Here is a 144179-nt window from a genome sequence, read left to right as displayed (position 1 = left end):
GAACAGCCTGCAAGGCTGCAGGCTTCTATGCCCTCCCCTATAATCCTGCATATGAAAATCATGGTATCCACTAAATCTGAAAAGGCTTACCAAGAATTATACTTCATTCTTAGTGTTGGATTAGAAAACTCAATTATATCTTAATTTACCTGACTGAAATACTTCACTGATGAGGAAGGATCTTGAGTCCTTATAATATTTACCTCCCACACAATCTGAAGTTATGTATCTCTATCCCTTGTACAGTACCCTCAGCAAATTATCACATAAAATGTTTGTGGTTTCTGATGGTACTGATTGGCCAGGTTCTTCTGTTTATTTGCATGTGATCTTTTTAAAAAAATTTAGTTATAGATGAACACAATACTTTTATTTTATTTTTATATGGTGCTAAGGATCAACCTCAGTGCCTCACATATGCTAGGCAAGTGCTCTACCACAGAGCTATAACCACAGCCCTGCATGCAATTTTTATTCTTACTTTATAGATACAGAATATCCTCAGTCAAGGTATGCTTAGTCTGTTTGAAACAAAAATAGATTGATATAAATCCTGAAGAAAAATAGTGTTTTGTAAGGCTCTTTTCTCTCCTGGGACTTCAAGAAGGGAGTCAGTATCATTGAATACAGAGAAATACATCACAATTGGAGTACAGAGTTTCAGAGCTAAGGTTCTCAATCAGAAATTGTTTTTAGGCTTCTTAGTGAGTGCACATTTTGGTACATCTAGAGACATTTTTAATTATCATAGCTGAGGAGTGAGATACTGTTTGCATCTACTGAATATGGATCAGAAATTTTGCTCAACATCCTACAATGCACAGGGCATCCCTCTACAGCTAAGCATTATCGGGTCCAACATGTCAAAAATGTAGAGGGAGAGCCACCTTGGTACAGAGGAGTATGAGAGCTCAATTCATTTTCTGTATCCAACCAGATATTTCAAGTCTCAGGGGCTTACTCTTTCCTTAATAGAGACCTGACATTGGTTAGACCTGGTTAAGGTGTTTGTTCTTTAAAATTTTACTACTTTTGTGATTAGGTTGAAACCTATTTTTCTAATTTTGTGCACCTTGTGAGAAGCCATATATAGAACATTCATTATAGTTTTCTAAGGTGATAATCCTAAAACATTAAGTTGGTCAGAGGAAAAAGAGGAAGAAGTTGGTCAGAGGGAGAGGAAGAAGCTTACATGCAATTTGGTTGCAACTGAGACTCCAGTCAGGATGGGGATCCCTAGTACTGAAAAGCTCCTAAAAGACAGAAATGGCCCAAACTAAGTCAAAAATTGAAGACATTTATATTCCCATGTGAAACTGTCAATTGTTAGGGGCAACACTTCTGAATCAAAGTGTCACTTTGGAGAAAGCCTATTGCTTGTGAGAAATGTACCTGTGAGCCATCAGCAGCAGTTATTCTAAGAAGTTGTATAATAAAGTGTCAGTTTTGAAGAGAGAAACTTTCCAGAATACTAAAATATTTGTCAGACACATGGAAGTGATTGGAACACTGCACCAGGGAAGAAGAATTCTGAAACCTAAATAAATAGAGAAGAAAGAATGGAAGTGAAAATAAGTAAATAACATTTACTATTTAGAATCTAAAGCATCAAATGAAGACAAAAATAAACAAATGACAGGAGTATTCAGAACTATTACTTAAGTAGAAGAAAAGGAAAAAGATGCAGATTAATAAATGTTTGCTGAGAAATGTCTATGTGTCTGGCAGTGAGAAAGGCAAATGAGCCAGGAAAGGTGGTGCTTGCCTGTGATCCCAGCAGCTTGGAGGCTGAGGCAGGAGGATCTCTAGTTAAAAGCCAGCCTCAGCAACGTAGCAAGGCTCTAAGCAACTTAGTGAGACCCTGTCTCAAAATAAAATATCTATTTTTTAAAAAGGGTTGAAGATGTGACTCAGTTATTACGCACCCCTGGGTTCAATCCCTGAACTAAACAAAGAAACAAGTGAAGGGCATAGACTTGATAATTGCTACATGATATTAAAATTATGTTATTATATATTGTATTAATTATTTTTTAATCATATTATATTGATATTATATTTTATTATATTAAAATTATATTACCAAGATTATTATAATTGGGCTGAAATTATAGCTCAATGGTAGAGCTCTTGCCTAGTACTTAGGAAGCAGTGGGCTCGATCCACAATACCACATGAAAAGATGTGTCCATCTACAACTAAAAATAATAAAAAGAAATTATAAATAACAACATAATTATAAATTATATTGATGATCCTTCCCTTTAATTTCAGACAGAGATACATTTAAAAAAAAATTTACAGTGTACCAGGTGGTGTCAGGAATTATATATCTCTGTTGTTATGGAAAACTATGTTCTGCACCCACTCTGTTGACCTCTTTTTTAAAGATTCTGCCATATGTCTTTTCCAAGCAGATTGGTGACTGAGCAGCGAACAAACTACAAGGAAAAAAGGAATTTCTAATTTGATGTGATGAGTTATAATTTTGGTTGCTTAGCCATCTTATAAAAGGAAGTACGTCATGTTGTCATCTGGTGTGATCTCTTTAGAAGAAAATTTATTTCTAGTTTGGAAAATGATGCTTCAGTATTGATAACTCTTGATTGTAATCTACACATTTCTTTAATCATGTCAATATTAATATATTTCCTAGTTAAGATATTTTAATCTTTGCTAATACCCTCCAAAAAATTATGAAAAGCATCTATCACAAATTTGATTAAAGATGTCATCCATAATTTTGTTCTTCTATGGTGTTTGGCAGGTTATTGCCACTTTTTCATGCTCAGCTAATTTTATTGTTCATTCTACCTCACTTTTCTGAAACTTGATCTCTATATTCCTTAAATTCACCACAATGTACTTATAAAACATAGCAAATTCCATTCAGTTACAAATTTAGATTTCTTTATGAATATTATGTATATCTTTTATAGTTGTTGAAAGTTTGGAAATAAAACCTATAAAAATTCTATGACCAACTGCTGTGTAGTTTTAGTGTTTTATAATTTAATTCATTTAGTTCAGTGATTCCCAAACCAGGGCAGTGCCTCTTTCTCCACAACACACACCCATGACAAGGGACTTTTGACAATATCTGCACACAGTTTTTATTGCTACAGCCATTGTAGGTGCTAGGTCTAGTGGTTAGATGACAGAAATGCTACTAAGCATCTTACGAAGCACAGAGCAACTCTCCCCCAAAGTCTAGTAAGTGCAGAAGTTGAGATCTGTTATAGAAACTCTTATGTTATTAAAATAATGAAAAAAAATTGAAAAAAAAAACAATGGTAATATAATTAGTAATTGAATCTTGATAATCATCTCCCTATTGAAAAGTTTTAAAGATTTTTTGTTTTTTTTAATGTTTTCAACCTATTGCTTTTAAAGTATATTGACTTTATTCTGTTAATAATATTAAGAAACATGATTTATACACCAAATTCCAATTTAAGTTTTGGATATGTTTGAAAACATGATTTTTTGAAGTTCAAGTCTCTTATCCATTTTAAAATGCACTAAAAATATTGCTTAACTTATCACTTAACTTTAATTTTTGTTTTCATTACCAACATATTAGAATTCAAGTTTCATTCTCCAAAGTATCATTTTCATTCTTGAACTAGCATTAAAATATATTATTAATGCTCAGTTTATGTGATAAATACTGCATTCATACTAATTTATATATAGTCAAGTAGACCAAGAATGAAAATTAAAAACAAAATGAAATAATATATCATCCCATTAAGGGGAGGCATATGGTGGTATACAGAAATTTCTTATTACCTAAGACTCATAAATAAAACAACATATTTGAGGTTGTATAACATAAAAATAGAGATTTTCCCTTAATTTGAATATGCCAAGGAAAACTGCCACCTAGTTGCGAAAATTACTTTCTTTAAAGCTCAACTATGTTTATGTTTAGTTTGATTAATTCCTCTTCATATTTTCAGTTTCATTCCAGGATTTCCCTGAACAAATTTCTTTTTTTCCCTTCCTTTAAAACAAAGTTTATATTTATGGAACATATTAGTGTATCCACATTTCATCTGGCATATTATCAGATTAAATTTTGCTTAAACATTTTTGTGAGGAACATTTTCTCAGACAATATTTTTTTCTATTTTAAAGAAGGAAACTATACATAAATGAATCTATTCCTTTTATTTTTATGAAGTAAAATACTTAAAATAATCAAATCCTCTAGAAAAGAATATACTTTTCCTGGATATAGCCAAATTTTCATTACAAATTCAAGACTATATTCTGATTAATATCCTTCTTTTCATTTGAGGACCTTATTTCATTATGAGGACAAAAGAAAGAAATAAAGAAAGGTTGCAAAAATGCCCTTTATTTTGATTCTATAAAGGTGGACATACTGCCTAAGTTGTTATTTTAGATGATGTTATTTTGCAAATCAATGGGAAAAAATTTAAATAAACATTGATTAATAACCTTTTATATCTAATATTTTTGGACAAAGAATAGTAGCATAAATGAACTATAATTAGAATTCTTAAGTTTTGTCTAAGAAAATCCTTTAAAAAATGAGTGACTGCATTGAACTGTCATTTTTTATGTGACTATAAATTGAATAATCTGTTTATTCTTGGCACTCAAAAGACCTTAACTATTAAACCAAATACAAGATGCTAAAAAATATGACAAAAATCATAGTCAATTGCACATGGAATAAATGAAGAAGAAAAGAAGGTAGTGAATTTGCCATTAAAGCTTAAGTCAATGTTTACTGAAACAATTTTGGCCTGCAAGGGAGAATTCATGGCTTTTATGTTTCTGCCTTTTAAACAGTTTTTCTCTTATTTGAATGGACCAGAATCAACCCAAAGAATAATACATTGTAACTCATACCAAGTAATATAGGAAGGGAGGAATACTTACTTTGTGAAAAGAAATGAAGTTAGAACCTGTATGGTTATCTGAACAGGTTTTTCTCTCAGGTTACAATGGTTAGAAATGCCAAGCTTCTTACATTTCCTCATTCCAAGAAATTCTGGGATTGATAAGAAAAACATGGTATTTTTAGTTTTTGGTAGAAAAAAAAATGTGCTTACTAGGAAGCTAGTTTTACTAAGTGGAAAATTCTATAGAAAGTCAGGATTGAGTTTGGAACTGGGTAAACAAGGAGAGTGATGTATTAAGAGGTAGTTTTCTGTTCTTCACCTAGACTGACCAGTGGAATTTCTCAACTAAGGTGAACTGTCCATGAGTCTAGGCAAATCCTAAATTCTTTGTCTGAATGCAAGTCAAAATTAGTTGTACACTCTATTATGTGTTATGTTTCTCTCAGGAAATTCTGAGGTTATAGGAAATTGGTTAAAAATTCAATTCAATTCAATTAAAAAAAAAACCAACATTTTCCAACATCAGTTATCTTAAGAATCTTCCCTTTTTCATTATTACTGAACAGATGAAGAATGATTGTGAAGCACCTTTGTGAAGTACTTTATGAGTTCATATGTATGCATATGTATACATATATACACACATATATTTGGTATTGTTCTTAAAAAATTATGTAGAAGGCAAAAAAACCTCTAGAATTAATGATAGTAAATACATAGTTACATAGATCCAAACATAGGTGAAGGACAAAATTTAGAAATGCTGAAAAAGACATTGATGTCAGTATGTAAGCAGGTGTTTAAACACATGCCTACTGAGACTATTCTGTTCCACATTTATTCCTACAGAGAGGTGGCATTATGCATGTGTTTTGAAGGAGAACCTAATTGGGGATATATAAATAATATATAGTATAGTCAGGATGTGAAAGAGTATTGATGAATCAGACGAAAGCAAATTAAATGAAAAGTAATGGGAATAAATGTAAAGAATCACACTTGGTTTCAAAGAAACAACTTCAGAAATATGGAGTGAAGCAAATAAGTCTTCACAGTGGTATATGCAAAAAAGATATATGAGTTCTAGGTGCATGAAGCATTTATAGGATTCTGTTGCATGCTGCACAAAATGCAAATTTGATCTTAGACTCTATTAACATAAGTACAGAATACAGAGTAGGGAATTAGATGATCCTACTGTAACCTGAAACTTAGAGTGCATTTAGGGTAAAAAAATCCAATTTTCATGCTAGATTTTTTGTTGGTTTTGTTTTTAAAGAAATGTCATCTAAAATAGAATAAGTTCAGAAAAAAGGGCCAGTTTCAGAAAATGCTTTAATAGGTTAGTAAATAATTTGAATATATCAATAAAATACAGTAAGAACAGATTTTAAGCATATTTAAAATATTTTGCTTTAGGAAAATATATTGTAAATATGTGATACAATTCCAGAAGCAATGGGTGAAAGAAAAGGAAAAAAAAATTAAGATAGAGGTTTCAGATTAACATGGAAATTTTTAAATATTCATTGCAATAATGGGAAAAACTCTGTGTTAGTTTGGTTTTTAAGGTAGCATGTGAAAATTGGTATTGAACTTTTAAGAAAGTTACTATAGGAAATGCCTGTGAAAGATAACAAGGAATGAAAAGTAGGATTAAGTACGAAGAGACATGAAACCATGGCAGACGTCTGGTACCTGTGAACGAGAAGGGAAAGAATTGGGTTAGGGAAAGTCTTTAATTGTGGAGCAGGTATTAGATCCCCCAGCCAAGGAGGAGTCTCTTGAAAGAGCCATTATGAAAAAAGCTAATTTTGAGAAAAAGGCAGGGCCTTAGGAGGCCTGCCCTGTGTATTCTTTGGCTATGTTCAGACCTTGCAGAGAGTGTCTTCAAAATGAACACGGGTAGATTCTAGCGGTGTGGTAGTTAAAGATTGTCTGATAATTCACTCCTTATTGTGCTTGATAATTTGCGTTGTTTGAGAGTTGAAGTTTTTATACTGTGGAAGAAAATCCCCACTCATTCATGATTCTCTCCTTATAAGCAAATATTGTAGAATATATGTTCATCTATATGAATCAGGTCTTTAAGAAAGTAGATGCTAAGACTTAAGTTAGAGGCAAAGTTTTATTGAACAGTGGCAACAAAAAAGAAAAAAAAAGATAGTAGAAATGTTTAGAGGTATACAAGAGACCAAGATGAAGATGCAACAAAGTCAATACCAGCTCTGTAGCAAAGAATGCCCACCAGAGGAGTCCATGTGAGGTGGAAGTATCAATATACCTCTAGTATAGCCTACTTACTCATTTTGTGCCTCCATCTTGAGAATTATGAGTTCATCTGCAATTTTGCTACATCAAAAATGAAGTTTTAAAATGGCAGCTCTCCACACTTGCTGCTTGTCTCTTCTCAAAGTATCTGGGTGCTAAGTAGTCTCCATGTTAAGAAAGTTGTCCCTCCAGATTTTAGGAGTTAACCATTTCAACATGTAAACTTATAAGGGATGTATTAGAGAATATAATAGCTCTCAGCCCTGTAGTTAATTGTGCCGAAATTTATTATATCCCTCCTCTACAATTCATTCTGTGGTCCACATATAAACTCTGATGCTTTTCTGCCTGATACATAGCTGTATAGTTCAAAATTTGATTTTAGGGGTGGGATCGCTGATAGAACAAATCTTTCTCAGGCAGAAGTTGTTGTACATGTCTATTCACAGGTACAGAGAATAATAATATACATGCATGAATAAGCTGAGTTTTACTCGTGTTTCTGCTGCTTTTATGATGTAAAAATATTCAGATCTTTTCCAAGTAATCAGGTAAGTCTGCCAGAAATATGATGGTGTTTCTTCTTGCCAGTTGTTCATCTACTAAAATGTTATGCTCAAGATCTCTATCCTACAAGATCTCTATCCTAACAGATCTTTCAGTTCTGGAAAGGAGAAACACATATTAACCAAAGGACATTTGGAAGTCATGTCTCTACTCCATGATTCATAGGCACAAGTAACTTTTCTACTGGGGATGAATGAATAGCCAAGACCTTCTTATTTAGAACTTCATCCTCACAGTATTATCTGTAAAACTAACAGTTTTGATGCACCTGTAGCATGGTTTCCAACTCTTTATAAGTACAGCTATTTGAGGATGATGCATTATGCAGTTTGGAACTACTATTACATTTCCTTTCTTGTGAAGGGTCTCCTCATCTGATGATCAATTGGGCAGAAATTCATACCATGAATAGGTGCTCCATACATTAAAGTTTTCTGTGACTGAACTAGAAAGGTAAAGCACATGACATGCCTGAAATACATCTATTCCTGGGAGAACAAATCAATGGCCATTACAGGATATTCAGGGCCAGTTGATTTCCTTGAGCCATAGGGTTGTACCAGGGCTCTGTGTTCTTTTCTGTTTTACATTAAAAGAGGGGAGTATTTAGATCAACTTTGATAATAAGTATATGTAGAAATCCTTTATCCATTTTACAATACACTAATAGTTTCTATGTTGGAAATATTCATCAGTAAGAGGCTATTGACAAAATTAGGCTAACAACAATGAACTGGGTTATACATACTGTTTTTGCAATAGTCCTTCTGTGGTAGGCATTTTTTGTTTCACATTAATATATTATAAGAATATCTTTGTACTTTGTCTTGGCTCCTTTATATCCCCCTGAATGTCTCTATGCCAGGCATTCTTGTCTCTGATCTTCACATTTCTTTCCCATGGTTTCCTGAACATCTGACCATGTAAGCATTATTCTTAACTGTAACTACTTCTTCAAACAATGTGAATAACAATTTATGATCCTATGCTACCTATGAATAAGACTGCAAAGCAGCCACTCTCCAATTTCTGCTTGAACCAACATATTTAGCTAACCATGATCAAGAAAACCTTCTATGTCTTCAATTCAGCTGGTCTTCAATTGTCATTAATGTGCCCTGAGGGAGGAGTGCCCCTGCAAATATTCTAGTGATATGGGAGTCTATGTAATTTGCTCTTGATTCTTTGCTTATGTCCTCTTTTCATGATTATTCTCAGTTAAAAACGCATCAATTTTGTCTGTCAAGAAATTTGTTGTTGGAACTGTCTGACTTAGGAAACCAGGAAGGACTCAGCTTCAAGGGTGTAGATCCAGATAAGGTTCACTTGTGATGCTCTTCCTAAGCCTTGTACTCTATCATGGGATAAGTGCATGTCAACCTCTTTTTTTAAGAGGTATAATTTTTTGCTTCAAAGAGCATGGTCTTGCTTATGAGCTTATTTTTAGATCCTACTAACTAAGGCTTGCATGAACTCCACAGTGCATATTTTGCTTTCCAAAGCTTTATATACTACTGAGGTGCTGAATATGCCAAACCTGGATCTACTTTAGAATTGCTTCTTAGTCTAGGCTTAATTCAAAGCAAACAGGCTTCTGTATCTCCTGCTCTGTAAAGTCAAGGGAAATGCTTTTGGGAGTGAAATATATTGTGTGCAGAACTTCAAGATACTTACTAGGTGTCGCATATATGTCTTTGTGGTAGTAAATGCAAGATGAAGTAATCAGGCTTTTGTTTGGAAAGGAATAGTCCAGCACACTTTTAATGATTTGGATCCTTGAATATTTTAAAGAACTGTAGATCCTTGATTCATAAGGTTTATTTCCATGCTCTGGAATTCACATATTTTGAGAAAATCTTCATCACACTACCCATGTTAAGCATGGTTTCATGTTTGAATCATCAGATCCTGATGGGACCACCTACTTGTAATTTTGTGGTACTCTATTAAAATTGATCTGGGTTTTGCATGGTTCAGTATGGAAACTCGAATGTTGGTATGATAGGAACCCTCACTTCTTCACTTTGTAGATCTATAACTGTTGCACTAATTTCTATCATCCTTCTTCAAGGATTATTGTTTTGATTTACAATATTGGTTAGAATATTTTTAGAATCTCTTGCTTGCCCTTTTCTACTATGATAGCAATTAAACCACCTGCAACTTTCCCAATATGAAAATTACTCCAAATACAAAGTGTTTTAGTTGCATTTAAATATTCAGATACTGTTCAAATGACTGTCACATAAGTCCTCTAATGCAGGGAACTTACAATATTATGAGTTTTCACAAAGATTCCATTTTTTACCTGGACCAGAAGATCCCCAATTTAATTGGAGTAGGGACATGATAGCACTTCATGTTTCTGAGAATCATTTGTTAACTCAGATGCTGTGTTCAATAATTTTTTTAGTTGTTTATATTTTTTTTTGCGCATTTCTCTATCATACAAGCAAATGACCACTTGGAATGGAACTTATGCAATTGGTATAGCCTATTATTTCTATGATGTTGCTGGGTTCTTCCTATAGACCTAGAAAGCTCTCCAGTCAATGAAGTCCACAGAGGAAATCGATGGAAACTGGGAAACAAATTATGACTTTTATACTGCTCTTTCCTTTCTGCTCACTCATTTTTTTCTTTATTTAATCATGTATTACATTATTATCACATCCTTCAGTACCCTTGTTGGCTCCATGACTTTACTCCTGAAGATCCTATGATCTATTACCAAATTTCCATTACACTCTGAAGATTAAACCATCTTAACTTCCATGTTGATCTCTCCATTCATCACAAAAATTGAATCTCCTTGAAGGATCTGGTCATTCTTAAATGACCCATATTTTTTATTGCTATTAGTAAACCAAGGGCTGTGACCATTCTAATCTCTCTCTTTTTTTTTTTACCACTTATTTTTTTTATTTTATTTTATTTTATTTTATTTTATTTTATTTTTTATTCAAAACATTACAAAGATTTCAGAATCACATCGGTTACACATCCACATTTTTACATAATACCATAATAGTAACTGTTGTATTCTGCTACCTTTCCTATCCTCTACTATCCCCCCTCCCCTCCCCTCCCATCTTCTCTCTCTACCCCATCTACTGTAATTCATTTCTCTTCTTATTTTTTTTCCCATTCCCCTCACAAACTCTTATATGTAATTTTGTATAACAATGAGGGTCTCCTTCCATTTCCAAGCAATTTCCCTTTTCTCTTCCTTTCCCTCCCACTTCATGACTCTGCTTAATGTTAATCTTTTCCTCCTGCTCTTCCTCCCTGCTCTGTTCTTGGTTGCTCTCATTATATCAAAGAAGACATTTGGCATTTGTTTTTTAGGGATTGGCTAGCTTCACTTAGCATAATCTGCTCTAGTGCCATCCATTTCCCTGCAAATTCCATGATTTTGTCATTTCTTAGTGCTGCGTAGTACTCCATTGTGTATAAATGCCACATTTTTTTTATCCATTCATCTATTGAGTGGCATCGGGGTTGGTTCCACAGTCTAGCTATTGTGAATTGTGCTGCTATGAACATCGATGTGGCAGTATCCCTGTAGTACGCTCTTTTGAGGTCTTCAGGGAATAGTCCGAGAAGGGCAATAGCTGGGTCAAATGGTGGTTCCATTCCCAGCTTTCCCAGGAATCTCCATACTGCTTTCCATATTGGCCTCACCATTTTGCAGTCCCACCAGCAATGTATAAGAGTACCCTTTTCCCCACATCCTCGCCAGCACTTGTTATTGTTCGACTTCATAATGGCTGCCAATCTTACTGGAGTGAGATGGTATCTTAGGGTGGTTTTGATTTGCATTTCTCTGACTGCTAGAGATGGTGAGCATTTTTTCATGTACTTGTTGATTGATTGTATGTCCTCCTCTGAGAAGTGTCTGTTCAGGTCTTTGGCCCATTTGTTGATTGGGTTATTTGTTTTCTTATTGTTTAATTTTTTGAGTTCTTTGTATACTCTGGATATTAGGGCTCTATCTGAAGTGTGAGGAGTAAAAATTAGTTCCCATGATGTAGGCTCCCTATTTACCTCTCTTATTGTTTCTCTTGCTGAGAAAAAACTTTTTAGTTTAAGTAAGTCCCATTTGTTGATTCTTGTTTTTAACTCTTGTGCTATGGGTGTCCTATTAAGGAATTTGGAGCCTGACCCCACAATATGTAGATCAGAGCCAACCTTTTCATCTATCAGACGCATAGTCTCTGATTTGATATCAAGGTCCTTGATCCATTTTGAGTTAACTTTTGTGCATGGCGAGAGGAGGGGATTCAGTTTCATTTTATTGCATATGGATTTCCAGTTTTCCCAGCACCATTTGTTGAAGATGCTATCCTTCCTCCATTGCATGCTTTTAGCCCCTTTATCGAATATAAGATAGTTGTAATTTTGTGGATTGGTTTCTGTGTCCTCTATTCTATACCATTGGTCCACCCGCCTGTTTTGGTACCAGTACCATGCTGTTTTTGTTACTATTGCTTTGTAGTACAGTTTGAAATCTGGTATCGCTACACCTCCTGATTCACACTTCCTGCTTAGAATTGCTTTTGCTATTCTGGGTCTTTTATTTTTCCATATGAATTTCATGATTGCTTTATCTATTTCTACAAGAAATGCCGTTGGGATTTTGATTGGCATTGCATTGAACCTATAGAGAACTTTTGGTAATATTGCCATTTTGATGATGTTAGTTCTGCCTATCCATGAACAGGGTATATTTTCCCATCTTCTGAGATCTTCTTCTATTTCTCTCTTTAGGGTTCTGTAGTTTTCATTGTATAAATCTTTCACCTCTTTTGTTAGGTTGATTCCCAAGTATTTTATTTTTTTTGAGGATATTGTGAATGGGGTAGATGTCCTCATTTCCAGTTCAGAAGATTTGTCGCTGATATACAGGAATGCCTTTGATTTATGCGTGTTGATTTTATATCCAGCCACTTTGCTGAATTCATTTATTAGCTCTAGTAGTTTCTTTGTAGACCCTTTTGTGTCTTCTAGGTATAGGATCATATCATCTGCAAACAGTGATAATTTAAGTTCTTCTTTTCCTATTTTTATGCCTTTAATTTCTTTCGTCTGTCTAATTGCTCTGGCCAGTGTTTCGAGAACTATATTAAATAGAAGTGGTGAGAGAGGGCATCCCTGTCTTGTTCCAGATTTTAGAGGGAATGCCTTCAGTTTTTTTCCATTTAGAATGATGCTAGCTTGAGGCTTAGCATATATAGCTTTTATAATTTTGAGGTAAGTTCCTGTTATCCCTAGTTTTTCTAATGTTTTGAACATAAAGGGATGCTGTACTTTGTCGAATGCTTTTTCTGCGTCCACCGAGATGATCATATGGTTCTTATCTTTAAGTCTATTGATGTGGTGAATAACGTTTATTGATTTCCGTATATTGAACCAGCCTTGCATCCCAGGGATGAATCCTACTTGATCATGGTGCACAATCTTTTTGATATGTTTTTGTATATGATTTGCCAGAATTTTATTGAGGATTTTTGCATCTAAATTCATTAGGGATATTGGTCTGTAGTTTTCTTTCTTTGAGGTGTCCTTCTCTGGTTTGGGAATCAGGGTGATATTGGCCTCATAGAATGAATTTGGGAGTTCTCCCTCTTTTTCTATCTCCTGAAATAGATTATGGAGTATTGGTATTAGTTCCTCTTTAAATGTTTTGTAAAACTCTGCTGTATATCCATCCGGTCCTGGGCTTTTCTTGGTTGGTAGTCTTTTGATGGCTTCTTCTATTTCCTCCCTTGATATTGATCTGTTTAGGTTGTTTATATCTTCCTGATTCAATCTGGGTAGTTCATATGTCTCAAGGAATTTATCTATGCCTTCACTATCTTCTATTTTATTAGAGTATAGGGTTTCAAAATAATTTCTAATTATCGTCTGTATTTCTGAATTGTCTGTTGTGATGTTGCCTTTTTCATCCCGTAAGCTAGTAATTTGGGTTCTCTCTCTTCTTCTCTTTGTTAGTGTGGCTAGTGGTCTATCAATCTTATTTAATTTTTCAAAGAACCAACTTTTAGTTTTGTCAATTTTTTTGATTGTTTCTTTTGTTTCGATTTCATTGATTTCTGATCTAATTTTAATTATTTCTTGCCTTCTACTGTATTTGCTGCTGATTTGTTCTTCTTTTTCTAAGGCTTTGAGGTGTAGTATGAGGTCATTTATTTGTTGGCTTTTACTTCTTTTAAGGAATGAACTCCATGAAATGAATTTTCCTCTTAGTACTGCTTTCATAGTGTCCCAAAGATTTCGATATGTTGTTTCTGAGTTTTCGTTTACCTCTAAGAATTTTTTAATTTCCTCTTTGATGTCTTCTGTAACCCTTTGTTCATTCAGTAGCATATTGTTTAATCTCCATGTGATGTAGGGTTTTTCCTTTCTCATTTTATTATTGATTTCCAATTTCATTCCATTATGATCAGATAAAATGCATGGTAGTATCTCAACTCCTTTGTAATTCCTAAGCTTTGCCCTGTGACATAATATATGGTCTATTTTTGAGAAGGATCCATGTGCTGCTGAGAAGAAAGTGTATCCGCTTGATGTTGGGTGGTATATTCTGTATATATCAATTAAGTCAAAGTTATTTATTGTATTATTGAGCTCTATGGTTTCTTTATTCAATTTTTGTTTGGAAGATCTGTCCATTGGTGAGAGAGGTGTATTAAAATCTCCCATGATTATTGTGTTGTGGTCTATTAGACTCTTGAACTTGAGAAGAGTTTGTTTGATGAACGTAGCTGCACCATTGTTTGGGGCATATATATTAATGATCGTCAAGTCTTGTTGGTGTATGGTTCCCTTGAGCAGTATGTATTGTCCTTGTTTATCCCTTTTGATTAACTTTGGCTTGAAGTCTATTTTATTTGATACAAGTATGGACACCCCTGCTTGCTTCCAGGGTCCGTATGAGTGATATGATTTTTCCCAACCTTTCACCTTCAGTCTGTGTATGTCTTTTCCTATCAGATGAGTCTCCTGTAGGCAGCATATTGTTGGATCTTTTTTTTTAATCCATTCTACTAGCCTATGTCTTTTGATTGGTGCATTTAAGCCATTAACATTTAGGGTTACTATTGAGATATGGTTTGTATTTCCAGCCATATTTGGTTATGTATGATACTTAACATGATTAGTTTTTCCTCTATGCTTAGTTTTTCCTTTATTGTACTACCTCCCGTTGTTGGTTTTCATTGTTATTTTTCATTTCCTCTTCCTGTAATGTTTTGCCAAGGATGTTTTGAAGAGCTGGTTTTCTAGCTGCAAATTCTTTTAACTTTTGCTTATCGTGGAAGATTTTTATTTCATCTTCAATCCTGAAGCTTAATTTCGCTGGATACATGATTCTTGGTTGGAACCCTTTTTCTTTCAGCGTTTGAAATATGTTGTTCCAGGATCTTCTAGCTTTCAGAGTCTGTGTTGAAAGATCAGAAGTTATCCTGATTGGTTTACCCTTAAATGTAATCTGCTTCCTCTCTCTTGTGGCTTTTAAGATTCTCTCCTTATTCTGTATGTTGGGCATCTTCATTATTATATGTCTTGGTGTGGATCTCTTATGATTTTGTATATTCGGTGTCCTGTAGGCTTCTAGTATTTGGATTTCTTTTTCATTCTTTAAGTCTGGGAAGTTTTCTAGTATTATTTCATTGAATAAATTACTCATTCCCTTGGTTTGGACCTCTGTACCCTCTTGTATCCCAATAACTCTTAGGTTTGGTTTCTTGATGTTATCCCATAATTCTTGGATGTTCTGCTCATGATTTCTTAACATTCTCGCTGAGCTGTCTATGTTCTTTTCAAGTTGAAAAACTTTGTCTTCATTGTCTGAAGTTCTATCTTCCAAGTGTTCTACTCTGCTGGTAATACTCTCATTTGAGTTTTTAATTTGGTTTATTGTTTCCTGCATTTCCAGGATTTCTGTTTGTTTGTTTTTTATATCCTCTATCTCCCTATAGAGTTGATCTTTTGCTTCTTGGATTTGTTTATGTAATTCATTGTCCAAGTGATTTTTCATTGTCTGAATTTGATGAATAATGTCTTCCTTGAGACTCCAGATCATCTGAAGCATGTATATCCTGAACTCTTTGTCTGACATTCCATCAGCTGCAGATATTACCTCATCTAATGTTGAATTGACCTGTATTGTTTGTGGTCCTTTCTTTCCTTGTCTTTTCATACTGCTCATGATTCTTTCTAGCTTTGTGAAACTGTTGAGTTAATGTTTTTCCCCTTATATATTTGTATTGTTCTTGAATAGCTCCAATATCCCTCTTTTTCGGAGAAAGACAATGTTAACAGATCCCAATATCAACAGTACATTATCTAAGGACAAGTTTTCATTATTAATACATTTATAGTTAGATTCTAAGACTATAGATGTTGGATTTAATTATTACTTAAGAATATATTCCTTAGTTTCATAAAAGGCGTACCATATCTGGTGGCATATAGAAAACTTAATTTCAGACGAAGGATGTTATACTTAAAGAGAAAGGAGTGAGGGAATGAGGTTAAACTAACTTAGCACCTTTGGAGAACTCTAACCACTCGACTGGTAATTTATGGAAGAATGTATAGACTCAACCTCCTATTTAGATAGTTACCCTATGGATAGATAGCAAAAGTTAGGAGATTGAAAGTGGTATATAGAGAATATGAATTAAAAAAAAGAAAAGAAAATAAATAACAAGGAAGAAAAGAGAAATAAGAGAAGGGAAAGGGAAGTAAGATAGAAATACAGAAAAAAAAAATGGGGGGAGGTGGGGTATATGCAATTCCTCTATATTATATTACTTTGGTAATTCAGTTGTTCATGCTCAGTTCTTGGTTTCACATATGCTGAAGTTGTGGAAGAGAGAGAAGAAAAGAGAAAGAGAGGAAAAAAAAAAAGTCTCTCAGAACACTGTTTTCCTTGCTTCCGGTAGGTGGCGTTGTCTATTCCTAGTTTGAGCCTCTGTATTCAGGGTGGTGTGTATAGCCAGTGTGAAGGGAAATGAGCTTCCACCTGTATCTTCCCTACTCTAGTCTCTGAGGTAGAAACCAGGTGCCTCTAGAGTTGTTGTTTTGTGTTGATAGCTACAATCCCCAAAAGCTTGTGGGAAATATTTTGAGTTATCGCAGCTAAGGGTGGGGGAGTTGGAAACCGGGTACCTGGATCAGCCGCAACTGTGCTGGTAGCCACACCCACTTTGATTGGTTTTAAGGGTTGATGGGCTTCCTGGAGACTAGCGCTCTGGGCGGGACCGGACTTCCTCCTCCGGTCTGGCTGGCGGCTGGCGCCTTCCTGCTCCGGTCTGGCTGGCGGCTGGCGCCTTCCTGCTCCGGTCTGGCTGGGCGGCTGTCGCGGCTTCCTGCTCCGGTCTGGCTGGGCGGCTGTCGCGGCTTCCTGCTCCGGTCTGGCTGGGCGGCTGTCGCGGCTTCCTGCTCCGGTCTGGCTGGGCGGCTGTCGCGGCTTCCTGCTCCGGTCTGGCTGGGCGGCTGTCGCGGCTTCCTGCTCCGGTCTGGCTGGGCGGCTGTCGCGGCTTCCTGCTCCGGTCTGGCTGGGCGGCTGTCGCGGCTTCCTGCTCCGGTCTGGCTGGGCGGCTGTCGCGGCTTCCTGCTCACCATTCTAATCTCAACTTTAGCCTACCTTGAGTTTCTAGTAAACTTCTTAATAATTATGGTGAGCCTCATACAAGTGTGTTCTTGATAGTCTTGATAAATTGTATGCTTCTCCAGCTTTCACATGAAATTGAATTATTAGATAGGTCTTGTGGCATCACATAATGTATCCACTCTAGCATGCCTATCTTCCTCATTTGTTTTTCTCTTCCTCTTCCATCTGCTCTGACAGTTAAAGCTTTTCAGATTCACTCAGACTGGGCTTTTATTTTCTCCATGCTTCTCAGAGCCAACCTGGCAGTGAGTCTATACCCACCCCTGGAATCCTTACATACAATATTAAATTTTAAATACTGAGAGTATCCCCTTGAAAATGTGTGAGGCAAACCGTAAAGAATGAGAGACTACTGCCCATGAGATTGCTCTCACTTCAGACACCAACCATAAGTTGGGAGTGTGGGTTCCCTAGAGCCACTCTCACTTCAGATTAGTTGGCTACAAATTTACTGATCTCCATAGACTGTTTTGCGTTTAATAATTCACTCTAGTCATTCACAGTACTCCATGAGAGCTGTTACAGTCACAGTCATATTTACTACAGGAAAAAGATACACATTAGAACTAGCCAAGTGAAGACATCAGTAAGGCAGAATCTGAGAGGATTTCCAGGTTACAACTTTGGTCATGCTCAGAGACATGTAACACTCTCAGAGAGTATCACCAGCTAGAGAATCTTATCCAAAATTTTTGTATCTGGGATTCTTATTGAGATTCAATAAAATACTGAATGAGCTTTGATCTCAAACTTTAGCCCTACCGCAGAAGTGAGAATAATGTGTTTAAACTCCACTGCTTCTGGAGATCAAACTTATTGTCATGGTTCAAAGCCTAATTATCTATCACATTGTTACAATACCCAGTAGCCAAAGTCCAAAGTAAAACCAAGACATTCCTCTCAAGCAGGAAATTTAAGTAATGCAAAGGGCAGTGTGTTCTTTGTGTAAAGTCTATTCTTCATTACATGCATTCAAGTCAATAAATACTCCTTTTTCAGTTTATTTACCTTCTGACCTCATGGACCTTCACACTCTGGTTCTATGGGTGATCTCATAGCTTCTGCATGCTGACTCCTTCCAGTATGATTTCAAATTCCTTTTGAGTAGAGTCTTTTCCCTTTCTTTTCAGGCCCAGTGTGTCTCAGACTGAGTTATACTGATACTTAAATCTAGTTGGTCACCATGACTACTGGAAACATAGGTATAGATGTTGAGGGAGAACTTACATTTTTCTGTAAGATTTCCTTTCATGGTGATTTTAATTCTTACTAAGAAGGAATGGGCTGCTTTTACACTCTCTAAACATTAAAAAAAATGTTTGAGAACAAAATGACTCTAAAAAAATATGTCATAGGATTGTCTTAACTTTTAAAGAACAAAGCTTCCTCAGTTGAGTATTCAATCACCTTAAAATCCCCTTCACACTTTGGAAAGGAGGGCTACTTTTTGAGTCACCAAGCAAGCCCTTTGGTCTTCACATTAAGTTTCTTAGGCCCTTGGGTTTTCATTATCCCTCAGAAGTGTGGCAATGGAATTGAATAATAGCCAGCCTATTTCATTCCCTTGCATACAAGGTTTGACTGTGGTTTTCGAACATCTGCCGCATCACCCTGGTTAGGGAGTTTCCTTCTGCCAGATGGTTTTGTCAAGTCAATACTATTAAAACTGTTCAGCAATTAGGCCTCTGCCATGCACTGGGGGACAATTTGTGCCCTTGCCTGGGATCTTGGTGTTTGTTGTTCAGTGAGGCAAGCAGTTCAAAACCTCTACCATGAATTTTTAGCCAACTAATTTGTTGCCTAACTAATCTGAATTAGAGGTTTTTATATTTGCTCTCACTACCAATACATCAGTCAGTAAGATCATCTTAGGGAGATGAGTTAGAAAAGAAAAATATGTTTTCATATTAACACCCGAGAAAAGAATATAAAGAAAGTAGACTTAAGTATGGAAAACATGATGTAAGAATGATGAAGATTTTATAACCCAACATGTAGTTCCATGGGGAGAAAATAGCATATTGACAGAATCCTACAAAGTAACAACAAGTGGTTAGGACCCTGTGTTACTTTCTTATTGATTGTGTAAGGTCATCATGAAGAGTATGATCTGTATTCAATAGATGAAGTAGATATGAAGGAGTTGACAGCCCCCAGCTTTTATTATGCCTTTCATCTAGGCTTTTCCTAAAGATTTCTTTCTGAGCCATGAATCTCCATGTCTGTTAAGGTTCAGCCACACCTCATAAAAAGCAGCATATAATGCATTATATTGGGACACTTTTTCATTGTTGTGTGTGTGTACTTAAAATTATAAGTAGTAAAACTACACAGCATGGCCTATACCATTTATGAATTGGAACATCAAAGACAAAACAAGGCAGCCTTTAAGCTCTCAAGAGGAATCAATGCTTCCCTTCAACTAGTGAGTTAGAACTCAGGGAGGGAATTTCATTCCTGCTCTTGCAGGATTGGATAAGTTACCATGAGAGAAGGTTGTTATAAAGTGAGTTTGGCTACCTTGCCGGATTCTTTTGCTTCATGTCCTTTCCAGAGACTGGAGAAGTAGCTGAGAATCCTCAGTTCTTTTGTTCTTTTCAAGAGAAATATTTATGTACAATGCAGAAATCCAGCAAAGAAAATTTTATGTAAGCACCGAGACGATACATTCTCATATAAACCAAGTGAAAGAGCAGACCTGCTTCAGAAGAGACTGGCAACTGTCTGCTGAGGTTTTAATAGGAATTTAATGATTTGCTTTTTTTCCCCTCAGTCCTTTCATTCATGTGCCTGATTTGAAGTTTGATCACATTAGAGTCTTAGAAACTGCTACTCATGCGAATTCCAAAGCAAAACCCACAAAAGTACCTGGGGTGTCAAAAAAGCACAATTAGGGTGAGATTTAAATAATAGAGTAAGGACGCTAAGGTTATAGTATGTGAGAATGTGGCACTGAGATGGGAGCCAGATCTTATTTATGCCTTTTTGGTTTTGTCAGACTCCACGGGTTAATTTCATGACCTGACAACTGTCAAGACATTCTGTTTTATTCATTCCATTGATTTAATAGTTATTTTCAGCAAGAATCGGGTCCCTGAGGCTCTGTGCACCAACATTGTCCTATGTTTGATTTCTCTGTAAACTCCAATTTCTTTATTAACTCCAATTTTCCTTTGTCCACCTCTACTCATGACTATCTGCTACCTAACGATATAACTGCTGTCCCCCACAAGGGTTCTTACCATGTGTTGCCATCTCCCCAGTCATGATTCAGTTTGAGGCCATTTTCAGAAGCCAATAGCTGGCACCATTCCCTTGAACTTCCAGGACTAAGGTAAATAAAACTTTGCTTTTTGTAAGTACACAGTGTCAGGTATTTTGTTATAACAACACAAAACACTCTAAGATTATTTGTTCACTATGTTTGACTTTAAAATGACACCACTGAAATACATGTTTTAATTGATTTATTTTACACAGTGATTGCAAATATCTAAATAGTTTCTCTCTGTATATAGATCATATCATATAATTATATTGTATTATATTATATTATACTATATAATGAAAACCTCAGATATTACCTGATGAGAAAACACACTCTCTGAATCCAGTCTCAGGATATGTTTGAGCCTTTTGATTTGAGTTGTACCATCTTTGACAACTTAATTAACAACTACTAACTACCCTGTGACTCAGTTTTCTCATTAAAAAATTGGAGTAATAAACAATGATAACTAACTCAAAGTTAGTTGAAATAGATTTAAAATGACACAGGCTGGTTTGTACTGATCATAGAATACTACCTTTACTGTGGCAACTTTTTCAGGAGGAAACAATGATAAGTAGAAGAATTTTGGAGTCTGTGAGACACATTTCAATTTGTTCCTTGGATTTGTAACTTGTAAGAAATAAGCAACATTTTATGGACTCTTGTTCAAAATCTGCAAGCTGGTAATGGGTAATGACTATTTAAATTTGTAGGTTTTCCAGATGCTGAATAAGTGAATATATATATATATATATATATATATATATATATATATATATATATATATATATATATATATATTTACAAATACAATGCTATAGTAAGCCTGGATGATTACCAATTTTTATTTGAGAAATTTATCATGTAAAATAGTTCTTCTAGCAAAGACACCTCATGGAACTATTTCTTCTCAGAGAATTTGACTTTACATCTTCATCTTCAGCATCGTCTTTTCATTATTATCATATTGTCACAAGACAAGGGCCCATAGCAGTTCTGGGTACCCATGGTGGTCCTATGAAACTGGTTCTTGAGATTCCTCCAGCAATAATTGAAACAAAACACAGAGCAGCAAAACAAAGTTTCTTAGAGAAAGTGAGAAATGGGGGTAATGTACTGCAGGGAACATCTCAGAGAGAGGACTATGTGGTGCTCACAGAGTTGGAGTTTTTAAGGAATTTGTATCTTCCTATTCTTGCCTCAATTTTTCAGTCCTCCCTTTGGGTAACCCCCATGCAAGTTTTCTTTGTGAGGATCTGACATTCTGTTGTAGGGATAATGGGGTAGTTATGATATAGTTTTGGTAGTAAGGAATGGTCCCAATATTATGGAAATGGTAGTTTTCCTGGAGGGATCATGATTAACTGTAGTTGGGGAGGTCTTGACACACCAGACTCTGCTTTTCTGAAGCTTGTCTGCTTTGATTAGGATTTCCCACTATTTTAAGTAAAAGTTGCTTCAAGTGATTGGAATTAGCTACAGCTTTGGTTAAAAAAAAAGGCATTCCAGCTTTCATTCCCCTAATGCTACACTTTTTGAATAAGGTTCCCTGTGGTTTCCATTATATGACTGCTGAACTTTTCTTCATGCCAAATTCTAATGTCTTCTTCACTGTCCTGTGCCCCTATACACTTACCTGTTTATGTTTTAATATTATCAACATTGATATCTTCAAGCTCAATTTTATATTTTTAGCTACACTAAACCAATAAATTATGCAAGCTTCCCGAAACACATAAATCAATTTTTTTTCCAGTGCAAAAAATACCACTTTGGATTCAAGTTGATCCTATTAGTCACTTCTTTTTTATTTTAAAATAAACACATATATTTGGAGTAATATATTCCAGTCTTAGATTTGAGTTCCCTTTGTATATACTTAATTTTCTGACTTTAATTTTTTCTTTGGAGTCAAGGGATATAAGAGACAAAAATCAATTAAGTAGAAGCTATGAAGACATTTATTTATATGATTTAAAAATCATTCTAGAGTGGCTTTTTATCATTTTAGTACTTTAAATTTTCTAAAACTTGTGTTTATTGAATGAACAACGTTTCTATATCAAGATCAAGCGAGTGACTATTGTATGAGTTGGCTTACTCCCTAGTCTATTAGTCATTCTAGATTTTTCTTGGATATCTCATGAGATAAACAAAAGAAGCTTTGGTCATTACAAAAAAAAAAAAAAAAAAAAAAACCTTCAGCTTCAGGCATCAAACAAATAACTTTTCCCGAATTCATAAGAGAAAAGACAAAAGTAAAAAACTATGTTAAGATCTGAAGAGGTTAGGTATGTTTAATATAACAGAGCAGTAAACACTGCTCACCTTGTGTTGAAGTTTCCAGAGAAGGCTGTGAGAAGGTTAAAAATGTTGGTGAGGTTTAGAAGTGTAAATATGAGTTTGTATGAAAATGTGTATCTCTTAAGACCTGTGGTAATGGTCTCTGAACCCATTTGAAAGTTTTTTTTTTCCTTTAGGAAAACCACCAGATTTTCACAAGGAGAACCTCTGAGATACCAGAGAACATTCTTTTGTTCTGTTGTTGGAAAGGAAAAAAGCTATTACTGTGAAAATCCTTCCAGAGACCTCTGCTACAGGAAACCAAAGGCTTAATCAGCAGGGGAAGAGCCACAAGGACATAGATGGAGAGTACTAGTGGATAATTGCTGCAGCTGGGGAAGAAAAAAATGGAGCAGATCAGATCTTGTGATAAATAGCTTAATTTTATTTCATACCTTCAATACGAATTTATTTTGACTTTCATATTCACTTACGAATTAATTTATTTATATGCATGTTTAGGAAAATGTGCACCTGATAAAAATTTTACTACATATGAATGTGTCATGCTCTTTTCATTTTTGGTTTATTTTTAATTTAACAGTATTTTGTGTATACTGTCCCATAACATTAAATATTATTGAAACTTGTATTTTGGTAGAAGCATAAAGTTGGATATATTGTACTATCTTTCAATTCTTTTCAATTTTAGCCATTTTAAAAATGCATTTTTAAGTTTTACCTCCTATATCATAACTTTACTGAAAATAACAAGTTAAGTTAAGGCATCTGTAAAAAAAAAACATTTTTTAATCAATCCTTATCTTTAGAGTAAATTTAGAACTAGAAAAAAAATAGATTTATACTTTTTCCATACTTTTGCAGTCTATTTCTCCAATGCTTTACAGAAAGTTTATATCAACTGCTCCACTATGAAAAGCCTGTGATTTCATAGTCTCATGACTGCAAAGTGGAAATGAGCTCTCTCCAGGGGAAACCAGACATCATCATATGAGAGCAAACTTACACATTAAAATATTTTTCTATTTCAGATAAATTTCTAATTTCACTTAAAATTGTATCTAGAATCAGGCACACCAATGTGACCTATAAGAATTTGCTATCTGCTCTTCAAGTCAGCTTGAGTAAACACAGGTTCCTATACTACCCCCAATATATTACTTTAAATAAAGTAAATTATTTTACTTTTATTCCATGAACATAACCTGCTGATTGAATTGAGTTTGCTGTTAAAGCTCTGGGAAAATTTCTTCAGAATTAAACTGTAACCTTTTAAATTTTAAAACACCTTCTAGGTGTCAGGGCCTTGAATGTGTGTTCTTTCCTGATCACAAATGATCTCTTCAGACTGATCTTTCCTATGGCATGCAAACATGCATAAGAAAGAATGTCTATGAAGAATTAAAGATGTAAAGTTTCTTCTAACTTTTTTATCCTGTATTTGGCAGAAGATTTGTAGGTTTTCTTTTACAAGTATATTTTACCTAATGCATATATATATATATATATATATATATATATATATATATATATGTATATTCAGAAACATTGAACTGTTGGAAGGATTATGGTAATGAGATGGTGAAAAGACTTTAGAAAGGGTTAGAACATGTAGTCTCACCATGCAATAGTAAATGAGAAAATGTCTGTGGATAACATGTTATGTGTTCTATGTATTCTTACTTTGGAAAATCATCATTCCCTTTTGAAATTTCTGCTTCATTTTTTTTGCTTTGCTTTAATTTAAATATGTGAAAGCTTCTATTCTTTTAAATATTTTTGATATGGAATGTTCTTTGAACTGACATATATTTTCACCTAGCAATACATTTGCTATACTTTCTCTAAAACTGAGAGGTAATACACAAGAATTTTAAATGCTGTGTCTCTCATAATTTCTGAAAAACCAAAATTAAAGGTTAACATTTGTTTACTCCATTTTTAAATCAATTACCTGAATTACACAGATGGATGAAAACACCATGAAAAATGGAAATTTTGAAAAATGCTTCTATTATGTATGGGAAAAATCTATTTAGGCAATTATACTCAAACCCTCTTCACAGGGGAGTGAACTTAAATGGAAATAATCTCCCTAACCTCAGGCAATCAAGAAGAATTCATAGGCATTTTGATTTATTTGAATAAGAAGCTCAACATTCTATCAGAGAAGAATACAAATATTCGGTCAGTTATTCAGTCAAATTTGGAAAATTTATTGAATATATACATAATTGTAATTCTATTTATATATATGCACATGTATGCATTGAGGATAGATTTGTTTGTTCATGTGTGATATACATAATAGGTAAGGGTAGTAATATAAATTAGTGTTGGCATGTGGTAAAGAGATGGAAAATAATATATTTACATAAAATGAGTACATGTGTTTGTCCAATAAAATACATTGCATATTCTTCCCCTTGCAATTTCCCAGCTCTCTAGCTATTTGAAAGATTCATAAAATTGTTTTGACTATTATGTCTGAAAGAGAGCTTGTTTTCTTTCAATTCTTTCCAAAGTAATGAATTCTTCAAGAGTGTTTAAAATATAATATAATAATCAAAAATTATCATAATATATTGCAAGTGAGATATAACTTGAGGGGTTTTGTAAACTTTAGGAAGTATAAACCAAATTAATATAAAATGTTCAAGCAAATGATACTCTGATCTCAATTATGAGGAAAGTCACAATAAAAATGCAAAACTCACAAATATATGAGAATTTATCCTGGTAAATGAAATATTTAAAATATTTTGGACAGTTTTGCAAATACTACATGTTTTGAGGATAGAATATGATCCATTATCCTCCAATGGTTTGATAAATACATTTTCCCCATTTTTCACTATAGAAAATGTGTCACGGCTTTCAAACTTTGTGAAGTACAAAAATGGGAAAACTTTTACCTAATTTTCACCTTAGGATTTTCAGATTATCTGTTTCTTCTTCATTTCAAAATATGCCAGTACTGAGAAACTAATTGAGTGGAGGTATTTCTCATCAACCCAGTCAGTGTAAAATGATCTCATTGTTCAACATTGGCAAAGTGTCTATTAAAGTTAATGGAAGAAAGAATTACACCACTGAAGTAGAAGCAATGGCGATGGCTCAAACAGAAGCTTAAAGGGAGAACGGTGACACTTCCCTGGGATTGCTTTTCATGTGGCTTTTTATTGGGGTTAGGAAGGAAGGGTTCTTATCTACCTTGAAGTACTTTCTAGATAGCTTGTGTGTATTTATAAGCCATTTTAGTTTCTGAGTCATCTTGCCTATTCAGTATAGCTATTGAATAAATTGCTTGGGTACATTTTTACCCTTCCTTTTATATTATGAGGTCCTATTTGCTGCTATTTCTGACTTTAACCCCTTCTATAAGGTGGTTAAGTGATGACAATGATATGAAAATAGGTTTCTCTTTGCCACTTTGTTCAGAGTGGAAGTAACTTAGTACATACAGTAATTTCCCCCATCCTCCACTCTACATTTAATCCCCACATCATTTCTCCTTGATGTTCTCAGGTCTGAAAAGTCATCTCCAACTTGCACTTATAAGACATATTCATTTATATTTTTCTAATTCTTTAGCAGATTATATAGATGCTTTATTTTACTATCAAATCTAATAATTTCATTCAACTATTACTTTATTAGTGCTTTCTCAGTTGATTTTCATAAGTGACTCTTCATGCTAAAAAATGTGCACCCAAGCTAATCACAGGATTTGATACATAAGTACTGAAGAAATAGTTTTTTTCACAAATAAATCAATGATAAATAACTAAATGGCATAATTCATCATTTAAGTATGATATATTAACATACCTTACATTAAGGAACCTTAAGTTTACTTTAACTAACCTTACATTGTACACATGTTTCCAGATTTCCACCATTATTAAGAACACTATGAGAATATCCTTGTAATTAAACATTTGCAAGTCTCCTTGATTGAATATTCAAATTGTTTCTTAAAATGAATATTAGTGATTTAATATTTTTTAAAAAATTTTAATTTTTTTCTAAGAAGCATCAATAATATTGAGTATTTGCTATGTTTTGTTTGATTGACAGTTTAAAAAGTAAAAATATATTAGCACACAATCTATTAATTTTTTTTATTAAGCAGTTGGTAAGGTAAATTTCCTATTGTTATTGTTTTTTTTCTGTATATAACAATATGCCAACTCTTCTTTGGTGAACTTAGTTTTCATAGTCTTATTTTACTTTTTCAATTAGAATAGTTGTATTCTTAAAGATTATATAATTGTTTATATGTTGATAATGTTATATAAACAATAAAATGTTATCTCCAACTTGCACTTATAGGACATATTCATTTATATTTTTCTAATTATTTGGCATGTTACATAGGTGCTTTATTTCACTATTAAAACTTTGTATGTGATGAGCAATTATTCCCCAAACTTATAAAACTAATTTTTATTATGACTATGATTTTAAAACTTAAAATTTTTAGACTTTCAGTTCTTAATATGTTAGCTTTTAAATTCCTATAAAGGACTTTCTTGAAAAATGTTTAGACATCATTTATAATTATTATGTACAAAGTTTGTTTAATCTTTAAATATTTAATTTAATTAGTATTTGCTTATACATTGTATGTTTGGATTTTCAGGTAAATTTATAGCTTGAAACAAAAGACATTGTTATATTTTGGATATGAGATGTCTGTCCCTCAAAAGATCCTGTTACTGTAGGAATATTCAGTGCTATATGATTAGATCATGTGAGATGTAATCTAAGTCATCCAACCAGGTTTCAATGGACTGACTGGGTGGTTTGTAGGCATGGGGAGTATGGTTGGAGAAGTTGGGTCATTGGAGATGTATCCTGGAAGGGTGCTTCTGTCCTGAGCTGCCATCCCCTGTTCCTGACTCTATCATTATCAGAGCAGCTTTTCTTTTCAACTGGGCCCTTCCTCCATGATGTTCTACCTCACCTTGGGCCCCAAGCAGTGGACTTGGCTATCTATTGAATAAAACCTCTGAAACCCTGAGTCCCAAATAATTTTTTTCTCCTCTAAGTTTTTCTTTTCAGGTATTTTGGTCACAGCTGACCAAAATAGAAATATACAAAAATGAAATCTACAGTTTTACTCACCTTTATTGGGGTGACTTGTTATTCATACTTCCGTTCAGCTTTTAAGAACATAATTTGGCCTGTAGTCAGTCATTCCTTCTGTGCAGAAAAACTCACATATTTCTGCATGTATTTCTTGGGGGTAATTTATATGACATACTCCAAACTTCATTTATAACACAGTTTTTGCATGCCTGGTAATTAGACTTCCCACTACTCTATTAAATTTATATTATATCTTAAATTAATATTATAAGATCAAGTCTTTATTGTTGACTCTCCCTGTTTTTTTTTTCTCATCAGTCAGGTTTATCTATTCTTTCCTTTTACCTCTTTATAGTAAAGAGAATCACATGGAGCATCACATGTTGACTCATCTATTCTTCAGTAGATGAGTTAGTGGTTAGTGTAGGTTTCACTACTTCTCTATTTATGATGGAGATATTAAATTGCACTAGACTCCTCCCCAGTAAATTTGTAATTTTAGAACTTTTTGTGCCATATTCATTTTTCCAAAATATCAGTGTCATGGTGCTAATTTGGGGGTATATACATTTTTTTGGACTTGAAAGGAAATTCACTCTTTTGAAATAAATGAGAACATATTAATGTGCCAGGACATCTACTTTTCAAAAAAGACAACATGTAATATTCTGACAGGTTTACCTTCTAAAATTGACTAATGCAGAATTTAAAATGGAAGATCTGTGTGTACTACTACATGGGTCCTAGTTCTTAGCTACACTTCCTTTGCTTAGAGATGCTGGAGCAGGAGATTTTGACCACAGGCTCCATCTTGTATGTATATCATCTTCCTAAGATTTACCCAATTAAAGATATCTCTCATTACATTCCCTATATTGTCTTTTTTCCCTGGCCTTGTAAACTCTTCCTTATCTTTCTAAAGAGCTTTCATGTATTACTTTATCAAATTTCACAATTCTTCCTATAAATACTTTCTTAGTATATAATGTTTTTTACTTCTCTCGAGGCTGATCATGTTGCAACATGTTAGTTAAGAATCAATTCCTATGTTTTTCTTTCTTTTTTTTCCTGGAATATATTTACACTTCTACTTGAGGTAAAACATGCATAATGTCTTCATGACTGCATGGGAAAAAAAGCGCATAGTCATAGGATATTTTAAGAATAAAAATACACTGGTGTGGATACAAAATATCAATCAACCACAACAATTTTTAATGCCAGACAGTGTTGTGCTATGCCTGGAAATAGGTGCCACCTCACATAAAACCTACCTTGTGCAGTTCATATCTGCTACAGTTTGGTCCACCACAGAATTTGGCATGCTTAAACAAACCCAACCAAATAAATGCTTATTGATTAAATTTTTAAAATGTCAGAGAATTAAAAGTAATTTTCTTAGGAAACATAAATATTTGCATGGAGAAGATAACTATTACAAGAAAAACAGGTAGGAGTATAAAAGCAGTACATTAAGTAATGCTTCAGTCTTTTTCAATTTTTCTTGTCACATTTAGCCATTTTATATTAGTGATTTAAAATCTGTTGGCATTAAAATTCACTAGCAAGTTAAACTTTTAATATATTAAATCAGCTTGCCTCTTAAAATTACAACTAGAGTCACTGTAGCTTCAAAAAAGGGGGAGAAGTGAATTCATATTGTAACAAAATGTTTTTGTGGTGAATAGAAAACTGAAGGAGACCATGTATTGAACAGGAGAGAAGCAAGTTCTGCCCCTATAGAGTAGTGGCCAAGAGCATGCCAGGGGGACTGTCCAGCTCAGCGCACAGAAGCAGCTCAAGACACATGTGCTGGAGAAATGAGTGAGTAGGAATGAGCTGAACTAAAATGGTGATATGAAAGAGATCCTTCCTCCGGGGGATGAAATGGTAATCAGCGTTGTTCTTTGCAACCCTTGTTTTTAGGGAGAAATGTTAAATAAAACATGAACTCCTCACTAAACGGTGCTGGCGTTCCGGGGCCATGCGATGTGTAGACTCTTCTCACTCTCGCCTTGAACACGGCGGCTCTGATGAGGCTTCCCACAACACACACCTGTCACCTCAGGGTTTCTGTGGTTCGGGAGTCCAGGTGCAGCCTAGCTCAAAGTGAAGGAGATTCCAGCCAGAGCGAGGGTCTCCCTGGAGCCTGGGACCCTCTCCAGGTGCCCTGGGGGTTGGCAGGATCCAGTGCCTGGAGCCTGTCTCTGAGGTCCCTGGGTCCCTAGTGGTCTCCTACACTTCCCAGTCCCCTCCACAATGTGGGGTTTGTCCCTTCACTCGGGGACAGAAAACTGTACAGGGCAAGCTCACCAGCAGGCAGGAATCTTGGGGGTCTCTGAGAGTTCACTCGGGGGAATAACATAAGCTCAAGCCCCTCAAAGAGAGAAATTAAATGTCAAAGAACAAGATGTGTTGGATAGTGGTGAGCTCCGGAGTCCATAAACCATGGTGACATCTAGGGTTCTTTGTTCTTCAGCAACTGATTTTCCCCCCTTCAAAGCCAACATCGCCCTCCTTGACAAACACATCAAAGTGGGCGTTAGGATAATGCACCCCCAAGATATATCCTGGTCCTAACCCCCAGGACCTATGAAAGTGACCTTATCTGGAAACAGGGTGTTTGTAGGTTATGGCCTCAGGAGGACATCATCCTGGATGTAGAGTGGGCCAAGGTCAAAGACTGGTGTCCTTTTAAGAAAAGAAAAAGACTCTGAGATGGAGGGAAGAGCCCACGTGAAGACAGAGGCGGTGACTGGGGTCATGGTCTACCAGCCCCAGGACGCCAAGGACCGGAGGCCAGGGGAGCAGTCTGGAGCCCACCTGCCAACCTTGATGTCAGATTCCTGCCCGCTTGGGCAGTGAGAGGCGGGTCTCTGTGGGCTTGGTTGCCCACCCTGTGATAATTTCTTATGCAACCCAAGGAAACAAACACGGTGAACCACAAGCCTGAGGTGAGGGCCCAGGGGATTTGGCAAAACTATGCTGCAGATCACCAAGCAGCAGTGAGGCCATCGCCAGCAGCTCATTGGCTCCCGGCAAACTTCCTCAAAGCCTTCTGAACACCATCCAGGCCAACTCTTCTGCTGGGAGCCATTAGCCAAGTAGGTATGACAATTTCCTTGCCAGCGTACCCCCATGTTTCTTTAGTGGAAGGACTCATGGAAATAGGACATTTTGCAGGACATTGCATGTAAGGTGACCTTGCTCAAGGACCAGGGCGGATCCCTATTTAGGGTGTTCCCCCTTTAGAATAGGGCGGTTTAGCATAATAGGAAATTAGGGTGTTTCCCCTTTAGAATAGGGCGTATCCTGCTGCTGAGTTCCTCTTTAGTTCTTAGGGTCAGACAGTATATTTTGGTAGACAGAAGCCCAGGAGTAGTGGATTTGGGCAGAGTGTGAATTTGGGCAGAGAACGTGGATTCCCCCAGAACATGTTTGTAGATGGCCGGTGTGAGTTTGGGAATAAAGAATTGCTGTTTGAATCTACAAGCTGTGAGGTGACTCATGATTTATGCCCAGCCAGAGACTGTGGCACTCTTCCTTTCCTCCTCCTCCTGATTCTTGTCCCTCCCCACCTGATTCTACGTCCCCACTGCTATGCACTGATTCACAGCATCTAGACTCTCGGCAAAGGACCCTTTCCTCAGCAGGCTTAAAAACCAACAGACCAACAAACAAGACTATGAAAAGCTCCCTGCCAGGGAAAGACTGTGAAAACCCATTCTCCTCTGTTAGCAGCCTCTTTGCGCGCGCGCGCGCGCACACACACACACACACACACACACACACACACCAATACATAAGTAATTCAGAATAATATTTTTCTTATACTGATGACGAGAAAAATTCACACTCTAGCTTATTTCATCTGGGAACCTGGGACGATCTGATGTCAGTATCTCAGGAATTACCTGGGATGGACTTCGCACTGTGATTTAAAAGTCCTCCTGGATCTTGCAATGCAGTGATGGGCGTCCAACTGGATACAACCTCTTGAAGAATGAATGATGGTCTTTTTCTGCTATTTTGTGGCCAGCTACAGATTCAGCTCAAAGTGCCCTAGGAAAATAACAGAACAAGTGTCTGGTTATGTCTATAGTGACATGCACATGGGACTCTATATTTGTATGAGTGCACACATATGCTTACACACACCATTTGTTACTCATTTATTGAGATCCCAATATTTACTCTTGCATTTTACTTAATTTGGCTTATATTTTATTCATCCTCCAATTATTTTTTTCTCCAACCTTTCTTGCTTTCAAAGAATTTCTGATTAATTTCATCATATTTATTCAAAGGCCAACTACAAATAAATCCATCTCATGTCTACCTAATTTATATGTGCAGTATTTTATCATTTATCTTCAACCAGTGGTTCTTGAAATGGGATGGTGAATAATATTTTGTAATGTTCTTATTGGTAATATGAAATAACCTACAGTTGTGAAAAGTAAATAGCAAATGAGCTACAGGGGTTTGTGTCTGCAGTAGTGTCCAAACTCTGGAACCACCAGAGAAAAGGGAATCAAATTACTTCCCTTCCTGTTATTTTCCTAAAATCAGATTCGCAGAGATCAAGTTTACTTTGAACAAATGAACACCTGTGTTCTCATTTTATGTATTGATTTATGGACTAAAATGTTACAAAAGAATAGGAAGTCTTCTAAACAGGAACTCAGTGACAGTACTTTTGCAATGACAGGTGCATGCTGGCATGGTGCATCCTGGATGAAGCCGCAGCATCACAGAGCCCTGCAAGACCTGCAGACCCTCCCCTCAGCAGAAGCACTTCCAATTTGGACCAAAAGGGACACAGAGAGGACAAAATGCAGGAGGGTTCTCGACCTCTGGACTTTCTGTTGCTGGGAAGTGGATAAAACTGATGGCTGAAAACAGTGCTACCTTTCATGAAATAGCGAAGGTGGCTGGCAACAGCACAGAGCTGCAGAGAGCAACTATCACCCCTCAGAGTCTCCTGGCTGCACCCCAAAGTTGTTTTGGGTTGGTGGCTCCTTCTTACGTCCCCCTCCTGCCATTTTGCCTGGGAGTGGTGGCTGTTGCTCTGTGGCTGTCCCATGCTGTATGCAGAGGGCCCGTGGATGGGTAAGAATGGTGCCCAAGAGCTGTACTTAATTCCACATCTGCTTCCGATCTGGGTGATGCGGTGTAAACTTTGAGGTGATTCTGTCAGGGAAGAGGCTCCTGAGGACAGCAGGAGGCAGAGGGTGTGAGTCCTGAGGACTGGAGGGCAGAATTTGGGCAGCCAACACTTTGACCCTGGTGTGGTGCCGATAAACATTACATAATATGGCAAAGAGGTTTTACAGATGTCATTAAGGCTACCGAGGAGGTGACCTCAGGATAAAGATTACAGTGTATTGTCTTATGAGATCAAAGCATTCACAGCCACCCTTAAAAATAGCAGAAGGGGAGTTAGAGAGATGGGAAGCACTGACATAGGTCATTGCTGACTTTGAAGACAGAAAGCCATGGGCCACAGAAGGAAGAGACTAGAAAGGGAACATTCAGTTCTTATAACCACCTGGAACCAGATTCTTCAGACACCTGCGTGAACCTGGCAGAGAATTCCTCCCTGTGAGTCTCCAGATAACAGCCCATGCAGGCTAATGGATTTTGGCCTTGTGATGTCCTGAGCAGACACATGCCATGCTGGGCTTCTGATCTACAGAACTGTGTGGTAATATATTTGTGTTGTAAGCTGTTATATTTGTGGTCATTTGTTATTGCAGCAATCAAGAACTAATACATGTCAGCCTTTCTCACCGGCCAAGACAAATCATGGTGCTCTGGCCATTGCTGATCTGATGATAGCAAATGGAGCAAGCAGTGTTTAAATAAAGACCCTGCTGTATGAGCCACACTTTGTATGACCTAGCCATGCAGTGCAACAAGATTGTGCCTTCTTTGTTCAAAATATATGCACCTTTAGTGACATTTGAGCTCACCCCAGACACTTCCCCTCTAGCACTCGCTGTTGGGTTAAAAACTTGAAATAAGAATCAGGCCCTAGATTTTTAATCAGATTCTATCCCCGAGTAAATGATAAGCCTGGGGCTGTCACCTAGGCCAGTTCTCCGTGGCTCAGTGGGGACCTGGATGGGAAGAGGGAAAGGTGCCTCAGTGTAGGGTTGGGAGACTACAGTCAAGGTCACACAAGATGAACGGCTGGGCTCAGGTGGCACCAGGAGGCAGAGGCCCATCCCAGTGGAATGCAGCCACTCTCCGTAGCTTTTGCGATCTTGGCTATAGCCCTGTAGCCTGCGTTCCCAGGTATCATGCCTGCTCTGTTCTTCTTTATAGAATTTACTGGTTTCTAATAAGGACAGGGATTTACTCTGTGTCAACCACCTGCTGTGTCACCAGAGCAGCATCCATAGTTGGCTCTCAGTCAGACCTCCCAGGAGAAAAGGACTGAGGGTCACTTTTCCATTTCAAGAAGACCGGAAGGGACAAGAGTGAGCATGGGGAGGCACTTGGAGGTCCAGCATTTAAGAAAAGAACAGACTACAGTAGTTGCCTTGCTCTGGGAGGATATGGGCATCTCTGAGGTCTGAGGGGCATTGCTCAGAAGACTCCTGTCATGAGCATGCCTGGGTGGTGACCACATGCCATGGTGAATGTTTAGCTACCAGCTCTCAGGGGAATAGAGAAGTGTGTGTGTGCATACGTGTCTTTGAACATGCGTGTGTGTGTGTGCGCGCGCGCGCACGTGCACATGTGGTTGATATGCACAGATAGAGTTCACCTTGAGTTTTATTCAGGATGGACTGTGGCCCCCAATTTACAATTAGCAATACCATCTGTGATACTTTTTTTACCTATTTTGGAATTTTTGTCAGGACTTCTGCTAAAGAAGTAGACTTCAGACACTTGTGACACAAATCAAGAGTAACTATAAGAAGATAAATACATTAATTGACTTGAATTACAGTCCCCAACTTAAGACGATTCCACTTTTGATTTTTCAACTTTCTGATGTTTCCAAAGTGCCACACACAGGTAGAAAGTGTACCTGGAGTTTTGATCTGTTCACAGGATTGTGATGGGCAGAGTGATACTCTCCTGTGATGCCCACTTGTGAGCAGGCTTAGGGCAGGCTGGGCAGGCTCTGATGTCCTCTTCCTTAGGTGGTGCCAGTCAGCTTCTCGGCACCATGACCACAGGACCCGACTAGAGCGACTTAGCGGAGAAAAGGACTGTTTGGGCTCACGGCTGCAGAGTTCAGCCCTTGGTCAGCCCCAAGGCAGAAACATCGTGGCAGAGGGCGTGGCAGAAAACAGCGGAAAGCTGCGGGACCAAAACTGCCAGGAAGCAGAGAGCGAAGCAGCAGGGGCCAGGGAGAGGATACGAACTTCCGGTCACGCCCCCTGGTGACCTACTTCCTCCAAGTCGGCCCCACCTCCCAGCAGTCCATGCAGCTACCTGTGGATTGAACCATGAGGTCAGACCTCTCAGGATCTGAGCATTGCCTCAAAGTTCGCCTCTGAACGTCGCCGCTCTGGGCACCATGCTCTCAAACGAGTTTCTGGGGACATTCCAGGTCCAAGCCACGACTGGGATGTTATTGACTTAGGACATTTTCCAATAATAATGGATTTATCCAATCAAGGAGTCAAGGAGCATCTGTATATGTGGATAAAAACATGATTCTTACAGCTGCAATGTAAAATGTAAAATATCATTTTAACAAAGGAATGAACTTAACAAGAAATGTGCAAGCTATAGGAAGAAAATATTAAAATTTTAAATATTTTAAAATTAAAATTTTAATTTTTTGGGGGGGAGAACGTGGACAATGAGTGGTCTATAGTGTCCTTGGATACAAAGACTAACCTTACACAGTCACCAAAAAAAAAAAAAAAGTTCAGGGGAACTTTCTGTTAAATGTTTCAAAAATTCTTATGGAAAAGGAAATAAGGAAGAATAATCAGTTACATATTTAAAAAGTAACATTGAAATTTCACTAGGAGAATAAATCCATATTATAAACTTTATAATATTAAATTATAAATCCATATTAAAACTTTATGGCACAGACACATAGACAAACTTACAAAAATCTAAAAATGCATCTAAATGCAAAACGGACCTTAATGTACATTTATGGAGACCTTTTATATTGTAGAAGAACCTTGCTGGCCATCCAGAGAGTATGACTCCACCTGTAGAACCATAAATCAAAACCATTTCTAATAAAGTGTCTTCAAGCTTTTAAAATATAGAAACCAAGTGTGATCAATAAGCATGGGTGATTTTTTTTTTATTATCTTGAAGTTAAAAAGGCTTTTTACCATGACACACACCTAGAAGCTATAAGTGAGAATATGAATAAATTTGACTATATAAGGAGAAAAAACTTAATCCTCTTAGCACAACTCCATAATCAAAGAAAAAAAAATGGAGAACTCAAAAAGAATTTGTAACTCAAATCATAGTCAAAGGATTAACTTTCTGGAAAAAAATAAAAGTATGAATCTATGTAAAAAGCAACCAGTCCATAGAGGGTAGGCAAAGAAAGTAACCATTCTCAGGAAAGAAAAGTCCAACAGCTGCTCAGGAGTCATCAGCATCAGCATCTACGAAAAAAAAAAAGCAAAATGAAACTACACGGAGGTACTGTTTTAGCAAGTTTGTGGAACACTGAATCTGACAAGATGCAGGGAGAGGGACATTTCTTGCCTTGGCTGGTCCAGGTGTAAATTGACAGAGCCTCTGTGGACACCGCAGGGTGGCAGAAAATTAGAGGTAAACCCACATTTTAAACTTGCGGCCATGCTCCTGGGAACTGTCACTCCTCCTCACAGAACAACATGCTCTATCTTATCAGTTCTCAAGACCTGTCTTAAAAAGTGTGACGAGTTGTACAATTGATGCTCTAGCATGCTTTAATTGGTGGCATAAAATAAGAGTGTGCCTTTTACTAAGAAATTTAAAATGACATGACATCACTTGGTAAAGTTTTTCATTACAGCAGGATTCAGGAAAGACTGAAATCAAAGCATGGGGAATGTTATAATTGCTGTTATTAATGCAAAAATATAGAACCTAAATTCATGATTCATATTTTCACATTGTATCTATGTTAACAGACGCATATATTACATGCCTGTGCACATAATACCCACACATGCGTGTAACTGTTGGCTTGCATATGAGAAGGACAGCTGCGTGGGACTCTGTAATCTTGGATGCCTCCAAAGAAGGAGCTGGACGCTGGAAAAGAGACCTGGAGGGAATCTCATGCTCCATTTTGAACTCTGCATACATCATGTCTTGTGGATATATTGCCCAAACATGGGTACAATTAGAAATTTCTCCAAATCAACTACTAATGCTGTGAGACCTGCCAGGGTTCCTTAGGCCTCACATAGGCCTTTTGATGGAACACACACATGCATAAATTTTAGCCACTGGGCTGGGAAATGAGGAGGAAAAGAAGTCTGTGCCACAAAATCATCCTTTATTCTGAGTCTGGTGGGACTCGTGCAATGATGAGACGTTCTTCCCATACCCTCTGAATATATTTGAAGTCACAAAGAGCTTTAAAAGTATGGTTTAGACAGAGTGGACTGCCTTTTCTTAGAAGTGAATCCAATTTTATCAAGCTTTTTAGAATTTTTTGCTTTTCTGATTATAAAAGCAAAACTTTTGGGGGGGGGAAGAAACATTATAAAAATGGTTACAATAGAAAATGGAAATCCCTTTTGCAAAGGTGAGAGAGGCGTGGTCAGGGCCAGGAATGCCTGTTGGAAGAAGCTCTTGGTATTTCAGAGAACAGTGATGTTACTTGTTGACAGGGTCACCCTGACCCAGCTAATGCCAAACAGTGGCATCAGATGTCTGTGTCAAAATGTCCTGCAAATAAAAATAGCTGTGTGGAACTGTGCTGTGTGCTGTGCAGATGTAGTGCTGCAGCTGGACCCACAAGAGGGCTCGGGTCTCTACGAGCTCTTGAGCTGCCTCCAGTCCTCCTCTCCAAGCTCAGACTAGACACGGGAGCCAGGCACACATCAGTTTCAAATAAAAGCCTTTCAAAGTGGCCATTGTAACACTCTTCTGCTGTGAAAATGTAATTTTAAAAAATCTTTTCAAGGGGAGGGGGGCACAGCTGCAGCAAGAAAGCAAGGGCACACACTGAATTGTAGTTACAATGACACCGGAGTTCAGACTGACGGGGCAGAGACCTGGTGCACAGGTCCCTGGGGAGCTGGGGGTGGTGGCACTAGGTATGGTGGTCTTCAGGTGGGCTCCACTCAGCCACCAGTCCACCACAGTGGGAGACCGTACATGCAGCAAGTCGAACAACAAGCTGTGTTCTTTGAGTTTGACTTTGTACAGAACATAAGTTTGTATACGTGTGAATATATTGTAGATGAAGGACTAGGAGAGAAAATTCTAAATCAGAGAGCTACACTTTAATTTTATAATTAAATAATGGAATCATATATCAACAATAGATATTAATAAAATCAGTATATGGTATTACACATTATATATAAATGTAATTGAATTAAATACAGTTAAACTCCATAAAAAATAATTGTGTTAACTTTCCATTACTATAACGAATACCTGAGATAATCAACTTACAAGGAGGAAAGGTTTATCTTGCCTCACACTGTTGGAGATTTCAGTCCAAGTCGGTTGCCCTGTTGCCTTGGCCCTGGGGCAGTGCAGTGAATCATGGAGGCAGAAAGCTGCTCATCCCACAGCTGGGACCAATGGCAAGGGAGATGGGTCCAGACAGCACCTTCAAGGGCATGTTCCCAATGACTGGAAGACCTCACACTAGGCCCTATCTCTTAAAATCTCTACCACCTCCAGTGGCACCACACTGGGGACCATGCCTTTAGCACATGGGTCTCTGAGGGACATTTCAGATCCAAATGGTGGCAAGTACTAAGTGCCATGTCCTGAGTAACAATTCCCCTGCCTACTTCCACTGTTACTATTTCTTTCTCATTTGGTCTTGAGACCTTCTGTGGAAAGTGATCATGAACCAAGATAGACAGCTGTAGCAAGCCCTGGCCAGCTGGTGCAGGATAAGGTCAGGTGTGTCAGTCAGGTGAGATGCAATGAGGAGGTCAAAACCCAAGTTCATGAAGCAGAACAGACTTATTACACATTTCCCAGAGAGATTAGACACACTGGTGGGGGATCACAGGAAGACTGCCGCCAGTGGGGAATTCTGGGGAGAGACAGAGGGAAAGGAAGGAAAGGGCAGGAGGACTGCAGCCTGTGGGTTGTGCTCTACTGAGGTCCATGGGTGCTGTCTGTGCACCCCTCAAGCTTTCTTAGGGGCTTCCTTACATAACTCAGGATTGACCACGAGGTTCCATTGTGGTCAGCCACTGTGGGATGTGCTGGGCTTGGGTCAGTGAGCAGGCTACACTGCTAACACCACCCAGGGAGTGGAAAATCTCACCGCATCAGAAGTGACTGGTGCAGCAATCTCGGGTTTCAAACAAGGATGCCAGCCCAAAGTGGGATGCCCAGGCAGCAGCCACTCCAAATGTGTGGGTGCCCACCAGCGTCAGGGCACGTCTCTTCCCAGGGTCTTCCCCAGCCAGGTGTGTCTTGATCCACGTTGATCCAACGCGTGACCAGCAGCACAGTGATACCGTTCACATTTCCAGGTATTGTTTTTACTTGAGTGGCGAGGAGCATCTTTTGTGTGTCTGATAGAAGCTATGAGTATTTGTCTTTGAGTTCAAAGGAAAGACAGAAGCTATACATATGTAAATACACACACCATTTGCTTACTTTTGTATTATTGTATTTTATTTTTTGTTTTTCAGAAAAAAAATAATCTACTGATCACAACAAATATTGTAATTTTTTGCTGGATTGTCATTTAACTTTTGAATTTGATTGTGATAAAGTTTTTCCCCCAATTCAGATATTTATGTAGTCAGATTTACCAATCCAATTCTTGTGCAATGCGTAAAGAGGAATTTTTCATCCCATGTTTTCCTTTAATTTTTTATTATTTTTTAAATGTATTTATAAATTGAGCTATTGAAAATTGTTTTTTACAATTTATTTTTTCCAAATGCTACCTAGTTATCTTCGTGTATCTTATTTAATAATGTTTCTCTCTACTTTAAAATCATATCTTCCAATCCTTATCTGATTTGGTCTACTTATTAATGTCTTCCATTCATGTTTGTTTCTAACACCAACATTGTGTTGACATAATTCTTGAAATTTTATGTAGAAATTATTTCCCAGAAACCTTGTTTGGCTCTCTCTTCGAAGAAATTCTATGAGCCTCTATTGAGATGATATTGGATACGTGGATTAAATAGGGGGTATGGACACTTCCATGAGACTGCTTTCTTGCCCAAGTAGAGTCCCCTCCAAGGGTGACACCTGCACTTTAGTGCTGCACCGTGTTTTGCTGTCTTCCCTGTGGTGACTGTCAGCACCTCACATCCCCAGCAGTGGTATGCCAGTGGGTGACATGATCTCTCTCACAGCTACCTCCTGCTGCCGTGTGCACAACACCAAGGGCAGCAGCATGGTCAGTGGTCAGCTATGACTATCTTGTTCAGCTTTTGGTCACTGTGATCAAAATACTGGACCCAAACATCTCAGAGAGGAAAAGGTTTGTTTTGGGCTCATGGTTTGAGAGGGTCAGTCCATGGCCTGCTGACTCCCTTGCTCTGGGCCTGAGAGGAGACAGAGCATCAGGGCAGAAGGGCCCAGTGGAGGGAAGCTGCCCATCCGTTAATGGGTTAATTAGGTAGCAGTCTCATAGTCAGGCCATTTCACCTCTGAGCATTCCTGCACTAACAGGGGCTTTGGGGACCCCATGTCCAGACCATAAGGGTGACATCTGTGGGTCCTCTTACTGCGGTCGCTGTCACTGTCCCTCTTTGGTTTTCCACTTTCTCCATAACAAACATGTAAATTTGCCCACTTATTTCGGTCTCTCTTCTGATTGAATTGATGATTTGTTCCAGGTTAAGGTAAATAAGAGTGGTAATAGTTGATATTTTTTGACATGCTTCATGGAGATGTTTCTAGTCTTAAAAAATATTAACACAACTTCCAACTTGAGTTGGGCATTTCGAGGTAGTTTACTGTGAGCATTTCAACACATACTGAATGTGTGTGTGTGAACTCACTAAGTGATTAAAAGCACAAAAATCATGGATCTCAATAAATACACAATATCATCATCACACATAACAAAATTAATAATTACCCACTTTAAAATGTCCAACTGACCTAAGAAATGGCTTTTGGGGTTGATTCCAAACCAAGGAGTAATCAGAGTTGGATGTATTTCAAATTGTCAAGAAAGCTTACATTGATTCTTTTTTTAATACTTTAGTGTTAAAGTTATCAATGTTTCAGCAATGAGTAGGAGGCCATACATTTTTTCCCTTTTTTTCTACTAATGTGATAATGTATTACTTAAAAATTTTTTCTAAAATTAAAGGGACTTTGCATTCTGATAATAAGTTATTATTATTTTTTTCAAAGTATTATTGGATATTGTTTACAAAGTAGGATGTGATTGGGGTTTTTTCCCCACATCTTTTTTTAACCTTGGCTAACAAAGTCATTCTTATTTTTTTTATAAAACGTAGAATCTTCTTTTTCTGTGGGCTGAGGTGGCTTCAATGGTCCTGGGGACAATTCCTCCCGCAGCACAGTGGCACACTGCCCCTGAGGAACAACGCCACGCTGGCGACCACTGTGAATGCTGGGGGGTACGCTCCCCTTTCCCCGTATTACATTCCCATTTCACCTTCCCCCTTACTATCCCTGAGCTCTAGCAAGTCTGATTTTTCTCTTTTGCTTCATGATATTTAATATTTCATGTATTTTCTGAAGATATGTTTAGCCTCAATTTCCAAGGGTTCCATGAAAACTTCCTTTGGACCTGCCATTTTTCTCACTTGTTCTTGAAGTACCCGAGGGTAGGTTCTACCATGTTTATTTCTTATTAATCTTTCTGCGTGAGTCCTTCCTGGACCACCTGGGAGGAGTTGACTACACCATGTTCCAGGCCAGGGGGAGGCCCCTTCTCACCCAGGATCAGGAATGTGGATTAACTTGTCTGCTTCTCTGATGGAGGCTAGAAGGCTTCTCAAGGGAAGGAGATGGGAGAGGGCAGGAGAGAGTGCTAGGCTCGTGGTGCACGGCCCACGGCTCAGGCTTCAGTCCCTGAGGTTAGCTGTCCTCTCACAAAACCAGGCAAAACATTTGTCCAGCCCCACTGTGAGGTTGCCGTGAGCCTCATAAAAGATGAGAAGACATCCTTCAAGCTGAAGCACACTCAGGAATGCGCTTTCCCACTAGTGGTATTGTTGCAATGGATATTCATAGTGTACCCGGGGAGCGAGGAGACCCTCATCATTTACATCAAACAGAGGCTTGCTTGACCTTCAGCAGCAGGGCATCCTGAGGGTGGTTCTACAGTCAAGGTGTCAGAATCCTGGGACACCTCTGCCTACCTGTGTGGCTTCAGTCTCTCCAACAGTAACATTTGTCCTGGTCTATGTACCTATCAGGGAAGGATCCAGCCAAATAAGCCTTCCATGGCACTCAGCATGATCCTTGGCCAATGAGCTATAGCTGGTATTGTGACTGCTGTCACGTTTAATGGATCAGAGTCGAGTAATAGAACTAGAATGGTCCTTAGACCCTTCCTCCACTGCAAACTGAGGTCCTAAGCCATGCGGGTCCAGAAGCTTCACCTAATGGCCCATTCTCACTAGTTAAATTGACAGAAAATCAACTCAAAACCAGAATGTGGGATTTGAAATCAGCAGTGGGTCCAGGACTGGTGTGTAGATGGCAATGCTTAGTGAGCCTTTGAAGGTCACCTCCAGGCACACAGCTGTTAAGGGGAAGAGAGAGTGGCCAGGTCCTGGGAAATGCCTGTGTATGCAAACACCCAGGAAAACAGAAGGACTGCATTCCCGGACATGGGCCCTTGGCTGGCATTTCCCATAAGACATGGACCAACTCTCACCTAACGGCTCTAAATCACCATCGCTGCCAATTTCACACCAAGGGTTGTTCATCTCACGGAGACTCTTGGACCTTCACAAGAGCTTGCTTCGCAACTGAGTGCAGAGGTCTGCAGGAACAAAATGATTTCCACTTACCTTGATGTCCACTGCCCTAGCAGGTTCCTTATGTCCACCTTTGTTAAAACACAAGAAAAAAAAAAAACCTTGACTTGGCCTCCTTTTGTTCTTTCTCTGAGTTTTACACTTAAATCTAATTTACCTCTATTTTTCCCTAAGAACATTTCCAGTATAAATCGTGGCCTGCAAAGTGGCATGTTTCCTCTGGTTGCAGATAAGGAAAGCTGTAAATAATTTAAATTTCCTGCTGTGCAAAATTACCCAAACAGAAAGTGCATTTTTTTATTCCTGGCACTGAGGACAGCAAAATAAGAAATTGTGCCAATTTCCCTACAGGTGAAATTTTAGCTTCTTTATAAGGTAAGCACTTTGAAGTAAGAAATGCAAAGCGATTTCTTGCAAGGTATGTGAGCATAAGTGCAGGGCCACAGAAATAACAGCCCACACTCACCTTTCTCACAGACACACAAAGAACACAAAATCACCGATTGCAGTCTGTGCATGGGACCATTAAGCCAAACCCCAGGCTCAAGGACTGTGCTCACCAGTAGCAGGGTCACCACAACTGGCAGCATAAGCACATGAGATATTCATGAAAGGACCTTGTTCTGTAACCCAGGATTCTGACGTGCATGTTATTTGAACCTCTGTAAGCCACTCTATCCTGAAGCACCCATGTGACCTATTCCTCCCCTTTTAATGAACAAGTCATTGCAAAAGGAGGCCACGTCTAGGTCCAGCAGCCATGGGCACTGTGGGGACTGCAGAGGAGCTTGCAGTCATGCAGGATTGCAGGGCCTCCTTTATGACCAGTTCAGCACTGAAGCTGGCAAAGCTTCGTTCGCAACAACCACAAGGTCAGAGAGCAGGCGGAGGCAGAGGGAGAAAAGGAGAGGCAAGTTTTAAAAACTCCTCCTGCCAAACGGCCTCTGCAGGTCCAGCTGGAGGGTGCCACGGGACCCCCCTGGAAACAAAGAATAGACCCTCAGCTATTCTAGCTGTAAACATCCACCTTTGCTCAAGGTCGCCCCTCTTTGAGCTTGCCCCAGGACTGCCATTGTCAGGGGCCATGCAGGTGGCATGCTTTGCCATGCTTCAATCCAGATGGTTCTTGTCCTGGGAGACTTCTCGAGACCCTCCAAGCAGGATGCGTCTTCCTCTAGGTTTTCGACCCACTTTGGGCTGCACCTTCTTCTCGGTGACTTATGTAAGCTCTGTGGAGAAAGGGATTTCACCTGTCTTGCTCTCGGTTGCAGCCCTCGGAAAGTTCCTTCCCTCAGGGAAGCTCCGTGAGTACTTCTAAACTCATTTACTCGCAGGTAACTCAGGCCCTGTGTCCTGCTGAGTCCCATGGGGATAGTGTAGCCCTTTCTTGGACTCTTTGTGGAATGGCCTTAGATCTAGCTGTCACAAATGTGACTGGCTTTGGGTGCTCAGGATCTTAAAAAGAGGCTGGTGGCCAGTCCACAGGGGGTCCTCAGTTCCCTGCTCCAATGACTTCCTCAACCCTGAGGCCCCGGGAGATACAAGGTCAATGGAGAGTCTGAAAACTCTCACCAACAGCTCAGGAAGGGCCATGTCCACCAACCTGGGAGCTCTAGTCTTTGAACTTTTCCAGAGAATACATTTCACCTTCCGACCTGGAAGTGGTCTGGTGTGACCAGAGGGGGCTTGGCTGGCCTTACTTTGGGTTGTGGCTGGAATATCACAAGCTCACAAGTGCCATTCAACAATAACTGGCTCATGACTCCACTGAGCTGCCCATTAAATTCAGTCTACTTTGAAAATACCTACTTATGACCCCCCCAAAACAGGAACAACAACAACAACAAAATCTCCAGATGGGTCTCTTGTCACATGACGGAACCACAGAACAGAGCACAGAGCAGCCGTCTATAAAATTCACCATCCTTTTGTCACTCTGGACCAAAGGGGCGAGGCATGGTGCTGTCACCAGCCTCCTGAGAAACCGACTTGGAGTTGGTGGCCCTCCGCAGTGGCGTGCTCAGCACAGATGGCAGGAGCCAAGCTTAGCTGCTGGTCCTCATCATCAGCTCCTCCCCAGTGGGTGAGAGAGCTCCACGGCAGAGGGTGAGCGCGCAGTTACGTCCGCCTCAAGCTATTCCATATATCACCACCACCTGCTTCAGCTGCTGCTATTTGGTTTCATTGATTTAGTTCCAACTAGTGCCCTGAAGGAGTTGGAGAATGGCTTCCCCTTAATCTTCAGCATTACCTTCACCAGGCAGCTTCATTAAGAGGCCCATGTCTCAGCGAGCCCTGTCATCTCCGGCGGAAGGTTAAAAACAGAGGGAGATGAACTCCTCCCAGCCAGGGCACAAAGGGGACCTCCATGCAGCACTTTCCTGTGCAGTGACCCGTGCTCAAGGAGGAAGCGGCCACAGGATTCAGTGAGCTCCTTCTCCTCCTGGGGTCCTCTCTGCGCAAGGTTAACTGGTCTTATTGTGCAGGTGGGAATCATTCCACCTTCATTCCCGTCCTGCGCACCCTACACTGTACAGTTCTTCTCTCACTTCGACTCTTTTATTTAAAAAAATCATCGATTGTTTCTTCCATGTTGGCATCATGAATGCTAAGCCTTGTGAAGGTCTTCAGAGATCTCAGGCCCCTTGTCTTAAGAGTAAGGGCAGTGGGAACAAAGCAGCTGCGCGTTTGTCAGGGGTCACCGTGACCTTGAGGGGACAGGGTCTAATGATACGTGAGTCCTCTAGGGTACCGTGAGGTTCAGAAGCCCCTCCTGCTCCCGCTCCTCCATTGGTCAAATGTGGCCCCAGACCTGAATCCATGTCCCATCTCAGAGTCCATGTCCCCTCTGCTGCCCCAACACAGCATCCTAGCAAGTCTTCCACCACCTAGGACACTGCTGGTCTCAGATACTCTGTGCCTTGGGACCCCGACATACACATCTGTGTACATCGATTTAGTCGATATTTGGAAAAGAGAACGGGTACCTGTGTGTGAAGCTTAGGACGCGACCTTCAGCCTTGCTTCAGTGGGCACACACACACACACACACACACACACACACACCTGCGCATGTGCACAATACACCTCCACCTTTGGCAATCCTAGGAAATCCCCAAATGAGCAAAGACCAGTTGCATCAAAGGCTCACACCGTTCCTGGCTGCTGACGGCCTGGCGCCCCCAACAGTCTCAGCCTGGTTCTGTGTCCTCAGGCACTGGACGGCCCCCATCTGGGTGGTTTCTGTTCTCTGCAGCCTGCTGACCCACGTGGCCTTATACAGTGTTGAAACCTTTGAGCTGATTCTGAGGTTAACCTCTCTTCTCCTCTCATTTCTGAGTCTCTCTCCCCGTTCGCCATTTTCGGCGTGATTTTTTTGGTACACCTCTAAGTGATGTTTTGTGGATCCACACTGGATATTCCCTGTTCACTGTCTTGTTCATAAAGAAATTGCAATTTTCTGGGCTCTCATTAAAGTGCCCCAGAGGATACTCTGGCTTTCTTCGGCTTCCTGTAATATTGTGCCATTTTTATTGTGCAGTGTGCTCCTCTCAGTGGATGCTGAAGTCTCCTTTACTCTGTTCCCTTCAGTTCCCACAGGAGCCACAGGAGTAGGGAGGTTCATCAGATCTTTTAAAGTCTGAAACTCAGACATTGGATTCCCCGACAGGCACTTAGGAGCAATTGCGGACCCCCAGCTGAGGCCATGAGCCAGTGAAGGTCAGAGAGTGAGGGTCTGCCAATGTCTACTACTAGAGATGGTGCCAAAAGGAGGGGATTCTAACTTTCCCATTGAGAAATTCTAGTCAACCCCTTCTTCTCCCCGGTAGATGTAACAGGGCATAGGAGACTAACATTACTGCCACAACAATGTTCTAAAAGCGGATTAACTACACCACTCATAGTTGAAGGGACTGAAAAACTATGTGCTGAAGTTTGAATATGTCCCCAGGAAACATGTGTCAGAAATTCTCCAATGTGGCCTGTGGGGAGGCGGAGCTCGATGGGCAGTGCCAGGATCATGGTGTTGCACTCTCAAGAATAAATCAACACCACCATAAAAACAGCTCATGGAGTGGGTCCTTCCCTTCTACTGTCCACTGTGGGATGAGACAGCAAGAGGAGGCATCTTGATCTTGGACTTCTCAACCTCCAGAAAGGAGAGGAAAAAATATTTCTGTATTTTTAAATGATCTGTGCTCAGGCATTTTGTTGTAGCAGCACAAATAAAGTAAGACCTAGGAGATGGGGACGACTAGAAGAGCCAAGGCCCAGACAAGCCTTCCTTCCTGCGAAGACGGTAGCTGCCAATGCTTTCTCCTCCCAACATTGCCAATGTGAGCCTGGTGGGCTGCAGATCAGGCTTGGCTGACGTTAAAGGGCTTTGAGACGTCACTTAGGGGTACAGTGACATCTTGGAAACCAGCATAGCCCTCAAACACGTGCTGTGTCCCCATGAGAATTTTCTGAACTCCATGGCTGTGCTGGAAACTGGAAGACCTGGACACCAGCACAAGTTGAGCTTTCCTGAAGTCCTTCAGTTCTGAGAGACCATCTCAGCAAAGTGAGAAGCCGTGAAGAAACTAAAACAAAGCTGCCCCCCCCCAGTCCTAGGCCTGTGTGAGCCGGATCAAGGGGGGACCGTGCTCACAGACCCAATGGGCAGGACCCTTAGAGCTGAACACTCAGAGACTCCTCAATAAAATCTAGGAAACCCACGGCCAATCAAGGGGCATGGCATAAACAGAGCCAGATCTTCCCCAGAGCCCCAGGAACACCGGGCAGGAGGGGCAGGGTCGGCAAGAGCACTGAGTCAGCACTCCCCAAGAAGCTTGCCGGATATTGGAACTTGTAGAAGATAAAAGGCTGAAAAACTAAGCCCAAAATCTCTGAAAGGAAGAATGCAGGGCTGAGGCGGAAAACAAAAACTAGAAACTCTCTCAAAAAACTCTTCTTAAAAACGGGGTTAATAGATGTTAAACAGATCTCACTAAAATTTCAATTCAGCTTTGACACAAAATAATGTTAACTGGATTAGGGAGATCAGTTGCTCCTCCCACACGGGGAAAGGCGACTGTCACAGATAGAAGATACTGTCTCGAGCACCTGTGATTTATTTATATGCAATGCCTGGGATATAATAAAAATCATTATAGCTTTGGGACCAACAAATAAGAAAATGTAAATACACACACACACACACACACACACACACACACACACACACTATGGTTTTCATCCCTAACATGCAAAATGGTTGGAAGTTAAAGATCCATACTATAAAATCTGGACAATGGAGCAACTTTCTTTGAACTCACCAGAAAACTGAGGTCACCAAGCAAAACACCAACTCCACATCTAAAGAGGCGAGAACATGCAGAGAATGTCAGCCCAGATGTGGTCATCCGGAGTCACAGACTGGTAGGATGCTTACATGGCCGTTCTCATGAGCTGCTGGAGGCTCTCATGGTAGGGAGAACTCCTGGGGCACAGTCATGGGGGTTTCCTAACATTTATGGGGTTTATTTCCAAAAACATCATGTTCTCATGTTGAAGATTTGAGAAAGATGCTCCCCAGGCTCTGGCAGCAGCAAGGAGATCATTTTGAAATTCAGGGGAATTCTCCACAGCCAAGGATGACTCTCCTTTGGAATCTGTCAAGACACTGTCCCAGCTGGGGAAAGGGGAAATGGAGCTAGCCTTCTTGTCTGACAGGAGGGGAAGTACGTAACATCACAGGTCAAGGACTTAAGGAAATAGACTAGAGATATTGCAGCCAAGGACAAGAATAAGAGCAAAGAGATAAAGAAAAGCACTTATGAAGTCACAGCCCAGAGACACAGGCCCACTAAAACACTGAAAGTTAATTACAAAATTACAGAGCACTTTCCCTCTCCCACACATTACCACCACATTAACAAGACCCAGACAAAAAAATAATAATAGTTCACAGCCAGAAAAGAGCTGCAGCATAAAGGCTTTACATAAGGAGGAACATCTAGGGAAGCCCACAATCAATAGAGGAGAAAAACAATGATGTTGAAGGAATATCAAGCCTTAGCACTTACAGCTACAGAAATCTTCAAACTCCCAATCAGATCAGCATAAAAACCTAGCTCCACTGCCCACTCATTCCTATTCCTGTTTCCTAATACCTCGTGTACCGCCTTCAGGGAAAACCCACAAGCCCTACGAAAGGTACATAAAAGCACAGTCCAGCTGAGCATGGTGGTGCATACCTGAAATCCCAGTACTCAGGAGGCTGAGGCAGAGGAATCGCAAGATCAGGACCCACTTTGACAACTTACAGAGACCCTTCTCAAAATAAAGAATACAAAGAGCAGGGGATATAACTCAATGGTACAATGCTCCTGGATTCAATCCCCAGTATCCAAAAACAAACAAAAAACCAGAGAGACAGACAGAAACAAAGAAAAGAAAAAAACAACCTGGGTTCAATCCTTGGCACCACATAAAAACACACTAATGTATCCACCTAAAAATCAAAGTTACATAAACAACCTGAAATGAGAAGGCCAGCATCAGAACCAGGCACATACATGACACAGACATTGGAATTATCAGACCAACAACTGAGAATAATCATGTACAGTATTTTAATATATCTAATAGAACAAGTACACAGAAACATACTGGTAATGTAAACATAAAGTTGAAAACTCTAAGAAAGAAAAAAAATAAAAATGTAAAAAATAAAAAAAAAATCCTGTAAGAGAAATCAACGTTATTTTGATTATCTCATTAGTAGATGTGATATGGTAATTTATTACTCAAATTTAAGTCAATTTAAAACTTCCCAAAGTGAAATACAGAGAAAGAAAAAAGAATGAAAGAAACCACCTTGAAAGAGAACACCCAAACACCATGGGGTGGTTTTTCAAAGGAGTAATGTGCATATCTAATTGGTACATCAAAGGAAAAGACAGAGCACTGCACAAAATAATGATCTGAAATACTGATCTTCCACAATTAGTGATAGATGCTAAATAACAGATTCCAGAATGTTATAGAAAGTGAATCTCTTCTCTTCTAAAAATGTCATAGTTATTCATATAAATTCAAGCTTCAGAAAAAAAAGTTCTTGAAAAAAGCCAGAGGAACAAAAGAATATTACCTATTGAGGAACAAGGATAAGAATACAGCAGATTATTCATAAAAAAATATGCACATGAAAACAATGTGAAGTGAAATATTAAAATATTTCACTTAAAAGATCAAAAAAGCTAACAAATTATTTTTGAGGCACAGAAAAATATTTATTTTAAAAAAAATTGGGCTGGAGTGGTGGCTCAGTGGTAGAATGCTTGCTTAGCACGCATGAGGCACTGGGTTTGATCCTCAGCACCACATAAAAACAAACTAATGTATCCACCTAAAAATTAAAGATACATAAATATACAAATATTTTAAATACACACACACACACACACACACACACACACACACACATTCAAATGGAAAGATTGGGTTTAGATTCCTTCAAGAGCAAGAAGCCCTACTTTAAATTATTTATCGAGCATTTCATCCATATCATTTTCTTTGGGATCTGATGCTGCAGAGCTATGACAGTCTTCTGGAGCTGTCAGGGTGCCTTGTCTTCATATTTCCTGTGTTCCTGCATTGAGTTTCGTGTATCTGGTGGGTCCGTTCTCTCCACTGCTTTCCTGGGGCAGACTGTTGTAGGCACCTCTCTCCTGATCATGGTCTGTGGCTGTTGGGTTAATGTGGGACGTTGCCTTTGTATCCTGCTGTGGGGTCTCTCTGTAGCCACTTTGGGTGTAACTGTAACTTTGGACACAATGCATATTGCAGCAGAGTCAAAGGGACCCACTGTCTCTGCAGGCCATGCAGGTCCAGGGGCATCCCAGCAGTTCAAGCAGGTGTGGTTCAGACATCAGTGGACGTGGGAGACTCGCTGTGTGACCACTCCTACAATGGGAGAAGTGGCCTCGGTTGGGCATGGAGGTTTTCTCAGGCATGTTGAGGGTGCCTCGGCTGCTAGCCAGGGCTTCTGGTGCTGGGAGCCCAGCAGGAGGTGCAGAGGGAACTGCAGTACCTGCCCCTCCATGATTCTTACCATGCAGTGCCCAGATACAGTACCAGGGCAGGGAAGTGGCAGGAACCATGTGGGCAGAGTAGCAACAGGAATCAAAAATGTTCAATGAAATCTAAGAGAACACCCATCAACAGCTAAACAAAATTGGGGAAAGAATGCATGATGTGAATAGGAACTTCAGCAAAGAGAGAAAAATCTTGAAGATCAATACTTCAGAGGAAGGGAATGGGGGAGGGGCAGGGAGAGAAAGGGGAAGTACCAGGTATTGAAATGGGGTAAATTGTATTTAATGTATTTATTAATATGTCAAAATGAGCCCCACTACTATGAATGACCATAATTCATTAATAAAAATACAAAAATAAAATGGCTTACTTATTATGTTTTTAAAGACAATAAAAAAAGAATGAAACAGATCTTGGAAATGAAGCACTCAACAAGTTAGTTAAAAAACTATAGTTGAAAACTCTAACAGCACACTAGATCAACCAGAAGAAAGAATATCTAAATTTAAAGATGTGACTTCAGAAACATCCCTTTCAAATGAAAGAAAGAAGAAAAAAATAAGAAAAAAAGATAGCCTTTAAGACCTCTGGACACCATAAAAAGGAACAAATATCTGCATTTTTTAAGTACTCAAAGGAGAAAAACTTAAGGCAGTGAAAAACCCATTCAGTAATGCAATAGCTGAAAGTTTCCCTAATCTTGGGAAAGATGGACATTCACATACAGGAATCCCACAGAATTCCAAGTAGACACAACCAGAAAAGATGTTCACCATGACATGTTGCAGTCAAGCTGCCAACAGTACAAGACAAATAGAACTTTAAAAACCACAGGAGAAAAGAGCCAAGTCACCTTGAAGGGTACCTCTGTTTAACTAATAGCATATTTCTCAGCAGAAACCACACAGGACTGGAGAGAATACAAGGGGTCAAGTCCTGAAAGAAAATAACCACCAATCAAGAGTACCATACCCAGCAAAGCTATCCTTCAGAATTGACCAAGAAATAAAACACCTTTAAAATCAATTTAAAAACAGGGAATTTATCACCAACCAGATTAGCCTTTCAAAAGATGTCTAGAAGCCAAAGAAAAATAAATAACATTTCAAAAAAGGGAAATTACAAGACAAAATCTCATCACTATAAATGTGAAAAAAAATCATTTTTAAAATTAAAAAATTGAATCCAGCCCAGTATATAAAGGACACTGTACCATGACTTAGAAAGTTTATTCTGCAGATAAAAGGAGGATTTATCATCTGTAAAGCAATCAGATTAATGGACCATATCAATAGAATAAACGAGAAAAAGAATAGCTTAGTAGATGCAGAGAAAACATTGATAAAAATCCAACATTCATTTATTTTTTAAAAAAAGCTTTCAGTGAACTAGGAATGGGAAGAAACTTCCTTCTCTGATGAAGTTGTTAACAAAAAATATATAAAAACCTTACAGCCAATATATTACTCAACAATGAGATCCTAAAGCTGTTCCCTCAGAGTTTATAATAAAGACAATTATCCCACTGACATTACTTCTATTCAACATTGCACTAGAGTTCTAGATAGTGTAATAAGACACACAAAGAAAGAGTTAAATATTAGAGGAAATGACACAAATCTTTTACTCATGAATAGTATAATTGTATAAAAATCCAAATGAATCTAGAAAGGGTGTAAAAGCATCAAAAGGTGAATTTGGCAAATTTGCTGGAGAAATGGTAAATACACAAATTTTAAATGCTTCTTTCTGTATATTATCACATTACATTTCATCTGTCCCTTCAAATCTATCAATAGTTGTTCGGATGTTGGGTGCATATGTATTTACAATTGTCATATCCTCTCAATGAATTGAACTTTTTATCACTGTGTAATGACTGTCTTCACCTCTTATTTTTACAATTGTTTGACTGGAAGTGCCTTTTATCTGATACAGGGGTACCCACTCTGCTCTCTATTGTTCCCATTTGCATTGACTCACTTTCAGTTTATTCGTGTACTTAAAAGTGAAGGGGGTCTCTCACAGGCAGCAGGTAGTTGGTTCTTTAAAAAAAAATCATCCAGTCACACTATGTCCTTTAACTGTAGAATTTATCCATTTACATTTAAGTAATTATTAATAGGTAAAAATTTACTATTTCCATTTTGTTAATTGTTTTCTGGTTGTTTTGTAGACATTTCATTCTCATTTTTTTTCTTACTATCTTCTTTAGTGATCTGGTGTCTATTTTGAGTCATACATTTTGATTTCTTACTTTTTAACTGCATCTATTGCAGGTTTTTATTTGTAATTAGCCTAATGGCTTATATAAACATCTTAACAGTTATTATAAGCTACTTTATTTTGATCACTTTTAAAACTCAATATTTCACTCCATCCCTCACACGTTTTAAGTTTTGAAGCCAGAGTTTACATTTTTTATGTCACACAGTCCTTAACAAACAGTCGTTACAATAACAGTGATCCTTACTATTTTAGTGTGGTAGGGGGATTTTTAGCCTTCATGTTAAACATCATAAGAGAGGTAAATACCAGCATTATAGTATCAGCAGATTCTGAGCTTGGGTACTTTCAGGTACGTTTGTCATCAAGTTTTATCCACTTTCATATGTTTTTGTATTACTAATTAGATCCTTTTCTTTCAGCTTGACCTCCTGTTAGCATTTTTATAAGACGGGTCTAGTGTGGATGAACTTCACAGCTTCTGTTCATTTGGGAAAGCTCTGGCTCTCCTTCATTTCTGAAAAATGACTCTTCTGGGTACAGAATTCTTAGTGGACAGTTGTTTTCCTCCGTGCTTTGACCATATCATCCCCTGCTCTCCTCGCCTGTCAAGTTCCGATAGCCTCCGCTAGCCTTGTTGAAACTTGCTTACGTATGTGTGATTTGCATTTTTTTCTCGTTGCTTTCAAGATTTTCTCTTTATCTTTGATTTTAGACAGTTTAACTACAATGTTTTAATTTCTTATTTAGATTGAATCTGAAGATGTTTGCCCTTTCTCTGCCTGGATATTTATATCTTTCTCCAAATTTGAGAAGTTTTCTGCCATTAGTTCTTTAAATAAACTTTCTACTCATTTGTTTCTCTCTTCTCTTTTTTGAACTCCTGTAACTCATTTTCTCTTTTGACTCTTTCCCATGAAATCCATAAACCTTACTTATTCCTTTTCATTCACACTCTTATCTCTGCTTAAGTAATTACTCTCTTGATTTCTCTTGGTTGCATTTCTTAATTTCATTCATTGTAGTTTTAAATTATAGAATCTGTTTGATTTTTAAAATAATATTCATCCCTTTGCTAAACCTCTAATTTTAGTTGTTTATTGTTTTCCTGATTTCACTGAATTGTTTCTCTATATTTTCTTTAAGTTTGCTGAGCTATTTTAGGACAATCACTTTGAATTCTTCATCAGGCTATCCATTCATCTCTGTTTCTCTGGGGTCACTTCCTGGAGATTATCATGCTGTCTTGCTGATGTTGTGTTTACTTGGTTTACTTGGATTCTTTCCTTGTTGCCTCACATCAGTGTTGGTGCTTGTGAAGAAGCAAGGATTTTTCCGCATCTTTGAGGACTGGCTTTGTCTGGGAAAGCCTTCACAGGTCAGCCCATGCAGAGTTTCTGATCAGCCCTTCTATCATGGCCAGGGGGTGGACTTGCTGCTCGAGACTTTAGGAAGGCTGGCCTGGTGCCTGAGTTATCGGGGCCTGCCCAGTCACTGTGACTGTGTGGACAGGCCTGGCTGTGGACTGATCTGACACCTGCAATACACCCGGAGTCCAGGACTGTGGGAGTTTATCTGACATGAAATGGGCCTAGAGCTTGTATCTGCGGGGGCTGTTGTGGAGTCTAGACCCACCAACACTAGTCTGCTGATTAGAAATGCAGGGGCTCACCTGGCCCTTGGGTTGGCCTGAAGATGAACTGAGGAATCCTGCCTGGCACCAGAGCAGCCTTGGAGGCTCAGTCTGTGGGTGCCACCTTGAAATCCAGGGCCATCAGGATGTGACTCGATGTGACCCAGGATATTCTCTTTTTTGAACTCCTGTAACTCACTTTCTCTAGGGCCATGGGGATGTGACCCCCACTGGGTTTTATTGGGGTGGGCTCAATGTTAGGATCCAAAGCAAATCTAGTACTCACGTCCTCTCTTTTCCCCACTAAATGGTGTCTCTCCCCGCTCTCAAGTCTATAGGTATGGTAGGCATGAAGGAGGTAAAGTTAAACTATCCTTCCTACCTTCCTCAATAATCTTTTCTTATTGTTATGCTATAACCAGTTGCCATAAGTTACCCTGATGTCTCACTAGTTTCTTCAGCTCTTAGGAAGATAATTTTGCACAAGAGTAATTGTTTGAATTGATGTTTCTGCAGGAGACAGACCTGGAAAGTTATAGTTCCACTGATGACCTTCCTATCTGTATGCTATCAAAATAATTAGACATGAAAATTTTAAACTTTATTTCATAAAGTATTAGAAAACACCAAATACTAAGAATAAATTAACAAAAAAGTACCATTATTTTCCAATGAATACTACACACTAAAAAAAAAAAAAAGATTTAAATAAGTGAAAAGTTTCTCTATTGGCATATTTAATATTGTTGAGTCTCCCAAATTTGCTATAGCATTGATAAAATTCAAATAAAATTCTCAGAAACATATTTGAGGAAATGAACACCATCAATAAAGTGAAATTACAAATCCAGACTGGGATAAAATATTTTTCAGAAAAAAAATTATTCACATGTCGAATATTTAAAGTGATCCTAATAATCAATACTAAAAAGATAACACCTAATTTTCTTCAAGATGAAAAGGATTGAACAGGAAGGGAAATCAGTAAAGAAAAGAGATCAGGAGAGGGAGGAGGATGGGGAGGAAAAAAATACTGGGGAACAATATTGGGTATTGTAATATCATGTGTATGCACAAATATGTAGCAATGAATAATATATCAATTTAAAATATGGAAAAAAAGAATTGAATGAGCATTTATCAAGAAGAGGAAATACAAATCATGCTGAAAAGTGTCTAACATCAATGTTCAGCAGGGACATATAAGTTAAGACCACAATAAACCACCACGCCACACCACTAGAACAAAGTGGTAAACAGATTTTAAAAGGAATCTCAGGCTTAGCTCGACTTTTTGTGATGTCCCAAGGAAACCCTAAGGAAGGAGAATGGGCTCCATTAATCCACACAGTTGTAAGAAGAACCTGGGAGTTGGGGATTTTAATTAAATAAACAGAAAAATACAAATACTAGAAATATCCTTAAACTCAAGATTGCATTTCTCCAAAGTGAGCTAGGAGTGGCATTCCTGACTGTAAGGCACAGCTTTGGGCTTTCTTTTAGTGCTAACATGGGATAAGAGTGGGTTTCCAGAACGCGGATCACACCCTACAACCCACGCTAGTCTCCAGGAGAGGCCCCTCCGCCTGCCTGTTATACTTTCTCCCCAAATCGAGTCCGTGCCTGATGAATTGGTTACACGCTCGTGTCTTGGGACTGAGGCCGACTTTGAAATCGCTGTCTAGCCTCCTTTCCCCCCTTAGGTTTTCCTTTTAGAATCTCTTATTCTTCCAAACATCTTAAATCTCGGCTTTTATTACATAGAATCTAGATTTTCTATTTGAAACTCTTAAAGAGTTTTAGAAGAGTTAACATCGTTTTTCTAATAAGCAAAGTTGCTTTTCTTGTGTGTGGTCTTGATTAATTGTGTGGGACACTTAATTTCCTTGGTGGGACACTTCCCCATCTCTGATGAACTAACGGAATGATCAGAGTTCTGCAGCCAGATGAAAAGTGGGTGGAATGTTTTCCCAGGACTCTCGCACTCTGCTCAGTGCCTGGTACCTACAAATCATCCTCTCGAACATGCCTTTGCTTGCCCTGGCGGGATGGGGGGGCAGGTACTGCCACACACACACCAAAACAGGAAGGCATGCCGCTGCGTGAACAGCTTCCCCTCCACTGTCTTCATTGCCCTCTCCTTTAAATTCCTAAAGTGACCAGAGGGTAGCTGAGAAAGGTGGTGCCCACGGCTGGCAGCTCTCCCCAGAAAATATCCATCCTTCCACCAGCATCTCTAGGTGGGTTTCTTGCCCAATTTACCAATCTTGACCAAGAGTCGGGCTTTAAATGTTTCCCCCCTTGCTACCCTGGTCCTGCTGCAAAGCAGAAGGCAGAGTTCGGGACAATATGCAAGAGCAGATTCCTGAAAGGAATCTGAAAAAATCCTTCGTTGCTTTTTTTAGAAGGAACTTAAATTATTCCATGCCAACTCTGTCAGGGTCTCAAGAGTCCCCTTTTCTAGGTAAAAGCATCTTTCCCTGCTCATTATAGACCATGCATTCAGGCAACAGCCCCTAAATATTTATGCAGTACATCCCCTAGGAGAAAGCTTATGGGGAAAATATGCGTTTGTAAAAAAGAAAAATCCTAAGGGAAAGATTCCAAATCATGGAACATTGTACAAAATGCACGTATGGACCAGAAGATGGGGCTTTTCCAGAGAAACTCATTCCCTTCAGAAAAGAGCAAGATTGGGAAATCATTCAACTTCTGCTTTCCCAGGGGAAATGACCAGGGGTGTGATGGTACTTTGTCTTTTCCTGCCTCCAGGCCATGACCAGGATAAAGAGGAACAAACAAAGAATCTCTTCCCTTCCACTTCCTGTTGTGCTATTTCACACAGACGCATCATGGCACAGACTGGAACGGCTGAAGGAAAAATTTTTTTTTTTAAAAATGTTTTGTTAATGTGGTAGAAGAGCAGATGATATTTTTATCTGTTTTTGCACATTCTGTAACATATTGTGTTCACAGTTCAAAAAAATATTATGATCACATTTGTTTAACTTAGAGGATCTGGACCTGCAATGCATTCAGGTCAAGTGCGATCTTCTAGCCACCACACTTTCTCTGCAATATTTCAGGAACCCTGGTCCTGGCAGCCTCATCTAGCTGATGATGTTGCAGTCTAGAGAACAGGAAAATGTACCAGCACAAAGAAGAAAACAGGACTTGGTCTGCAAAGCGCCCCATGGATATGGCTGCTGCAGTTTGAATGTGCTTCCTAAATGTTCATGTGGCAGAAACATAATCCCCAAATTCACATGCTAATGATGTTTTTCTTTTAATTGTTTTAATTAGTTATACATGACAGCAGAATGCACTTCAATTCATTGTGCACAAATGGAACACAACTTCTCATTTCTCTGGCTGTGCACAAGGCAGAATCACACCTTTGTGCAATCATACACATACATAGGGTAATAATGTCGTCTCATTCCAAGTCTTTCCCACCCCCACACCCATCCCCTCTCCTCCCTCCCCTTTGCCCAATTCAAAGTTCCTTAGTTCTTCCCTACTCACCCCCATTATGGATCAGCATCCTCATATCAGAGAATAGATTTGGCCTTTGATTTGGGGGGATTGGCTTATTTCGCTTAGCCTGATATTCTCCAACTCCATCACTTACCTGCAAATGCCATAATTTCATTCTTCTCTAAGGCTGAATAATATTCCATTGTGTATATGTACCACATTTTCTTTATCCAGTCACCTGTTGAAGGGCATCTAGGTTGATTCCATAGTTCAGCTATTGTGAATTGAGCTGCTATAAACATTGATGTGGTTGTGTCACTGTAGTATGCTGATTTTAAGTCCTTTGGATATAAATCAAGGAGTGGGATAGCTGGGTCAAAGGGTGATTCCATTCCAAGTTTTCTAAGAAATCTCCATACTACTTTCCAGAGTGGCTACAACAATTTGCAGTCCTACCAGCAATGTTTGAGTGTATCTTTTCTCCCACATCCTCAATAACACTTATTGTTGCTTGTATTCTTGATAATTGCCATTCTGACTGGAGTGAGATGAAATCTCAGAGTAGTTTTAATTTACACTTCTCTAATTACTAGAGATGTTAAATATTTTTTCATATCTTTGTTGATTGATTGTATATCTTCTTCTGTGAAATGTCTGTTCAGTTTCTTTGCTGATTTGCTGATTGGGTTACTTGTGGGTTTTGTTTATTTGTTTGCTTTTTTTTGTTTTGGTGTTAAGTTTTTTGTGTTCTTTATATATCCTGGAGAACAAGGCTCTGAGATGCATGAGGTAAAGATTTTCTCCCAATCTGTGGGCTCTCTCTTCACGTTATTGATTGTTTCCTTTGCTGAGAAGAAGCTGTTTAGTTTGATTCCATCCCATTTATTGATTCTTGATTTTATTTCTTGTGCTTTAGGAGTAGTGTTAAGGGAATTGGGTCCTAAACCAACATGGTAAAGACTTGGGCCCACTTTTTCTTCTAGTAGGTGCAGGTTTTATCTGGTTTAATGCTTAGGTTTTTCACCTACTTTGAGTTGAGTTTCATGCATGGTGAGAAATAGGGGTCTAATTTCATTTTGTTACATATGGATTTCCAATTTACCCAGCACCATTTGTTAAAGAGACTATCTTTTCTTCAGTGAATTTTTTTGGCAAGTTTTTCTAGTATGAGAAAACTGCATTTATGTGGGTTTGTCTCTGTGTCTTTTATTCTATGCCATCAGTCTATGTATCTGTTTTGGTGCCAATACCATACTGTTTTGTTACCATAGCTCTGTAGTATAATTTAAGGTCTGGTTCTGTGATGCCTTCTGCTTTATTCTTCTTGCTAAGGATTGCTTTGGCTATTCTGGGTCTCTTATTTTTCCAAATGAATTTCATGATTGTTTTTTCTATTTCTATGAAGAATGACATTGGGATTTTTATTGGAATTGCTTTAAATCTGTTAACACTTTGATAATATGGTCATTTTGACAATATTAATTCTGCCTGTCCAAGAACATGGGAAATTTTCCATCTTCTAAGGTCCTTTTCAATTTCTTTCTTTAGTGGTATGTAGTTTTCATTGTAGAGGTCTTTCACCTCTTTTGTCAGATTGATCGCCAAGTATTTTTTGAGGCTTTTGCAAATGGGGTAGTTTTTCTAATTTCTCTTTCAAAGGATTCATCACTGATGTATAGAAATGTGTTAGATTTATGGGTGTCGGTTTTATATCCTGCTAGTTTACTAGAAGTTTTCTGGTGGAATTTTTTGGATCTTTTAAATATAGATCTTGTTGCCAATAAATAGTGATAGTTTGAGTTCTTCTTTTCCTATTTTTATCCCTTTAATTTTTTTCATCTGTCTAATTGCTCTGGCTTGAGTTTCCAGGACTATGTTGAATAGAAGTGGTGAAAGAGGGCATCCCTGTCTTGTTCCAGTTTTTAGAAGGAATGCTTTCAATTTTCTCCATTTAGAATGTTGTTGGCCTAGGGCTTAGCATAGATAGCTTTTACGTTGTTGAGATATGTTCCTATTATCCCTAGTTTTTCTAGTATTTTAACATGAAGAGGTGCTGTATTTTGTCAAATGCTTTTTCTGCATCTATTGAGATGATCATATGATTCTTATCTTTAAGTCTATTGATGTGATGAATTACATTTATTGATTTCCATATGTTGAAACAACCCTGCATCCCTAGGAGGATAACCGGACTTGATCAGAGTGTACTATCTTTCTAATATGTTTTTGTATGTGATTTGCCAGAATTTTATTGAGAAGTTTTGCATCTGTTTTCATCAAGGATATTGGTCTAAAGTTTTCTTTCCTTGATGTGTCTTTGTCTGGTTTTGGTATCAGGGTGATGCTAGCCTCGTAGAATGAGTTTGGAAGGATTCCCTCCTTTTCTGTTTCATTGACTACTTGGAGGAGTATTGGTGTTAGTTCTTCTTTGAAGGTCTTATAGAACTTGTCTGAGAATCCATCTGGTCCTGGGATTTTCTTGGTTGATAGGCTTTTGTTTATCATGCACGATTTTTATTTTGTCATCAAATCTGAAGCTTAATTTTGCTGGATATAACATTCTTGGTTGGTATCCATTTTCTTCCAGAGCTGGGTGTATTGTTCCAGAACCTCCTAGCTTTGAGGGTCTAGGGGTGATAAATCTGCTGAAATCCAAATTGGTTTTCCCTTGTATGTAATCTGATAATTTTCTCTTGCAGGCTTTAAAATTCTGTCGACTTCCCAGTCAGGCACCTCTCTCTCCAGAGGTCCTGTGGGCTGAGTGCCAGGATCCGTGTGCTTGTTGTGGAGAGCTGTTCTGTATCAGGCAGATCAGAACCAGGCACTGAGAGCTGTAGCTGGCCATGTAGCTGCAAGCACTGGGCCAGGCTGGTGGCTAGGGAGGGGTTGGGAAACTGGGGATTGAGGATCTGGACAGCCCTATTGATTGCCAAACCAGCAGGACCAGGAGATCTGTGAATGTCGAATTGGGGAGCAAGTAGGGGACCAGGCTGGTGGGTGCTGTAATGTTTGGCTGGGCAAGTGGAGAGCGAGATGCCCTCACCCCCTCTTCCCACCTACTAACCCCATGAAGAGCTCTCTCCTGTCTCTGCAGTAAGATGGCAGTTATTAGCAGGGAGACTTTAGATGTTACCAACTTGCAGGTGCTGGGTGATGGTATTCCAGGCCCTGGCTGGTGTCCCAAGATGGAATCTGCCCCCACTCAAGATGGTGGTATCAGTAGCGGAGGTATCCCAACATGGCGGCAAAGTTGTCCCAAGGTGGAGATGACCGCTTTCAGAAATGAGGCAGCGGGGTTGGGCCAGGCGTGATAGTGGGTGGCCTTTTTCAGAGATGCAGCACTGTGGCAAGCAGCACTGTGGAGGGCAGCTGTCTCCAGGCCCTGCCCTGTGTACCAAGGTGGAGGCTTCCATTGAGGTCAGCAGCTGCAGTTCCCAAGGTGTGGGCAGCCACCTTGGGAGATGAGGCTGTGGTGGCAGGTGGCTCAGTGATGGTGAGTGGCCGTGTTGGTAGATGGGGAGCCCACAGCGCTGTCGGTCGCTAATGGTCTTTTGAAGTGAGGGCTTTGGGAGGTATTTAGGGTGAGGTAAGGTCATGAGAGCAGGGCCTCTATGGTGGCCTCTATGGTGGCCTTATGGAAAGGAAGCGATAGACCAGCTGGCAGTTGGCTTGACTCTGTAACGTCCTCTGCACGTGACATCCTCTGCATGTGATGTTGTGGGCAGCAAGAAGCACCCCACCCACATGTTGGCATCCTGGGTATTGAGTGTCCCAGCCTCCAGAGCTGTGAGAAATAAGTGTGTTTTCTCTATAACTGTCCTGGTCTGTGGCATTCTGTGTTGTAGCAGCCCACAGTGGACTGACACAATGATCGGCCTTATACTGCAGAGTGGAAGGTCACACAAAGTTACATTCTTTTCAAGACCTACAAGTGACCCAAATAGCCAAGAGCAGCACATCTCCTGCTCCCAGATGCCCCTACTAATTCTTACGGTGTGACATATGTGTCAGAACTGAGGAGCCAGCCTGATGCCTGGCTATTAAATAGGCTCCCAGCCTTATTCAGACTTGCTTGGATTTTTACCTAAAATCTTTGTCTACTCTAAAATTCTGTTCTGGATACGCATGCCATTTAGTTCTCATGTCTCTGACGCTCCTCTTTGTTCGGACATTGTCTCCATGACAGTGTCATCTTGTTTTTGATGACCTGGACAATTTTGAGGAGGACTGGAAAGCCACTGCATAGAATGTCCCTTGATTGGGACTTGTCCTGATTAGACCAGAGATATGAGTGTGGGGAAGGTCACAAAGGCCATTTACTATGGATGTGACCTGTCCCTGTGAGATTGGCCTTGATCACTTGGCCGAGGAAAGTTTGTCAGATTATGACTGCAGAGTTGTCCCCGCTCCACACGGCTCCATTTGGAAATAGGGACCAGCGAGTGACCCAGACTTTAGGAGTGGGGAGGGTGCGCCTCCTCCCTGACAGTGATCTACCTAAATCATCTACAGTTGCCTGCACCGGACAGTTTTTGTAACCCCCTTGGGTTTATTTGTTCTCCGTGTACTTATAGTACACACCTGTGGTGCCTTCCCGTGCTTAGCAGTTTACATCAGCATGAACAGATGGATATTGGTTTTGGACTTTAAGGTTTAATCTAAGGTTTTGTTGCTTACACGGTTTCAGCTTTGGCCATGGGCACTCTTTCAGTTGATGCCTGTGACGCATCTGTGGGTGCACCCATGTGGCCTTCACCTTCAGACACTACAGATGCCTGGGTTCGCCTTGTGTATTTCCTGCCCCAGTCACAGAATCATTTATTTTTGCAAGGGGCCCTGGTCCTTTATTGGAAGTGGCCTTAAGAACCAAGGTCTGGGTGCTTGGTGTGCTTGTCGCTACAGGCTCTGGGTCCACTCTGTGCTCAGAGCAAGGAAATCCGTATACGCACCCTAATATATGCGAACATCCGTGAATATTTCTGTGTGTCGCCATTTCTGTCTACCTTAGGCTAAACATGAGCTTACTCTGATGTCTCAGTCGCCAACCCATCATCACATGGATCATTCTTTTCTCTCCCGTTTCAACAGCGACAAGCCTGTCCTGACCGTCCACCACCCACATGCCTCATTTTCAGCTCCAACGTGGTACATGTATGGTCCTTTCCCAGAGGTCTAGCCACGTCCCAGTGGAAAACAACCTCATCGGGCACAGAGCTCAAATACAGTCTCCTTCTCCTTTGGTTTTACAGTTTTAATAATTTCCAAGAACTTAGATCAATGACGTTTTCCCCATCCTCCATTCACTGAAGATGTTTCATGATCGTACTACACTGAGATTCTTTAGTTACAGTCTGCATTCCACCTTGGAATCTCTCAAACTTCTAAGCAATTTTTTAAAATTTGCATATGGTTCACTTCTTATGCTATGAACTTCCATGCGTTTTGACCAATGGAGATGGTCACGTACCCAACACTGTAGCACCGTAAAGAAGCATTTTGCCACCCTAAAAACTCCTGCTGTTTAGCGATTCCAACCCATCTGCTCTGCCTCAAACCACTGATCGTTTCACGGTTTCTTCATTTTGCGAGCCCAGGTAATTGGGCTCGCATGGATGTAGCCTTCTCAAAGCGGCTTCTCTCGCTTAAAATACACAGTTAGGTTGTCTCATATCTCTGAGAGGTTTGGTATCACCAACCCTCTTTGTTATCACTAAATGAGATTCCATTACCTGGGTGCATCTTTGTTTTTCCATTCACCCATTGAGAGTCATCTTGCTTACTTTCACTTTTAGCTTACAGGGTTTCAGCTTTAGCATGGGCACAAAGCTACCACAGACGTTTGCATTCAGTTCTTGTGTGGATATGATTTTTCTAGTTAGCAGGATAACTGTACACAAGTGTGACTGCTGAATTGCATTGTGAGTCTGTTTAACTTGGTAAGAAACTGCCATTCTATCTTCCAAAGGAGCTCACCATTTTGCATTCCCACCCACAATGAATCATAGTTTCTGTTGTTCTATAACCGCACCAGCAATCAATATTTTCAGTTTTAGTTGTTTGGATTTTTACCATTGTAATAGGTATGTAGAGAGATCTCAATTTTAGTTTAATTTGCTATTCCCTTTTGATAAAGGAATATGAGTGTGTTTTCACTTGCCTAATTGCCTTCTATATATCTTCTCTGGTGAGGTGTTCAGGCCTTTTATGCATTTTTTTAAATTGAATGACTTCCTAATTTTCGAGTTTAAAAAGTTATATTGTATATTTTATATTTTTTCAAGTATGTAAAGAATATATATATATATCCATACATTCAAGATATGTACACACACTTACATACACACACACATACATACATACACACACATATGCATATATACATCAGGGTGGAAAGAATTGACTTCTTAACAATATTAAACTTTCCACCTCATTGATGTGAAACACAACTCCCTTTATTCAAATCACTGGTAACTGAAAAGATATCTGCAGTTTCCTACATATAGATCTTTTTCATTCTTTGTTAGATTTATACCACAGGGTTTCCCGTGCAGGGGTGTGTGTGTGTGTGTGTGTGTGTGTGTGTGTGTGTGTGTGTGTATTGTGTCTCATTGGCTTGTTTTGTTATGGCTAGGTTTGGCGTTTTTGTGCATTTTTTTTTACAACACTCTAGTCATATATGATAGCTGGGTTCCTTTTGACATAATCACACCTATGTGGGTTTTAATTTGCTACATTTCAGTCTCAGGTGCCTTCCTCTTTTCCTATCACTGTTATCCTTCTTCTACTCTGGTCTTCCTGCTACTTATGTATCTATTTATTTTTAATCGGTGCTTTATTGATATACATATATTGGGATTTACTGTGGTATTTGTCATAATTTGTCAAATTTATCCTGCATTTCCTCCCCTCTCCTGTCCTTCCTCCCGCCCTCAATCTCCCACTCCTCTGGTCTTCCCTATATCCTTACGCTATCTGACCCCCCACCCGCTTTCTCCCCTTACTTTCCTCTAGCTTCAAATATGAGAGGAAATATTTGACCCTTGACATTCTGAATCTGGCTTATTCCACTTAGCATGGTGTCCTCCAGGTCCATCCATTTACTGGCCAATGGCATGACTTCATTCTTCTTTATGGCTCAGTAAAACTCCGTTGTGTATATACACCTCATCTTCTTGATCTAGTCATCTATTGATGGGCATCCGGACTGGTTCCATCATTTGGCTATTGTGAATTGCCTGCTATGAACATTGATGTGGCTGTATTGACATATTATGCTTATTTTAGTTCTTTTGAATAAATATCAAGGAGTGGGATAGCTGGGTCATATGCTGATTCCATCCCTAGTTTTTTGAGGAGTCTCCACACTGCTTTCCACAGTGGTTATATTGATGTGAAGTCCCACCAAAATTGTTTGAATGTACGTTTTCCCCCACAACCTCACCAATATTTATTATTGTTTGTATTCTTGATGATCACCATTCTAACTGGGTTGAGATTATAGTTTTGTGTAGTTTTGATTTGCATTTCCCTGATTGCTATCTATTTGTATATCTTTTTTTGACAAATGTCTGTTTAGTTCCTTTGCCCATCTATTGATTAGGTTATTTGTTGGGGTTTGGGTGTGTGTGTGTGTGTGTGTGTGTGTGTGTGTGTGTATGTGTGTGTGAAGTTTTTTGAGCTCTTTATATATTGTGCATATTATTTCTCTGTCCGAAGAGTAGCTAAAAAATATCTTCTCTCTTCATGCTCTTAATCATTTCCTTTGCTATGTAAAACTTTTAAATTTAGTGTCATTCAACTTATTGATTCTTGGTTTTATTTCCTGAGCTTTAAAGGTCTTGTTAATGAAATCAGTACCTGCACTTATATGATGGTGTGTTGACCTGTGTTTTCTTCTGGCAGTTAAAAGGTTTCTGATCTAATTCCCAAGTCTTTGATTCACTTTGATTTAACTTTTGTGCAAGGTGAGAGATAGGGATCTAGCTTCATTCTTTACATATAGATGAAAAGTTTTTCCAGCACCATTTTTTTTAAAAAGGCTATCTTTTCTCCACTGTGTATTTTTGGCACCTGTGTCCAGTATGGGATAGAGTGCTGTAAGTACGTGGGTCTGCCTCTGTGTCTTCTATTCCCTTCCACTGGTCTTCATGTCTACCGTGTCCCCAGTACCACCCTGATTTTGTCACTGCAGCTCTGTGGAATAATTTGAGATCAGGCACTGTGTTGCCTCCTGCATAACTCTTACTCAAGATTGCTTCAGCTACTCTGGGTCTTTTATTCTTCCAAATGAATTTTAAGATCTTTTTTTAATGGTTCTGTGAAAAATGTCATTGGTATTTTGAGGGAGATTGAATTGAATCTGGGTGATATTTTTGGTAGTATGGCCATTTTGACAATATTAATTCTGCCTATCCATGAACATGGGAGGCCTTTCCACCTTCTAGTGTCTTCTCCCATTTCTTTCTTCAGTGTTCTATAGCTTTAATTACAGAACTCTTTCACCTCCTTAGGTTAATTCTCAAAGGCTTTTTTGTTGTTGTTGTTTGTTTGTTTTGAGGTTATTGTGAAAGGGATCATTTTCCTGGTTTCTTTCTCAGCAGAATCACTATTAGAATAGCACAAAACTACTGATTTATGAATGCTCATCATGTATCCCGCTACTTTGCTGAGTTCATTGGTCAGTCTAGAAGTCTTCTGGTGGAGTTTTGGGGTCCTCTAAATGTAGGGAATGTCATCAGGAAAGGGAGATAGTTTGACTTCTTCTTTTCCTACTTGTATCCTTTTAATTTCCTTCACATGCCTAGTTGCTCTGATGAAGTTTGAAGAAGTATATTAAATAGGAGTGGTGAGACTGAACATCCTTGTTTAGCGGAAATGTATTCACTTTTTCTCTGGCACAATGTTGGCTTTGAGTTTGTCACGTAGAGACTTTTGAAGGTTGAGGAAAGTTTCTTCTATGTTAACATGAATGGGTGTTGAATTTTACCAAAAGTCTTTTCTTCATTTATTGAGATGATCATATGAGTCTTGTCCTTTATTCTATTAATGTGGTGAATTACACTTCTTGATTTGCATATGTTGAACCAATACGTCCCTGGGATAAAATCTACTTGACCATGTTATACTATCTTCTTGATGTTATTTTTAATGCAATTTGCTAACATTTTATTAAAGATATTGTGTGTGTGTGTGTGTGTGTGTGTGTGTGTGTATATATATATATATATATATAATATAAATATATAATATAATATATAATATGAATATATATATATATATATATATATATATATATATATATATATATATATTCATCAGGGATACTGTATTGTAGTTTTTTTTTCCTTGATGAATTTTTGTCTAGTTTTGGTATCTGGCTTCCTTCACTATTGTGCCTTTCTTTGTGTTTTTATTTTTGGGCTCTGTGACACTTGGGTCAAGGGATGGGTTGCTAAATCCCTCTTCTTTGTGTTGCTCAGCAAGCTTCCAGCCACTGTGGCCAGGAGCCAGAGCTGGTTGTAGTACCTCTCAGTTCCTGTCTCACAGTATGGGAAGAGATAAGCTGGGGAGTGCTGACATATGATGCATGTCCATTGTGAGGCTGGTGCAGAGATCTAAATTGGAAGTTTCAACAGCTGAGGTTCAGACGTGGTTGACCTTTGGAACTCTGTCGATGGATGTGCATTTGAGGTGCGATCCACACCCCTGTTGCTGGGCAGATGCCAATCTCTGCTGAATGTCTGTGTCTCGGGGGGTCTCTTTAAAGTTCCACTCTTTGGATAAAGAATGGAACCCTTCTCTGGCCTCCCCTATTTACCACAATCCATGTGAATTACCCAAGATCAGACATGGAGTGCAGTCCTTTCTGGCTGGTTAATGGTGTCTTCCCAGCTGTTCATGTGAGACTCCAGCAGCAAAGGGGGGCTCTCTCTCCTCAGTGTCCCCAACCTGGATCACCCGAGGCACAGTCCTCTCTGTGCCTGTTTAATCAAGCTGGGTCAGGCATACCCTGGACCCCAAAATAGCAATTGCTGGGTCAGGCTGGCAACCTCCTTCAAGACTTCCTGAGCTCCTGCTTCAGCTCACTGCGGTGTGGCCACTCAAAATGGTCCCTGCTGTGGCAACTCTGATTCCCACCAGACTCTCTGCTCCTCAACCAAATGATTTTGGTCACTTTTCACCCAACAACTCCCCACACCACCTCTGGGTCAGTTAAGATCAGCTTCTCTGTCTGGTCCACAGCTGCCGCCCACCCAAAGTCAATTTTATTTGCCAGGCTCTCCTCTCTCTCTGCCTGTGTTCCTAGTCTCTCTGCAGGGAGCTGGCGGGAGCTCAATCTGGTGCATTTCAAACATATTCTTATTTTACGTTCAAAGTTCCTGACTTCCAGCATCTCCATTATTGTGTTACTGCCCAATGTTGAATTTCAGTGAGTCCCCTAGCCACCCACCTTGCTGGGGAGCATCTTCTCACTGTGTAGTCCTGTGGTCAGGAGCTGCTGGGGAGCGTGCCGTCCCTCTGACCTGACAACTTTCTCCTTCTAGGTTGCCTTTAGACGCTGTTGAGTATTGGTTTTCTAGGACTCAGATAGCAAAGTACCACAGACTGAGTGCCTCAAACAGCACAAGTTTGTCATTCTTATTGATCTGGAGGTCACAAATCCAAAAGCCAAGGTGACAGTGCCCTCAAATTCTTCTGAGGTCTATGAGGGAGGGATCTGTTTCAGGTTTCGTCCCATTTCTGATGGCTTTCTGGGGTCTTTGGCTTGCAGATGGTGTACCATTGGTATCATCTTCTTCCTCCCATGCATGTCTCGGTCTCTCCACATGATGTTCATTTTATGAAGACACCAGTCAGATTATATCAAGGTGTCATTCTACTTAATATAAAATCATCTTAACTAACTAATTCTATCTGAAATCAAGATATTTCTAGATAAGGTCACAGCCCTGATGGCTGTGCCTGGGTGTTTCTGCAAAGTCAGAGGCCCAGGCAGTCAGGCTGACATGATTTCCATCACAAAGGGCACAGCAAACAGTGTGCCTCAGGGTTCAAAGTTATTTTGTCCTTTGGAGTTACCCAAGGGAAATCTTGGTAAAAATACTTTTCAACTGCATAATTTCAACAGTGCTACTATAAACATATCCTGCTCCAAATAAGATGCTATGTGGCCTTCAGCACCTGTGGGTTTGGCGTGCCCTCTGGGCTGCTTCCAAAGCCACTTGCTGCAGGTCCTGACAGAGGCCTTCAGGAATGCCCACATGACGGAGACTCTGGGAATGGGCATTTAGTGGTGGAGACTTACGCCGAACTTACCCAGAAGCTACTCACTCATTTACGGGGCAATGGGACAAATTCAGAGTTTAACCCAGGTTCTGGACGAGGATGTGGCTTCTGCGCCTGTGCTGGTCATCTGTATGATGAGCTCGTCCTAAGGCCCTGACGATTGTAGGATAAGCCCTGGGTCAATGTGAATTCGTCATCAGGGTCGCCTGCTGCAGCCTGCTCCATGGCTTGGTAGCAGTGAAACCATTGGCTCTTTGGCTTCCAACCAGTGGTGGTTGGCTGGCCACGTACCTAGAGGGCCCTTCTCTCTATGAAGTTATTCTCTCTGTATGAGATGGTGTGCGAACCTCAGTTTTATTCTAGAAACATTTCCATGCTGTGTCAAATCCTGCTAATGCAAAGGTGAATAGAATAGACATGGACCCCTGTCATCTGTAGGGGAGGGCAGACTTCACCCCAGTCCACCAGCATGCCTGCAGCAAGGGTTAACAGGGGAAATCTCCCGGTGGGCCCCAAGGACACCAGGGCAGAGCAAATGGGTAGCTGGACTGAGGGCTCAGTGGCTTCTCAGAGGAAACCACTCTGGGTTGGAGATGATAGATGGAACAAAAGCTCAGCTGACTGGGAGGCAAGACAGACCTCCAAGGAGGGTATCTTATGTCAGCAAGTCATCAACAAACTATTCTACAAGTGACCACCTGGAGAGCTTGGTGCTACCCAGCTCCACTGTTAGTGCAGAGCCAGAGACAAAAAGTGAAGAAGTGGGAGTGGCCAGCTTATTTATGGAGGCTGAGACTTTAATTTCATATGATTTTCATGTATCACAGTTTATTCGTTTGGTACTTTTTTAAAAGGTTTAAAACACCATTCATTCTCAGCTTACAGAGTTAGAAAAGCACAATGAACTAGATTGGACCCCAAAGCCATGTCTTGCAGACTCCTGAACTAAGCCTGCAGTGGGGACCTTGGGCAGCAGGACTCTGTCCTCAAAGGTGGACCCCCATATAATTAAGCATCCTGAGAACCCTTCCTTCCCTACTGTGCATGCTGCACACTGGCTCTGTGATCACGTAGGCCATGAAAAGCTGCATAGACACAAGGCACTCTGCCGCAGTCCAGCTGCAGCAAAATAACCGGGGGTGACCAGCAACTTGTGTAGATTGATATAGCAGGAGTGGGAGCCGTTTATTGTAGGACAACAGAGGTATTTATACATTCCACACAGCTTATCTTAATTAGCATAAACTAGATACAGCAGTCAACCAATAAGAAATTTCCACACTTAATGGCATGTTCGCTGGCTCCACCTCACAAACCACTCCCCTTGGCAAAATGCCAGGCGCCATCCAGACTTGTTTACAGACTCCAACATTTGCCAGGTGCCATCCTGACTTGTTCAAAGACTCTAACAGCACTCCATTACAGTGGTTTATGATCTTACCAAATGCTAAGGTTGGGGTCAGGAAAATTTACCTCGTTTGCATATAAAAAAAATCCCAAGTGCCCAAGGTCAAGGGAGCTATCAAGACCAAGTTGTTCTCCTGAGCCCTCATTTCAACTAGGAAGGAGTAATTTCCTCTCCTCTGCTGATGAACACACCCTGCAGTTCAAAGTACCCCCTGAAATTCACCCCCAGCTGCTAATGAACATCAGCAAAGTCAAGTGTGTGCTGAGCGTGTCCTTTTCCTAAGGAGGGATTGGGATCTGCCAAGTGACAGTCCTGAGCTCTGTGAATGTGTCTACTGTACAGCTAGTGAGATGGCAGGCGTGGGCACCAGCTTAGAGGGAAACACTGGCAGGGGAAGGAGATAGGACCCCTCCCTCAGAGAGGGGAGACAGATCTGGGACGATCACACAAGTTATGCAGCTTCTTAACAAGTGAGGACAGACCACCTGCACTGAGGACCAAGCTTCCACATCTAAACTATAACACATGCTCATGTTGTAAACTTGGGTGCATTGCATGTGTGCGTGTGCCTGTGTTCATGTGTGTGTGCACATTCACACTTGTGTATATGCACACATGTGTGCTATATAGGTGTACCTATGTGTATGCATGTGTGACTGTGTTGGATACCAGGACAGGAAAGGAGACATATTTTAGGTTCAGGGAATGATACATATAAAGTCTAAAAAACTGAAGCTCTGTCTGAGGCTCAGAATATTTGAAGAACTCTGCAATGGCCTCTGGAACCTCTACTCTGAGGACAAATGGTCCAAGTTCAAGGCTAAGTTGAGTGGATCACAGGACTTGCCTGGCCTTGATGAGCAATGCATGTCTCGTTCTTCATGCACAGGAGAGTCTTGGGGGGTTTTAATCAGGAGACATCACTGTGGCTTCTGTTTTAACAAGAGGATAAAGGGCAGGACTGGCACAAGCTCTAAGGACAACAGGACCCAACGACGTTCACCCTAAATATCACAAAGACTATCTGCAGGTTACTGGGCTTCACTTCCACTGCTTGTCACATTCAGAATAGCAAGGAGGTGGCAGTCACTCCACTTGTGTCTCACCAGTACAAGAAGCAGCGGCAGCGCCTGCGGCCTGAGCTGTGGAGCAGGACCCTACTGGTGCCTGAGGACCTGGGAGATGGATGGCGTCACGGGCCCACCCTGTCTGAGGCTGTAGGACATTCAGGACAGAACTCCATGGTGTGGGGTCAGGAGTCTGTGCAGCTTGGAGATGCAGCATTTCATACTGCCAGATGTCCAGAGGGGCCTTCATTAAAAAGTATTTTTTCTTCAAGTAAAATCAATTAACGTGATATTACAGAACCTGCGAGTGTTCAGCTTTGCTTCTTACATCAACTATTTTCTGTACACAGCTGTCCTCTGCTTTTTCATTCTCAAAAGATAGGTCAAGAGGCAAAAATGCAGCCAGTAAAGGGCTGTGTCCCTTGAATTTAATGGATTTTCATAATTCTGAATATCACACTCATTTTTCTCAAAAACAAAAAACGTGGAAATGTCTAACTATGAGCACAGAATTCACAGCTCTTCTTACTAGGGTTTCACATCATTTATTAAGTGTAATTATAAGTACTTAATTAGGAGCGGGGTGGGGGAGGTGCTCTGAGGACGGGGCCCCCACGCCCCAGGCTCCCGCTGCATACTCAATGCTGATCCAACCCGGGAGCAGGCGAGTGCCGCTGCTTACCCACCTCTTCATCCTTCTCAACTGTGTGCGTGTGCGGGAGGCCAGGCCTGCTCTGAGCTACTCCAGGGCTGCAGAAGAGCCATCCTCAGGTGGACCTCACCCGGGTCACTGCATCCTGTAAAGCAGGAGTAGGCCCTGAGCTACTCCATCTGAGTGCAGAGGCCAAGGTTGTACAAGTACACAGCCACCAGCTGCCTGCCCAACTATAACACACTCACGCACTCACAATAACACCCACTTGCACATTTACACTCATATGGTCACACATTCATACACTGGCACTCACACATCCACTCAAAGACACACAAAGTCACACTCATTCACCCCACACACTCAAACACATGTTCACACAAACATTACTAACACACTCACACACTCAGACATACACATGCTCACACACACATGCTCACAAATAAACTCTCACCCTTACACACTCAAATACACAAACGCTCACACAACGAGATACACTCACACCCACAGACACAGACATGCTCACCAACACACACACCCACACAGACAAGTACTCTGACACACTCACATACACATGCTCACACACTTACTCGCTCATAAACTGATGAACTCATAACTGATAAGTGATTCGTATATGAATGCAGACGTAACAGACTAAGTCAGGAGCACTGGACCCGTGGACGTACCAGATCATGTCAGGAACACCAGACTCGGGACTGGTCAACCTCGTGAGATGCACCTCTCACCTAAGGCCCAGCCAGTGGTGGTGAGCCTCACCAGGGAAATCGCCACAGCATGAACCTCAGGTTTCCTGTCCCATGGGCTTCAGCACAGCTTGGCTTCTGGGCCGATGACGACAGTGGTGGGGGACATGCCATCGAGGGCCCCTTCATAGACACTCGAGGAGCCCTCTTGTTGCCAGTGTGCATCTGATGAGACCGAGGTCCAGCTTGATCAGTGATATGCTGCTCCGTGAAAGGCTCGAAAGCTTCATAAACATTTTTAATTAAAAAATAAATCCATCCAGGTTTTTGATGTATTATTCTTGTGTTATATATTATTTTGTGTTATTATTTTTGTGTTGGTTTAAGGAGTTAAAAATGCATCTGGAGGGAAGTGTATCATAAGAAAACCTCACCTTTTCCATATGATCCCAGGTAGACACAACATCTTTATTTTTATGAGGTGCTGAGGATCAAACCCAGTGCCCCGCACATGCCAGGCGAGCGCGCTACTGCTTGAGCCACAGCCCCAGCCCCCAACGGTTCTTTAAAAGAGCCCCTGAGTAGAGAGGGGCAGACACGGGTGCACAGAGGACTTGCTCCTACACACAGCAGAACCCGAGAAAGGCAGGAAGCGGAGGCAGCAGCAGCCTCCGAACCCCTGGTAGGAAGGGCCCACCCAGGTTTTGGGCAGCTTTTCACCATTGTGACCAAAAGACCTGGCAAGAACAGTCATTGGGGGGAGGTGGAGTTTATTTGGCACTCACAATGGACTCAACCCCATTGCTCTGGGTACGAGGTGAGGCAGGACACCACGGTGGAAGGCATGGTGGAGGACAGTGGGTCAGCTCATGCCAGACGGGGAGCTGAGAGAGTGAGAACCAGGAGCCAGGGACAGACTGTGATCCCAAGGCATGCCCCAGGGACTCCCTCCCTCCAACCATGCCCCACCTACCTAAGCTACCACCCAGGAGTCCACCTGAATTATTAATCCATCAGATGGCTGATCCACTGATCAAGTCACAGCTCTCATGATCCCACCATGTCACTTTCTTGAGTTCCTACCTCAACACATGAGCTTGTGGGGGCACACCTCATGCCCAAGCCATAGCACATGGCACGGGTATCAGATGTCAGAGCAGTCATGCCAGCTCAGGTCTCCAGATCTCTTCTTATAAAGCCACTAATACCCTCAAGGGCGCCCTCCTTCATGACGTCCTCTCACCGTCCTCACCTCCTAAAGGCCCTACCTCCAAACACCAGGAACATGAATTTGGAGGTTACATTTGCAACCTGTGATCTCATGGGGGACAAACTCAGATGACAGCCCTGAGCCAAAAGAAAAAAACCCTCCCAGCAAACTCAGGTGCAAGCAAAGCCAAGGTTCAGAGGAACATCAGGCTTCTTGGTCTCAGACCCCCAAGAGCACCCTCATCCAGGAACCAGCCCCAGGGCTACAGGGAGCTCGCAAGAAGCCATATTCTGGGGTCTCAGATGCCTTCAGGGCCCAGGGGAGGGGGGATGCTTTTCAGGTTTAGCCTGGTCTGGGCAGCCATCCAGAGCCCAGCACAGAGCCTCCAAATCTAGAAAAGAAAGAGCAATTGCTTTCTTAATCTACCAGGAGGCTCAATTTTAAAAGGGAGGAGTGAACAAACAAAACCCTTATGCATCTCAACAGTAACGTTTTGTTGTATTTATTGAACATGCATAAATTGTACCGATTACTGGGGTTCAGCAGGGTATTTCCATACACACACACAGCAGGCCTTGGTCAGACCCGGCACCCCCTCCCCAAGCCCTGGTAAGTGCTTCTCTGCTTTTAGGTGGACTTTTTTGCACCTGTGAGGGAAGACATGTGAGGCTTGTCTTTCTGGGACAGCAGGCACCATCTGACCCTCCCCACTGTCCTGGCACCGGCCACAGGTGCTGACTGCAGACTGCTGGTCCAGGATGGACAGGCAACGTGGCTGCTGCGCTCGGGGGAGAGGCCGGGAGCGCTGCCTGGGAGCAGCCCAGACTCCTGGCGGGAAGGATCCTGGAGCCCAGCCGGAGGCAAGGCAGGAGCAGCAGTGGCTGGAGTTCTGGTTGGTGCCTGTGGAGGAGCAGCCCTGGGTGTGGAACGCAGGACAGCTTCCTCCAGGAGGGATGGTGTCCCCACCTGGGCTCCCTGCCTCCAGGAGAGGCCTCCCTCCTCATATCCTGAGCCGTTATTCTCTGTCATTGTTCCCCTGGTCCCGACATTTTTATGGCATCAGACTTTGACATCTCCATTCAACATTTCTTAAAAACCACCATTTATTTCTTACGTTTGTGTCATCTTTCTGCCTTGAGTGTCCACAGAACACAAAGGTCTCTCATCATCCTGGAGCCTTTCCATTTTCTTTGTTAATCAAGTTTCTTCACCCTTAAAACTGCTCTGATCATTTTTAGTGATTTGTTGAACGTATGGTCTTTTTTGTTTTATTGGTGCATTGTAATTATACAAAATAGTGGGTTTGTAAAGCCGAAAGGGCTAGAGACCAGGAACCACAGAACAAGAGTGAGGCACCACTATTGGGGGGCGTTCCTGGGCGCGGTTCCCAGGTCCACGGAAGGGTGAAGGCCAGGGGAGTGGGTGGGAAAGGGAGAGCAGTGCTAATGAGGGAGGCTGGGGTGGGAGGCCCAGGCCATCTAAACTGCAGCCAGGCCAGCAGGTTGGCTGAGTTTGGAGGCGTCCTGTCTGTCGCGGGCTGGTCAGGGCTGATGTGAGTTGACAGGGCGACTGCCTCAGCTGGCGGGAACCCATGGTGGTTGGGATCTGTTGCCATGTCAGCTTCTGATTGGCCATTTCAGGTGTCCTCAGCCAGGTGGAAAGTCCCCGGCCATGCTGCCATGAGAGGGGAGGGGGAAGGGAAGTGGGACAACCCAACAGGGTTCACTGTGTCACCTTCACACAGTCATAACACAGTTCTCTCCATTTCAGTCCCCAGCACTCCCCCTGGCCCCTCCTCCTCCCCACACAGATCTTCTTCCTCTACTGGTGTCCCTTCTGTTTATTATATTTAATTGGTGCCATTGTAATTCTTCATAAACGTGTGATGTGTTCTTCAAATTGTCTTATTGTGGCCCACTTATAACTACATTCAGCCTGGTTATAACTGTGCTCAGTCACTATCAACCAAGCAATCTGCAGAGTGACCTTCTCTTCCAACAGTGAATTTGTTTCCATTGTACAGGGCTAGTCTTTGGGGGGACAGGGGATGGGACAAAAGGCCAGGATATGGCTGGAGGGACATGACATAATTGGTGGGTTCTGTTCCCAGGGCCTCCTCTCCCTCCCCCTCTCCCCCCCCTGCAGTCTTCCCTTCTATCTTCAGGAACTACCTTCTTTATTCCTTTCTTTCTCTCTCGCTTCTCCATGTGAGAGAAAACATCCACCCTGACTTCCTGGGTCTGCTTATTTCACTTAGCTTGATGTCCTCCAGTTCCAGTAAAACAGTTTCCCAGTTAATAAAACCAGCTGCTTGAAGGAATGGCTGCTTCCAGGTTTCAGGGCAGGGCATCAGTTGAGCTAGGACATCTTGTCACACCCTGACTGGAGGCTGAGAAATTACTAGGAACATGCCAAACGAAGACCAGCAATTTGAGCTTTGATAGAGAACATCATGGATTAAATCCTATCAAGTGCATTTAAATCTATTCCTTTATAAAGATATTTTATGAAAAGCTAACTGGTCTTTTGGATAGTGATTAGGAACAAATTAATGCTCTCAAAAACTGGCACATTGGTAAGGAAGGAGAAAGACTAGAGCACTTACCTGGAGAACTGGTAAGTATGGGAGGAAATATAGCATTTATTTCCATTTATTGTTTGAACTAAACTCCAGGGTGACAGAATGGTGGTGGCGGTGAGGAGGTGGCGGAGAAGCGCTCCAGCTGCCGGGGGAGAAGAAACCACCACTCTGCAGCCCTCCTCCAGAACACACAGGGTGAGCAAAGGGGGCAGCATGCACCTCTGACAACACCAAACCACAGTGGAGGACGCCAGATCTAGGGTGCATGCTGGTGGCACCCCCAAGAAAGGGGAGGGGCAGGGAAAGCTGCCGACCCAACAGGGTTCATTGTGACACATTCACTCAAACTCATGACACAGTTCTCTCCATTTCAGTCCCCAGCACTCCCCCTTTCCCCTCTCTCAGAAGACCTTCCTCTACCCCCCCAGGGTCTTGCCAAAGGGACCACACCTGAGCCTCAGCCCCAGCCTCAGGATATGGCTGCTTTTGCTGGGATCTCAAAGGAGAAGGCCTGTGGGACTCAATGGGGAAGTGTGTTCCCTGGGGAACCTTCTGCACCAGCAGCTCAGTGCCTAGGCAGGGGGCTTGTGAGGAGGAGGGGGGAGGAGGAGGAGGAGGGGAGGAGGAGGAGGAGGGGAGGAGGGGAGGAGGAGAGGGAGGAGGGGGAAGAGGAGGAGGGAGGGAGGAGGAGAGGGAGAAGGAAAGGGAGGAGGGGGAAGAGGAAGAGGGAGGGAGGAGGAGGAAGGGAGGAGGAGGAGAACGAGGAGGAAGGGGGAGGAGGAGGGGGAGGAGGAGGGGGAGGAGAGGGCGAAGAGGAGAAGGAGGGGGAGGAGAAGGAGGGGAGGGGAGGAGGAGGAGGGGGAGGGGAGGAGGAGGAGGGGGAGGAGGAGGGGGAGGAGGAGAGGGGAGGAGAGGGGGAAGAGGAGGAGGGAGGGAGGAGGAGGGAGGGAGGAGGAGGGAGGGAGAAGGAAGAGAAGGAGGAGGAAGGGGGAGGAGGAGGGGGGAGGAGAGGGGGAGGAGGATGAGGAGGGGGGAGGAGATGGGGAGGAGGAGAAGGAGGGGGAGGAGGGGGAGGAGGAGGGGGGAGGAGATGGGGAGGAGGAGAAGGAGGGGGAGGAGAAGGAGGGGAGGGGAGGAGGAGGAGGGGGAGGGGAGGAGGAGAGGGAGGAGGAGAAGGAGGAGGAGAGTAGGAGGAGAGGGAGGAGGAGAGGGAGAAGGAGAGGGAGGAGGGGGAAGAGGAAGAGGGAGGGAGGAGGAGGAAGGGAGGAGGAGGAGAAGGAGGAGGAGGACAGGAAGGGAGAGAGGAGAGGGAGGAGGGGAAAAAGGAGGGGTAGGGGGAGGAGGGGAGAAGGAGGGGGAGGGGAGGAGGGGGAGGGGGAAGAGGAGGGGGAGGGGAGAAGGAGGGGAGGAGGGGAGGAGGGGGAGGGGGAAGAGGAGGGGGAGGGGGAGAAGAAAGGGGAGGAGGAAGAGGAGGGGGAGGAGGGGGAGGGGGAAGAGGAGGGGGAGGGGGAGAAGAAAGGGGAGGAGGAAGAGGAGGGGGAGGAGGGGGAGGAGGGGGAGGAGGGGGAGGAGGGGGAGGAGGGTAGAGGTGCTGGGTAGAAATTGTACCTTGAAAGAGACTTTGGCAATTGGGGGTGGGGGATGAGACTATACTGTCTAGGGATCCACGTGAGGGAGATCAAAACATGAAGAAGTGAGGAAGTCAGTTCAATGAAGGACAGGGGAAGAGTTATTTGGGGGAGTCCGTATGATTTGAAGGGTTGCTGAAGAGGCTGCTGGGTAGTTGGTTAACTGCCTCCTTCAGCCTGGTTATAAGTGGTGACACAATCAACCAAGCAATCTGCAGAGTGACCTTCCCTTCCAACAGTGAATTTGTTTTCATTGTACAGGGCTAGTCTTTAGAGGGGGAGGACAAAAGGTCAGGATACGGCTTGAGGGAAGAATGTAAAGCAAAAATAATTAGCGCTATTTATGCAAGGCTATGTCCAGAGAATTTCTTGGCGAATTGATTTCTTTAGGATACATGTGTGGGCGACAGAGCGGCTCACAGCCGAGGGGCTCCATGAGGCAGAAAGAACAGTAGGGGATACGATGCCTAGAGATTTCCAACCATGCAGAGTTGTGCGCTCCGAACAGCAGGTCCAAGTGCATTTCGCAAGTCAGACTCCATATTCCAGAAATGTGAGTCCTCTACCAGGACTGCTGATAGAATTGCAAATCGTGACTGGAGAGTTACAGCCTCATAGTGCTGAGTCCAGCTGTGTGAGTGAATTAGCCTCCTCTATTATCAGGCACGGCACAGGCTTACTTGATTTCCAATACTCTCCGTTTAGCAATCAATATTTGTTCCTTATACATTTCATTCAAAATAGTTATGTGAAAGGTAACATATGATACCATTTTACTCCAAAGGTTTATGCCCACAGTAAAAAGCACTTCTGTGACAGGATCAGGGGCCCACTCCTATGCACAGCTGCGGGGCTTACATGCCCCTGTGCCCTCTGAGAGGAGGACAATGGGACCCTCACGTGCTCTAGCCACCAGCAATCCAATTTACTCCACTGTCTCCATGGATTAAGCATCAGCTGAGCCGAACCAAGCACGCAGTGAATTGAATTAACAATGTTATTCAAAGCCTGAAATCTCTATGAAAGAGGAATGCTATTCACAGGGTAATCTTATTCCTTATTCTCAATTAGATTTTTTGTTTGTTCCAAGGTAAATTAAAATTCTCTCTTAAAATAAATAAAACTTTCTTAAGACCCTGCTCAGACTACAAATGCAGCCCATACACAATGGGCCTGAATTTCCGGGCTGTCCAAAGGCCAAACAGAGACCCTGAAATGTGGATGTCTAGGATTCTGAGATTCCAGACCAGCTACACCCAGTCTGACCCAAAGGTGAAAACAAAGACTTGGAAATGGGAAGGCAGAAGAGGAGATGAACTAAATGCAACAGGAAGGGTAGTGCAGAGAAAAATGTCGGGAAGTCTCCCACCGCTGGATCAAAAGGCCTGAAACACAACTAGGGACACTCACGGTTTCTGAGGTTTCAATCCACGGTCAACTGAAACCTTGGATTTTCAGTCTGAGGCAGAAAATTATGGCGGAAAAGCTGCCCACCCCTGGCACCAAGGAGAGAGACAGGAGGGAGGGACTAGAGAAAGCTAGAACCTTCCAGGTCGCAGCCTCGGGGACCTCTTCCTACTACCAAGCCCCACCTCTACAGTTCCCACCACTCCCAGCAATGTACCAAGTTAGGAACCCGCTGGATTACTCCGCTGATGCGGTGTGAGCCCCCAGGGCCACACTGCCCCAGAGCCCCCTCTGCACGCCGCTGCATGGGGAGCAGCCTTCCACACAACAGCCTGCAGGGAATGTTCCAGACCCAAGCCACAACAGGGAGACTGTAGGTAAACCCTTCAGAACCCCAGAGGAAACCCTGCCTGCAGATGTGCTTCCAGGGATCGGTTCTTCATAGAATGGAACCTCTGGAGGGCAGGGGTGAGGCAGGCGCAGAAGCAGGAGGAATCCTGGCGGTGGTCCAGCCAGACCCGCCCCATCCTTACCACTCCTGCAGGGGGCATGCTGTCCTTGCACAGCCACAGCGTCTCAGACAGGCTCTCCGCCAGCTGCCAGTTGTGCCAAGTGTGCACAGGGAGAAAGGATGGAGGAGATGGGAAGACAGCCCCTGAGCCAGCTCCTGAGGAAATGATCAATGAAGTCCAGCTTCTTGGCTCCCAGATCCCCTGCTGCTTCTCCTCTACAGAACATTTATCTACACTTCTTCACTGCCCCAGTGACCACTGTGTCCAGGCTATGGAGCTTTGCAGTTAATCTGGGCTCCTCAATGGGGTGTGCTGCTCGTGCGGTGATGAGATCCCTGTCACGGGCAGCCAACAAGCAGAGCTGCCCAACCCTGAGCCAGGAACACTGAAGACACATACTGGGTGGGGAAGCAAGACCAGGCCCTCCACCCACCATAGCAGGAAGCTGTGTGGCTGGGCTGTGTGTATTGATGTCCATTCTAGAGACCTTCATTGATCTCCTACAATAGGCAGGCACTGCACAGAACATTCCCAGGAAACCTCAAATAAAATCAGCCTGCTTTATTCATCATTCCAGACTCAGATCATTGCCTGGAACAAAGGAGGTGCTCAGTATTTGTTGAATATGTGGATGGACCATGGAGAGATGGACAAATCTCTGAGACCATGCTGAATAACTTTTAGCTAAGTTATGTGATCTACACATTCATCTTCTGAACATTTCATTTCTGAACTGCAAAATGGGATTAATAATAATACGGATCTCTTGGGGTAACCATAAGGATTAAATTTTAAAATCTAGATGCGTGCTTTTGACCATGAAAAAGTAAGGGATGTACCAGGCACCACAAGTTCTCCTCTAGTTATCCCAGCAGCTCAGGAGGCTGAGGCAGGAGGATATCAAGTTCAAAGCCAGTCTCAGCAACTTAGTAAGGCACCCTGTCTCTAAATAAAATATAGAAAGGGCTGGGATCAGTGATTGAGTACCCCTGGGTTCAATCCCCAGTACCAGAAAAAGAAAAAAAAATAAGTGATGATATGGTACTTGTCCTCCTACCATTAAAAACAACTGAAGATACTGGGCAAAATACATGGCATGAATGTTTTCAAGCAGTGGGAAAAACGTGCTGCAGGACTGTGGTCGGTCTTTGATGAATGGGAAGCAGAGGAAGTAGCTCCCAGAGAGTCTCCAGACCAAGGCAGGAGGGGAACCACGTGGATCTCAGCTGGTTGCTTGGCCCAGGAGAAGGAGGTAGGTCAGGAAGGCCGAGAGCAGGGCCTCGTGGCACAGAGTGCAGGGAGGGAAGCCACAGGAAGACAGCTCAGGAGTCAGAGTCTGCAGCAGGGTCCCCAAGTGGGAATCCACCTGGGTCTAGGGTGAAACTCCACGGGACTGGATATCAAAAACAGTGCTGAGAGAGGGAAGTTATTTGTGGTAACAATAAACTGAAAAATTCCCAGTGCTCCTGTATGGGAGTCATCAGGTTCCCACAAAGCAGAGGTTACCCATTACCTCAAGGGGCGCTCTCTACAGGCACCACCAGGGAACCAGCTAGCCCTTAAAAATGCCCCAGACTCCATCCCATATATAAAAGTAATTTAGCTGCCTGCTAGACCACAGTCCAGTACTCTTTAAAATCCAGCATGCAGCAGCATAAAATTCGAAGTCTAACTTCAATATATTCCTAAGACATGAAAACAAGCAGGAAAATATGACCAAGAGCCAGGAACAAGAATCCATCAGTGACTACATACTCGGGATGATGTAAATAGCAGAAAACAACATAGATATTTTCAAATATCTAAAGGAAAACTGTTTTTGAGTGAGATGAAAAATGTTTTTAAAAATCAGGTGGAACCTTTAGGGATAAAAATGCAAAACATGAAATAAAATCTAGACCAAGCACACAGGAGTTAGAGCCACTAGACACTGCAGAGGAACAGATCAGTCAACTTGAAGATACGGCAAGAGAAGCTATCTAAAGTCAAGCAAAGGTGGGGATAGGTTAAAACACGCGCAAAACCTCAGTGGGCTGCTCGGTCACATCATGCAGTCCCACACACACCTGAATGGACTCCCAGAAAATGAGAGGCTCCAGAAGGTCAGGAAAACATTTGGAGAAATAATCCTTACCCAAATAATTAGTATTTTCTCTTATTATTTATTTACTGACTTATTTTGCAGAGCTGGGGATTGACCCCAGGAGTGTCCTACCACAGAGCTAGAGCCATATATATATATATATATATATATATATATATATATATATATATATATATATATATTTTTTTTTTTTTTTTTTTTTTGGTTTTTGAGACATGGCCTTGCTAAGTTACCCAGGCTGGCCTTTAACTTGAGATCCTACTACCTCAGCCTCCCCAGTAGCTGGGATCACAGTTGTGCATCATGGTTCCTGGCTTTGATTACCAATTTTTTTTCCTGATAAAATTTGAAGGGGAAGAAAACTCAAAGTTTTACAAATCTAACTCAAATAGGAGGGACATGAAGAAGACCACAGCAAGGTATGTCACCAAAAGAATCAGGAAAAGGGTGATGTTAGAAAACCTGGAAAGCAGGCAGGGGGAGAAGGAGAAAAGCCCGCGGGTCTCACCAGAACCCAGGATGGACGCCGAGGGCCAGCCGCAGCTCCAGGGCTCTGGTGACCCAAGTAAGGTCCCAGGGCCGCAATGCTCAGCCAAGACTCTTCCAATCAGATGGTGAGATAAAAATGTTTCAGGCAGGCGGGGTGCGGTGGCCCACACCTGTCATCCCAGTGGCTTGGAGGCAGAGGCAGGAGGATTGAGAGTTCAAAGCCAGCCTCAGCAATTTAGCAAGGTGCTAAGCAACTCAGTGAGACCCTGTCCCGAATAAAATACAGAATAGGGCTGGGGATGGGGCTCAGTGGTCGAGTGCCCCTGAGTTCAACCCCCAGTACCCCCCCAAAAAAAAAGTTTCAGGCAAACAAACCTGAATTAAAATTCACCTTCAGTAGACAAAAAAAAGAGCACTCCTAAGATGAAATAAAAATGTCACCTGGGGAAACCACCACAGGAAGGGATGGCCAGCTCTAGAGATGATGAACAAGTGGATGAGTGTCAGATAAACCTGTGTTTTAATTTACTTAAAAAACTGCAGAAATAATAGCAGTGCATTGTGGAGTTAGAGCATTTAGAAATATTATGTGAACCACAGGAGGAGTGATAGGAGGTGGACAATGAACATGTGGCTCCGAGTTTCTTGAATTATGGCAGGATTTGTGTAAAAATAGACTGGGATGACTTGAAGACACATTTCAAAGCTAAAACGATAGAGAAAGCTCTATGTGGGTGAGGGTGGGTGAGGGTGGGTGAGGGTGATTGAGGGTGGGTGAGGGTGGGTGAGTTGCAATACTCCTCTCTGCCACTGCTTTCAAAATATCAGTTCCTGGCACAGTTAGACATGCCCTCCCAGACAGCCCACAACCACCGTCCTGATAGGTATCCAAGAGAGGAAAGATGTCTGTTGGCATGAGAACTCGCCCACCAATGAGGATGGCGTGTGTCTACTGGAGCCAAGATCCAAGTGTCTAAGATGGGTGAATGGGCAAAGCCTGCATGGTGGATGCACATGGTGGAATACAACACAGAAAAAGAAAGAACAAAGGATCAAACTTGATAAATGCACAGCTTGGATAAAACTCACGAATATTTGCTAAGCAAAAGAAGTCAAACCCAAAGAATGCTTTGGATGATTCCATGCTTATAAAATTCTAAGGAAGACAGGGCCTCTGTCCAGCCTGTGTCTAGATATTAAAACTCAGGGATGTCCACAGTGGAAGTCCTTCCTGAGTGAAGTCCAGCTGGGCATGTGCAGCCTATGGCTGGCCTCTGTGTGGGCTGCCCTGGCAGCGGAGGCCAGGACTCGCCTGTGTGGTTGGTCTGTCTTGGGTCCACCCACCCTGCTGAGCCTCTGTGTTGACAGCTCCAGCGAAATGTTCTGAATAAACGCCCCTTCTCTCCCTCGGCACGCTGAGGGGAGTCACTGTGCTCACTGGGAGCTGGCTGAAACTGTTTTTGGAATAACCCTCCCCTGCCTGGATGGGCTCCTTCAGGGGCCTTTGATTCCTGCTATCCAGTGTGATGGGCTCCAGGAGGCCCGATACCAGGAGGAGGGCCTCTGCTTGCTTGGGGGCCAGGCTCAGCACTCAGGTGTCCAGCTGAGCCCCGTGCCAAGCCCTGTGCCCCCCTCCCCTCACTATCTAACTCACTATTTTTCTGGGTGGCTCACCTCGGGGAGAGCACGTGGCAAGCAGGACCAACAGATGCCCCGGCTCTGACCAGCTCCTGAACCCCATGGCCTCCCTGAGGCAGAAGAGGAATTCTAAAGAAAACAAAAAAGAAAAGCGAAGGCTACCTGGCTGCCCGCCCACCATGGGTCACCGGCTCCGCAGCCAGGGCCGACCTCCTGGGCCATCCTGTGGGAACCCCCTGCTGGCAGAGGCTGTCTGGGGGTGCGGGCTCTGTTTCTAAGGACTGACTTGCCTTAATTCACAGACAGCCTCTGGTGGTAGTGGGGCTGGAGATGGTTTGCTGTTAAACTGCAGAATGGATGTTCTTTATTTCCTTTAAAAACATGCGAGTGTTCTGCTTCTGTTTTCCTCCACGTGCGTGCGTGCAGAGTTTGATCCAGTTGCTCAGCCACAGGTGGCTCAGGACTAGAAAGATCTCAGCCAGGTGGCTTCCCAGCGCCCCTGGGGTCAGGCCTCAGGGGATAGTTTCAGATCCTCCATGCAGTAGGCAAAATAACCCCCTCCAAGATGCCCACCTCTAACTCCTGGAAGCCTGGCCCCGGGAGGTGAGTTAGGAGAAGGGGATTGTGGGTGTGGTTAGGGATCCTGAGAAGGGAGGCAGGAAGCCCCCCAGGGTGGCATCCTCCAGTCCCCTGACCCCGTCTCTCTGACTCCGACCCCTGTTTCTGTGGTCATGTCGTGAGAGGAAAGGAGATATGGCCACAGAGACGAGACCACGGAAGCAGAGTTGGACCACAGAGATTGGAAGACACTTCCCCACTGGGTTTAAAGGTGGAGGAAGTTGAACAGGTCCAGGAAACAGAGTCTCCCCTGGAGACTGCTAAAGAAACCCAGGCCTGCTGATACCCTGGGTCTAGGGCTTCCAGGGCTCATTGTTATGAGCCACCAGGCGCAGGCAGTCTGTTACGGTAGCAGTAAGAAAGAGCCCACTCTGAGGCAGAGAACAGGCGTGCAGGCCCCACAGGAGCTCAGCGGCATCAGCTGATCTCCACTGCCCTTTGAATGAGGAAGAAATGGCTTCCCACTCACCAGGAAAGTGGACTGGACCCCACCCTGCCCCAACCTTCTGGCTTTCAGGTCAAACAGTATATTTTTGAAATGTGGTTGTTTTTTTTGGGTCCCCTCCCAAGGCAGGCCACCACAGGGGGGTCTCCTGCCTAGAAACCTTGCTGCTCTGCCCTCCCGCAGGTATCTCTGGGGCTCTGGACTTGCAAATCAATGCGGTTGCTACAGCAGCCTCTGGCGAAATCCTCGGGGTTCAGGGAGCTAACCCACACAGCTGCTGCCCACTGGACAGCATCCCAGTGTCCAGAGCCCCTGCTGGAGCCGCAGTTTCCTTCCCATGTTGGACCGCTGGCCATGAGGGAGAAAGGGCACACCGACTGCGGCTGGGGACAGAGAGGCAGGCCAAGGGCACCGCGCACTGCAATTGCAGGAGACTCTGGAGGGGGTATTACAGTTCAGCCCAGAGGCACCTGCTCTGGCCCCACCTTGGGGCTGAGGGAACAAACAGCAGAGGTTCCTGCAAAGGAACAAAGGGCCAAGGAAATCCTGCTTTGAAAACCGCGTGCCCACCCACCTGCGCTGGAGTGCCTCCGGCCCCCTCCCTCATCCTCTTGACATCGTAAATCAAGGCAGAGTTTTGGCCTGGATCATTCATCAAATTGTAACCATATTATCTAATTCATTTCTCAGATTGCAAAACTAAACAAATAATAGAAAACCGAAGAGGGGATTCAAATTAATTGTAGAACACCCTACGAGACTGCAGATATGGGCACCTCTATAGAACCACTTCCTCTATAGAAAAAAACAGTGTAAAAGCAGCTCAGGAAACTCTGTAATAAGGTCTGATTTTTTGGTCGATTTATGTCTATATAAAAGTTGAGAATTATATACACAAGGTTGCCTATGAATGGGAGAGAAGTGTTTGTTATTTTTTTCATTTGTCCTCATTTTCTGATTTTTTCTGTTAAATAGATGTTTTGCTTTTATAAAAGGAAAAAATAAGTTCTTTCATGTCCAAAAATTTTTTAGTAAGTCCAATAAGCCCATTGACAATAATAAACCTCTTATACCATAATAATAGGCAGAAGAAAATTGACGAAGATATTCTTGGCTTCCCTTTATTGCACTGACACTCACTGCCCCAAACAAGAAAATATGTGAGGGACAAACTCAGAGGAATGTGCGTCCTCACACAGTTCCTACCCAGCAGGGTCTCATGGCCATCAGTGTCATCACCACCACTGTGACCTCAGGGTCGTCTTCATCGATACTCCTAATAGGCACCACGGGCCCCCGCCTCTGCTGGGTGCTCTGGTTTCCAGGGTAGCCCTTTGGCTCAAGCCCGAGAACTGAATCTGATTCATGGGAGAAAGCCGGGTCCACCCAAAACCAGGAAAGAGGATGCTGCTGTGTGCAGCTAGATGAGCAACAGTGATGTCTCTTCCCCTTTGCTTCTAGCACTTCTTGGTGGCACAAGGAGGACAAAGGGAGAAAATTAGAACTGCAATTAGGCAATAAATAGCTCGCTTTGAAAGAGGAAGCACATAAAAGTGTCCTCAGTGCTTGGACAGAAGCAGGTGTGACATTGTGGGGACTAGAAAGGAATCTGGGAGGCTCCAGAAAGGGTCTGCATGTCTGGAAAACCCAAGCATGTGCTTGAGCTCCCAGCACAGCATCCACAGCCCCAGGGGCCCTGCCCTGCCCAGGGTCTCCATGGGTGAACCCAGAGATGGCCATTTCGCTCCTTCTAGCGCACAGCACTTATGAGCATGATGCACTCTGCTCTATGCAGACATGACTGCTCAGCCTAGACAAAACAGTCTCAAATACCAAGGAAGACAGCACACTTTCACCCAAGGCTCCCAGAGTTGTTGCACACACACGAGCAAATGAGCACCCGTGCACACTCGCGCTCCCAGGCTGGGGCTGCCTTCCTGTAAGAAAGCCGAGCAGCAACGCCGTGTGCCACCCACTTGGAGGTAAATAGACATCGCCTCTGAGCAGCATCCAGCACACTGCCGACCTCGGGGAATTGTGGGGTGCTGACCAGAGCCCCAGAGCACAGTGCCTAGGGGCCAAGCAGGTCATGGTAAAAGGGGCTAAATGGAGACCTGTCTTAAAGCACGGGTGAGAGGTCATGCGGGGAAGGGGCCATCTACAGATCTGGACGTTTTGTCAATGGCAAGAATACTGTAGAACAAAACCAGGAAGTCCCAGAACCCAAACCTCCAGAGGTGCACCCTGAATGATCAGGGATGCCGCCTATTGTGCACGGCATTTGCACTTGCATATTTTGAAAATTAATAGGAAAAATCCATGTGTGCGTGTGTGTGGAACTGTGTGAGCCTGCCCGGTCCACGCTCTGCCCCTGCGCATTGACTCCCTCCCACATACCCCTCACTCCCCACTGCACAGTGCCACCTGCACCCCAGGTCCAGGAAGAGCAGGAGGAGCCAGTGGCCCCTGCTCAAGCCCCAAGAAGCCCTCACCAGATCCAGGAGGACAGTGGAATGTCATGCAGCGGTGAGGAGGACACTGCCCCTCCTGAAGGTCTGTGGAGGTGTCCTTCAACCATCCTCAGGTTTGGTCCCTGGCACTCCCCGCCTCCTGCTCTCGCTGTGTGCTGTAGTGGGAAGCAGAAGGAGCCGCAGGGTCTCCATGGCTGAACTAGAGATGCCGGTTTTCACTCCTGCTAGCCCACAGCAGTTATGAGCATGATGCGCTCTGCTCTATGCGGACATAATTGTTTAGCCTAGCAAAAGCCAGTTTCCAATACGAAGAAAGAGGATTTGAGGGTGCAGGTAACATGGGACAATAAAACCCAGGGAAATCCACTGGGCTGCACTCCTGCGGCAGAACAGTGTGTGCCTCTGTCAGTACACCTGGACAGCCACCGCCTTTGTTCTACTTTGAATGACCCCCAGCCTGGACCATCACGTGCTGCCCCGTGTTGTTCTGGAGGCTGAAGCCAAAGATGGGGAAGGCGCTTTCTTACGGATGCAGCCTCCACTCTCTGCGTGGGACGAGCCCTCACTGGAGACCCAGGTCTGCTGGCTCCCAGGTGTGCCTGGGAACAACCGAGAAGCCCTGTGGCCGGGACACATTGGCTGCTCACTCCAGGGCAGCCAGGGCAGCCCGGGCAGCTGGGCAGGAAGAGGCTGGTTTTCCTTTGGGTTTTGCTCTGAACCCTGTGGTCGAGGTGGCTGGATCCACCTAGGGTGGTGGTATTCCAGGGGACCTGCTGCAAGGTGGGGGCTGCACTCCTGTAGGTTCTTGTCTGTTTCATAGAAATCGTGACTGGGCTTTGGAGAAATGAAGGAGCAGAAGGCCCCCTCTGGGGGGCTCATCTGGTAGTGAGAGCCCTGCAGCATGGAAAGAGTCAGGGTGAGAGGTAGTGCAGGTGGGAGGCCAGAGAAGAAAAGATCTGAAATGGCCGAGAAGCTCCTTTCCCCAAGCTTTTATCTAGGAAGCAACAGCAGATGCTGTACCTTTATTTCTCTCTGATTGTGCTTATGGGGTTGGCTGGGCGGAGGTGGCTCCTGCTGCAGTGGCCACCTCTGCTCACAGCAGGCTAGCCTGGGCTGGCCCAGCTGCAGACCACAGAACTCCCGGGGAATGCTACAGGGAGCTGAGGCTTGAGTTTGTCCCCATCCAAGCTCCGGCACTGCTGCCGTGTTCCACGGTCACTGCATGTCCCAGCCCACCCAGATGCCAGAGGAGGAAGATGTCCACCTTCCAGTGGGAGGAGCGGCAGTCACAGGCAATACAGGTGCCCACATGGGAGTGAAAGATGGGCCACAGTGATGACAGTCAGGGTGTCTGGGAATCGTCTTCACTCTGAGCAACTCAGCTTGCCCAGGAACGTGGCTGAAGGGACCCAGTGGAAAACCCACGGGCTCTCTGGATCCCTTGTTGGGGACCATCAGCCACAGGTGTGCTCAGCACTGATGGGCTGCATCTCCGGGAGGTCCCAGAGGCTCTGCATACACTCTAAAAACTGTTCAATCCATCTTCCACAGGATTCTCTTAAATATGGACCCAAACAGGAAGACCCTTCTCTAGGCCAGAGGCCTGGCTGTCCCTTAGAACTGTGCCACCCAAGGCCTTGGCTTCTGCTGAACGCTCCTAACTGGGAAAAGACGCACACAGAATCAAAACCAAAGGGGACGACTTCGGGGAGACTTTTGTTTTTTCTGAATATGCACATGGTTAAAGTGTCAAATGGTAGCAAATAGCTTTGATAGTGAAGAGCAAGAATTCTTCTTTATCCCTAAACCTGCCTACAGAAAAATCAACTTTTAACTTTAAAAATGGGCTCATATTTAGTTCTTTGTAGAGTTACCTATAAATAAAAGCCTTATTTTTTATATTTCATCAAATTTAGGTGTTATCCAAAATAAAGGAGTTTAAAAATAAGACGATTAGTCCTTATCTACTGGCCTCTTACAGTGGAAGATAAGAACTGAATTCACCAAAGCATTTAAGTTCTTTTCCCCCTTTCCTCTCCACATCCTTTTATCATGGGGTTTTGAGCCTTTATAAGTTGGCTTTACCATTTTTTAAAATAATTTGTGTCTTATTTGATCAACTGTGGGCAATAGTCCCCAAATGAGTGTATGCATGTCCCTCCCCACCTCCATCTGTTCTTTCCTTTTCCTTCTCTTTAACAAACTTGCTTTTTCCTTGCCTATGTTTATTGTTACCATGTTTGGTGTGTGGCTGATCATAAAGGATAGAAGTTAATTACCTGTAAAATAAGGCAGTAATTAGTTTCCATTTTGCATGAATTTTCTCTATCCTGGAGCATGTGTTTATTTATTTACCTATCTATCTTGCAATGTCTACTTTAGCAGAACCTTACCATCATCTAATACTTCAAAGACATTTTCAAATACATGGTGTAATCTTTCTTCACTTCTCCCATCTTTATTGAGCCCTTTTCCCCTACTTGTGATTCATAGTTGGCACCCTGACATGCTCGACTCTTACCCTACCACATGCTCTCCTGTTTTCAATCATGCCCTTATTTTGCTGGAGCACATCCTCAAATAACTTTGCCACAAAGGTTTCCCAGGAAATAAAATTTAGGGGTTTTTGCATAATCTGTCTTCTGTCTTTACATCTGGTGGATAATTTTGTTGAATAGTCAATTATTCTAGGCTATAAATCACTATCTCTGGAAGAAATTCCTCCTTGCCTTGTAAAATTAATTAAGTGTTGCTGGTCAGAATTCTGCAGCCAGTGACTCAGACACTTCCTGGGCATGGGTTAGGAAGTTCCTACTGTCTGGATGCTTTCAGGGCCTTCTATCAAATCAAGTCTTCCATATAGTCACAGTGATGTGTCTCCGAGTGATCTCTCCCTCACATCATGCCAGGACCATAGGACCATTTCAGTTCATTCAGTTCATGCTTGTTCAGCCTGGGAAAAGGGTCTTCTGACATCCCTTCGTGTTTGCTTTGGTCTTTCTGGAAATCCCTTTACTTGTGTGTTAGGTTTTCAAATGGGCATTTGCTGCCTCTTAGGAGTGCGCACGTATTTTAATCCTCTGTCTTCTTGGTTCTGTTCCACTTAATAAGAAATGTCCTCGATGTCCATTGTTAAACCGTCTCCCAATTTTTTCAGTTTGAATTTTTCTTCTTTCCAAAAGGTCTTTCTAGCTCCCTGGTGATCTTTTTCTTCATAGCACCCTGTCTGTGTATTGTGGAATTCCCATGTTCTCATACCTCTCTGGGGACACCAGTGAGGAGTCTGTTAAAACTCCTTTTTTATTCCCGATCATTGGTCTCCTCCTGGGTCAACTCCTTCTGCTTGGTCCTCTGGGTCTTTCCCCTGTGCTCCTCCTGGGCCCATGACCATCAAGGAAGGCTGTGAGCTTGGCATCTGCAAAGGAGCCCCCCACCCCCCACCCCCCGTCCAGGGGCTTCACTCCAACTGGGGTCCAAGGGCACGACTGTGGGCGCCAGCCCTTGGTAGCTGCCCTGCTGGTTCTCAGGCCCCTTGTTGGCTTCTTCAGTGAGAAAGTCTTTGGTTTTTGTTTTGTTTGCTTTGGTTTTTTAGCCTGAGGAGTAAACATCTTCCCATTGGCAGTTCTATGCTCAAAGGGAGGAAGGAGTTTGGGAGTTTGTCAGGGTTCACATCTTGCTTGGCCCTCACTGGGAGCCTCAGAGGAAGTCCACTGTACACAGGGGCAGATGTGGAGCCGGGGTGCCTCCTGCTCCGTGCCATTGTCTCCATTGCTGCTCCCACTCCTGGTCTTCAGGGATGGGTGGGAACTGTCACCCGCGGCCAGCTCCTCGCCAGCTCTCTGGATGGTTGTAAGCTAGTGCAATTTTAAAATCTCCTTCCTCTTTAGAGGACCTTGAGAGGAAGAGAAAACAATACACAAAACATGCCTGCCCACCCTGCCAGTGGGAAGTGGAAGACATTTTTTAACAGAACCAACACCCCCTACAAGAAGGAGATTTGATCTTTTTAAATGAATTGAAATGAGAATATTCCAACCAATGACATTTTCTTGGGAATTTACTTTTCTTTTTGCTTGACTAATGAGGGAATTTTCAACATAGAAGGATTTGGTCCTTGCCCCTAAGGAAAGCTGTTCTGCTAGGAATCACAGACGTTTCAACTGTACAATGGACCAAATGACGATTTTAAAGTGGCAAAGTCCATCTGGACACACCTGGTCGAGGCTTTGCGGCAACGTCCCAACTTGGCCAAGTGTCACAACTAGCAGCAGCTTTGGACCCACAGCCTCTGCACATGTCCCACACTTCTGCCTCCCTTACACACCAAAAAAAGGCCTCCTTTTCCACCTGACATTCTTATGGCAATGAGGACTCTGGATATTGTGAGATAAATACTGGTTAATGCCGGAACCTTCTGTGCCTCTCTTAAGACCCAGCACAAGGCTGGCACCCTCCCCTTGACCACCCTACAAGACAGAATGCCTCCTCTTGCCCAGCTGCAGGGCCTCCAGCCCTGGAAGGCCGCCTCCTCCCCTCCTCTCCCCATCCTCTGCCCGCCTGGCTTCTCCTGCTGCGCACCTGTTTTCTCAGACGCGGCTAAACCAGCGCTTCTCCTGCCACCCTCTCCCTTCTCCTGTGCTCTCAGACTCCTCAGGCGGAGGCAGGTGTGCCGCTGTCTGGCTGGGCACAAGATCACGAGCCACTCAAACAGGAACAAACTTTATTTGAAAAAACCGCCAATATCACGTCCGTGCCCGGGAAGCTTCCCGATCCACCCACGCGGCGTTCGGCAGGTTCCTTCCCGGAACTCCAGCGCAAGCGCCTCCCCCGGAATTCCCTCCTACTGCACTTTCCCAACCAATGGGAACTCTCCAGGAGTCCCGCAGCAGGAGTCCGGTATCCATATGAATGTAATTTTTAACATAATCATATCATCTCAATGGCTAGCTGGCATCACCTTTCAATCAAAAATGCCATGCATCATATTAATTGGCTGTGGCTCCCAGCACAGGTGAGCACCCAGTCATGAGATATCACCAACCACTGCCTGCCCGCTGGCTCCTCCACCCTTCCCAGCCACCTCCAGTGAGGAAGGGACGTCGGGATACTCCTGGCCATCCAGTGTTGAGCAGAAGTGACATGAGTCACTGCCCGGCCAAACACTGGGGGCTGGTACAAGACTCTCCAGTGTCCTCTTCCCTCACCCCGACCAGGAAACCATGTTTCCATAGGTGCAAGAAGCCTGGATCCCTGAGTCCCCATGTGGAATGGAGCCGTCCTGGTGACGTCCGTGCTGGGTCATCAGCAGAACTTGTGGTGAGATAAATACTGTTAATGGCAGAAACTTCTGTGCCTCTCTCTCCCTCCCTCCTGCCCAGTGTGGAACCCTTCAGGTGGGAACTTGTCCCAAAGGACAATAGTGTTACAAATCAATAAGGAAAGACCAACAAGTTAACTGAAATATAGGCAGTAGACTTGAATGGTCACTCACAGAAGAGGTGCATGAGAAATCAGCAACTTCATTATGATCAGGTAAGTGCAAGTTAAAACCAACAAGCTCGCTACTGATGGCCAAAGTGACGAGGTTGGCAATGCTAGATATCAAAAGGCCGTGGAACAACTGCAACCCTTACACCACCCTGGTGGGAATATGAACTGATAGAACCACTTTAGGAAATGGAAATTTCCACTAAAGCCAAATATACACGTGCGCCCAGGCTATTCTCCACCTAGGAATATGCTCAGGAGGCATATGTGTGTGTCCACAAAAATCCAAGACTACAAGGCTTTCATACCAGAACGATGCTTATTAGTCAAAAACAAGAAACGACTCAGTAGTCCCTCAGTGGTGGAATGGGTATTGGCATGGTTTGGATATGAGGTGACCCCAAAAGCTCATGCATGAGACAATGCGGGAATGTTCAGAGGTGAAATGATCAGACTATGAGAGCAGAAACCTAATTGATGCATCAGTTCATTTGATGGATTTGTGATTTGAATGGATCAATGGGTGTTGACTAGGCAGTCTGGGCATGCTGGGGGGAGTAGGTGACTGGGAGTGTGCCCTTGGGCATTATGCTATCCCTGGTTCCTTGGACTCACTGCTTCTTGGCTGTCGTGAACTGATCTGCTTTCCTCCTCCACACCCTTCTACCATGATGTTCTGCCTGACACAGGGCCCAGAGCTATGGAGTTGGCCAACCACGGGTTGAACCTCTGAAACCATCAGCCAAAAATAAACTTTTCCTCTTCTACATATTCCTTGTCAGGACTTTTGTCACAGTGATACAAAACTGACTAAAACAGGTACATATCTTACACTGTAAACTTGCAATGAAATATTATATGGCAAAGAAAAATTACTGATTTCTTCCACAGATGAATCTCACAATGTCAGGCAGAAGAAGCTATTCTTGCAAGTATCTGACTATAATCCTCTTTTGTGAACAATATGATTTTATATTCAAAGGTGAATTATATAGTCTGTAGATGTACCGAGGGGGAGTATTGGGGGAGAGTCCAGGTGAAGTGTGGAAAATGCTTTATTTCTTCATCTGGGGGTGTTTTCAGAGTGTGTTTAGTTTAGGAAATTTTGTATAGCTGTATATGTAGGTTTCTGATGTATATTTCAAAAATACATGTATTTTAAAAAGAAGAAATAAAAAAATAAGGAGAATTAAATAGTACAAATGTCATTCCTAAGGGGAAAATCTGGAATGCAGACCATTAATTCTTTGGAAACAGGGGCTGTTCCCTATGATGTTCCTGACCCCTAGCCCAATGTGTGAACGTACTCAGTGCATGCTTGGGAAGAGAAGAAAGGAGGGTGGGAGGGAGGAACAGAGAGAGGGGTTGGCTTGGTATTAAGCCACTGAGATGGGACACTGGTTGTCGTGCCAGCATGGCCACACAGATCCTACTAATACACCCTCTATGTGCTCACACGGAATCTTGCACACAGCCGCATTAGCACCCAGCACTATCCTGTCTCCCTCCCTCCTGCCCAGTGTGGAACCCTTAGGTAGGAGCTTGTCCATAAGTACAACAGCACCTGCCCACAAGTGCCCTGAATGTATTTCAAATGAAGAAACTGCTCACTCCTCTGCCAATCACAGGGGTGTGTAAATAGTAGACCCGGAACAGCATAATGGTCGGCTGTGCCGGGAGGGATTTCCAAGAGATTGCAAACAGAAGAGATGCTCTCAGTGGATTTTCTTGGGAATTGGCTGGAAGCCCACCAAACACCTCAGCTAATCTGCCAGGTCCATAAAACGCATGTGGGTGAGAGTTCCTTCCAGAAATACCCCAAAGGCCGGCCTCCTTGGTCCCCTTCTAGCTCTGTCTAAAGCAAATCCCACCTTGCACAAACCTGCAGCCTCTGCGGTAAGGACAATGAGCAGGTGAGGCTTGATCAGTTCTGTAAGATGCGCTTCCCTTAACGGTTCCCAAAAGGAATGTGAATTCCACTCCTCCGGGGCTCGTGGGGGCCTAGCAACCTCTGCACCTCGCCTGCCAGGGCTGGAGAGCTGGGAGCGAGCCTTCCTGCCTGTGCCCAGGGAAACAGAGAAGGTCGTGTGGAGAATGAGCAGCTGGCGTGGATTCCCTGAGGGGGCAGCATCCTTGGGCCTGTGGAGAATTTTGCAGCTTTTCTTTATGCATTTTTAATCAATTCTAAGCTACTTACAAATATGTGCAATTACTTCCTGCACTTCTCTGTGTAATAAGATTTAGTGGCTCTGCTACGATCCTCCGAGTGAACATTGATAATCTGACTCTGTGATTTAAAATTTAGCACAGGCAGGAGGGGAGGGTACAAACTGAGGAAAGGGGCTTTTGATTTTTTTTTTTAAGGAATCCATAAGCTGGAATTATTTTAACATTCAAAGAAGTCCCCAGTACCAGGGGACAGAGTGGTTGGTTAGTTGGTTGGTGGGTTCATTCTTGTCACAGCATCTGATTCAAATACAGGGGGGAATAAGGCACTGGACCCCATGAACTCTCTTTTTCTTTAAAGCATTTTACTGGTTGCCATAACAGAGCAGCCAAAGGGCACAGGGAGGTCGTCTAGTTCACCCACAAGTCTTGACACACCGGGTGTCCTCCAAGTGTCCTTGACCAAGCCCCTCCATGCTCCTGCTCCTTGGGAGGACCCCCTGCTCCCATCACCCTGGCACTCGCGGCCAACCAAATGATCTGTAACAAGTGATGGCAAATGCAGCCGGGGGTCAGCTGGTGGCCAGGATCCACACATCCTTACCCAAACCCTGCCTGCCTGATGGCCGTCCTCCACCACAGAGGGAGGGTGAGGCCTGTGCAGCATGCTCCCTTTGTGGCATGGCAGGAGCTGCAGCTTTTGAGAAGAGGCCATGGACACCCAGGACCCTCTGGTGGTTGCTACAAGCCCTTTAACTGGGCTTTCTGCAGATAGCAGGACTCCACCCTGCACCTCAGGGCCACTCAGCGGGCTTCTTACTGCCCCACTGTGAAGGTTTGGGACACCAAAGTCTCACAGGAGACACAACTCACCCTGACCCAACCCACCCCATGGCATGATTCCCTTCTGCCCAGGACTCTAAGGGGCTGCGAGGCTGCCTGGGAAGGGGGTGTGGGCCAGAAGTTCCCAGCCTGCCTGTCCTCATCCAGTTGCTAGGCAACCAGGCAACAAATTGGGGCTCAGGCTTATCCCCTAGAGGCTGCACTGGTGAGAGGGCTTGGGGATCCGGCTCAGCCCTACCACGTGTCATTCAGTGAACAATCATGTACTGGTCATTATGGGCTGAGAGTTCAAGACGGCTAAGGCCTTTTCCAGGCCAGAAGAAATGTGGACATTTCTGAGTGCAAGGCCAACCTGTGGCGGAACACTCAGGCGCAGCGCTTCCCGGAGGGGCCGGGAAGTAAGGCCCTCATTCCTGCCTCCCTGTGACCCAGTAAGACACCCGACTCACACAGCCTCCTCCTCCTCCTCCCCTCCATGTCTTCCTACTTTGGGAGGAAAGCTGGGGGCCTCTCTGCAGGGAAGGACCAGATTCGCCCTAGGACCCAGAGACTGAAGCAAAGGGAATCTGATGAGGACCTGTCGGCACCTGGAAGGCCAGGCCTGCTCTGTGGGGCACTAGGGAGCCTCTGCGTGGGCTTCACAACCCACCGCAGAAAAGACTCACAGAACTTTGTGACCACAGCCTTCAGCTTCCCCAATGGACAAGCCACCCCAGGCCTCCTTTGGTCTAGCAGAGGCAGCATCGCAAGCATCTTATAAGGGCAGCCTGTGGGAGCGTGGTAAATAATAAGGAACCCTTTCCAAATGCTGTTTCCATTTTTAGAAGCAAGACACAGCTTAATGGGATTGCTCACTGCATTCTGACTTGCTGAACTTCAGATATGAGGGACCTACTTTTTCCTATTAGGTTACAGAGCACTGGCACTGGGATCTGAAAAGTAGCTACAAAAAAAATAAATAAATAAAATAACAAGACTCCTAGCAGTAAATTTAACCAAGTAAGTGAAAGACCTCTACAATGGAAATTATAAAACTCTGATGAAAGGAACTGAAGAAGACACCAAAAAATGGAAAGACTTCCCATGTTCATGGATTGGAAGGATGAACCTTGTTAAGAGTCCACACTCTGCAAAGCAACCTATAGATCCACGCACGCCCATCGAGATGACAATATTCTTTGCAGAACTATTTTTAAAAATCCCCAAATTCATATGAAAGCACAAAAGATCCCAAATAACTACAACATTCCTGGGCCAAAAGAACAAAGCTGGGGGCATCACACTCCCTGACTTCAAAATACAAAACAAAGCCACAGTAACCAAAGCAACAATGTAGCGTTGACATAAAAACAGACATGTAGATCATCGGAACAGACCAGCCAGCCCCCCCGCCCACCTCCGAGTAACCCACACAGCTACAGACAACCAGCTCCCAACAAAGACGCCAAAATAAATGGTGCTGGGGAAACTGAACACCCACATGCAGGTGACTATGGTCTCACCTAACAAAGCCCAACTCAAATGGATCCAGGACCTAAATGTAAAGGCAGAAACTCCAGAGCTACTGAGAAGAATATAGGGGAGATACTTCACAACAGTGTAGACAGCAATGTCTTGATAGCCCCCAAACACAGGTCAGCCCAAGCAAAATGAACAAGTGGGATTATATCCAACTCAAGAGCTTCTGCACAGCAGAGGGAACACTGGGAAGAGACACCAAATAATGGGAACAGTTGGCCAAGGGTGACTATCCAAAGTATGTAAAAAACTCAAAGGGCTCAGTAACAAACAGACAGATGATTCAATTTTTTGAATTGGCAAATGATATAGACTCAAAAGAAAAAGTTAAATTGAACAACAAATTTACGAAAAAATGATCATGAACCATGAGTTAATGCAAATCGATACCACAGTGAAATATCATCTCGCCCAGGTAGAACTTCTACAATTAAAAAAGACCAAAAAAGAAAAATCACAACTACTGGCAAGGATGTGGAGAACAGGGAACTCTCATACACTGTTGGTAGGAATGCAAATTATTAGGATCGTTGTGGATAATGGTATGGAGGTTCCTCAAGAAACTAAAAACAGAACCACCACATGGTCTAGCTGTCCCACTTCTGGGCATAGATCTAAAAGAAATGAAATTGGTATGTCAACGAGACATGCTCATGTTCACGGCAGCAGGATTCACAGTAGATAGGACATGGAGTCCACCTAGATGCCCGTCAACAGATGCATGGATCAGGAAAATGTGGCATATACACAGTGGTAGGTCATGCAGCAACAAAAGGAATTATAAACTGTTATCCACAGCAGACGAGATGGGACTAGAAACATGTTAAGTGAAATAAATCAGACAGACAGACAGACAACAGACAGATGCTGCATGGTCTCTGTTATAGGCAGAAGTCCCTCTGAATGCACAGTAGTGATTTCCAGAGGCTAGCAAGGGTGAGGGGGAAGGGGGCGCAGGGTGAAGTCGCCCAGCTGGTGCCCCAACACAGCTCAATGAGAGTGATCAGTTGTAGTGTCACACAGCACAGCGGGGGACTATAGTTCACAACAATTGATTACAAATTTTATGGAGAACGAGGGGAGGAGCTTGAAGGCTCCAAACACAGTAACAATGGGAATGCTAACTCCCGAACCTTGGTTGGTACCTGTTGTACACACGTCCTTGTGAATAAGCACAATCACCCGTGAATAAGCACAATCACTACGTGTTAATCAAAGGCTTTAGAAAACTGAATATGTGTATTAAGTTGTTGTTGTGCACCCCGTAAATATGTACTACTAAAATAACGGCAATCATGAAACAGAAACTAAAGCTGAGCAAAGGTAGAGGTGACGGGGGAGAGTGAGTGTGGCCAGGTTGCAGGACTTCCTCTGGCAGCTGCAGGGCAGTGGGTGTGGGGCCCTCGGGGTCTATGTGGGAGGAGTCCTCACAGCCCTGTGGATACCCATCCTTGGATGCTCGAGCCCCTTACAGGAAGCACCCAAGTTGGGCACAGAACCTTTGCACATTCTGCACGATACATCGTCTTTAGAGACTGTGATACTTGACATGAGGTCCAGGCCACAGACACAGCTGTCATCCTGGATTATCTAGGGACATGTCAAGGAATAAAGCTGCCCGTGTTCAGTGCAGGTCAGTTTTCCCAAGTGCTTCCGCCCACGGTGAGTCGAGTCAGCAGACGGAGAGGCCCACTGTGGTGTGGAGGTCCCATGGGCCCGGGAGGGAGAAGAGAATGTGAGGATGGGAGGTGGATGCTCTCGTGGGCACCACAGACCCTAGTGTGTGTCTGCTGGGCACCAGGCCTGCCGGGGGAGAGGGTTTCCCCGCTGCTGGGCAGGTCTGAGCATGGAGGGGGAAAGATGATTCTGGACTGGACCAGGGAAATCGGGTCCTGGTGTGTCATTGCCTCCATGGCCAGAGCATCCCAGATGGTACACTGCAAAGTGGGCATGGAAAGACCAGCAGGAGCAAGCTCTCTACGTGCACAGAGCCACAGGTGCTGAGGAACTGAGTGGCCAAAGGGCAGCTGAGTTGATGAAGTTCAGTGTCCATAACCAACGATCTGCCAGAAAGCCCAGCTTCTCCATCGATGTCTCCCTGCTCTGTGAGTGTCCACCAAAACCACACTTTCCAAAAACCCTTTAAGGGGGTTGAAGTTTCAATTACTGTGATCAAAAGGAAACCATCTACTTAGGGACATTTGGCACTAAGTATGTTCTAAATGGTGGAGACAAGGCGGAACCCTTCTGCAAATGGCCACTGCTGGGTTCCCATTAATAGCATCCTGGTTAGGAACTGCAAAGCCTGCAAAATCAAGAAAGCTGTTCTCTCCTGAAACTGTGAACTTCAGCCAACAACATGGATGCACCGGCAGGCTGAACAGCTGACAGCCCGATTCTCTCCCAAGAAGAAACCAGTACTGATTGAGTCTTCTTAGACCTCAGCCTCGGAAAGACGCATGGTCACCTAAGGAACAGCACCAGAGAGGCAGGGTTTGTGTATCTGTGCGTCTTGCCCTGTGGTCCTGCTGATCCTCCCTGAAGCATGCTGATTGATGTAGCACCTGCTACATCCCAGTGTCACAGGTAAGAATGAAGGCCAGGTGGGTGAAGCAAGGTGTGCAAAGGTGACAGAAAGTAAGAATCTGACCTCAGGACCAGGGCTCTAAAGCAGCAAGAATTTTTAAGTGATGCTTTAAAATTCTACTTACATTAGCATGAAAAAATGTTAAACACCTGGGAATAAATCTATCAAGTCTCTGAAGGCCACCAGAGTCCCACAGCAAGAGCTGAGATACATTACTAAGAAATCCAAGGAGACCCAAATTATGGCCAAACATTCCATGATCACAAATGGGAAAGCTCGGAGTGGCTGATGTCCACTCTCCCCAGAATGACTCATGGATTCAGCACATTGCAATAAAAGTACCAACAGGTGTGTGTGTGTGTGTGTGTGTGTGTGTGTGTGTGTGTGTGCACGTGCGTGTGCGTATTGACAAGGGGATTCTAAAATAAATATGGAGGAACAGGGGACCTAGGAGAGGACAGACGATCTTGAAGAACAAGGTTGGAGGACTTACGCTAACGGACTCCAAGACATTGCTATAAAAATCCACTAACATTGGAATTGGCCCAAAGAGGGACAAATAAGCCAATGGAGCAGACTAGAGGATCCAGAAACCGACCCCCATCCCTGTACACAGTCTCCTGATTGACAAGAGGCATAAACACTATGCAGAGAAGAAACAGTGATTTTTTTTTTTTCAAAAAATATGGGAGGAATTCATTAGCAATGGGTGGGGGGACAAACCTGAACTCCTGCCTCATGCCGTACACAAACCTTAATTTGAGATGGCAAATTGTCAAGTCTACAGCTTCGAAGGCGATAGGAGAACATCTATGAGAAGCTCTTCACGGCCTTGGTGTGTGCCGTGTTTCCTATCCCTGACCAAAGCACGCAGACCACCAAACAGACAGCCGCAACATGGTACTTCCAGAAAACTGAACAATCATCGCTCATCAAAAATCTCCATTTAAAGAGTGGGAAACAAGCCATAGGAGGAGAGGCGATGTCCACAAGGCACACAGGCCATGGGAGGAACCTGTCAAGATACTTGGAGACACCTATGATTCAATCAAAAAAACAGTGTTGAATGAAGAGTGAGAAATGCCCTTAGTAGATACCCTCCCCCAAAAAGGACAACATTGCCAATATTTAATTCACATGAATTTTGCAGGGTAGCAATACTTTCCAAGGGTATAAAACCAGAAGGAGTTACCACTGCACATCTGTCAGAAATGTGGCTCTTAAGAGTAAAAGTACTAAGTGTGGATACAGATTGCCCATCTGCTGCTCATGCTTAGCAAAGCAGCGTATAGTAGACAGCACTTTAGAAAATGTCCGGCACTGTCAATAACAGGTAGACACCCCTCTTGCTGTGAAAACCCAGCACTGCACTCCTGGGTGTGTGTACACCAAGAGATGCGAGTGCACACGTCCACACAGACCTGCAGCTTTTCAGAGTAGTTTGGAGACAACCCAGTGCCGGTTAGGAAGGGAATGGACAGACCAGCTGGGGATGTCGATAATGAAGAACCACCAGCCGAGACTCAAACAGCATGCATAAATCTCAGGTATCCCCCCGAGTGGGAAAAGTCACAATCAAAAAGGTGGCCATAAGTGACTCCTTTCTTTAAATGATACATAGAACCATTAATTGTATGAATTGTGTGAGATCATAAAAAATTCATATTGCATAAATGTGTTAATGGGGTGCCATGTAATGTTTAAATCAGATTAAACGTATCCACTTCCTAAATCACCTATTATTTCTTTATGGTGAAAACATCCAATAGCTTTTCTTCTAACTTTTCGAGATACACAGTACATAATTTTATCAAAAAGATCAAAGATAACAAGTGCTGGCGAGAATGTGGACAAACAGAAGCCTTTGCACCCAGTTGGTGGAATGGAAATTACTCTAGCTATTAGGGGAAAGAATAAATTAAAAAGATAATGGCCATGTGATCCATCAATCCCATTACACATATACATCCAAAGGAGGGCAATCTGTCAAAGACACTGCTGCACTCCCAGGTTCATTGCAGCACAGATCACAACAACGGAGACGGAAACAACCTAAGTGTCCATCAGTGCATGAACAGACGCAGAAAATGTGGCACATATACATGATGGATTATTCTTCATCCATAAAAAAGAACAAAATCCTGACCTGTGCAACAGCTGGATGAACTGGAGGACACAGTGTGGAGTGAAGTAAGCCAGGCACGGAGAGATACGCACTGGGTGGTCTCACTCACCTGCGGAATCCAAAGAAGTCAATCCGATCTCATAGAGGTTGAGGGTGCAATGGTGGTCACCAGGGGCTAAGGAGAGTCTGCAGAGAGAAGGCAGGGAAAGGTCTAGCTTAGATAGGAAGGAGAAGCTCCACTGTAGTGATGCACGGTGGGGGATCCCATTTATTGTTTGAATTCACAAAAAGGTAAAACTAATCAATGGTCTTTGAACTGAGAGGTATTATCTCTTGGGAGAGTATTAGTTGGGAAGAATAATTCTGGAGACTTCTAGGGTAGCAGATGTATTCTTTCCCTTTTTTTTTTCTTGATGGTATCACAGTTTATAGATGTATAAAATTCCACCCACCATTCACTGATGATTTGTGTATTTGTCGTGCTTCGGTATTTATATTTTAACCTTGATTATAAAATCCAGTGGCTTACTGGGCAAAGGGTACTTGTCATTTAGTAGTCAGGTAGAGTTTCAGTCTTGCAAGGTGAAGGTTTTCTGGAGATGGGAGTTGGTGAAGGCCACACAGCAGTGAGTGCATGTGCTTACTGCCCTGGACCATGCACTTAGACAAGGCTAAAATGATACATTCTATGTTGTGCATCTTTTACCACAATTTTTTAAATAACTCTAAAAAAGCCATAGGGCTGCTAGAAGAGAGGTTGTTTACATGGTGGGTGGAAAGAGGACGAGATTTCAGCTGGAACGGGAGGTGAGAGCCCCAGCCCTGCACCAAGTGCTGGGTGCTAAGTATACCCCCAGGAAATATTCATTATCTTACCTCCTAGTTTACCCCACTCGCCTATAGTTTGCATATATCCCTACTCTGTACCCAGCTAACGGGTTGATGGCCAGCATCTCACTGGTGGGTTCTTCTTTCTGCCCAGGAGGATATAAGCCACCCTCAAACTTAAACTCTCAAATAATTAGGGAAGAACAGAACACAAATATTCAGAAATATATTTACAATAGCGAAGCCCCTGACAGATCTAGTCCAGATGGGGGATGGAACTAGACAAAGGAAAGATGATGGCTCTGGTGGTTTATTTAAGGGGTACATCAAAGGCAGGGACAAGGTTTCAAGGGCAGAGTCTTGCTTCCTGGTGACTTGCAGTCAGCAGGTTGATTGGCATCTTCTCAGGTCACACCCATCTCAGGTGCTGTGTGGGATCTTTGGCAGAGCTTGAGGGGGAAGTTCACCTGCATCAGGTGGTCAATCCCTGTGGAGGTCCCACGAGAGGTTCCCAATGCCAGACCATCCCCTCACGAGGCTACAACACGCAACGTAGTCCACACACAGCCCATGGGCGGCTCGTGACACCCGGTTCCGTCAGATGTACGATGATGGCTGAGAGGGATGTCCACCCACCTGGAATACACAAGATGGCACTGGACCCAGGTGTGCCCCGGCTGAACGTGGCAGAAAGGAAATGGTAGAACACTGGGCACAAAGGGATTGCTGGGCCAAGGAGGGCAGGAGCAATCTTGATCCTCAGCTAAGCATCTTGTCAAATTCCTACAATTCACTCTCAATTGTCCCAAGGAAATTCAGCCTGACCTGCAGGGTGTGCGGGCGGGCGCCCTGATTAGCAGCCCACCTTGAGTGGTGTCCTTTTGTGGCCTGTGCTGTTCTCACCTCTCCTCAGACGCAGTGGAGGAGTCCCTGCAAAAAGGAGCTGCCACATCCCACGGGACTCACCCCTCTCATCACAGCTAGCCCAGGGCCCTGACAGAGCAGGGCCTGATAAATACTCACTCAACTGCATTACCTGGGTTTCCTTCCTGCTCCAACAGGGCCCCGAACCTGGAAATACCCTGCCTACACCTGATCCCCATGGAGATAAGCATTCTGTGCAGGAACAGGCCGTTCATGGCTCATGTACCAATTCATAAACTACTTCCACCGTCTTTCATTAAGCACTTTCTGTGTGTGAGGAGTTTTACTAGAATGCCCTCCTGACTTTCTCACGGGTTTAAACGTACTTTCGAGTTCCTTGAGTTATTCAACTTGATCTGCGTGACGCCACACTAGATGGGGAATATTCTCCCAATCCTCATTCTGTAGATAAGGGAGTAGAGTCTCAGAGAGAAGATGTGACCCGTCCCAATCACATTGCTAACTCATCTTGGAGATCAAGTGTGCCTGAAGGCCCACTGGCCCCATCAGGAGCAGCCTCCTGCAGGTATTCTTCAATGCGTGAGAAGCTTGGCAACCTGTGGCCCCCCGCCCATGCCATCGATCACTGTCATTTATTGATGATTGGCTGCCACTAATTTGTATATCTGAAGATAAAAACCTAGAGAAAAAGATAAAGCTCCAAGCCCAAGAGTCATGAAATCCACCACAGCAGCTTGGAATTGAATGTGACCGTCATGCGCAAGTGTGACTGTGTGGGACCCAATCCACGGAGATGCCTCAGAACTCGGTGCAAAGCAAAATGTCACACCATCCCTCTAGTGTTTCTGTCCCCAAACCACCTGCATGACCTGCTGACCACCAATAGAAATGAATCTTCTCGACCCAGAAGCACTGTGACCACTAAGGTGACCCCTCAAAATGCACGGGCCCACAAGGAGCTGGGCAGGGACTTGAGAAGTCCTCATTGTGTTCCCAGAGGTACCGCCCGCCAACCAGAGCCTCGCGTAGGCTGAGATTCAACAAACTGGCAGCAAGAAGGTTCCAGGCAACGGCAACTCCTGATTTGCAGATTGGATTGAAGATTTCAAAATGGCTTGACAGAAACAAGGAGAGGCACTGAGGAGTTAAGAAAGGAATCCAAGCTGTGAGGCAGGAAGCACCCTTCTCATGACCCCTCGGAAGCTCACTTAACAAAATGGGGCAGTTTCCATGTTTTGGTTAGATTGAGAAAAGCACTATCATCTGCATAAGAAATTTTTTTTTTCTTCACAAAAGTGAACTTAAGCATCCACCCAGCTTCTGCTTTCCCGTATGTGCCATATGAAAGATGGATTGTCTTAAGTCTTTTTCCAAAATGGGAGCAGCGGAGTGGGCAGCTTGGTCACCCCATTCATTTATCCTTGGCACCTGCCATCAACATGGTGGGACTTCACGTTCACCGCTAGGTGAAGGCTGGAGAGCTCCCAAGCCTGGCTCCATCATAAGCCCATATTTTGAATTATTGAAAACCTTCCACCACACTCACCTTAGGGCACTCCTGTTGGGGTATAGATATGAGGTGTCCCCCGAAGCTCGTGTGTGATACAATGAAAGAATTTTCAGAGATGAAATCCACTGTAAAATCCTTAACCCAATCCATGGATTAATCAATGGATATGAATTAAAAGGGTGGTAACTGTAGGCAGGTAGGGTGATGGAGGAGGTGGGCCACGGGCTGTGCCTTTAGGTTCAGATTCTGTCCCTGGTGAGGGGGGGGGGCTCTCTGCTTCCTGGCTGCCAGGTTCTGAGCAGCTTCCCTCACCAGGCCCTTCACCCCAATGCTCTGACGGGGAACCGAACCTCTGAAACGGTGAGCCTAAGTGGACTTTTCTTCCTCTAGGTTGTTCTTGTCAGGTCTTTTGGTCACAATGATGCAAGCTGACAGAAATAACTGCATTTAAAAAATCAGGTTCTATCGTAAAGGGAATGTTTACAGAGCGAATCCCACAAGCTGCTCACCCAAGATTGTATTAAAGAGGTGAGCTTGGTATTCATTGTTCACTTCATTTTATTATTTTTTCAGAACATACGAGTTCATGGCTATCGAGGGACATTAAACATGGCAAGCACAGCTAGAAGGGCCTCTCAGGCACATCACCTCTTAGGACGAGTTGGACAGGGAAGGGGGTAATCCAAAGTAAAACAGATGTGATCCATTACAAACGGAACGCCAACTCCCTACCTGATTGCACAGACTATTAGGAAAATGGTTACATGCTATTTTGGAGAATTTTTACTCATTCATTAAATTTTCTTCTTTTTTATAAGATCCAGATCCAACAGTGAAGAGTTCTATTATCACATGTGGAGGCTATTTCATGCAGAGCTGTACCAGAGGGAAACTAAAGCAAAGGTAAAGATGACAGTGAGTGACTTCTGCAATATGGCAGAGGAAGAGGACTCTGCTCATGTCCCCCCAAAGTAATAATAATTTGGCAGCCATCCTCGGACAACAGTGCCCATGTAGGAGCTTCGGGATCTAAGTAGGAGGCTGTAAAACCTCAGTGGAGCCTGAAACCAACAAGGGCCATCTTAAGGAGGCAGGCTCAAGCCAGATGGCAGGTTTGCTGACTCTGGACTCTGCTACAAACCCACAAACCCCTGTGGACTTGGCTACAATTCCATTTGGCCTTGGTCCTGCCAAAGCATCCTATTATAGTTTTTATCTGGAGTGTCCCAGAATCTCATGTGCTGAAAGTTGGTCCCCAATGCCTCAGTATTTAGAGGTAGGACTTAGAGGGAGTAATGGATCATGAGGGCTCCGACCTCAGCAGTGGGTTAAGGCAGGTTGGCTGAATGGACCAGGGAGCTGGTGGAAACTGTGCCGGGGCATGGCTGTGGGAGGCAGGTCACTGGGAGCAGGCTTGTCTCCAGCCCTTCCCTCACACACACCCTCTTTACTTCCCGGCTTCCATAAATGGAACAGCTTTCCTCTGCCATGCTCTCCCTCCAAGATGTCCCCTCTCACCTCAGGTCCAAAGCAACAGAGCCAGCTGACCACAGAGAGAAACCTCGAAAACCAGGAGCCAACTAAATCTTTCCTCCCTTAAGTCTCCCATGTCAGGCGTTTGGGTCACATCAATGAAAAGCTGACTGGCCCAGACCCAGAGGAGCCACACTGTCTACACCTCGGGTAACGGGAATATCAAACTCAGCACTTACTGTGGACCCTGAAGCAGCCCATGGGCCTGGCCATACTCCTCCTGACTATGGTCTGTAATTAATCATGCCCACCTAGGAGCCCCCTGGGAGACAAGCTTTTCCATGCCCCTGAAGGAAGGCCTACCCTCTTGGTCAGAGCATGAATCCTGAAGCAACCCTAACCCCATCTCCAGATCGTGGTCTCGGGGTAACCTGCCTGTCCACAAACCTGGTAGGAAGCATGTCGTCCTATACCCCCAGAATCAAGACTGCAGATTCAATCCCAGATGTGAACCCTGAAGCAGCTTTATGACATAGTTCTATCCCCTCAGCCTCAGTCTGGATCTAGACCTGTCCACACAGGGACCTTCCCAGTGACTCAGTGGGAAATCTCTTAGGGTTGCAACAGGAGCTATATCTATCCATGCACCTAGTACAGACCTGCCATCTGTAGTCCCAACTGCAGCCCCTAATGTGGAGCCCTGTTCCAGCATCATTTTTACTCACCGATATCTTGGGGGTGACCATGTTTACCCAGGGGTCTGGTAGGATCCATGCCCACCTGAGCCTTCAGTAACAGGCCACTGACTGCAAAGCCCCTTGCTATGGCACAACAGGCACAGTGACAGCTATGTGAACCAATTCAACCCCACATGACTGCAATCCCTGGGCAACCCCACTGGCCCAGCAATCCAACAGGAAAGGCCTTTACTTGTCAAAAGCATTATACAAAGACAGGAAGAGGTATTTGCTACTTCAAATGCACAGACACTGATGCAAGACTACATGGATCATGAAGAATCATGCAAACATGACAACACATCCCCAATTAAGTAACTGACCCCAAAGAAAAGGAGACTAGTGAATTGCCTGGAAAAGAATTAAAAATAATCATCTTAAATAATCATCCCCAGATGGTGGGGAAAATCCACAGAAAGGCAACTGAACAAAAATACCAAGAAAACAATGAACAAAATGAGAAGCACACTAAAGAAATAAAAGCCAAAAACAAGGATGAAAGAAAAATCCTAGAACTGAAGAATAGAATGAAATAACTAAAAAATTCAATAAAGAGCCTCGTTATTTGAAATTAACTAAATTAAAGGAATTTAAACGAAAACTATGAAGAAAGTGAAAATGCATATGAGACTTAATATGAGACTTATGGGACATAATAAACAAACAAACACCTGTTTTTAGTCACCATTTTCCCTGTTGCGCCTAAAGGACTTGACCAGAACAGCTGTAGAGGAGGAAGAGCTTATTTAGGGGCTCAGAGTTGCAGAGGTCTTCGTCCATAGGCAGCAGGCTCCGTCCCTTGGGGCTCGAGGTGAGGAAACAGGACATCATGGCAGGAGAGTGTGGCAGAGGGAAGAAGCTCACATGATGATCAGAGGCGGAAAGAGACTTCACTCTCCAGATACAAAATATGCACTTCAAAATCACGTCCCCAGAACCCACTCCTCCAACCACACCCTATCCCCCTCAGTTACCACTCAGTTAATCCCTATCAGGGGATTAATTCACTGACTGGGTTGAGACTCTCACAACCCAGTCATTTCTCCACTGAACCTTCTTGCATTGTCTCACACATGAGCTTTTGGGGGACACCTCACATCCAAACCATCACAACCTGCATTCTGGGAATTTGAGGAGAAGTGAGAGAAAGAAGGAGAAAGTATATTTAGAGAAATATTGGATGAAAACTTTCCAAATCTTGAGAGATATGACATCTAAATTCATGAAGTTCAAGGGCCCCTAAACCAGACAAACTCAAAGATTATCCACAGATACATTATAAGGAAATGTCAAAAGTCAAAGACAGATTTTTTTTTAAACAGCAAGAGGAAAACAATTAGTCACACACAATGGAACAGGCATAAGGCTCTCAGGAGATTTCTCAGCAGAAACCTAGCAGGCCAGAATGAAGTTCCAAGTTCCAAGAGAAACAGCCCTGCCAATCAAGAATACTATAGCCAGAAAAACTGCCCTCCAGAAATCAGGAGAGTTACATTTCCATAAAAACAGAATTAAGAAAGTTTATCACCACTAGGACTTCCTTATGATACTGAAGAAAGTTTTTCAAGTTGAAACAAACAAACAAAACCACTAAGTAACACCATAAAAATACGTGAAAGTGTGAAACTCACTGATAAAAGTGAAGTTATCATCACATTCAGAATAGTCTAATATTGTAATGGCAGTATGTAAAAAAATTAAACTCTGTATAAAAGTTAAAAGAAAAAAATTGGAAAATAAGTATAACCACAATAATGTGTTAATGAATATGCAATATGGAGAGATATAAAGTGTAATGGTCATAGCATAAATTTGGGGGTAAGGAGAAATAAGTATAGTATTTTAATACGATTCAAGGTAATTTGTTATCATTGTGAAATAGACTGCTCTAACCATAAGATATTTTATGAAAACTTCATGGGAATCACAAAGAAAAAACATATAGTAGATACACAAAAGGTACAGCAAAAAGAATCAAAGTACAGCACTACAGAAATCATCAACACCCACAGGAACAAAGAAACCACAAAAATAGAAAATGATTCACAGCACTGCAATAGTAGTCTTTACCTCTCAGTAATTGCCTAAATGTAAATGAACCAAATTCTCTAGTCAGAAGACACAGTCGATGAATGGATTAAACGGCAAAAGCCAGCAACAGACTACCCATAAGAGACTTCCTTCCTCTCTTACGGGGCCCCCTGCCCCGTAACCAACAACCAGCAGAGATGAGTATATTTATGTCAGACAAAGTAGACTCAGATTCTGTCTCCAGAGATGAAGATCATTGCCTGATGATAAAGCTTCACTCATCAAGAGGAAATGACCAAGATGACTGTACATGCACCAGCATCGCAGCACCTAAGTATATAACAGATCTGGAGAAGAACTGACAGCAACATGGTAATATCAGGGCATTTCCATACCCCTCCTTTCACAGCTGCTGGTTCAGACAGAGCATCAGCAGGGAAGCAGAATGTGAATCTATCCAGTGGACCTAACTGATGCGCAGGACTTCCCATCCAACAACAGTAGAATACATTATCAGTGAACTTGGAAAATTCTCCAAGGTGGACTATGTGTGAGAAGACCACAAAACCAGCCTTAACAATCATAAAAGACTGAAGTCACATCCAGTATCTTCCTAACGCAATGGATTGAAAGTAGAAATCAATAACCAGAGGAAACTTTGAAAACTCACAGACATGAAGAAATTAAGCAACACACTCCTGACAATGAAGGGGTCAAAAGGTACATCAAAACAGAAATCACAAAGTATCCTGATGGGCTGGGGATGTAGCTCAGTTGGTAGAGTGCTTGCCTTTCATGCACAGGGTCATGGGTTCAATCCCCAGCACCACAAAAAACAAACAAAAAATGTATCCTGAGATGGACACAAATGGAAATACAGCAAACCAAACTTGGGACATAGCAGATACAGTTCTAAGAAAGAAGTTTCAGCAATAAATGCCTGCATGTACCTATGTGCATATAAAATGAACAACCAGCTTTACTCCTGAAGAAACACAGGAAAAAACTAAGCCCAAAGTCAGCAAAAGGAATAAAATAATAAAGATGAGAACAGAAATCAACAAATGAAGTCTATTTAAAAGATCAACAAAACCAAAGGTTATTTTTAAAAGTTAAAAAAAACTTGACAAACTTTTAGCTAGACTGTCAAGAGAAAAAAATATTTGATTAAATGTGATTATAACTGAAAGAGAAGACATTGTGACTCTCCCACAGAAACACAAAAAATCATAACTGATTACTACAAAAATTATAACACCAACAAATTGGAAAACCTGGAAGAAATGGAAAAATTCCTAGAAATATACAGTCTGTCAAGACTGAATCATGAAGAAATAGAAAATTCTAACAGACTATTAAAGAGTAAGGAAATTGAAATTATAACCAAAAATATTCCAGCAGGATCTAGGGATGCAGGTCAACAATGGAGTGCATGCAACCTTGGTTTCAATCCCCTGAATAAGAAATAATTAAATAAAATAAAAAACTTTAAAAAAAAAACACTTTTCAACAGGGAAAAAAAACCCCAAGCCTAAGATCAGATGGCTTTGCAGGTGAATTATACCAAACACTGAAAGAATCACTAATTTTGATCATTCTCAAACTCTTGCAAAAATTGAAGAGGGGGAGTCACTTGCAAACTCATTTCACAAAAGCAGCATTACTCTTGTAGCAAAATTAGACAAGGACATCACAAGAAAAGAAAATTGCAGACCAACATCCCTGATGAACATAGATACAAAAGCCCTCACCAGCACATGAAAAGATTCATCCACCATGATCAGCTGGGGTATGTTCCTAGGATGCTAAGATGTTTCAATACATGCAAATCAATAATTGTGTGGTCACACTAGGACCAGGAAGGATGAAAACCATATGATCATCTCAGTAGATGCAGAAAAATCATTTTCAAAACTCACTATCCTTTCATGACAAAGGTGAAAAAGACTATGGACAGGTCACTTCAACATGATAAAAACTGATAGGATAAGCCTGAGGCTAATCTCATGCTCAGTGCTGAAAAGCTTTCACTATTGACAAAAGCTAAGCTCAGGAACAAGATTGCTCACTCTCCCCTATTCTGTTTAATCTGGTACCAGAAGCCTCTGCAGAGCAATTAAGCAAGGAAGACAAATAAAAGACATCCAAATTGGAAAGGGAGAAGTCAAACCACCTCTGAGTCTTCTCTGTGTTGGGCTGCTATACCAGAACACCTGAGAAGGGGTGAGTTCTAAACAGCAGAGATCTATTCCTTACCATCCTGGAGGTAAAGGTCTAAGATTGAGGGTCCTGCATCTTGGGAGGACCTTCTTGCTGCCTGGTACCATGGCAGAAGGTGGAAGGGCAGGAGAGGGTTGGGTGTGCATGAGGAAGAGAGAGGGGGCTGAGCTTGCTTTTGTAACAAGCCCATTCTCACAATAATGAACCTGCCCCCAAATCACAATGATGACAGTAAGCATGGATCCATCTGTGAGAGCAGGGACCTCTTGACCTAAATGCCTCTGGAAGGTGTCACTCCCTACCCTGTGGCACTGGGATTAAGCTTCCTACACATGAGCTTTGGGGTGCACACATGGCACTCGGCTTAGGAATAACATCATCTTATATTCATAAAATGCTAAAGGTGACAAAAACCATGGTTAGAGTTCATAAACAAAATTTGGTAAAGTTGCAAGAAACAAAATCAGCATATAAAACTCAGTTGCATTTCTATATATAAAATGAGCTATCTGAAAAAGAAATTGAGAAAACAATCCCATTTACAATAATATCAAAAAAGAATAAAATGAGAATAAACTTAGTAGAAAAGGTAAAAGATCTGTTTACTAAAAGCTATGAGAAATTGAAGACGACATAAAATAAATACAAAGGTACCCTATATTCATGTTTTGGTAAAACTAGTTAAAATGTCCATAATACCCATATCAGCCTATAGATTCAACATCTATCAAATTTCTATCAAATTTCCAATGTTATTCTTCACAGATCATCTTAAATTTGTATGGAGCCACAAAAGACCTTAAATAGCCAAAGCATCTTGAGTAAGAATAACTAAGGTAAAGGGATCTCACTACCTGACTACACCACAACACTCTAGTAGTCAAAACAGCAGGGTACTGGCATCGAAACAGACACATGCATGGAATAGAATATAGAGCCCAGAATCAAACCACAATCAATTGAGTGAAAGAAAATGTCTGTAAACCTTATGTATGATAATGCATTGGTGTCAGAAACAGAAAAGAAACTCATAAGAACTCACTAGGAAAAATAACTTCAGTAAGAAATGGGCCAAGAACATACATAGCCTCCCCACCCCCAAAGAAAACATACGAATGGCCCACAGTAAGGGGCACGCCCCACGCCTGTTAGAATGGCCATCATCAAAGAGACAGAATATGAATGTTGGTGAAGATGTGGAGGAAAGGGACCCTGGTGCACTTACAGGACTGTACACTGCTATGGCCATTATGGAAAACACCACGGAAGTTCTTCAGCACAATTAAAGTATCACTACCATGTGAATCAATTCCCATTTCTGGGAAGAAATGCAAAAGAAATGAAATCAGTGGGTGGATTTCATTTCATACCTGCACTCCCCTGTTCACAGCCGCCTGTTCCCAGTGGCCAAGCTGTGGAAACACGCATCTGCCTACAGGGAAAGTGATAATGTGGTGCATGTATGCATAAAGTATGAATGTCCCCGCAAAGGAAGTGAAAAAGGAAGGGAATCCTGTCGTGGTGCCAGAGAGGGTGCACCTGGAGAGCACCCTACTGATGACACAAGCCAGGTGTGGAAAGACAATACTGTGATCTCGCCTGTACATGGAATCTAAATGCTCAATCCTGGAAGCAAGACTAGAACAGCATTTGCCAGGGGCTGGGGGGTGGGAAATGGGGAGAGTCAAAGGTACAGACTTGCAGCAATAAGATTCACAGCAGGATGACCACAGCTAATGATACAGCAATGTGTACTTTGAAATTCACCAAGAGAAGGGTTTCCATTACAAGAGGGGTGGAGGGTAATGGATATGTTAATCAGCTCAACTGTGTTAATTATTTCATAATCTATGCCCATATCAAGTCATCGTAGCCTTTTAAATGCATCCAGTTTTTATTTGTCTTTTATACCTCCGTGAAGTTGGGTTGTGCTAAGCTGTCACTTAGGTACATCACGGGCTTCACACACCAATGCCCAGGAGAGTCCCACTGAACAGGTTGAGAACCTGAAGCTCCTCCGCTTTCCCAAGGTCCAGCAATGGATGAGTTGACTCTCAGGGATTCCTGGCACTGTCTTGTGAACAAAGATGCTGTCACACGCCTTCCCCTGTGCGTACCCTCTGACCCTTCTCCTCCATAGGAAATCCTAATCAAAGAGAGAAATCTCCCCTTAACAGATGTCGTGAGTAGAATTATTACCCCCCAAAGAAGTTGAAGTCCTAATTTCTACTTTCCATGAATGGGGACCATATTTGAAAGGGGGGGGGGTCTTTGCAAATAATGAGCTTTGATCAGGTCATACTGGATTAAGATGGGCTTTACCCAATGACTGCTGTCCTGATAAGAGGACACAAAGAGACACAAATGGGGAGGAAGGACATGAAGACATTCGGGGAGAGCGCATGTGGTTGGAAGCAGTTGCCACAAACCAAGACGTGCCTAAGATTGCCACCAGCCACCGTCTGGGAGAGGCAAGGACCTCCCTCAGGAGCCACGTGTAACTGAACACAGCAGGTAGCTCTCCTTTTCAGACCTACCATGCACACGCACTGTCGATAGTTTAGGGTAATCCTATGCCCTGAAACCGTCCTTTGTGGGTTCCCTCTGCCCATTTTGATTTTTAAAATCATGGCCACACTGTGCAAAAGAGCAGTTCCTATGACTTTGGGCCCAGTGGGCACCCTGTCCTTCATTCCTCTCCGGCAGCACCCGGTGCCCAGGTCTTCCTTTCTCTGGTTGGTGAGCACACTTCCCCATGCCTGGCAGTTTTGTCACCACAGTTCAGTAGTAACATCCTTGAGGATATAGACCATGGTGCCCGACAGCCCCTGAGCCAATGACAATGACCCCAAAAAAATTCAATAGAAAGAGAAATGGCCGAGAATCCACAGCACAGGGTCTGCAAGCAGATATGCACCAGCCAGCATGGCGCTCCCGGAAGCTCCGCTGACCTCATCCCCTCACCTGTGAAGGAGGTGACTGGACCACTGCATCTTTTCTAAGGCACCTCCATACTCTGTGAGCCTAGGTCCTCGCTAATTACTTGTAATTACTTGCATCTGTTGTGTTAGGGACCACTCTCATTTCTCTCTTGTGTCTGTGGAAGTCTCTCTCTCTCTCTCTCTCTCTCTCTCTCTCTCTATATATATATATATATATATATATATATATATATATATATATATATATATACCGCAAGTGCATGGGGTGGCCTTGCATTTTAACTTGTCCTCTTAAGAGCTCAGTCACTCCTGAATCCAGGGTTAACCCCATGAGCCTCCCCTCTTTGGCACTACCGGAGTCACGTTTCTCAGTCAGATTTGAATAAATGCCCTAGTGGAGGGAGCTGGCTGGTAGTTCTGCCACAGAGGGGGTAGGCAACAGCTTCACAGAGGTGGTGGCTTTTACCATGCAATTTAAAGTGTGAATTTGTTACACCCGGGAAGTGGAGGAGGTCTGGAAGCAGCTAGGGAGAACTGGGAGAAGGGGAAACGCCTGGAGAAGGCAGGGAAGTATGGGCAGTAGAGAAGAAAACAGAACAGGGAGAGAAAAGGGCCTATGTGAAGAAGAAAGTCCAGTCCAGCACCTGGAGTCTTATGGCAGGTGTGCGAGGCTCGGACATGAAGCAGAAGGTGCAAGACACCCATCCAGCCAGGGAAGAAACCCAGACACAAATCTCATTCCAGCAGCCCTCCCCTCCTAGGTAACAGCAGCGGAGAGAAGAGAGAACATGACTGTGCACCTATTTCTCCAAAAAAGTAGGTGTCCTGTCAGTGCCCTTCCTGTTGCCTCACCCAGCTCTGAGGCTTCACACAGCTCATGGTTTAGGTCCAGCGCATGGCACAGCTGCCAGTGAGGGCCCCCTTGGCTGCATGGCAACATGCAGAAACCTCTGCAGCCACTGCAGAAAGGGCCAAGTGCACGGGGTGGGTCTGCCTTACCACACCTGCTCCTTCGAGGGCTGTCACTCTGGAGACCGCCCTAACCTCTTCCAAGGGCACTGTGCCCGGACCTAGCTGCTTGACACTGAGCCCCAGCTCTAAATGGTTCCACCACCTCACCTCTCAACATGGCTGCAGGAGCCAAGCTTCCCACACATGGACTTTGGGGGCGAATCTCCTCCTAACCACAGACGGAACCACGCCCTTCGCAGCTCCTTGCTGGAGGGAGCCAGCCACATCCGCCTTCAGACTCTTCCAACTGAAATTCTCTAAATCTCCAGCATGCCTCCTCTGCGCAAAGGTGTAATGAATCTGAACTTCACACGGGATTAAGGGGGAAAAAAAACCCGAAATGTCTGTTCAGAGAGTCAGCACTTGCACAATCCCAGCCAAACGGATTCTAGCGGCAGGTTTGCTTCCTGAGGCTGGTGCGGGAAGAGGTCAGCCTCAGGAGTGTGAGGGATGGAGGTGATGCACCCTCAGAAGCCTTTCAAATCATCGCAGTCCCCTATCAAAGACCAAGCCCTCACTCTTCATTCTGAGCTCCTAAAAGACAAATACCAGCATTTACGAAATTAAACTCCAAGGATAAACCACTGGAGCGTTCCAGTTGAGCCACTGGCGGACTCTCAACTAGGGCGGCCGGCTGGGGGCCTCGGGAGCAGGCGAGCTGACTGCTTATGCGGGCATTTGTCTGATGGCTAGGGTCTGGCTCGGAGTCCTTTTGTAGCAATCCTATTTGACCGCAAGTCAGGTACAAATAAAAAGGTTGGAGGCAACGTCCTCCCTCTAAAGGCGGCTATATTATTTTATAGATGTTTAATATTTAAATGTTAATGAAGGATGGACCACGGGTTGGAGGGAGGCGAGCAGAAAGAGCTCGCTCTGGAATAAGCAGCTCCCCTGGAAGGAGGGAGCTCGGGGAGGGTGAGAGCGCAGGGGTGCAACTGCCCCTGCGGAAGGACGAGCAGGCGCTGGCCATTGGCTGGAGGCCAGCATTCCGACGGACAAAATGGCTTCAGTGCACCGCAGGCCGAACGCGAGCTCGCGCCGGGAGCTCCTCGCCTGAAATCCCAGCCGCGCCCCGCTCCCGCGTTACTCCACGGCACCCGCGGGCGGCTCCCGCGCTCGCGCTCCGCGGGGCTGCGCGGCTTTGCGTCCGCAGGCTCCTCCGCAGCGGAAGGGAGGAGCCGCCCTGCTCTCCCACCTGCTGGCGGTTTCCTGAAATGCAGGGTGCACCTGGCCACCCGCAGTCCGCCCAGGCTCGCGCCTCAGTCTTACTTCATCCCGTGGAAGGCAAAGAGTGTCTCAGAAACGACTCTAAGAGGATCATGTCATACCAGATTCTCCTCTTCTAAAATGTATCTCTATCTCAGGTGGCAGTTCTGGGTTGTGCACAAGAACAGAAGGTTATGGAATGCGTGGCAAATATTTTGGGATTCTACTCTGCGGTGATTGTTTTCCTGTTTCAGTGTTTTGTTTTACTTTTATTAACATGCATTAATTGAGCCTATAAACAGGGTTCAGTGAGATATTCCTGTACTTGCATACAGCAGACACTGTTCAAGTCCAGGCTCCCCTTTTCTACCCTCTCCACCACCTGCACCCTTCCAAAACCCTATAATCACTGCTCTACATTCAGACCAACTTTTTTTTAGCTTCCACATATGAAAGAGAACATGCAGTGCTTGTCTTTCTTTTCCTGAGTTATTTCACTAACAGAGTGTCCTCCAGTTCCATCAGTTTCGCTGGGAATGGCAGAATTCCATTCTTCCTATGGCTGAATAGTATTCTGTGTATACCATCTCATTTTCTTTATCCATTTACCCTCTGACAGACACCTTGGTTGATTCCGGACCCTCACTACTGTGAGTAGTGCCACAGTAAACATGGGAGTGTGTCTTTGATATGCTCACTTTGCTTCCTTGGATAGACACAAAGAAGGTGGATGCCTGGATCATTCTAAACCATTTCTGGTTTTCTGAGGAAACTCTGGACTGTTCTCCATAATGTACTAAGTAACATTCCCACCAACAGTTTATGAGTTCCTGTTTCTCCACAACCTCGCCAGCATTTCTTTCTTCTTCTTTTTTTTTTTTGCTTGTTTTTGTTTTGTTTTTAAGAGGCATTCTCTCTATAGAAATATTTTCCATCAAATCCAGAAATGACTGCATTTTCCCATGAAACAGAACCAATTGAGTCCTACTACTCTTTAGGAAGGCGAAATGCTTCCTAAACTGTGTTCCTGGACTCTGAGAGGGTGTTCTTTCCACCTGAGGACTGCCAGGCAGACCATCCCCCTGACATCTCTCTGACCTTTAGGTGCAGCTGTGCCTTCTAGAAACGCCAGGGCGGAAGGCTGTGCAAGATGGCCAGGGCAGTTCCCCTGCACTCTCCTGCTGAACATGGGTCTCCTGGGCAGACCTGCTGGGCTTGAGTACATCTCTGCCCACGCACATAACTTCACCAGTCTTGTTTCCTGTGTCCTGACCCACGAGTGGGTGGAACTGGGTGTTCCAGAGGGAGGGTGCAGCTGGGGTACCAGCCAGGGGAGTGTGGGAAACATGGGATCCACACTTCATAAAGAGACAAACAGAACTTGACAGAAAGGGAAATCAGCTGTCAGTAACTACCACATCGTGATGCTGTGGCATCAGAGGGAAGAGAGGGATTCAGAGACCCAGGAAGAGAGGGTTGGATAGACAGGAGAACCTTCAATAAACAACTCAAAGGCTCCTTATGATCACCGTCCCCACAGGGGCAGTGCAATTCTGTTGTCCCCAAGGGGGAGCAGCCTTAAAGAGTGAAGGTGTCAAACACTCTCCTCTGCACACAGACCCTGAGCTCACACAACAGCCCAGCACTGAGCCTGCAGTGCCCCAGCTGTGCCACCTGGACCAGTGGCCGCTTCCCCAGGAGCCGCCAAGTAGGAAACTGCTCCCATGTTTGACAAGCCCTCCAGGAGACCCAGATGCCCGCTGCAATCTGAGTGCACACTGTGCTCCCCGCTGCTGGCTGGAGAAGAGCAACCTCTGGGACTTAGGTCTTGCTGAGTGTGCAAGGCCAACACCTGCCCTCCAAGACAGGGGAGGACGCATGCTGGACAGATGCGCTCTGTGCTTTAGATCTGTCGCTTTCCTCCTAAGACGTCTCTAAGCAGCTGCAGTATCCATGCTGTAGAAACGTCCCACTTGTTGCCGCAGTCCGGCTGCAGCAAAATAACCGGGGGGTGACGAACAACTTGTGTAGATTGATACAGCAGGAATGGAAGCCGTTTATTGTAGGACAACAGAGGTATTTATACATTTTACACAGCTTATCTTAATTAGCATAAACTGGATACAGCAGTCAACCAATAAGGAATCTCCACACTCAATGGCTCGCTGGCGCCACCTCACAAACCACTCCCTCTGGCAAAATGCCAGGCGCCATCCTGACTTGTTTACAGACTCTAACTTGTCCCCCCAAAACCGAGGCTGCGGCGTTCAATGCTGGGGAAAGGGTGAAGCAGCTGGGGGCAGGCAGGGCTCCTGGCCTGGCCCTGAAGCCCTCTCCCTGGTGCACCGGCCACCCCTGCTCTCACCTCTTCACAGAAAGGGCTCCCTCCTCATCTCCTCAGGGGTTGGAGGCTGTGGTCCAAGGTTCCCCGGGAGGGTGGTCCTTCTGCCTTCCTTCCCACCTCCCTGGAGCTAGTAGGCACCGCAGGCACACTGAGGAGGTGCCAAACGCTCTGCCAGCCCCCTTCAGGGTCCTGCCCCTGGACCTGTCCCTGCTCGTGCTTTGAGACTGTCCCAGAAGGCTCTGCGGAGGGGCTCTGACCTGTGCAGAGCTCACCTGAGGCCACACTCCCAGGTTGCCCCTTCAATGACGACACTTTGCAAAATTATCTGAGCTGGGCCTTCTCTCGCCCAACTCATGGGCATCTGTGCATGTGCCATCTCTGCTCTGGGGCTCGGGGCCTGGCTGTCGGAGGCTTTTCCTGCCCACTCTGTCTCTGGCCCTGGCTGGGGCTGCATCACTGTTAGGCTGTGAGGCTCCCCCCACCCACTCTCCTCCCCCACCTCCTGCTAAATCTCTTGTACTTTCTAGTCCACTTGCTGGCCATTTCCAAAGGACCAGAAGGGACACATCCTGCTTAAGGGGAGGGGCCTGAGAGCCATCTTATCCCAACACTGAAGCTCTTGTCTGCACTTGTCCATGCTTTGGGGGCTGGGACCCTCCAGACGCTCCTTTGTTTCAGGGTACATGTGACCCTGGCTAACACTTGCCAGCCACTTAGGCTCCAAGCACTTCTGAATGCTTCACATGCCAATGCCCATTTTGTTCTTGCCACATCCGGATGAAGGAAGCCACTATGTCACCTCCATGTTATCCATGAGGAAATCAGCAGCCCAGAGTCACACAACCATGAGGGACAGAAGGAGAAATCTGCTTCTGAGCTCTGATGACGAGCCCATTGTTGGCTCCTGTGTGTCACCCTAAGGCAAGAATTGTCCACTGTCTGTCTACTTGCCCTCAGGGCCCAGCACACCACAGGCAGCCACTGAAGGACTGCTGGGAACTGACTCCTCCAGAGTTCCCTGGATCTCAGACCACAGGCAGACATAACCTGATTATCACGTGGCCTTGGGCCTGTATCCGTCCATAAACTGAAAAAGTAATTCTTCATACGCTTGTGTAGAGTGCCTTCTACGGGCACAGAGAAACTACGGTGGTGAACTTTAGAAGGTGTTTGAACTCAGCAGTGTCCTGCGCACGTGTGAGAATTACCACGTCAGAAGCAGGAGAAGCACTATCAGTAAATTCCAGGACATCTACCACATCAGAAAGGACTTGTGGTGTTGAAGTACAGACCAAGAGAAGGAAAGAAAAGGTGGAAAGGTAGGTGATATCAGAGGAGAAGAAAAAGTGCAGAGAACCGACCTTTGAAGTCAAAACCACAAGGAATTCATCACCCCTCCCCTGACAAGACACCCCATGGGGGCTTACACACAAGGATTATAATTTAATCCATGTAAAGACCACCATCCTGATTGACTAAAGCAGAATTTGAACTTGAACCAGAAGTGTCTGAGAACCCCATTCCATGTTGAAAATGATCAGACCTGACTCTACACATTTTTGGACATAATCAATGAATCAGCAAGAATGGAAGCTCGCCTGGCCCACCACGGGGGAAACTAGGCAGAAGCAGAAATGCAATTTGCTTCCTGCATTACCGGCAATAAACAGTCCTTTATATCATAATGTAAGATCTAAAAATAGTTCACTTTAAATTTCGAGTCCTTGTACACAATGAAAGGAGGCTGTGTGCATAAAAGCCAGTTGTTCATTTATTCTCTACATTAAAGGCTTCAGCAGTAAGAGCCCAATTAACAAAAAAGACCAGTGGGAAATTATGCACAATACTTTTTGTTTATTGCAGAAAGACTTTACGCTCATATCCCACTGCAAGGAAATTATGTGCACGGCTTGCATAACTCACACGTGACGTTCTTCCCTCTGCATCAAGGTCTCTCAAAGAGGATGTGCAGGAAAGAAGTGAAATGGAAAAGTAGTGATTTGCAGAAAGACAGGGCCACTATGTCATCAACAGTGGTGAAGAGCAGTTTTCACACCCATGGCCCATGTTCAAGTCCAGAGCCTTGGACAGAATGGCTGTTCCCATAGCTGAAACCCCAGGACTGTGACTCGGAATTCCGGATTTCTGTCCTTTCTTAGAGGTGTGATTTGCCCTCACAGTACTTCACCAATTCTGGCACGCTATGCAGCTGACCTCTGATCTTCTCCCACAGTATCGTAACATGCACGAGGAACCAGGGATTCATGAATTTTAGGGCAGGGGTGCTCGCACCAGCTGGTTAGGACAACCTTGAGCCCAAGTTCTGTCCCACCACTTGACAGAGGCCACTTATCATCTCTAAGGCATCTTAAGCTTTTGCTCCTAGATGGCTTTTTCCCAAGGACACGGGGACACTCCCAGGATGCCAGACAATAGGAAGAAGTCCCAGGGATGCCTTTTGCCCTGCGACATTCGAGAATGTTCTTGACTGTTCTCCCCAGTCCCCTGTCCATGCCGTAAGAGCAAGTGTGGTTTTGCTGAGACTGTATTTGGAAGCCAGCTTCCAGCAAACCACCTGCTGAGCGTGAGCCTGCAGACCGCCCAGCACCCCCGTTTCCAGAGGCCCGGGTGGTCCTCTTGAGTAATCCCTGAGGAATGAAGTCACAAGAGCAAGCTGCTGCCCTGAGAGTCAGGAGTTCTTTCCTGTGGTCAAGAGGAGTACGTCCCAAAGAGCCAGGAGACAGCCCACAGAGCTTGATTCTCTGATACCACCACATGCTTTTTCGTGGACAAATATTAATGCCTTCAGATATTTTGGTAACTGTTAAGATCTCAGGACACATCCCTGAGGAATACAGAAGCTCTCCATCGGCTTGCCGTCTTCATGATGTCTAAATTTGCCGGAGGTGAGGCTGTGGTTTTTTAAACCCAGTGCTCATCACTAGCCTGATCCCATGGGTGTGGTATGACTAGAGTCCACAGGAGCATGGGCGATTGGTGCATGGAGGCCTCTCCATAGCCACACCAAGAATGACTCAGAAGCAACCCCAGCTCCCAGCAATGCCAGAATACAGTGGTGAATTCCATCTACACACATGTGCGGTGGTCACGGAAGCAGAAGAAGAACCGAGGTGGAGGCGTAGGTCTCACACATGCTTTGATCCAGGGCATAGGGACATTGGTGGCCGGTGGGGGCTCAAGTCCCCAACAGAGTCACCTGAGCAGTCCCATCTTCTACCAACCCCCACGTGACTCAATCCCCAGATTTAGAGAAATGATTAGAAATCATTTCTGTTTTAGAGAAATGATTCCCAGCACGGGGCACGAGCATCCCAGGAAGGAGAAAATAATCCAAATGTGGGAAACAAATGTAACAACATCTATCTACTGTCACTTCACCCATCATACACACACGTATCAGCATACTTTCATGTGATTATTAAATATGCACAAACATGCAGGTGCTTCTTGATTAAAAATGGGCTTATGTCCTGATAAACCTTCATAAGGTGAACATACCGTAAGTTGAAGTGCGTGTAATCACCCCAACCTCCGAGCGTCACAGCCTAGCAACAAAACACACTACAGAACACCAGTTTCCCCATTTTTGTTTTCTTCTTTTTTATTTTCAGTGCTGGGGATCAACCCAGGGACTCCCACATGCAAGGCAAGTGCTCGTCCATCTATCCCTAAGCTAGATCCCCAGCTCAGGTCCCCCTCTCAATTGCATGGCTGCACACTACCCAGCTTCCCAAAGACAATCCTAGTGCACGTTATTAAACTGCGAAGGGACCAAAATTCACAATCCAAAGAAAGAACGGCTTCTACTGAATGTGTATTCCTTTTGAACCATCGCAAAAAGTCAAAAATCCTACCAGTGTACTTCAGGGGTTTTAAATATATAGCTATAGTTATATAGTTTTATATATGTATATAGTTATATAGTTACACAGTCATGCTCAGAACTGTTTCCAAATATTTGGATACAATCACAATCACAAATACTCTAGATCACCTTTGTCCCTATATCTATATTTGTAAAACTACTTCCTGAACAAAATTTGAGAATTTTTGTTCATTCTTATTTGAATCTAGTCTGCTGATGTCCACCCATTACATTTGCCTATGAGAATTTGTCCTCAGCTATGTTGAAAAGGAGAAAAGCACATTTTAAAATGATAGTAAAGAAGTATGCAAACTTATTTTGTTTCCTCATATTTTTCTACTTTTGAAATGTTCTCTTATAAACGTGTATTGCTATGATGATGCAAAGATAAATATCTTTGAAACAAATGTGTAAGTTTGATCATCCAGGCTGCTCACCATCTCCAGACCCTGGAATAATGTGAACACTCTAAGTCCATATATTCTAAAACACAAAGAATTTTATCTGTAATCACACTTGTCTTTTAATAATTTGTTTCTATTGAAATTTCACAATTTCAAATAACACGTAGCCAAAACAATAGCATTTAGTGAAAATGGACCTAGATTAAGAAAAAAGGAGACAACAGTGTGGTGGTCAGCATGAACCATGGTGTATCTGGATGCCCTCCGCAAGAGGCACCTAGTCTCCATAGCTGGGCTTGTGTAGAGCAAATCCACTTAACTCTCAAGGATAGTGTTTTAATCAGCTTTCCTTTACTGTAACAAAAGACCTGAGATGCTCAACTTTAAGAAGGAAAGATTTGTTTGGGTTCGTGGTTTCAGAGGTTTCAGTCCATGGTCGGCTGGTCCCATTGCTTTGGGGCCTGTGGCAGCACAGAGCTTCATGGTAGAAGTCCACAGTGGAGAAGTAGCCCACCTCATGGCAGCCAGGAAGCAGTGGTGGGGAGAAGGGGGCAGGTTCCCAATATCCCCTTCAAGGACACATCATCGGGGACCTCACCTCCTCCCCCTCGGCCCCACCTGCACATCCTGGGACCAAGACTTCGACACTCAGGCCTTTGGGAGGCATCCTAGAGTGGAACTGTAGCAGAGGGGCCTCTCTCTATTTGCAAGCACCCTTTGTCCACTTGTTAATATAAATTCTTGTTTTACTAAATAATGGTGAATTACTTTCAGTGGACCTTTTACTTAAACCCAGACTTCACTTGTTACCTGCTCAGAGCAGCCAGGTGAAAGTTGAATGAAATTTCATCCTAAGAATCATTACAGCTTTGAGTAGTTTTCACGGTGGCCTCCAGACGTGGCTGGCCTGTGGAGCCAGTGCCAAGCAGGCCAGGTCGGATGCTTCACCCCAGAGCCAGCTGCTAGCCCATAATCCCCACTGTACCCCAAGAGGCAGCAACTGCATCCTCCTTGCCACAAGGAATCAGTGTGGCTGCATCCACCTCCACCACAGGGCAGCCCTTGGAGCCCCCGGAGCCGGTGCATCATCTCCTGGGAGCAGAGGGAAAGCACAGGAATCTATAAAACCCCTCAGAAAGGCAAGGGCCCTGTGGGTGCTCTGAGGTCCAAGGAGCAGAATGGGATTTGGGTTGCTGCTAGGTGGCCAAGGGTGTAGGACACCCAGAGAACGGTCACAACATGGCCTCTGGGTCCATCTGTGTGGGTGCTTCCAGAGGGGAGTGACACATGAGGCTGTGGACTGAGAAGATCCACCCTCAGTGTGGCACCATCCGTGGCCCAGGGGCCTGGAGAGAGAGAAAAAGAGGGTAGGTGACCTGGCCTCTCTGTCTTCTGGAGCTGGGGACACACTCTTCCCCTTGCATGTCCAAACCCCAAACTCTCCAATCTTTGGACTCCAAGACCTACACAAGTGACCTTTGGAATGTCAGGCTTTGGGCTCAGACTGAGAGTTACACCACAGGCGTCCCTGGTTCTGGGCCTTGGACTGGGCCACGGGGCCATGTTACTGGAATCCCAGAGGCTCCATCCTGGGGCCAGCCTGTCATGTGACTTCTCTACCTCCATCGTCACATGAGCAGTTCCCTAGTAAATCCCCTCTGGTTGATCCATATAAACCCTGATGGTTCTGTCTCACTGGAGCACCCTAGTACAGTTCTAGGTAAATCAGAGGCATTTGTGTATGCTTCCTAACTGCAGGAAATGCTGAAGGAGGTGAAAGAGAATTAACAAAATCTAAGGGAGTGGAAAGGAGAGACTTGGGCAGAGTCCATGGATGCATGGAGATAAACCAGACAGGTTTCCCAGCAGCATTTTGACGGATGATAACAGCCACAGTTGAAGAAGAAATCAGCAGTTAAGAAGGAAATAAGATCATGTGGGGATTCAAAATTGGTATGATAAATATGTTTTTGTGTTTCTAAAGATGAAAACATTCACAGCGTGGACTATAAATATGCAGCTATTATCAATGATTCTGTACAAAGTATGTTATTATCTAGATTATTAAACTAGCAGCTTAGATGCAACCATTGTGAAATGATGGTACAGAGGACTATTGCAGGTCTGCAGCCTAATTAGATGGTACAGGAAGCCTGGTGGGAAGTCCAGGCTAATGAAGGGGCCCGAATTCAGACCAAGGCCTCATACCTGGCCCTGCTCTGGACTACGAATGGATGACGAAGAGCATGTTTTCAAACTCATATACACTGTGCACATATCAGCCTGTACAATTACAGCAGGTATGTTCTGTGGACCTCTGGAAAACTGTGCACCAACAATTCTTTTTGGTAAATCAAGTTATACTTTAAGTGCATGCAGGGAAATAATGTGTAGATGGTGGCTTTGGAAATCGTTAAAGGACCAAAATGGCAGCTATTTAGGAAAACAAGGCCATCTGATCTGTGGCCATAGCTCCAACCCAATGATAAAACCTACTATGAAAAATCACAGTGACAGGAAAATAAGTGATGGGTCCCTCTTGGTAAATGAAAATTCTCCCACAGAAGAAAGGCTTTCCCCTGTGCTCTACGTTTTAAGGATTTGTGCTTGAGAAGATCCACCAGTTGCTGGGTGTGGGCGGGGCTGACTTTAGAGCAGGTTTGCTCTGACAGCCCCGACCTGACCGAGCTTACAGGAATTTGGGGAGCTGAAATGAAAGACCTAGGGGCAGGGAAAGAATCAGTGACTACAAGGATACAACTTGATGTCTTATCATACATAAGACAAGAACCTTAGGCATCCGAAATCAGCCAAAGGAGCCTGGGTGACTAAAATGTGTCACCGTCATTACTAAAGATCAGCTAGCTCTGGGTGGGGACGCAGAGGGAACAGTGGACCAGGAGGGACCCAACCCCCTGGAGGAGCTCTCAAATCTCTGCAAATCAGCATCCCAGCCTGAGGGTCTGCACACAGCCATCTTGGGCCAGGTCAGCAGCCGTGAGTAGTTTCCAAGCACCTGAAAATCCCCCTGAGCTCTGATGAAATTGAGCTCCTGGATTCAGAAAGAAGGAAGCAGAACCGGGGCCCCTGCCAGCCTGAGTCTCCACTCTGTGCAGATCTAGGGGTACAAGGTTTGACCTAAGCCAGGGCCTCCTGCCTGGTTCCAGCAGCTGCCCCTAGGGACAGAACACCTGCCTAGACCTCAGCCAAAGGCCAGGATCCAGCCAAAGCCTCATTCAATTCCAAACACAGTCTACACTGTGCCTAGTGTGCTACATGAAGTGACTAGTGAAACAGAAACAGAATCCAATTCAAAATAAAGCATTTTCTGAAAATGTACTCATTGAAGAAAATTAGTCATCACTGAGAACTCAGAGTAAAGGTTGTTGTCATGTTAGACACTGAAACGCACACAACTCTGGGAAATATATCAGAGCTCATCACTGAACAAAAAATGACACTCTTAAGCATTCTAATACAAAAATGACGTCTGTATTTAAAAAAAAAAATGAAAGCCAAACTAGAAAATTGAAAGATATGGAAAGAAAAATTGTATTTGAGCTTCCATTCCAAAGCAGAGAATATTCTCTGCCATCAAGTATAGACGGTCCCCTAAAAACAATCGGTGTTGGACCTGAAAAAGTTGCTAAGAAATAACTGTGCCACTTGACAGGGCCAGGCTCAGCCTAGGTGAGGTGCCACTGGCTGTTTTCCATGCCCCTCTCTGCAGGTTACCCAAAGCTCACCCAGGGGCATGACCACACAAGAGCTGTGGCCTAGGTTCGGAGCCCAGGGCATGGCCAATCCCAATGCCACCTCTTCTTCTAGACATGTGTCACATGTGTGCAGCTGTCACCTCAGCATTAGTCACATTTTCAAGGAGGAATGACACACAGAGGTACTAGATCGCTTACATGTTAATTGCAATTATACAGCAAAACAGAAAGTGCTGCCAAAATATTCACAGGATAATTGCCCTGCAATGACAGGATAATTCTTCCTATTCTTCCCAAAACAGAATGTAGCTGCCCCATCTAATTACTTTACCATCTTCCAGGCAAAAATTTCCCCTTGGCCCCAGCAAAGTCTTGCCTTTCCACACACAGAGGCACTTTTCAACCTCAGGGAAGACGGGTGGGTATGCCAACGGCTGGACCAGGGCTTCCAACCCTGGCATACTGACCCAGAGGAGATGGTGGTGGTGCATGTGCCCACCCTGTCCTAGGGAGGGTTTGGGACGAGCTGTTCTGTGCATTGCAGGGTGTTCAGCAGCAGCCCTGGACTCCCCCTGGAGAGTAGTTGTGCTCACTACTCCCAGTTTTCACAACCAAGAAATGTTTTCAAATATTGCAAAGGATGCAAGAATTTCAGATAAAGATATTCAACCTATGCTTTTCTTAAACACACACACACACATCAGATCTTGTCCTTACCCTACAAAAAAATGGTCCTATGATTTCCTGTCCCACCAGAGAAAAAACAACCATTGGTGGAAACCCAACCTCCGGAGATGCTCTGCAGTCCCCCCCGCCCCCCCCCAACCATTGGCACCAGCTGCTTCCGGGCTCACAGCACTCCAGCTCCCCCCAGCGGCAAACAGAAGCCTCCACTTCTGCCCCTGCAGCTCTCACCTAGAGACGGTGGATCCTTCAGACCTCCCAGAGGCTCAAGCATGACCTCCATGGTGTCTCTGCTCAAGCCTCACTTTCTTAGAGTCTTTCCCTGACCATTACGTCTGGTGTGGCCCTGACCCCCCCACACACACGTCACCTGCCTATCCACTCAATGGGCCCAGAACACCATGCAACAAGCAGCGCACGTGCCTCCTTGCAAACCCATGTGTGTCCCGTCTCTTTCTGGAAAGTAAGTCCCTGGAGGACAGATCTTCCTGTCTGATTTTCGGCTGGGTCTTCAGGACCTTGGAGAGCACCCAGTGCCTAGAGCGCTCCTCCACCAGGGTGGTGGTGGTTGTTCTAAGGGATTATACAAGACAGCAGAATGCTCTTTGATTCCTTGTACACAAATGGACCACAATTGTTCACCTCTCTGGCTGTGCACAAAGTAGGGTTACACCTTTCGTGCAATCATACAGGCACCTACGGTAATGATGTCTGTCTCATTCCACCATCTTTCCCATCCCCATGCACCCTCTGCTCCTATCCCCTCCCCTCCACCAGAGTTTGTAGGATACTCTGGACTGGGGGAGTGTTCTCCCCACATCTTGGTGTGCCCAGCACAAGGCTCTCCAGCTGGCTGCCTGCTAGTCATGGGTGCCTCCACTGCCCCTCCACCAGGCTGCAAGATCCCGAGGGGGTGCTACCCTCCTTATCCTCTCTATTTGCAGGACCTAGACCTTCCGTATGTATTCTGGTAGATAGATGGATGGACAGACAGCTGGATACATGAGTTGAGCCTGAATTTTGCCTCGGGCTGAGCTCCGGGCCTAGGGCTTGACAGGTGAATTGGCTTGCTGTTGGAAATTAATTCATCAGTCATTTCCATGGGCTGTATAAATGCCATCCAAGCTGGTCAGGCAGACAGGAACAAGCAAAATGATACTTTTTAAAAAAGAAAAACCTCCGAGTTGGCACTTCCCATTTCCCTAGGTTGTAATTAGCGCTGGAGTTGCTTCACTCTGTAAAGCTTCTTATTACCACCCAATTCCGTCTGTCCTCCCTCTCCTGCCCTAAGCAATGGGAGGGAATGTCCTCTAGGACCTTCCAGGTGCCACCTTCACTTTCCAAGCAGAAAATGCACAGGTCCGCACCAGGCACCTTCCCTCCCAACCTGGTTCTCACACAAGGAAAAGTGATTACAAAAGGACCGGTTTCTTCTGGGTGTCAGACCTGGAGAGACTCTTTAAAGACGCTACCCCAGCACTCATTTGTGTGAATAATTGGACCACCATTGTTATTTTTATGTCCCAAAAGGTTTCTTGATAATTTGGGGTTGCCCAATATAATTTTAGCAATCTTACCTTTCTTTGGTCTAAAAAGGCATTAAAAAGAAAAAAAAAATGAACTAAACCAGATATGTTCTTTAAAGAAGGGGAAGGGAGAAAATGAAGAAAGCATTTAAAATATAGATATTTTTAAAGTATGGTTCAGAAAACTAGCGTCCGATGCAGTTGTATTAGAATTATAGTATTTTCCATTTAGAGAAGTGAGACAAGTTAATTGCATAGTTACCATGAAATAAACTACGTGGCAATTGCACAGTAGCTCCTTCAGAAACCACAGTAATTACACTGAACTGAGCCTTCTAAAATAGACTGGGAGCTTCTGAGTTCACGCACGATGGGGCTGAGTTTGACCTGTGCTCCCGCCCCTGGAAGGGAGTGTGGCACGTGACTTCTGAAGCCAGTTTCTGCAGATAATGACTTTTAAATACAGACTTCTTTCTACAAATGGTCCCAAGCACGGTGTTTCCTTTCAGCCAATGGGAGAAAAAGCCCCGTCACCCTCTGCCAGGCAGCAAAGAAAGTCGACGGTAATTTCCTGTCTGAAGGAGGTGATGATCCTCAAAGAAAAATATCATCAGTGTCCCCTGTAGAAGGGGGCTCTGGTTGCTGGCTCCATTTGCATACTGTCTGCCCAGCCTGAAAGGCAGCCGCGTAGGGAAGAAGGGGCCAGAGGAGGAGTGAATGGTGCCGTGTATTCTGCAAAGAGCAAGCGATTTTCCTGGGAATGAAAAGGCCTGTTACACAGGCGATGCCCCAAAGGTGCGGAACAGTCACCTTTTGTCACTGTGTCTTACACAACCTAGATTATTCAGCTGCTCAAGAAGAGGAGGAGCTGGGTAACTATGGGGGACAGAGAAGGCTTTCCCTGGGAGAGTGGAGGAAGGGAAAGATCTTGGGAGTGGACTGCTGGAATCCTGGTCCTTGGCGCTGGCGGTTCTTCTCAGGGAACTTCCGATCCGACAGTGGACGTGGTTCCATCAAGGACAGGTGGGACCGTCAGGGCCTTCCCTCCCAGGTCACAGGGATCCGGTTCCAGAAGAGCAGCTCCAGGGTTTCCAACAGGCCCCAGCTGCTGAGGGCATGGCTCAGCCTCTGGCCTCCCACGTGCTGGACATGCAATTCCCAAGCCTGTCTGCAAACCCTCTGGCGGCCCCTGCTCTGCTTCTTCATTACCAGCCCCATCAAGTTGGCCCCGGCCCAGGAACTCCATCAGGACTGGATGCCAAATTAGCTGCCAAGGTCTTTGTGAATTTAATTTTACAGACATTGTTCTGCTAAGTTGATGCCAGGCCAGCTGATGGGCAATGAGAGAACGAAATGAGATTAGAGATGATCAGAACCAGGTGGGGGGAGGGGACGCCCAGCGGCCCGTCACTCCAACCCTGTCTGTGCTCAATCCCGGTGCTGACAGGCCAACTCCAAGACATGCAGAAACTCATTTAGTCCAGAGGTGGCTCTGCTAAGCCCCGACCCGAGTCCCTGCTGACCCTCACACACACACACACACACACACACACACACACACACACACACACACCCTCGCCATTTCCAGGGCTGTGGCATCTCCACTGGGCTGCGAGAGAGACCCGTCTTCTTCCTCTCCCTAGGTCCTGGCCTATTGTTTGAGTGAATAAGAGTCCCACATCTTGTCACCGCAGAAGGGCATGGCCTCAGCCAGAAAGACTTCACGGGGCCTGTAAAGGGAAGAACAGCCACCAAGCAGCCACTTGTCGACAAATGTGTGATGATCCAAAGGGAGTGAAATTGCGCAGAGTTGTCGTCCTCACAGAATCATGAAGTGACAGGAGTGACAGACCTGAGGATCCGGGGACCTGGAAAAGCGTGGCCCTCCAGCGTGCACTTGGGAGGGTCTCAGCGTGCTCCCACTCGAGCAGGTGATGCGTCTGCGGTGGCTGCTGCTGGAGAGCTGTGCCCCCGTGGGTCTGGGCAGATGGCGTCCCTAGGGTTTCCTGCTCTTCTGGAGCGGTGGCTTCTTGAAGCACTAGCACGAGACTTCGCCCCACTCTGCCAGCGGGGAAGTGTCCGTAGTGACCATGTCTGGAGTGTGGGTGTGGATCAAGGCATCGTCGTCCCTCCAGGCACATCCTTGGGGACCCTGGCATGAGCGCAGCACCAAGGTGGCCCCAGGGAAGCCACAGAGGAGGACTCTGCAGCTCAGTCTTGGCTTCTCCTGGGCCCAGCTCCTGTGCCCACTTCCCGGGCCTGTGGGTGGCCGTGGTCCCTTGCACCCACAGGAAGGCCTGTGCCAGGACTACAGGAGGCCACCAGTGGAGAGAGATGCAGACAGCCACCACTGAGGGTTTTGAACAGCCAGTCCCCATCCGGCCTCCCACTCCCAAGACCCTCTTCAGTGCAACCTCTTTTATAAATCCCTCACACCCCTAGGGACATGTGCCCCACTTTGAAGGAAGTACTGGAGGCCGGAAACAGGGCCTTGGAGGCCAGTTCCTGGACCCCGGCGGGTCCTGTGCCTTTGTGTTCTCCTCTGAAAGTGCAGCTGGTAACAGGAAGTTGCTCTTGGCTGTGAGAGGTTTCACACAGGGACATGTTGGGCAGGTGGGAACATCAGTGCCCATGGATGTGAGCTCCCTTCATGACCCGTGCAGAGAAGGAGCCTGGGGTCAGAGAGGAGGCTGAGGCCTGCAGCTGGCATATGAGAACCCTAAGAATGGGATTCACGTCTTCCACGCTCAGCTCTGCAGACAACCCCACCCGCTGATGAGGCAAGCCAAGGCCCTGCTCAGAAGTGAGGTCTCCCTTCTCCCCTTGGGCAGAAGCAAGTTTCAGCTGATAGTAACTTGTTTTAATAAAGGGAATTGCACTTTGGGACAAGAACCCCTGGCACTGTGCATCTGTATCCACACAGAACACACACACACACGCGCGCACACACACACGGTCACACACACACACGCATGCATACGCATGTTTGCATGCTTGCGTTTTTTATGGAAAGGCAATTTCTATTAGAGAAAACTTGAAATCAGAAAAGAATGGACATAACTGGGAGCCACACGTTGTTGCATCATCTGACATGAGGCAGGTCCCTCCACTTCTGGGCACGCCCCTCTGGTCCACAGTCTTCCCTAGACGCCCACACGTTTGGGGCTAAGAGCACTCTATGGACGACTTCGCAAAACGTCCTTCCACTCCTGCTGCCACAGTAAGAATGTATCAGGTTTTACAAGACAAAATTTGGAAGACAGACAAAAGAATCTTCTGACACCACCTCACCCGTTCTTCCCCTCGGGGTTTCGGAGTCTGAATCACAAACCGCCATCCAGAATCCTCAGTGCCAAGTCGGTCTGGCTCTGCCACGTTGAGATTTTAATACAGAGAGGTGAGTGGGGCGCTCCTCCCCAGGACCAAGGGCTGAGCTCCCTGCTGGTTAAAGTCTCCAGAATCTTCCAAAGAGTCCCTGTTTGTGATGGTCCAGAATGGACAGAGGTCCTGTTGGTAACTTGTCTGGGAACAGTGGTGCCACACTGGCTACTGAAAACAACAGTCCCATGTCCCCACAGAGCAGCAGTCTGTGGTACAAGCTCATCGGGGTGGACTCCATCTTTCTCGGCGAGTGCCCAGAACTCTGGGACTCTGTGGTGCCCGCCTTCTGGTTGCCTGGTAACAAGAGCACCTAATCATTCCACTAAGAGGTCAACAGAATGGCGGCTAGCCATGGCGGAGCCGAGGAAGTCAGTCAGACGGAAGCCATTCGTTTGCCCAGGGAAATTTATTTTTCAGCTGGAGATCAGGGAAAAGGTGGCTTCCAAAGCTCAGTTCATTTCTACTCGTTCCAAAGCCTGGCCTGGAAAACCAGCTGCAGTGTAGACAACTCTGATAAAAAGCAAGTCAGAAAAGGGCCGTGGTGTTCGCTGTTTTTTAATTCCTGAAATTGTCCATAGACGAGGAACAGTAAAGGCTCAAGGACAGGAAGCAGTTTCCTCTCTGTTACATAATGATCTGATTTCTAATATAGGTTCCCTAGGGACTGTGGGGAGTTTTGTCTTCAGATTTTGGGGGTGCTTGGCTTGGATTTGGGTTTTTTGTCATTTTTTCTTCTCAACTGACTCTAGTGATCAGGTTTAAAAGTAATTGAGTTGCCGGTGAATTTCTTTATTGACCGTACTGTGCGTTTTAATCTATATGTGACTATGATTGCAGGGTTTTATTTTCTAAAGATTTTCCCACTTACTCTGGGTAATTTGCTATAAATGTAGATACTGCATTGGACACTGCTTCAAATACACCTTTCCTGCAAACGCCTTCTGCCTTCTGCTAGCCGGAGCTGGATGGATCCTGCCAGGAACTTGAAGACAGGAGGTCCTGATTTCTTTGTCTTCTCTCCACAATGGAGGTGGTGACTGCAGCACCTCATCCAGGAGACCCCCAGGATGCATAGGTATGACGCTCACACCTTGCCTCATATAGACACCCCCCCCCTTGATTTGTTTTCTTTAAATCAAATTAAATGCCTCACCGTGTCTGGCATGGAGGGTCCCTCTATCTGCCTTTGGTGTCACTGGATGACCTCATACTGCCATTACAGTTCAAAACAACCTTCAAATGCTGGCCCCTGCCCCAGCTCAGAACCCAGAACCAAGCAGGCCAGGAAAAAGTGCAGAATTACTGTTCGTGGATCTTTTTCATCACCTATAAAAATTGGTGAAAAATTGCTGCATGCAACTAAATTGCTGTTTGGCTCCTGTGTTCCCTCCATAAGATGGTGCTTTGTTTGCTAAATGCTGCCCTGCTCCCCACCTGCCCTTGAGGAGCTAGGGTTGCACAAGGGCTGGTCCACTGCACCCTCTGCTGGCAAAGATGGGGAATGACCCAGCAGAATCTGGCACTGGAGCCCAGTACCTGAATTTCTTGTAGGGCCATTTCACTTAAATCTCAAAGAGTATTTTGACTGTGACAGAGCACAGGAAGTAATTCACTGTGAACTATAACTACACAGGACAGCACCGACGATGCCGAACAATGTCCACACACCCACAACAAACAGGTTAATGAGGTAAACTGCGTGTTGCTTACATTGCAACACAGTAACACATGTACATCCCGCGCTAGCGCACACACCCACACACACACACCCACACACACACACACAGGGAAAGAGCCACGTGAAGAGCACACTGCTCACAGTAGCCCCCAGCCTACTTTGCGTCTTATAGTAGCCATGGACCTCTGGGGAGTCCCCATGAACACCAAGGGTGGCCCCTGGGTAGGGTCAGGTTGAGGTCAGGCATGGAGGACTGGGGCCTCCAAGGGACTGAGCAGACCCTGGCTGTCACAGGGCAAGGACTGGCCCTCTCACCACTATTCTCAGCCCCTCTCCAGTTGCACCCCACTCTTCCCAGTACATAAAAGACATGGCTGGTGTCCCAACAAAACGGGCTGTAACGGGCTTTAAAGACCATCCGGGTCCAACCCCATTATTTTAAAGGCTCAGAAATAGACAAGGAGAGCAGAGAGAAAGAGCTGAGGTGCTCCGAGCAAGTTGAGAAGGAGGCCGAGAGGCAAAGATGACCCCATACCTCACCCAAGCAGCTCATTCGGACGAGGACAACGTCATGATTCTGAACCCCAAAGGAGGTGGGCATTCTGGGGTAGGAAAAAAGATGAGTCTCTCCTCGCTCCCTCTGTCTGCGCATGCTCTCTGTGGAGGAGGAAGCCTGTGCGAGGAAGGGAGGAAGAGGGAGGGGCAAGAAGAAGAACAGGGAGAGGCTGGAGGGAAAGAGGCTGCGGGACCCTCACCCCAGCACGCAGCCCACCAGGCTGCTGGATCCAGGGGGGATCAGGCCCAGAGCGAGGTTTACTCTGCTTCCTGCAGGAAGGGGATGGTGGGCTCTAGAATCACCAGGGAAGCCATCGCGAGTGTTGTGTGGGCTGCACTGCACAAACCATTTTTTAAACATGCACGACATATCCCAGTGGAACAAAGAAAATATCAAACCGACTCTCAGTGTGTTCCTTCATTGCAGCCCAAATCTTAAGCTCTAAATTTAAACATGTAGCCCCAAATATAGTGTGATTTATTTATTTATTTATTTTAGAGAGACAAAGGGGTTGTCTTCTTCTTTAAAACCCTGGAGGAAGAGGTGGTGGCAAGGTTCTGGCAAATTGACATGGTGCATGAGAAGTTTTATTTGTCGTCTATCAACTCAACAATTGGCAGCATCCATAGAAATTAGGTAAGAGACATTTATGAACCAGGAGCTGCAGCTTGTGTGGCAAAGCTGGGGCTTCCCTCAGCTCAGCTGTGCTTGCCTTGGCTCAGTGTGCAGCGTGGATTTGCCTTCCAAGGGGCTGTGGGAAACTGGGTCTCTTGCAATGTACAGACCCAGTGGGGCGTCCCTGAGTCTCTGAATATGTCCACCTTGGCCGCCCAACTAGCCCTGTCTCCTAAGCCGGATCCTACTTCAAACACATGCCAGCTGCCTCCTGTGCCACCCCCAAGCTGCCCTTGCAGACTTCACGGTGGCAGAGCAAAGTGTAGCTGTAGCAAAGGTAATCACGTGTACCTTGGGAGGGGGTTCACAGCAGGAGCATCCCTCAAACTTAATTCAAGAAACCCATGTTTCTGGAAAGCATTGAAGAAGTGTATCCCCTTATAGAGACGTTTTCATTCAGGAATCATCCTTGAGAATATGCCAAGCGGGCACAGGGGGTGGCCGCCTGTTCAAGGCTGCTGGCTCTGCCATACAGGGCAATCCCAGGAAAGGAAGAGCCACTTCAGTGCTCTGCGGCCACCTACCTGCTGCCTCTTCACTTGGGACTGTGGGGTGGCCAGTGCAGGCACTTCTGCAGGTGGCAGGAAAGCCTCGTCCAGGGAGCCCCCTCACCCTGCGTGACCAAACCTCACCAGCTAAAAGCCATTTGCAGAGAACGTAGGCAGCATCCGTGTAAAGCTATTATTACAGTTTGAGTTTCTAATTATTTTTAAAAGTTTCTGTAAATGTTTCTGTGTACAATTATTTATACATATTTATTTAAAACCATTAAAAGTCTCTATTGGCTCTTCAGGTATTTCAACAATGGGTGCCAGTCTGTCGTGCATTCTCTCCCTGGGCAGTCCCCAGGGCTGTGGAGGAAATTGGGGGTGCTCCAGATGAGGGGCCGGACAATTCCAGAAAGACATCCCTCCAAGGTGACGTTTGTGCAAAGACCTGGTGGGGCCAGAGGCTGGGCCGCGAAGATGGCTGACCCCCGTCTTCCTGAGCCCTCGGGTCCTTCAGAGATGCTCCATCACATCTGCGTTTACGGATTTGTCGGCCAGGACTTCATTGAAGGCCGTGGGAGCACAGGAGCCATGCACAGCCCTGCCCAGTGGGCTCACGTGCCAAGGGCAGAGGACAGAGGACTGTGCTGCAGGGCCACCTGTGCATCATGGGGGGGGGGGGCGTAGTGCACTAAGTGTGCAACGGTATCAGCCCAGAACAGGGGCATCAGACACAGGGATGGCACAGGGACAAAAACAGGCTGAATCCCCTGCCCTGCCCTCAGGGCGTACACTTTCCCAAACCAGAGCCCTCTCTACCCAGGTCTGCTCTCCCGTGTGCACACGTCCTTACCCATCTGAGGTCCTGTGTCCATGTCTATCACCCTGTCTAGCTGTGTCTATGTCCATCTTCATCCACCCTGGTCCTTATCTATCTCTGGGACCTCTATCTCCAGAGCTGGAACTGCCTACCTCTACCTGTATCTCTGTCTGTGTTATCTATCTCTGTGTCTCTACGCCTATCTGTATAGCTGTACTTTCTGTAAGTCTGTATCTATTCCTATACCTCTGAATGTCTGTTTCTCTAAAGTCTGTATTCCATCTATGTCTATATTTCATCTATATCTATATGGACCTGTGTCTTCATCAAATCATGATCTATATTGTTATCTGCCAATGTCTATGTCTCTATGCTAACTAGCCATCTTTGATCCACTGATATTGATATCTGTCTACACATTTATAGCTGCATATATGTATCTCCATATGTATACCTCTATATTTTGTTCTATACATGTTTATACCTTTATGTCTCTCTCTATCTGTATATCTCTCTCTACTGCAACCACATTCTTCAAGGATTGTGATTATCAAGAGGAATAGAATCATATCTGTCAATACAAGAACATCTACAATTCAAAGCAGAATTAAAGTCCCTCAAAAATCAAAAAAAAATGCAACAGGTGCCACAGGAAGGAGAGCAGGTAGTGGATGAGGACCCCATGAAGACTAAATTAAACAGTCGAAGAAAAGAATCAGAGAACACAGGAAATGTGACACTGTGGGAAGAGTGAGAAGCCATGGTGCCCTCCGCACAGGGACCTAGAGCCAGATGCCAGAATGGAATAAAGACCTCTCTCCACAGGTGGACAAGGCTGCAGCCCAGGGGACTTTTGTCCCACACTAGGCCCAACACAGGACAGTAAAGACAGGAATGTACTGCAGACAATAACATGGCTGGGGGAGCCCTCAAACCTCATAGATTTTTGCTTAATTTTCTGAGTGATGAATCAGAAATTGAGAATCCTCAAAATGATTGAATTTTCTGCAAACAAATGAAAAACTCCCTACAGAAAAAAAGAAAAAATCTTACCATTTTGAGTGTTAACATATAGTACCATATCAATTGAAAAATTATGATATTTACTATTTTATCCAGAATCATACAATGTATCAGATCAATATTTGATTTGCCTATCTGGACATGATAGTGATCATAATGGGGGAAAACTTCCAAAGAACACCTAATTGCACAAAACCCCATCTCTTCTTACAAAAGCCCCAGAAGGTTCCGTGCATCTCCACCAGATTTTAGCAGAGTGGGCCTCCAAGACTGTTTGTTGTAAGTGCGATGATCCAATTAGAAATGTTATAACAATCTTCCAGACAAGTGTAACGAGGCTGAGAAATTTTGAAGAAAGCAGAAAAATTTAGAAACCATCTGGAAATCTTAAATAGACGGCAGTAATTATTCAGCTGTTTAGAAACAAGTCCTAAACAAGAAAACGTGAAGCTACTCTCTCATTTTCTGCTAAAATAATTGCTTGTTTCCAAAGCTTACAGTTTGGGGTTTTGCAATATCACTACCCACCCACATCCCCTCTCTGCAGACAGATTCCCTGTCTGAAGTCACAGGGTCCACACTTGGAGAACCTGGGCCCCTCGGCCAACAGGCAAGTGTCCAAAAAACTGCTTCCAATGCGCTCTGAACCAACCAGTCTCTGGGTCTGTCCCTCAGCCTCCCGCCGCCAGAGGCTCAAGTTCTTTCCTCCCTGCAGGCTGTCCACTGTGTCCACTGTGGGTAGGGTGAAGGTGCCCAGGCCTGTGGTGATGCCACTGGGGCACAAGCCCATCGCTGGCACTTTCCCCAGGGTCTGACTCCACACAAGCCCTCCTGATGCCACCTACTGAGCCTGAGAAAGCAAGCAGATGTTCCACTAGGCTCTGCTGTCCCACTGAGCCTAGTGGCCCCAGAATTGGCATTCAGCCACTGCAGAGGTCTCTGAAGTCAACCAACCAAGGCTCCTGCTCTGAGCAGTTCCAAGCCACCTCAAACTCTCCTTGAGGGAGCTCACCTCTCACTGAACCTCTCTAAGCCACAGTACCCCCAAAGTCCTCTCTGTTCTATGATGCCATCAAGGCCTCAACTTCTCTGCCCAACCCCCTTCCCTCTGAGCCCTGAGTCCTACCATCCTGGCCCTGGCCTCCGTAGGACAACTCTTCTCATGTACCTCCTTATCCAGGGAGGGTACATTCCGAGACCCTCAGTGGATGCCTGAAACCACGGATAGTGCAAAACCCCATATATACTACGCTTTTTTCCTATCCGTATAATTTAATTTATAAATGATACAGTTTAATTATAAATGATTCAGTAAGAGATCAACAATAATGAATAATGAAAGAGATAGCATAACACTATAATGTATCCAGAGTTTGTCATGTAAGTAAAATAGATGGACTTGAACACAAGCACTATGATACCATGACAGCAGATCTGATAAATGAGACAGTTACCAAGTGATTCATGGGCAGGTAACACATACTGCACGGATACTCTGGACAAAGTTACAAAGTTACATCCTGGGCAGGACAAAGAGGTATGGCATGAGATTTCAACACACTCTCAAAAGACCATCTATTTTAAAATTTATAAGTTGTTTACTTCTGAGATTTTCCAATTGATATTTTTTGGCCATGGGTAACTGGAGTCACAGAAAGCAAAACTGTGGGACCACTATACCATTCTAATCCAGGTATCATGATCACAGTGTGACAGGAGTTTCCTCTTAGAATTCTCTAGAGAGTCTCCACTGCACCTCTAGACAGTGCCACTGGCTGCTGTTAGCTCCTGGACTCCACATGTTCCTCAGGCTCCCTCCCCCATCCTCTGCGCATGCTGACCTCTTTCTGGTCTTTATTTCCCACCAAGACACCAATAATCCATGGAAGGTCCCAATGAAGGCAGAACCACTGGATGGCAGGGGTATCTTCTTAAAGGCCTAACACACAAGTTCAACCCACAGTGGTCTACGAGGGAGGCCTGACGAAGCCCCATGCCAGGCAGCTCAGACAGCAGCCCGTGGTACTGGAGGCTGGAAGGCCAAGGTCCAGTGTCTCGACTCTCTTCCCTCTGAGCCTTTCTCCTGGGCTTGCAGGTGGTGTGTGTTCCTTGTGTCCTCCTCTGGTCACCCCCTCATGAGAGTCTGTGCCCTGGTTTCTTCCTTTCTTTAAAGGAAGAGTTAATTAGGTCACCCCAAGGACCTTATTTCCACTTAATCACCACTTTAAAGACTTCATCTCCAGATGTAGGCACATTCTGGGGACTGGGGCTTAGGACTTCAACATATGAAGTGGGGATTGGGGGTGGAGGGGCAACTCGGCCTGTGACAATCCCCAGACAACAACAGTCACAGAGCCTTCTCTTCACAGGGCTTCCCGGGCAATGGGATCAGGGTGCACAAACCACAGGTTAAATATGGTGCACCTCCTGGGGAGTCCATTTGATCCCAACTACATTACGCCTACAAATATATATATATATATATATATATATATATATATATATATATATATATATATGGAATAAAATTTACTGCAAAGTGAAACCCATGCCGGCCTCAGACAGTCCTGAACCGGCTCGTAGACCTGGAAAGGTGTGAACTCTCTTTCTGTTGCAAAACTTCTTCAAACTCCTGTGGGGAGAGTCAAGTTCATCCAGGACAGAGCGCATCCTGGCATCCCTCCCCCGTGCTTAATGAGTGCTATTTTGATAAGGAAAGCAATTGTTCTGGGCCCCTGGTGTGTAAATGATGTCGAAGCTTCACTGGGCTAGAAATAGGCTGAGTTTCGCACTCAGGCACATTTTCTGTCTGAAATCACATCCCCAGGGGGCTGCTCATTTATTTTAACTGATTGGAGTTGTTTAAATTCGTTGAAGAGCTCCATCTGAGCACAAAGCTGCTAATGGAAGCACAGCACAGCCTCCCTAGCCAAGGGACGTGTCTCCAGACGGGGAGCAAGGTCCGACAGAAGGCTCTCGGAAGGGACACACCAGGCCACTGCGTCACCACTGAAGGCCGTGCTGAAGAGAAACCGAAGTAGCCAAAGAATGGCTGCAAGATTCCTTTATGAAAACTCTAAAATTATTACTAGATATTGACAGTTGGAATAAATGGAGATTGATAGCATGTTCCTGGTATAAATGAGCAAAACAGTATACATAATAGCAGATAGGCCAATTAACCAACCTAACACACTAGATAGGGCAATGATACCTAAATTAATCTCTATATTCAAGGCAATCTTAATCAACATTTCAGCTGGATTTTTAAAAATGAATTCGATATAACAATTCTAAAATTATATAGAAAGGAATAAAGATCTATAAATAGCTACATAGATTTGGAAATTTAAAGTGAGCATGAGGATCAGTGTAGACTTAAGTTGAGATAACCATTGCCACAAAACCGCAAGTTTTGGGCCAAATTTGGACAGACAGAAGGACAGGTCAACTGAGGGAGCACAGAGCTTGCCCCCCAGCAGCCTTGTGTGTGATCAAGGAAACACCGAGAAGCAGCGCAGAAGGAGGAAGGGCTTAGTGGGTGATTTGCAAGAAATTGAATTATTGTGGAGAAAAATAGAGACTTACTCCCAGTTGATGTCATACGAAAACTTAAATTCCAGTTTAAAACTCAAAGTTGAAAGTGATTTCAAAAAATGTAGAAGATGTCTTCCTAACTCAAAATTAACACAGGAAAAAGAACAAAGCACGATATAATCTATTAATGGATCAACTTGAATACAGTGAAATGAAAGCTTTTAGTTGAGAGACAAACGTCACAAAGCTACTAGACATGAGAGACTAAGCTATTTGCCACATAAAAAATCCACAGCACAATGATGCCTAGAATATATGCACACTCACACAAATCAACAAAAAGGAAAACCCTACAAAGTTGAAATTCTATAGGAAAAAAAAACAGAAGAAATAGCAGAAAGATATGTACAAATGAGTACGAAAATCACTAGGGATCAAAGTAACACAAATAAAACCTTCAGTTCACTCCTGCAGTGACCTCAAAGTGACTGAGAAGGGATGATTCATAAGGAGCAGGAATTCATCTCTCACATCTCTGGAGGCTGAAATTCCAAGACCAAGTCCAGCAGTTTCCATCGCCTAGCAAGGCCCTGTCTCCACCTCCACGTGGTGCCTGTTGCAGCTCTCTCTAGAGGGGAGGAACTTTGTGCCCTCATGTGGCAGAACAGATGGAAAGGCCCAAATTTCCCCCCTCAAGCTCTTTCATAAGGCACCAGTCTCACCCCTAAGTGACCTAATCGCCTCCTAAGGACCCCACCTCCTAAGACTGTTGTTTTGAGGATTGAATTCCAACATGAACTTTGGAGGAGCACAACATTCAAACCCATCATAGCCACGTGACCGAGCACCCTGTGGACATGGTGGGTCACACCGGGAGTCGGGGAACATGTGGGGAGATGGAGGCCATGTGCACTGCCCCCTCCTTCACGGTGCATGAATATTCAAGAACATGAAACAAGCACATTGTGGAGGGGGGAGTGCGGGAGAGGGGGAGCCAAACAGGGGTGGGAGAGTAAATGAAGAAGAGCCTCCCAAGTGGCGACGGCCACAGGGCGCCACGGTCTTA

Source organism: Callospermophilus lateralis, chromosome 11 (assembly GCF_048772815.1).
Source record: "Callospermophilus lateralis isolate mCalLat2 chromosome 11, mCalLat2.hap1, whole genome shotgun sequence".
Taxonomy (NCBI): Eukaryota; Metazoa; Chordata; class Mammalia; order Rodentia; family Sciuridae; genus Callospermophilus; species Callospermophilus lateralis.
The sequence above is the reverse complement of the archived record's forward strand: the minus strand, read 5'-3'. Positions refer to the sequence as shown.